The sequence below is a fragment of the Chinchilla lanigera genome, unplaced genomic scaffold (genome assembly GCF_000276665.1).
Source record: "Chinchilla lanigera isolate Chin_1 unplaced genomic scaffold, ChiLan1.0 scaffold00037, whole genome shotgun sequence".
Taxonomy (NCBI): domain Eukaryota; kingdom Metazoa; phylum Chordata; class Mammalia; order Rodentia; family Chinchillidae; genus Chinchilla; species Chinchilla lanigera.
The window spans coordinates 1519972-1664150 of record NW_004955438.1 but is presented as its reverse complement, the minus strand read 5'-3'; the positions used below and the strand labels follow the sequence as shown (position 1 = coordinate 1664150).

The 144179-nt window shown below is 40.7% G+C and overlaps 4 protein-coding genes and 1 long non-coding RNA gene across 9 annotated transcripts in view; 3 read left to right on the top strand and 2 right to left on the bottom strand.

The window, feature by feature from the left end:
* Positions 1-5588, top strand: part of LOC102022014 — a 5721-nt gene extending 133 nt beyond the window's left edge. The window contains exons 1-3 of the long non-coding RNA XR_001235138.1: positions 1-247; positions 4505-4647; positions 5371-5588. The exon at positions 1-247 is cut by the window's left edge and continues 133 nt beyond it. This is a non-coding gene — a long non-coding RNA (uncharacterized LOC102022014). The remainder of the gene's footprint in view (positions 248-4504; positions 4648-5370) is intronic.
* Positions 1-25478, bottom strand: part of Adck1 (aarF domain containing kinase 1) — a 122119-nt gene extending 96641 nt beyond the window's left edge. For all 4 annotated transcript variants that reach the window (XM_005390216.2, XM_013517182.1, XM_013517184.1 and 1 more), the window contains exons 1-3: positions 25401-25478; positions 15421-15566; positions 13248-13331 (exon numbers count right to left, since the gene is read on the bottom strand). In XM_005390216.2, coding sequence (XP_005390273.1) covers positions 13248-13331; positions 15421-15555 — 219 coding nt within the window. In that variant the 5' untranslated portion in view covers positions 15556-15566; positions 25401-25478. The remainder of the gene's footprint in view (positions 1-13247; positions 13332-15420; positions 15567-25400) is intronic.
* A 37180-nt stretch (positions 25479-62658) lies between these two features.
* Positions 62659-102589, top strand: Snw1 (SNW domain containing 1). The gene is made up of 14 exons (XM_005390214.2): positions 62659-62834; positions 67573-67726; positions 74566-74727; positions 84642-84737; positions 84828-84934; positions 85727-85831; positions 86747-86816; positions 87604-87669; positions 89502-89618; positions 90949-91090; positions 95484-95580; positions 97601-97718; positions 101671-101834; positions 101915-102589. The coding sequence occupies exons 1-14, from the start codon at positions 62821-62823 to the stop codon at positions 102108-102110; spliced, it is 1608 nt and encodes a 535-aa protein (XP_005390271.1). The 5' UTR covers positions 62659-62820; the 3' UTR covers positions 102111-102589.
* On the bottom strand, positions 102590-107689 carry Slirp (SRA stem-loop interacting RNA binding protein). Its single transcript, XM_005390211.2, has 4 exons — positions 107542-107689; positions 105238-105296; positions 103459-103566; positions 102590-102697 (listed from the first exon to the last, which is right to left on the bottom strand). Exons 1-4 carry the CDS (start codon positions 107636-107638, stop codon positions 102626-102628), a joined length of 336 nt encoding a protein of 111 aa, XP_005390268.1. The 5' UTR covers positions 107639-107689; the 3' UTR covers positions 102590-102625.
* Alkbh1 (alkB homolog 1, histone H2A dioxygenase) lies at positions 107668-133037 on the top strand. Of its 2 annotated transcripts, none has more exons than XM_013517181.1 (6): positions 107668-107925; positions 110462-110570; positions 117077-117206; positions 128182-128272; positions 130822-131015; positions 131924-133037. In XM_013517181.1, the coding sequence occupies exons 1-6, from the start codon at positions 107743-107745 to the stop codon at positions 132351-132353; spliced, it is 1137 nt and encodes a 378-aa protein (XP_013372635.1). In that variant the 5' UTR covers positions 107668-107742; the 3' UTR covers positions 132354-133037. The 2 variants fall into 2 exon arrangements, with proteins under 2 accessions (XP_013372635.1, XP_005390269.1); XM_005390212.2 differs by having other exon boundaries at positions 107670-107925; positions 117044-117206.
* Positions 133038-144179: the final 11142 nt, after the last annotated feature.

Here is a 144179-nt window from a genome sequence, read left to right as displayed (position 1 = left end):
CCAGTATCCCTATGGCTCAGTCTCCCTTCTGCAAGATGGATATTGGGTTATATTATGACATCATGCACAATGACATCACCCACTTTCTCCTCTAACCACTGTGAAGCTCACTGTAGGCCAATGCCCAATCTGAGTCATGCAGCCTGGATTATCTCTCATTGTAAGCAGATGAGACCCTCTCTCCTTGCTGCCTCCCTAAGGAAGCTTACTAGTAGTAGGGAGATCTAAGGCCAAAACCACTGACATGGTAAGATGCGGGGACACAGGTTCCTTCACACCAAGCACTGTGCTTCCAGAAAGTTCTAATCAAAAGGCAAATACTCACTAGTGGGAGCAACACAAGGAGCTGAGGTCACTAAACCTCAGCAGGGGTTTCTCCACCTATCTCTTCCAAACATGGCAACTAACCTGGAGCCAAGTTCTACGGAATGGGACGGGTTTTAAATACAGGTTCTGCTTCAGAGAAGGCCATCAGAAAAGTTGCAAGCATGGGTATTTGGGGAGGGCAGTTGCTAGTGGCTGCGAATGCTTAATGAATATGCTAAACAGCTTCCAAGGATACTTGCATTTTAAAAGGGAATAGAGATGTAGGCCAAAAGAATTACTATCTAATGGTGGAATTACAAGCATCAACAATGATTTAGGGAGGTATCAAGCAAAGAAAGTTGTTCCAGCATCCCTGAAATCCCAACAAATGAACTAATTTTACCGTGCAAACCCTCACCAAACAGCAAATGAGCTGCAAATTTAACAGATTAATAATACTACTACTGCCAACTTGTGACTCGGCCTGCCAGGGAGCAACCCTGTCACCACAAGGACAAACCAATACCCACAGGAGCCCAGGACATGCACTCTTTGGTCTGGAAAGCATCCACCTGGGAGCCTAGTTGCCAGAAAAGCTGAAGAGAACCCTTCCTTTCATCTGCCCCTTAATCACACACAGTGAGAAAATGCATAATTAATTTGTTCTAACAGTGGCTGGAAGAGAGAGGGCATTTCTGGAATGGCAATTACAGACAAGAAAAACAAATGTTAGGCTGCGAGCAGAATAATACACCCAGCCAGCCCGCCTGTCTTCCTTTCTTTTCCTTCCCCATCATCTTGTTCAAGCGACGGGCCTGGATATCAGACAGAAGTTTTGTTTTTAGTTTTCATTTCTTCACAGCCTTGAGCTCTTGGGGTCTGCTGGGAAGGAACAGAAAACAAAACCCTGAAAATACAGGTATGGAGCCTTCACTCCTCAGAATGAGAGCTGGACTAGGCACGAAGCTCAGGGCTCAGGCGCAGTGTGATGATCAACAGGCAGGGCGCCTGGGGACAGCTGTCCACATATAGCAGTAGATGAAACGAAAGAACTCTGGTGAATGTCATTGCTTGGGGTAACGACACTGTGATTACTTAGAAAAATGTCAGTTTTCAGAGATGTATACTGAAATCAGAGGTGAAATGCCATGATTTCTACAATTTACTTTAAATTTCTTCAACAATAAAAAAAAAAAATAAAAGAATTATAGCAAAATTTTTTAGGTCTAGATGCCAGATATGAGATTCACCATATTATGCTCTGTGCTTTATAATGACACCTGGAGTTTTTAATATAGAGTTTTTTTTGCCTTCAAGGTCCAAAGCAGATTCCACTGTGGCCCAGGAGACCCTGTGCGCTCCACCCGGGTCAGCCTCTCTCATCTCATTTTGTACCACATGCCCTATTAGCCACTCTACTCTGTCACACCGGCCTCCAGTCAGGTCCTTGAATAAGCCAAGCTCATTTCCACCTCCAAGCCTGAGGCTGTGGTTCCCTCCTGCCAGGGCTGGCTTTCTGGGCAGACAAGCCCTGAGGGTTAATCCTGATCGTCAGCTTGACTGGGTTGAGAGATGCCCACGAAAGTGAATGGACTGAGAGGACACTAACTTCATCAGTAGCTTAATCCACTGATGAGATCATAATTTAATGACATTTTGGGGAGGTGATGGGAGCAGGAGGTAAAGACTGGTTGGAGGGAAGGGGTCATGGAAGTATGACCTCCCCAGCCCCTTTCTCTCTGGCTTTTCCCTTGTTCCATGCTTCCTGGATTCCATGAGGTAAGCAGTTTTCCCCTCTACCAGGATGTTTGTGCATTAGAGTTGGCCAACCATGGATAGAAACCTCTGAAAACGTGAACCAATAAACCTCTCCTTTTAAGTTGTATACATCAGCTCCTTGGTCATAGCAATAAAAATCTGAGTAAGCACAACTTTATCCTTGACTCAGAAGAGCCCTGAGCTCACAGCTCAATGCCCTAAAGTCACTTGGAAAACAGAATAATGCCTCTGTTCCCCAAAGATGTCCACATCCTGATCCACGGATGTGTTACCCTACATGACAAGGAGATATTAAGGTTGCAGAAGAAATCAAGATTGCTAATAATAAGCTGACTTTGAATTAGGCAGATTATTCTGGATTACCCACATAGATTATTCTGGATTACCCAAATGGATTACCCAAATATAGCCATATCTCCATGGCTATTTTAAGTGGAAGAGGAAGGCAGAAGAAAGCCAGACAGAAGACAACATGAAAAGGGAGCCAATATTGCAACTTTGAAAACAAAGAAAAAACAAAGACATGGATCTCCCCCAGGGCCTAGACAAGAAACTCAGTCCTGCTGACAGCTTCACTTCCTCCCAGTGAGGACCACTTCAGACTTCCGACCTCCAGAACTACAGAATAATAAGTGCATATTGTTTTAAGGCACCGTATTTGTGGTAACTTGTTACTACAGCTAGAGGAAATTCATGCAGTAGCTGCCTTTTTGTTGTTTGTGTTGTTTTGTCTTGTTTTGTTTTTTCGTACTGAGCAACGAGCCCAGGGGCTTCATGCACGTTAGGCAAGGATGCCACTGAGCTACATCCTCAGCTCTTTCACTTTACTTTTCAGTTGGTTTTTCTAGGCAAAATCTGATGAGACAATGGACATGCTCTGGGGATTCAGTTTCACATACTGTCCCATCTCCTCTGTATGGATTCCTGGTCCCCTGGTTCCCCCCACTTTCCGTACCCACCCTTGAGTCACGGCAGCTCTCTGCCTAGGGTGGCTGCCAGGGCACACTGGTAGGCGAGGCCTATATTCTGCCATTGCTCCTCATCCCTGCAGGAGCCCAAAGCACAGGCACAGGGAGAGTCCAGGTCATGTAGGTGCCATCCAGCATCCACCCCAATCCATGACTAGAATTAGCACAAATTCAAAAGGCAACATGGCCTCTCACCACCAGCCTCTCCCAGTCCAGATGTGAGCACGGCCCAGCACTTAAAATGCGATCTCTGGAGAATGCTAACGCCCCAGCAGTTGAGACAGAGGTCCATAAGAAAGGATACTGACTTCTCCACTTCCAGCCAGAGCCACATTCTGTTTTGCATTGGGCCCCACAGTCTACCCAGCCAGACCTACCTCCTCCTCTAGCAGTCATCCCCCTTCTGCACTTACTGCTTCTTAGATCACCCTTCACAGTCAACAGAAAAGCCCAATATCTGAGAGCCCTCCCCCAGCCCAACCTTCAGTTGCTCTTTATCCCATAACTACATTCTGCCTCCTTTAGGGCACTTAGAGCAGAAACTAAAATTATCATATTACCTCCTTCACCAATTCACTGCAGAGTGCATACTGCGCCCACGGTGTCATGACTGTTTCTAAGTGCACAAACATGACACAAAGCAAAACAAACTGAACCCTGCCCTCCTTAACCACATTCCCTTGTGGGGTCCATCAATTATTACTTATCATGTATCCTTTCAAGAATAGACCTCTGGGGCTGGGGATTTAGCTCAGTGGCAAAAGCGCCTGCCTGGCAAGCGCAAGGTCGTGAGTTCGGTTCCTGGTACCGGAGAAAAACCAAAAAAAAAAAAAAAAAAAAAAAAAAAAAAAAAAGAATAGACCTCTGTACACCTAGCACATAGTAGGTGTGTTTGGCACACAGTAGGTATTCAATAAATAGTTGCTATTTAAAGGAGTGAATGAATAGCAACTTGGATATTCTGCACTGTGACCAGCAGCATGGAGACATCTTTCTTCATCATATAGATGGTAGGGCGTGAAGATCTATTCCATAAGCAAAAAATCAGAGTAAGAAAGGCCTAGAGACTGATCTGGGATGGAAGAGACAGTACCCCTATTCCCAAACCGACTTGTCTTAAATTAGCCTGACATATGTCCTACGATTATCAGTCAACAGTTTATTTGTATATTTAAGTGAAGTTATTCTGCTAATTGGACATATGTCTCATGGTTCTACAAAGAAAAGTCTATTAAAAAGTCTTGCTGTAATAGGCAAGAGCTTTGAGCGTAGTTCCATTCAGGGACAAGAAGAGTACTGAGTGGATTTTAATTTGGTAGAAAATAGCTGCTTGGGGCCAAGACAGTGAGAAGTAGGAAATCAAGAAGAGCCTATTAGATTATTGCTGCTGTTAACAAGCATCTCGACCACCCTTACAGCAGTAGTATGCCTTCCATTAATTTCATTAACAGGTCATGGCCTGCCTGCTCCTCTGCTGTTCTAGCCATTCCCACTTCGGAGACACGGCCACTGAGGCAAGAGAAATATATTTCACCTGAGCCCATATGAGTCTGTCCTCACAACCCCTGCAGCCAGACTTCCTGAGCACACAAAGGTATGAGATGTTTGGTTTGGTTTTGTTTGGGGGATTTGTTTTGTTTTTATTTTTTGAGACAGGGTCTCACTATGCAATCCAGGCTGACCTTGAACTTGCTACATAACCTCTCAAATTCACAATCCTGCCTCGATCCAAGATACACAGTTCACTGGGTTTCAGAAGAAACACAGGAACTGGGGGGACAGCAGAAAGGCGCAAAGAACACTGGTTTCTCAAGGCTTCCCAAGTGGCTCAAACTGCCTGATGTAATAAGGAAATCCATGCCTTGTAGACTACTGGCCGACAAAGTCCCCGAAGGCTCATCTGGCAGAGGAACTGGGAAGCGCAAGGCTCACAGGCACAGCAGAAGCCACACCATTTGGGGTTGAGTCCAAACTCCTGTGATGGTTTGAACGCTGTCCCCCAGAAAGAAACGTCCGCATCCTAACCCCTCAAACTTGGAAAAATAAGTGGGTTTGTTTGTGTGTTTGTTTGTAGTAGTGGGGACTGAACTCAAGGCCTTTACACTGAGCTACATTCCCAAACCTTTTTCATTTTTCACTTTGAGACAGGGTCTTGCTAAGATGCCCAGGCTGGGCTCAAACTCGAAATCTTCCTGTCTCAGCCTCCCAGACTGCTAAGATTATAGGTGCACACTACCATAACCAGCTGTTAAGAAGAAGTTTTTGAAGATGTAAGTATGCTATGAATTTTTAGATGAGATTATCCTGAATTATCCAGGTACCTCGAAGTCCAATGATAAATGTCCCTGTAAGAAAGAGAAGAGAAGACCAGAAGCAGAGGCTGGAGTGATGCAGCCATGAGGAATGGCTGGAACTGCAAGAAGAGGCAAAGGATTCTTTCCTTGAGCCCTCAGAAATAGCATGGCTCTGTCTGTACTTTGATTTCAGAATTCTGGCCTCCTGAACTACCAGAGAATACATTTCCATTGTCTCAAGCCACCAGATTTGTGGTAATTTGTTATGGCAATCACGGGGAAGTAATGCACCCACTTACTGGCTGTGGGCCCTTGGAGAAGTCAGTCGATCAGTCTGAGCCTCATTTTCTTCACCTCTAAAATGCTGATGATGACGATGTCTATCTTGTAGGGTTGTTGTGAAAGTTAAATGAGATTATAGAGAGTCCTTAGCGCAGCATCTGTCCCATGACTACTGACCAGTAAATGTGGCCACTTGTTCTTAAATCAGAGAAGCCCAGCCATAGTCTGCGATGAGGTCTGAGACAGACAACAGTGGTGGAAGCTGGACTTTTTACAGCTGCTGCCCCATTGAACCCTTGACATCAAGTCCAGGCTAAATGCAAGGCACAGCACCTGGGGGGCAAAGCATTCCGCCACCTGACACACATGGCAGAAGCAGGTGCAGAGCTGTCTGTGGCAGCAGAAAGCAGCCCCGTGCGTCCGGGCAGCACACATAGGCAAGAAAGCCACAGACACACACAAACAAGGAACCAGCTAATGGCAGCACCCATGACGTTAGGATGAAGAGATGCCCGCATACAGCAACAGCCCCCACGTCCAGGAACGCAGGGAGTTATTCTGTTTTATTAGCAACCATGGCCTGTAGAAAGGAATTACTACTATAGAGCACCAGAAGCAAATCTCATCCCACCAGGTATCTCTGAGCCTGATGCAGCCCCAGGGGACAGTAAGGGTGAGCTCAGAGAAGAAAAGTGCTAGAAAGACTGGCCAAACCCAGCAGGGGAAAGGTAAAGGCAACAGTGGGTGCCAGCCGCAGTGCGGCTGAGTGCCCACTCTGGATGATACAGGCTTGCTTCTCAAAGTGTGACCCTGCTCCAGTGACAGCGTGCAAAGCATGGTCCAAGACGTAATTTGACACGGTACCATGAACATTTACTTGTGTATGCACTAGAGGGAGAGATGGAGAACTATCAAACCTGTAATTTCACAGATAGTTTGCCTGAAACAAAACCGAGAAAACAAAAAAAAAGTCAGTAAGTGAAAAAGATCACAGAAATACCTGAGCAGTTAGAAGTCTGTGGCAATGTTCATGAATCCAAGATGGTGCTTGTTCTATTTATGTAAAAAGAAGGCTGAGGTTAGAGAAGAAGCACCCACGGGCTACAGCTCCATAGGTAAAGTATTATTTCTGAAATTGGGCAGTGAATACAAAGGTGGTCAGTGAATTATGTTCATACCTTTACTTAGGTCTTAAATATTTCACTTTAAAAAACAGGCTATATGCAGATATAGCAGATTAGAATGCTGTGACTGGCCATGGTCCATTGGCCACTAACAAGTTTAGACCAAGCAAGAGAGTAACCAGCCTTTCCACGTTTGCCTTGGACTACAGAGATGCTACCGTGTGAAGCCCCATCTCCAGAGGGAAGCTCCGGTCATATCACATTTTCCCCCAGGACCCCCATGATGTCTGTGAATCCCACCAACTCTCTCCCAGACCACAGCAAGGCCCAAGAACCTGCTCATATAGAACTTGAGAAGGCTTTGGGTCAGGGCCACTGCAGAGAACTTCACAGATTTGTGAGCCTCAGAAAGGTTCGGGTATACAGAAAGCTTTTTAAAAAGAAGGTACAGGACTCCATCACAAACTGCCTCCCTCATTCCAGAGAACCGATCCTTAGATGACCCAACCAGAATACATTAAATGCAGCTCATGCTCCTGCAGAAATTATCACAAGCTCTGAGAAAACCAGTCACCAAGATAGTGAGGATTCAATTTCCCTCCTCCTCTAAGAGAACCCTCTCCCGCAAATGTCCCTGAGATGACAAAGAAAAGTCGCAAAAGAGGGTCTGGGGGTACAGTGTGTGAAAACCCACTGACTGGGTGGACAGACACGGTACACGCAAAGGAACAGTAACACAATTAGCTCTGCCTGCTCCAGAGGAGACCGCCCCAGCACACACCCCAACTCTACCCAACCCCTTGCAGGGCTCTGGCTCCTGCCTCTCTTGGCTAGAAATTAGCTACTCTCAGGGGTCAATGGCTGTGATTCCAGACCAGGAGTCAGAGCTGTAATAAAGACAAATCCATCCTTCTGCAGCTGGTGATTTCATGCCTGCTTCTTATTCCCCAGTGCAGACCGTGACTAGCTTAAGGGCCAAGGTGAAGCCTTGTTTCCCTTCCTATCCTCAGAGCCTTATTCAGTACCTGGCACAGAGCTGGCTATAATAATAGATGGATAAAAGAATGGTGAAGAAATGCCAGCTTTGGCCAGGAAAGTCCCCAGGAATTATGGTTTATATGTAGATGCCCCCACCCCGGGGCGGGGGGTCTCATGTGCCCAGAGGACGGGCTCGTACAAGAACGTGATTGGATCGTGGAGGCTCTACAGTGGGCTTGGTCTTAGGTGGGGCCTGGTCAGAAGGTCAGGGTCACCAAGGATGTGACCTCGAAGAGAGCATCTCCCTTCCCGGCTCCTCCCTTCTCTCTGCTTCCTGGCTCCCATGATGTAAGCAGCATTCCTCCAAGCCAGGCCCTTCCACCAAGCCACTGATCAGGTAAGGACTTCTAGAACATGAACCAAAATAAACCTCTCCTGCTTTAAGCTTCAGATATCAGGTGTTTTGTTCCAGCAACAAGGACAGCAACTAAGATAGTAGGTTCCAGAGAATATTCCTGAAGACCCAGATGTTGCTACAGTTCCTGGGTGGCCAGACCACCACCAGGCTGGTAGGAGTTATCCTTAAAACCAGAAATTGTTCAGTTGCTGAAGAGCTAAAGTCTTTTCCTGAGACAAAGCTAGCATCTGACAATTCCTTTGGGTCTACAGACCGTCCACTTGGGAATATAAATGCCAAACACGCATAGAATTAACTGACTGACTAATTGAATGAGAAAAGGGATGAAGCTCTATGACCTTCTTCCTCCTTCCCAGTGTTTCTCAAACCCACCACAGGGAGTGTCTTAGATCAAAGGATCATGGGTAGGAGGCAACTCCAGCAGCAGCAGTCAACAAAGGCTGAGGCACAGATACCTTGGCTTCCACTTTCTGCCCAGCAGGTGAGAAGCAGATAAACAAGATCACAAAGTATAAAGTGCAATGAACATGAGATAGGGCAAGATCTCAATGTCAAAATCAAGTCTGCGGTAAAGAGGAGCTGCTGAAGAAATCATGAGACCTCCCTGCACCTCAACATCTACATCTGTACAGTAGAGACCTGAGGTAAGTAATGTCCATGATGACTTTGTCAAGTTCAAAGGCATCATTATGGACAGTGTCAACACCACCCCTTGGCCCCTTTCTCTACTCTGACCCATATATACTGGTCAGAAAGTCCCAAAATACTCTACTATATCCCGTGGCTCTAAAGGTTCATTCCTCCCTCTAAGTACCGATTTTAGTAATGCCAAAATGAAATGTCTCATACTCAAACCTGAGGCAACCTATGCTCCAACCAAGGTCAGGCATAAAGTTAGCAGAATTTGATAGGCACAAAAAGTCCTTATAGCAAATCTGTAAGAGAAAGAGCTACTTTCTCTTTCCAAAAGTGTTGCTGATAAACCCCCATCCTATGTTTCACATGAGCAATGGGGACGGGGCATTAGGGGTGTGCTTCTGCTAATCTCTGTCTTCTGTCCCTACTCCCTGTGGAAGAGGAGTCACCAATCCAACTGGTGAGTTTGGGAGCAGCTCACACCATCCTCTCTCCTCCCTTTTTGGAATCTGCTTATCTAAGTAGCTCTAGTATTCAGCTCTTCCCTGCCCTAAGAGGCAGGCCCCACCTGGGAGGCTTGTCCTGCCACACTTGTGCCTGGGTAGGAAGTCTATCAAATTTGGGACAAAGCCAGAAAAAAACTCTTGCTCCAGCCCCAAAATGAATACTCAGACAAGCGTTTATCAAGAATAAAGTCAATATTTCTTTGCAAAGCAAGCTCCATGCACAGCTAGGTTTTGCCTATATGGTGAGAAGATTGCTGTCGGCAGCTCAAAGCCAACATCTCAACACTCTCAACTAACCCAGTGAAACAGGACAGAGATGCTGCACCCAAAACAGTCTTGGGCCCAATGGTCACTGGTCAGAACTGGCTCAAGTGCCCATCCCTGAATCAATCTCTAGGACCAACAGAATGGACACCACCAACTGCCTGGCAACCAGGGTGGGGTAAGCCCTACCCAAATCTCATACAGTACACGAGATAGGGTGACTCCCCAAAGGAATGCTACGTGCTGTTCCCAAAAATGAAAATGGCTCAGCTGCAAAAATTAAGAAATATCCACTACATCTCAACCCCTTGGTCAGAATCAACTCTGTTCTGCCACCTCCAGCCCTTTATCTGGACATCTATACTAGCAGCTACTTCCTTCCATTTTACGAGGGGCCAGGTCACACACATCCCTGTTGACGGGTACCTAGGCACCAGGAATTCTTCAAAGCCCCTGAGCACTTCCCCGACTCCTCAGCTGCCTAGCAAAGTGCCAGCGTGCCCCTAAGACCTGTCCCTTTATGTTGGCTCCCCACCCTCATGATGCAGAGCTGAGTCACCGAGAACCTCCCCCTGCCAGCACCAACCTTAAAAGTGCTTCTTGAACTCACTGCCCACTGTGCTAAGCCTCTTGGCTCTGACCTACTCTGGAACCTACAGACGCTGGCTTGACAGGTGAGATAATTACATTTTATCCTTTGCTCATTTCTTTATCAGTCATGGTGATGAGAATGGAAATGTACTCCAATGGAAGAAAACTTTCTTGAAGTATTTACTCTGCTCTTTCATGCCAGGCACTTCCCCCTTCCCAGGCACAACTCCTAGGACGAGCCACTCTGTTAGCTGGTGTAAGCCACTATGTGTTGCCCTATCATCGAATGCCAAGCTGCACTTTACTTACTGCATCCCCAATGCTATCCACTAGGAGCTGTGACATCACTGTCTTTCAGATGACCTACACGTGGACAGCCAACTGTCTTCACAACATTCATCACCCGCCTGCTCCTCAGATTTCTCAAGTCAGAGGTCTTATCCCTGAGCCTCTACAGAATGTCACTCCAGTGGGTTCAAAGACTCACAGCACTGGTTTTGAAAAGGAGTTGGGGAAAAGTAGACGTGCACTAAGTCTTAGAGGCAGAGGGTTTAAGATCCTCCAATAAAAATCAGTATTTTATCCATCCAATTATTCAACAAGTCTATTCAGAACCAGCTGCGTCCTGGGTGCTCTTATAAGTGCTGCACACCTAGAGATACACAGTACAGATCAAGCCTGTCTGCATGGAGCATATTTTCTAGGAGACATCCGACTTATTTTCATGTCTACTTTACATTTTACAAGGCACAGTTTTGTTTCAGATGTTATTTATTTAAGCCCCAGTAAGTGGCACAACCATCTCTAGTCTGTAGACCAGGAAAATCACAATTCCAAAAGGCTAGATGACCTTCCCAAAGCCAAGGCACAAACTCAAGTCTTCTGGCTACAAACCTTGGACTCTTTCTGGGGGCCTCTCCAAAGACAAGGAGCTAGCTGCACACAGCCTGGCACTGAAGCAGACGTTAAATCAACTCTGCTCTAGGTATCATCACTCACAACAGAAGACACAAAAAGAACACCCAATCTCCGACATAAAGAAACCTATAGTCTAAAAGAAAAGACATGTAACCAACTATCCTTTGTGACAAGAATAAAGATAGAGCGATTGAATTCAAATAGAAAGGTATCTCTGGAAAGATACACAAGAAATAATGATTACCTCCAGCAGGAAAATTGAGTACCTGAAGAAAAAGGGTACAATGGTTATTTTGTCTATTTCAAATATTATACATTTTAAATTGTGTGCCATTTAAACATATTTTCCATTAGGCAACATGTTGAGGGTGCAATCAGCAAAATCCTGACTGTGGAAAATTCTACAAAATATGATCTGGTTTCTTCAGCAAGCAAATAGCTAAATAAAAAAAAAATTTCTAAAGAAGATAAAAATAAAGGGAGGGAGAAAAAGGAAATGCTATGTGATTCGGAAAGATTTGGAACTGTCAACCAAATGTAATGCATGTACCTTGCTGGATCCAGATTGAAACTAACTATAAAAAGACATTTTAGGGTTAAAGGAAATTTGAACAGAACTAGCTATTAGAGACTACTGAAGAACTGCTAATCTTTTTTTTTCCTTTTTCTTGGTTTGGTTTGGTTTGAGTCAGGGTCTCGCTTTATAGTTCAGGCTGGCCTTAAACACATGGCAATCTCCTGCCTCAGCCTCTTAAATGCTGGGATTACAGGTGTGTACTACCACTCCTGGCTAGAATGCTAATCTCGCATGATCATAGTGTCATGCTTATATTTTTGCAAAAGTCCTTATTTGTTAGAGATACATACTAAAGAATTTACAGATGAAACAGTAAGATGCTTGGGATTTACGTTAAAATATTTCAGAAAAAAAATAATAAATGAACAAAAAAACAAATGAAAGCCTGGCATAGTGGTGTACCCCCGTAATCCCAGCACTCAGGAGACTGAGGCAGGAGGATCACTGCAAGTTCAAGACCAAAGTGAGCTACAAAGTGAGCTCAAGGCCAGCCTGAATGCATAGCAAGACCCTGTCTCAAAAAGAAAGAAAGAAAGAATAAATAAAGGAATAAATGATGAATTAAATATTGATAATTTCTGAAACTAGATGACAGCTTCAAAGGGATTCATAATACTATTTTATCTATTTGTGTGGATGGTTGAAATTTTCATAATGAAAAGTTTAAATACAAACTGTAAAACTAATTGTCATATGCACAAAGGATGCCTGAGAAGGAAAGCATCACAGATGTGAGTCCAAAAGGATAGCTAGCAATTTTCTAAGGGGCAAAGGAGCATTCCAGGCTGAGGGAACCACCTGAGCAAAGACAAGCCAGTCTTTCCAAAACTCTCTGGAAGAGCCAAAAGTGTCTATGCTTGACCTCAGGCTCAACCTACATCCCACAAAAATTCCCTCCTGCTTGATCCTCCAACTCTGTAGGATATCTGGATATAGTGTCCAAATCAACTTCCTGGTTCCAAGTGAGCACACAGAGCATAGGGTTGACAGCATCTCTACTACTAGAGTCTCCAAGTGGCCTTCAAAAGATAGGAAAGCATTTAATCTCCTTCAGTTGGATTTTGGCTAAGAAGGCAGTTTAGAAGTTATCATGGACCCACAGGCTTGGTGACCTATGCTTATAATCCCAGCTACTCAGGACGTTAAGGCCCAAAGACTGTAAATTGGAGGCCAACCTGGGCCATATAGCAAGACTCTGTCTTCAAATAAAATAACAAAATAAGGGCTGCAGAAGGGAAAGGGGAGAAGGAGAAAGGAAAAAAGAGGGGAAAGGAGAGGAGGAAAAACTGTCAGGAACAAGAATGCACATGCCCCCTGAGACCTCCACACAACTGTCCTGACCAGAAACTCACATCAGCCTCCCAGCCAGCACCTCGTAGATAATAACCTCAGCACCAGGAGACCCAGTTTGATGTAGACCTGACAGTCCCACTAAGAGGCACTAAAACACCTCCATATGCAGAAGCAGGTAGCCCTCACTTCCTTCCTTCCAAACCCCCATGCCAGGGGCCTCCATCTCAATACCCCTCTGCCCTGTGCTCTCCCCCAGGCACCCACAGGAAGCTTGCTGGCTGTCCAGGCTCAGATGGGCCCATTGTTCCCTTACCTCTGATCGAAGCTGCAAGTATTCCTCTGAGCCATAGGGTACATGCCTCAGGGAGGTGAGGTAGTCATAACTGATAGCAGCTGTCTGTGAAGGGAAAGGAAGACACAACTTAGCACTCAGCCACCAAAGCTCTGCAGCTGCACGCCCCAACATGGGCTGCTAGATCTGCAGAAGGCACCAGTCCACCCTCAGATGCCCTGCGTCTGGATCTCACCACTTCTTCCCAGCACTCAGGGCTCAGCACAAATGCCACCTCTACAAAAAGGTCTTTGTAACGCTGCCCCTATCCACCAGGAACTCCTAATTATTTATCATAATAATCCACCACCCAAAAGATTCCTGCTCATTTGTTTCCATGCTTATAAAGTCTCTGAATTGAAGCTCTATAACCACAAGGGCTGGTCCTTTCAGTTCTTCACCGTACCCCGGCGCATTTTACACTGTCAGGCACATGAGCCGAATCTCAATAAATACTAGTTGAATGAATGCCATTAGATAAATTTATCCTACTCTTAAAATAAGGATATCACAAAAAATTATATTTATGTTTGTTCTAACAGCATAAGTTTTAATTCTGAACATGTTCCCTTATCCTTGGTGAATCAGAAAAGTACAAATTCCTAGATATCTCAGGCATGGAGGAGCCCTGAGGATTATCTAGTCCAAACCTCCCTTTTTAGAACTGAGCATCTGAGGACCCTAGAAATTAAGGAGCTTACAAGATTTATATTAAAGAATAATTCTTTGCACCCTCTGAGGCATAATTCCACTCAACATATACTCATTAACTACCAACCACGAAGTCACTGTGAAGAATGTACTAGGGCCCTGTAAAGAATGTATAGCTTAGAGGCTGTTTTATAAAGCACCAGTTGATACCCTTCACTCTTCTTTCTAACTATTTGAGTACCTAAGGCTTCATTCAAGTCCTGTTTCCCCAGGACATTCACCTAGACTCCCAGGTGATGCTGATACATGTATGGCTTTCAATTGCTTTTTAACCCATTAATGTGCATATTCCATGGCCAGAGGCTCCTTCAGAGCTGGGTCTAGACTTCTTTAAAACTGAAAAAGAAGCTCTTTCAAAGCTGGGTCTAGGTGGGACCATTCATTTCTACTCATCAAAGCCCATAAGACAATGATGGGTCTAAATAAGCACTTGGTGGACAGCTAGGGATTGTTTCGTATTTCTTAGCCTATTTATCCAAAGCTAATTTGTCCGTCTCAGTTCTAAAACTCAGCTTACCCTTGAGCATAGGCATCACATCAGTAGCCTCCTCTCTGAGTTGTGCTCAACAGGACACTTGGTAGCACCAAGTACTAAGGAAATAATTAGACAACAACCCAAATAAGAGTTGTATCTGGATGCATATCCACATCAAAGAGAGGAAAGGACAAGCTCACCCGCAGGAGATAAAGGAGGACAGGAAGCACCTGGCATGTGACAGTACACTCACTCATGGAATAAGTATTATAGCAACTTCTGGGACAGTTGCTATCTGCAGAGTTAAGAAAACATGACCATACCAGAACAATATTGCTACTGAGCCACTGGAGAAAACCTCTAAAGGTCCAATATATAACTTGGATTCACTCTTTCTGAGGAACCAAGGAGATTCTCAAAGTTTTCCAGGGCCCGGGTACTGCAGAGCAGTGGTGGAGAACCGATGGCATGCATGCCATAGCAGGCTGTCTATATCACCAAAAGCTCTAAAAGGCTCGCCATCACTGCTTTAGAGTATATGGAAGCTTTCACACTAACTCACTAGAATGAGATCAAGCTTGCTGGCAGAATTTAATCTGCAAAGTCTTCTTTCCAAAGTCTTCTTTCCATCACATCAGGAGGCTACTGATGTGATGCCTATGCTCTGTGTTTGCTGAGAAGTGCTTGCTGCCCCTATGAGTTATCATTATATGATACAGAACCTAAAATATAAAAGTTCAGAAGAGACCTCATGCAGTCACATTCTATTTAGCTGCAGGATGGCAGAGGTTGTGTGCAGAGGAATGAAGATACATGAGGATCACTTCCATGTCTGTGCAACTGTGTAGATGGATGTTTGGCACATGAACGGTACATAGGTATGACCTGCATGCCCATCTGTTGTATGTATGGTATACCTGCAAGTAATACTATCGTTCCTCTGCTACCTACAAAATGAAAGAAACCTACCGTTGCAACTGCTCTGCCCACCCTGACAGCACCAAAGTCATTAGGGTCCAAGTACTTGTTGCTGTAGAGGTAAACCCCAGAGGCAGCAAGAGCAATGCTGGTCCATGAAGCAAGCTTGAGAGCCTTTCTGGCCATGTCCCCAGACCCTGCAGAAGAAAGAAAAGTTGAGAAAGCAGTAAAGGCTTTCACTGTCAATCCACGATTCAAATTCCAGCTCTGTCACAGAGTGTATGACGCTGGATCATTTTCTTAATCTCATTGAGCCTTCATCTCATCATTTGTAAAACAGGACGATACTTACCTCAAAATTCTTGAGCTAAAATGAGATAATGTGCTTAAAACAGATAGCAGAGTTCCTGGCACAAGTCAGTTCTCAAAAGTCCTTCCTCTGACAGTGCCAAGCACTGCTCTGTATGTGGGGAGGAATGAAGTTCTCACCCACGTAGCTTATACTCTAAGGGAGATGGCAGACAACAAGCAAAAAGATATATACTAGAATACGAGAACTGCTACTAAGTGCTGAGATGAAAAGCAAAAAGGGGAGAGTGCCTGAAAATAGGAAAAGTAGGAAAGGCATGTTAACCATCGCTATTTCTATTACAATACAACACGCACATACAAGCATCATTAGCCTTGGTGCCCAGGTCAGAAGTGGGCAGGCCACCACCAAATTGGCAGCTTGGCAGAAGCAGCCAGTAAGCCCTCTATATCTGCTTGATTCCCAAAATATTTACTTTGGTTAGAGTATACTGCCCCTTGTCTAGACTGCAAGCCCTTGAAGACAAACACCATGACTGTCACTATTTTGTCCCTACACAGTCTTGTAAGGTATTTTCTGATTAGGGCTCAGTGTCCATCTGCTGACCCAATCTCTTTAACAACACTCATACACTGGTCAATTTGACCTTTCTCCACCCACTTTTTTTTTTTTTTTTTTTGAGACAGGGTCTCACTATGTAGTTTAGCTGTCCTTGAACTCACCATATAGCCCAGGCTGGCCTCAAACTCACAGCAATCCTCCAGCCTCAGCCCCCCAATTGCTGAGATTGTAGGTGTGCACCACCATGCCCAGCCAGCCCAATCACTTATTTCTGCTCAGCCCTCTAGGTAGATATGCAGCCTTTCTCTGGGGTCAGTGCACCTCAAGGCTGCTTCCTCTATAACTCCTGAGCATTTTATATTGGACTAAAAGCCTTGAACCCAGCTGCAGCTGCCAGTGGAGAGGCACCCCGGGAGAAGTATAAGGCCAAGCTACCTGCCGGTACAAACCTTGCAGACACAGCAGCCAGATGTAGGTCAGCTCAGTGCTTCTGCTCTGGACTGACTGAGTCTGACCACTGCCTCCCTATTCTCAGTCTGTTTCCCCTCTGTGTGGAAGCTACTGTTCCAAACAGCCTTGTTCTCATGTAAAGTCTATTTTGACTCATGCCTCGCTAAATAGCCATGCAAGTTTTTCTCACAGATTTTTCTGAAAGTATTTATAACATACATTCTTTTCAATTGTATTACTTTCAACTTACATTTTATATTGTTCCTCTAAACAGCATATCATTGACACTTTCTGTTTGTATTTTATATAACTTCTGTATTTGGATTTAAATTTATCAGTTTCCACACTTTCTAGTTTTCCTACCTGGTCAGTTTCTTTTTCTCTCCTTTCTTGACTCTTTCTGAACTCTGTAATTTTTTGAATTCCTTTATTTTTTCCCTTTGCAGCCTTCTTTTCCTAATCCAATATTTGTTAAGTGTGGTAAGAAGAACACCTGAAAAAATGTCAACCTAAATGCCACTGTAAAAAGGCAAATTCCTGGAGCCCACCCCATGGCCCACTGACCCACCAACGCTGGACAAAAGACTCAGGAATCCATGTTCTAATAAGTTAATAGGTGATTTTTACCCAACAAGCTCAAGTTTGAGAACCAGTCTTCCAAATATACTCTTTTTTAATAAAGAGATGCTTAATGTACTCAAATTCTTCAGTAAAACCATCCCCCCAAAGCAGGCGTTTCTTTCTTTTACACAGATGACTGTATTTGCTCCACAAGAGTAACTCCAAACAATTATTTTTAAATAAATCATTAAAGAAAGTCATTCAGGCCGGGGATACAGCTCAGTGGCACAGCACCTGCCTGGCAAGTGCAAGGTCATGAGTTTGATTCCCGGTACCAAAAAAAAACAAAGAAAATCATTCATTTCCCTAAACACGTGTGCTCAATCTCTGTTCCAACTCCTAGGATAAGTTCCTATTTCTATAAGAAAGTAATTGTGACTAGAAATAAAAAGAATATGCAATTATTCATAATAGTCAAGATATGGAAACAACTCAATTGTCCATCATAAATAACAGGAGAGTTATAAATGGAATACTATTCAACCATTAAGAAAGAAGGAAATCCTGCCATTTGCTATAATATGAGTGAGCCTGAAAAACATTACAGTAAGTAAAATACACCAGACACAGAAGGACACTCACTATCTCACCTGTAGAGAATCTAAAAAGGTCAAACATAGATATAGAGAGTAGAAGGTGGGATTAGGCGAAATGAAGACATTGGCCAAAGGGTACAAAGTTTGATGACAAGTAGATCTGAGGATCTAATGCACAGCATGGTGACTACAGTTAATACTACACTGCTTACTTGAAGAAATGGATCGTAAGTGTCCTCACCAAACATACAAAGCAGGGAACTTATGTGAGGAAATAGATTAATTTGGTTGTGCCAATCAATGCACAATATATAGGCATGGAATCACTGCATGGAATCACTGCACGGAATCACTGCATACACCCTAAATATATGTAACTGTTGTCAATTTTACTCCAACGAAGCTGGAAAACAGACAAGTATATAAAAATAACTTAAAACTTTGCTTTCTAGCATGCTTTTTATTTTCTTTATATCTATTTTTATTTTGTGAAATCCTCTTTATCCCCACTTCATTTTGCCAACATTTTAATAATCCTTTCAGACAGAAAACTATGCGGGGTGGAAACATGCACTTTGCAGATCAGCAGGCCCAGAGATGAGAGGATCATGGGCAAACTGAAAAATCTCCATGAGGTTCATGATCTTGTCCATAAAATGGAATGAACAGGAGTATCTAAGGGAAGGGGAGATGAGAAATGAGGTGAACCATATAAAAACGTTTAGCAAGTAGCCATCTATGTAGTAAACCTGAGGGCAACTGCTTCCATGTCACTCCATTCATTATTATTTTTATTCCTATTATCTCCTCACCCAATGTCAGATGGTGGCAAAGGATCCTCCCTTCGTCAGCTCTCCGAGGATTTCAGCGTGCCCTACTTCTAACTTTCTGGCACACTCCCACCTAATCCTAACTTCCACCTGCCCTCCTAGCCTCGGCTTGCAGGACTTTTCTTTAATCCTATTGAAAAGGGAGAGAGAGGGAGGGGCTAGGGATTTAGCTCAGCGGCACAGCGCCTACCTGGCAAGCACAAGGTCGTGAGTTCGATTCCCGGTACCGGAAAAAAAACAAAAAAAGAAAAGGGAGAGGAGCTGAGCTCACTCTCCATTCTTCTTGGTTTTTAATTGTTTTACTCATATGTTTGTGATGCATTATAATCACACTTCTCTCAGTGAATTGGTCACATCTTAAGCATTTTTACTGCCCCTCCTAGCCTTCTCCTCTCTACATACTTTGTTTCCACCAAGTATGACTGAACCTCTTCACCCCTATACCTGGCACAGACTGCATAAATATGCCACAGTGGTGACCTAACCAGACCCAGAAGTAGACCTTAAACTAGGTTGAGTAACCTCAGGTCCTTATACATTAGCCTTCTTCAAGATCTTCAATACCAGGGGGTCCAGGAGGGCGATGCAGGGCCCTTCCTGTGGGGTATCCAGAGAAGCCCACATTGAGAAGGACGTATGGGGAGAATGCTGGTTATAAGCACAACCTTTGGAGCTGCACAGAGGCCGGGCTTGACTGCTCACCAGCTGCGTGACTTCAAGTAAATCACAACCCCTTAAAGCCCCATATAATCGTCTACAACACAAAGCACTTAAGAATGTCAACCCGTAGGCGGGTGTGGTGGTGCATACCTATAATCCCAGCACTTGGGAGGCTGAGGCAGGAGAAGTGCCATGACTTTGACAGCAGCCAGGGCTACTTAGTGAGTTCGAGGTCAGCCTGAACTATACAGCAAGACCCTGTCCCAAACAAACAAAAAAAAGTGTCGACCCTACAGGATCATTTTAAGAATGAAATGACATCCAGCTTTAACATGTTACTTTACACACCCAAGAGATGCGACTTCCTTTTCTTATTATTATTTTAAACTTCATTTTTTCATCTCTGAAAGTCTAAGAGGACTGGAAATGGAAGCACAATTGCCTAGCACGCACAAGGCCCTTGGTTCCACCCTCACCACCACAAAAAACAACGTCAAGGGGTTCTGTAAAGGAACTCCTCACACCTCGGCCCAGGACTTGGCACAACTTTCAACAATGAATAAACAGGAGAGACCAGCATCAACTCTTGCCGGAACTAGTCAATCAGTCTGCATCCCAAACCCACTTTCCCACACCCCTTCTCCACTTCCCTCTGCTGGCTTGGGTACCACCATTACCTTCAAGTGTGTTCACATCACTCCTACCACACTCTGACCTACCAGAAAGTCCAAATTCCCTAACAGACATTCAAGGTCTCTCACTTGTCTCAGCCCAACCCACCACTGCAATTTTACTTCCCAAAATATCACTCACACCCCATCCCCCAATATCCCTCTAGAAAGCTTTGTGGGACGCAATCACTCAGAATTCCTTGTTCTTTCCTATCTTTCATCATACTGTGCTTTTATCTCTAACAATCTGGTCCTGTATTTGCCTCCTCCACTAGATGTCAAGGGTGGAATTTGTTAATTAATAAATATGTGTAGCCAGTTCCTATTGTTATACTGTTGACTTGGCATACAATTTTGAACGTAGGTTTACCCTACTGAGGCCAGAAGCTGGCCCTCCTAACCTTTGAGTTTCCAGTTCCTGCCTTCTCCCAGTTTCTCAGTGCAGTTGATCCAGATAGCTGCCTCTTGGGGACGGCCTCCCAGAGACAACTATGGGACAGATACAGCCTGTGTGACTGGCCTTATTCACCCCCATACATGGGCTGCGAAAATATGCCACAGTGGTAACCTCAGTTATAATGTGATCTCCTCACTCTATATCTATGAAATATCTCCCTGAGGGAAACCTTCCAGGTAAGCCCTGGCCACCAAGAGCCTTTGGCACACAGGTGACTCCGCCTCTCTGTGTCTCTCTCCCCTCCAGGTACTGCTGCCTCCAGACTTTTCTTCACCTCTTTCATGGGCACGTGAGTCTGTGACTATTCAAAGGCTCTGTCATTTCACTGTTTTGTTGAGCTGCCTCTTCTGTGTGACACCTGACCAGCACACCTGAACCTAACTACTTTCCAGGACCTCCCACAGAGTAGGTATCTTCGAAGGAATAAACTGCACCCAGCCCGATGAGAGCCATGAGGAATCTGCCATTATAAATATGTGTCCTGTCACAGAAACACCTGGCAGCAGGTTGGAAAGAAGAATTAGGCTGTCTGCCTAGATAAAGAAATGTTCTGAGAAAGGCACACTGTAAATAAACATCCAGGACCAAATCTCGTAGGCCCCCATCAGGGCAGGACTAGAGTTTATGGCCACTCTCCTAGGAAAAACCTCAAGACCAAATTTAACATAAATATAACAACAGATCTGCTAATGAGTGATAAAACTAATGAGTGGGGGAATCCTTCCCCAGTTTGTTCTCAACATGAAAACACAAGTCCAGCTATGCACTCAGTGTTCCAACCTCCCCAGGGGCTCCCACCCCACTCATGAAGAGCCAAGGCGGGGCACGGCCTACAAAGCCTTACAAGATCTGCCTCCCCTCTTGCCCCTGGGGTCTCAGGCCCTTCCACTTTTCCCTCTCCTAATCCATTCCAACTTCACCGGCCACCTTGCAGATCCTCCAACACGCCAGGCACAACGTGCCCTTGGGCAGCCTTTGCCCTTGCTGCTCTCCCTGCCTAGAGGAGAGCCAGCAAATTTCTTCTATAAAGGGTCCTACAGTATTTTTGACTTTGTGGGCCATACCATTTCTAAGGCAGCTACTCAACTCTACATTGTAGCCCACAGCAACCTCAGAGATCATGTAAAAAAATGAGCACTGCCAGATTTGACCCTGAAGCTATTATCTGCCATGCACTGGCCTAGGACACTCCAAAAGCACTTATAAAGTAACACTCCAGAAGCATTTATTGAAGGAGTCAATGAATGGATGAACTGAAAGGCCTGTGCAGCACCAAAAGCAACACTGGTCTCCAGGTAGAAATACACACTCTGGGCTGCCAATGCAATAGCCGCCCTCCCCTGCAGCCCCCAATATGACCTCCAAGTCCTTGCTCCCCTAAGTCCCGTCCTCCTCTTGTACTACCCCCCATACCTGGCCCCTGATACACGAAGCCACCCCTAACCTTGAGATCACCTCTGGGAAGGGCTGTGGCAGCAAAGCAACCATTCCCAGGACCTAGTTTTCAAGCAAATGTCCTCAGACAATAAAAGAGGTGGGAACTGAAATACATAAAATAGATGATTCCTGTATGGGAGCCAAACTGTGTCTAAAGAGATTGGAGCTGGAGTTTTCCATAAGGTGTCAGTGAGTCTTTAACATGCAAATGAACTGCTTCCCTTGGGGTACTTTAAAAGACCTGTCAAGCATGAAATATGTCTGTCGATGAAAAACATCTTTCATTATTAAATACTTCGCTAATGAATCATCTGTCCTGTTCTGTTTACTTGCATTTTTTACTTTTACCTGAATTACCTATCATAACAGTACATACCTTCAGGGATCTAAGGCCACCAAGCGCCTAAAACCTAATCACTAGATAATATTAGTAATAACTAACCTTTGTACAGCCCTTTACACTCATTTCATCAGATATTCCAAGCAACCCAGAGAGGTAAGACAAATACCACCATCCCAGGTATAAATGAGAAAACCAAGGAGCAGAGACCTTGAGTGATTTACCCCAGGTGGCTTAGCTAGTAAAATGGCAGGTTAAAACGTGAATAGGGTTTTCCCAATCCAAGTGTTTGGCTCTCTTGTTTTTTTATGGCCTATGATGTCTTTGATAGGGACCTTTGAACCCCAGGTCCCTAAGGTTCTTACTACTGTACTTGAATAATACAGCAGTCACTGTATGTAGGTACTACACAGTAATCTCTGACCCTCTACCATCCCAAACAATGCCAGGTATGTGGGAGGTACTATGTGGAACCCTAGTAATTAAACCCTAGAAATTAGAACCCTAGAAATTAAAAGCATGTCAAGTAAAAGATAAGCAATACTAAGAACAATCCATTCCATTCTGCCAAGTTGACATAGTTGTTTAATTGCCAGATCAATAAGAATGAACTCCATCTCAACAGACCATAGAAAACACCCCAGCAGGTCATAAAAATAGGCAACAGGAAGTTTGACAGTGGGAAGTTGATGGTTAAACAAAATCACCATCCTCTGGACAGAACTAAATGGGAAATCAAGCACTTAATATCCACGAGGATGAGAAAGTAACTAGGCCTTTTCACTTACCATCCATCTGCTCCCCACTCTCAGTGCCATGCCCAGGAATATGAGCCTAGAATCACTTCTTCCTGCTTAGTATAAAAGTGAGAATGACTACAGAGGAAAGGCACTTACTGTAAACCTCTGAAGTAGCCACTGCTTCCTCCTATTTCCTAGAGAGACTATTACACAAACAAGCATTATTTTTTTCTAGACCACTCTCAAAACTGGCAAAGACCCAAAACTACCCTTGAAGAAAGTGAACAGTACTTCAGAGAAACATGGTCACTGATGTGGATAAAAAGCATACAAAGCAAATCAATGCCCAGGGACTGTGTCATGAGCCCAAGCTTATTTACAGCCTGCTCTGTACTGCAGAGAGTGATGAAGCCCAACGCAGGAACCAAATTCTAACCATACACCCTTTCCTAATGTTTAGTGGCCAGACATTGCTTGAGTCAATATTGATTAAACAAAGGATCCCTAATCAATGCCAATGTCCCAGAATAAATAAGGAAAATAAATCTCACCCGGGCAAGGAACAGAAATTCTCTATTCAGTTCATGCTAGGAAGGGGAACTCAGGGAGAACAATGGCAAGACACACAAAAAGAGTAAGCCGAGGTAAAAGAAGAGTCAGCCTCCAACAAGAAGGATGCTGGGCCAAGTGTTTCAATGCCTCATGTACCATGCATGACTGGATTGTGAAGGGCGCACTGTTCGAGCCTCAGTCTACAGAAGTGGAAGAAACTTGGCTAAGGAGTTGACACTTGAATCCAAGTGTATCTGCTCCAACTGAGACAGCAAGGTGGGGCCGGGGATACAGCTGGGCAGCACAAGTGCCTGCCTGGCAAGCACAAGGTCCTGAGTTCAATTCCTGGTACCAAAAAAAAAAGCACAGTGGACAAGAACAAGCAGCTTCCTGAGCTCTGAGACAGGCCAGAGACTATCTGACATGGAAATCTAAACAAAGCAGGTTATTCAGTGAGCTGCCCTGGTTAGGGGCAAAGGGGATGGATAGGTAAACCTAGTACTACTATCTCATAGGTCCCTTGCCTCATAAGAAGATGGGTATAGCCAGGCATGGTGGTACATACTTGTAATCCCAACACTCAGAAGGCTGAGGCAGGAGGATCACTGCAAATTTGAGGCCAGCCTGGGCTACAAAGTGAGTTCAAGGTCAGCCTGAACTGCATAGCAAGACCCTATCTCAAAAAGACAAAAACAACAACAAAAAGATGAGTATCTGTCAGAAAGAAATAAAATGCCAACTCTCACAGCAGAGGTCAAATCTCACATCCCTGAGGTCTATGTCAAGCAAATGACACAATCAAAACAATATGATGCAATCCAGTAAAAATGACACGTATCAGACCACATGAAAATGTGTATGTGAAGTAATGTGGAGGGAATTAACAGTGCACAAAGTAATATATACATGTTTACAACTACAAAAGTAAAACTCACAAAAGGGTTCATAGCCAGGTGGAAAGAGTTCACAGGTTTTTTCCTATAAATAGTACTCAAACTGTGCGTACATATACGTAAATTCTTGATACTCATACCATACTAGAACATCATATCAGAATCAGAAATTTGGGGAACAGGCGTCCGGAATTCTGTGTAATAAGCCCTCAGGCAATTCTGCTGCAGGCTACGGTTTGAAAAATACTCCAATAAGTAAGTGCTTAAAGAAAATGTATGATAGCACAAAATCTAATTCACTTCAACTCTGCACATATTTCTTGGGCACCTACTAAGCACCGAGCACCATGGAGAATACCAACAAACACTTGTTGAGTGAGTTCCTAGTTAGTGAAAATTAAACGTCACTTAACCCTGGGAGTCAGCTGTAGTGGGTGTCTTCTACAGGCTGCTCTCACACTGACCGCAGTTAGCACACACGCCGAAGCACAGGCCATCTGGAAGGTGCTGGAGATGAGCACTAGACAGAGACAAGTCACACTTCCAGGTGGAGAGCCGCAACCTCAGGGCAGTCCCTGCTCTTAAGCACTGCGAGCTCCAGCCCCAGCTGCCTCCTTCTCCGAGCGCACAAAGCCACCTGAGTGTGAAGGTTTCTCGCTGAGCCACCTGCGGCCCTAGTCCAGTTCTGCTCACTGTGCACGCCGGGCTGTACCGCCCAAGTGGACAGCACACACTAACGCCCGCTGTGCACCAAGCCGCAGAGGCCCTGGAGAGGGGGCGGGCCCCTGCGAGTCAAACGGGCCACGTGGCCCCGCGCCTGGCGGTGGGGACAAGGTCACTAGCCAGGGCTCCCTACCGGGTCCGCCAGTGGCTACGCCGGGCGGAGGCCGGCGCGTCACACCAGCTCCGGGCGCGCTGCCTGGCCCAGCTGTCCCGGCTCTGAGTGGGTCTCGGGAGGGCTGCAGCTACTCACCCCGAGGGACGCAAGGTAGGAGCGCCGGCTCACTCCGCTGCCGGGCAGCCGGGAGTTCGCAGGAAGCGCTGCCCTCCACCACCCTCACTGCGCTCTGTAGCCGGCGCCGCGCGGCCTGCCGGGAACTGTAGTTCCCGGTTCCGGCCAATGATGACATTCAGCAATGTTGCAGGATACAAGATTAACAAAAATAGTTATATTTTCACACATTATCAGTGAACAATGTAAAAAGAAAATGAAGAAAGTAATTGATTTATAATACCAAAAGGAAATATTGCTGAATCAAAGTGATATACGATTTGCACAAAGAAAACCCCAAAATATTACCTGCACCAACTCCCCGTGATGAATGTAATCCTTATGTTCCACAAACATGTACTAATAAAAATTTTAAAAGTATAAAGAAGACTTAGGTAAATAGAAAAGCATCTCCATAGCTTCTTTGGGCTGCAGTCATTGAATCTCACTGAAAACTTTTTGCATGAGTCATTCCATTTACTTGTAGATTATCTAGATTTAGTCTTGGAGATCAAAGTGTTCCATGTTTTAAAAACTTTTCATTCCTTTTTCTCTATCAAAACATGGACTTTGAGAATAATTTCTTCTGTCTGTTCATGTACTGTGCAACTGAGTTGTTTGCATTCACTCTTTTAAACTCTGCCCCTTTTTGGTTTTGTGCATTTTTTCACCAACGTGTTCCAACTTTGCTTATGGGGAGAGATGGCTTAGTGACTATGTTACTGAAGAGATAGAAGTGGTTGACAACAACTGCACGGTGTAACTTTTTGAGTTGACTCTATAGACAATATTAGTGGAATAGTTATGTGTCTATGGTTTAATACAAAAAATATCATGGAGTTCAGGCATGTAATACTATGGCACTCCTTATACATTAGTACACCTCAAGTTCAGGAACCACTGGTGCATACCGTATCTAGACCTGCACTTAGAGATGGGAACTAGAGGCAGTTCTAGCCTGGAATCAAATGGAAGATGTGGTGCCTGCAAACCCCAGGATACAGTCAAAATATCTCACTTCCCTGTCCACACCAAATGAAACCCTTGTGTGTACCTTGAGGATGTGTAAGTAGAGTGATTAGGTATTCTCCATATTTGGGCATTCCTCTGGAATTATGTGAAATTTAACCCAGAAAGTCTTGGAGGTTTTCAGAATCTGTTGCTCAACACTGCTAATGCAGGAGGCATATGGGGAATTTCTACAGTTCCCAGGTAACTCTGGCACATAGCATGCAACTAATCATCAAAAAGATGGGTACATCATGACCAAGTACGATTCATCCCAGGGTTACCGGGATGATACAACGTAACGAATCAATAAGTGTAACATACTGCATAAACAGAAGTAAGAACAAAAATAACGTGATCATTTCAGTTGACTCAGAAAGAGCTTTTGACTAAATCCAACATCATTCATGATAAAAAATTTAAAACCCTGAAGAAAATAAAAGAACCTATCTCAATCTGATAGCTGTTTTTGACAAACCAATGGCCAACATCATATTAAATGGGGAAAAGCTAAAAGTCTTCCCCTAAAATCAGGAACAAGACAGGGATGTCTGCTGTCATCATTCCTGTTCAATATAGTTCTCAAAACATTAGCCAGAGTAATCAGGCAAGAGAAAAAAATAAAAGCATATGTATAGGAAAGAAAGAAATCAAATTATCATATTTGCAGATGATATAAACATCTGCAGATGATACATACATAGAAGACCCAAAAAATGCAACCAAAAAACTTCTGGAGTTAATAACCAAATTTAGTAGCACAGTAGAATACAAAGTCAACACACAAAAGTCAAAAATATTCCTGTACAGTGATGATGAACTCAATGAGAAAAAAATTAGGAAAGCAATACCTTTTACAACAGCATCAAGAAAAATTAAATATTTAGGAATTAACCTAACCAAGGAAATGAAAGACCAAGAATCAACAAATGGAATCATATAACATTTAAAAGCTTCTACATAGCAAAAGAAACAATTGGGGAACCCACTCAGGACCCCATCTATCCCTCTCTCAGACAGAAGCTTTCTTTCCCTCAATAAATATATTCTGCTCTTTAGAAAAAAAAGAAAGAAAGAAAGAAACAGTCAACAGAGTGAAGAGACAACCTATAGAATGGGGGAAAAAATTGCCAACTATTCCTTGGAAGGAGAACTAATATCTAGAATATATAAAGAACTCAAAGAAATTAGATCTTCTAAAACAAAAGACTCAGTCAAAAAATGGGCAACTAAAATGAATAGACACTTCTTAGAAGAAGTACAAATGGCCCATAAACACATGAAAAAAATGTTGAACATTGCTGGCCATTACAGAAATGTGAATTAAAACAACACTGAGATTCCATTTTAGCCCGCAGAAAATGGCTATCATTAATAAGTCAAACAATAACAAATGCTGGTGAGGCTCCAGGGAAAAAGGAACACTTCTACATTGCTAGTGGGAATGTAAACTAGTACTACCACTGTGGGAATCAGTATGGAGGGTCCTTGAAAAAGCAAAACTAGGAATTCCATTTGACCCAGCTATTCCCAGGCATATGCATGTTTACAGCAGCATAGCTCACAACAGCTAAATCTTGGAAGTGGCCTACTCATATACACCCATCAACAGATGAGTGGACAAAGAAAATGCTGTATTTATTACACAATGAATATGACTCTGCCATAATGAAGGATAAACTTAAGTCATTTGGATGCACCTTGAGACCATAATGTTAAGTAAAATAAATTGGTCACAAAAGTAAATATCACATGATCTCTTTTATATAACAAACCCCAAATATAAAGAACAAAATAAAATATAAATAATAGGAAAAAAAAGAATTATTCTAAATTGGTCACAAATCCATGTTTAGCAGAGGATGCAGCTGTGGACTTGTAAATTTTAAGGTGTTAGAACAACTAAGTGAAAAAGAAATTTATTAAGTTGCTGAATGATAAGAAGAAATACATTAATCTTAGTTACCTGTGGCCCTCACATATTGACCTCTATTTATCAAATAAGATATACCGTACTTTAGGGACATTTATCAGACATTCATTAATTCTATAAGCATCTCCTAAACTATTTCCTTCATGGACAAACAGAGATGGGATATAGGATCATCTGTCAATTCAATGTAATTGTAATCAAATTTCCAACAGGATTTTTTTCCTGGATCTTCATCAACTAACCCAAAATTTATATGGAATCCAGGCAGAATGGTGCACACATATAATCCCAAAGGTCTGGGAAGCTGAGACAGGCAGTTCACCAGGTCAAGGCAAGCCTAAGCTACACAGCAAGTTTGCGGCCAGCCTGAATCACAGACAGATCCTCTCTCTCAAAAATAAAACTTTTTAAGTAAATAAATAAATAAGATGTATAAGGAGAAACACAGGTCAAACACAGCCAGAACACTTCTGAAGAAGAATAAGATGCTTCAAGGATTTGCCCTTCCATATTCTACGTGGACCATAAAGTTATGAAAATGAAGACCATCTTGCCAGCCATGGTGGTGTACACCTATAATCCCAGCATTCAGGAGACTGAAGCAGAAGGTTGCCAGATTAAGGCCAGCATGGGCTACATAGCGAAACTCTGTCTTGACAAAAAAAAAAAAAAAAAAAAAAAAAAAAAGCATCTGTATAGGGATAAATCAAAAGGGAGCTGGAACATCCTATAAAGCCCAGAAATAGATCCAGGCATCTGTGAAATCTTAGTGTCTTCACTGAGCATTACAGAAGGAAGAGGGGAAGAAAGATGACTCGGTAAATGAGATGGACAACCAGTTATCTGCTGGATCCCTTAATTCACTCCACACACAAAAGCAACCTCCAGGTGGACTAAAGACTCTAAAGCAGGGGCTGGGGATTTAGCTCAGCGGCACAGCGCCTGCCTGACAAGCGCAAGCTTGTGAGTTCGATTCCCGGTACCAGAGGGAAAAAGAAAAAAAAAAAAAAAAAACAAGAAACAAAGAAGGGAGCTTCTAAGTTGCCTAGACAATTTTCAAATGTTCTGTAAACTAAGACATGTAGCTGGTAATTAAAAGTTGAACACGGAGAAGGGTTGAAAGGAAAAGAGTGTTGGGAAGCAGCCCAGGCACAGAAAGTCACAGCATAAAGATGCATTAAAATGCAACAAAAGTAAATGTTAGGGCTGGGTTGTAGCTCAGTGTAGAGTGCATGTTCAGCATGTGCAAGGCTCTGGATTCAATCCCCAGCACAGAAAGAGAAGGCGAGAAAGCGAGAGAGCATGAGAGCGAGAGAGAGAGAAATATAACTTAATATGACTACTATAATTATTGAACATGAAGTTTGACTATGAAATTGTTAGCCAGGTGTGGTGCCACACACCTGTAATCCCAGCACTCAGGAGGCTGAGGCAGGAGGACCGTTGCAAGTTCGAGACCAGCCTGGGCTACAAAGTGAGCTCAAGACCAGCCTGAACTGCATAACGAGACCCTGTCTCAAAAAAAGACCAAAAAAAAAAAAAAAAGAAAGAAATTGTTAGTAGCAGGCCAGTAGTTAACCTTGAAGAGTGGGAATAGAGTGAAGGGGAAAGTACTGTCAGCTTATATGTGATAGCTCTTTTTTGGTTTTTTTTTGGTTTTTTTCGTTTTTTTGGTTTTTTCCGGTACCAGGAATCAAACTCACAACCTTGCGCTTGCCAGGCAGGCACTGTGCCGCTGAGCTAAATCCCCAGGCCCTTGTGAGAGCTTTTTGTAATATCTGAATTTTGTACAATAAATGTATAAACATTTGAATTAAAAATTAATTATTTAAATTTAAATTTCTGAATTTAGCCGACTTCTAGTTAAGCGTGGTAGATTGAATGCACTCATTCAACTCCACACCTTCCTGAAATACCATGAAAAGGACAGAAAAATAATTTTTCAAAGGTATCATACCCAAGGAGAACAAATGCGAACACAACAGATAGGAAAATCAAACTGGAATGTAGGATGCTCCACAGACAGGTAAATGAGCCACTTTTAAAACAAGCTGAAGCCTGGGCCCCGACCTCAGAGATTCTGATTTTAAAGACTCGTGTCGGTCTGGGCCTCAGTAGTTCTTAGAAGCTCCCAGAGTGATTTTAATATGCACTCAGTGGAAAGGCTCTGTGAAGGAGGCCGTTTGGTAAGTGACAATCAGGTGAACTGAAAGTGGCTGTCAGTCACATGAGAATTACCTGGAAATCTTCTAAAATTCTTCCAGGTCACATCTGAGACCTATTAAATCCAATTTCTAGGGGCACAACTCAGATATGGGTAGTTTGTAGAGCTCCTAGAGGAATTCAGTCCACAGCCAAGGTTTAAAACCACTGGCTTAGTATCAAGGAATCATATATGACCTGTGTGCCCTACAGCAAGTATTCTAATTTAGATGAGATTTAGTTTCCTTCTTGCTACGTATTAACATTTATTGGTTTTACCTACCTCAGAAGTCCCTGAGAGGATTGAATGTGATGGTTCTCTGCCATCCCACTTGTGCGTTTTTGGAAACTAAATGTTGCTGTTCAGAGGTGCCCTACCACACTGAGAAGAGCCAAACTGTAACCCCACGAGCTTTCTTTTGCTTCCACAAACTGCCATGGTGGCTCGTATCTTGAGGACCTTATACTTGCTCTTCCTGTCTCTTCAAGTCTGCTGCATCCTGGCAGTCTGTCCTCTGTGCTAATATTATCTCTCCATTGCGGTCATCCCATCCATCAACCCTCATATTCCCTGAGACCCAGTCCACCTTCTTTCAGTGCTTTCTCATAGCACTTAGTACTTGAAATTACATCATTCATTTGTTTAGAGGGTTTTTGTCTGTCTCATCCACTGGTATATAAGCTCCATGAAAGCAAGTATTTGTCTGGCACACATTGGGTACAAGGGGATGAGAATATAATGGCAAACAAAACACACAAGGTCCCTGCTCTTGTGGAGCATCATTTGGTAGGCTTGGGGAACAGACAATAAACAAAGAAATAACAAGATAGTTGTGTCATGTAAGAAGCCTGTGAAGGGAAGAAGCAGGGGTACGGAAAGAGGGAGCAGAGGTCAAAGAAGCCACTTTGCATAGCATGGTCAGGAAAGGCCTTTCTGAAGACACTGTAAGAAGTCAGCCATTAAGACAAGAAAGAGTGTTCCAGACAGAAGAGCAAGAACAAAGGCCTATGGGTAGGAAAAAGCTTGGCTTCATTGAGGACCAGAAAGGAACCCACTGCTACTAAAGCAGAGAGAATGGTGTGGAAGGATGTGGAGAAGTCTGGCAGGGACTCAGCTACACAGGGCCTTGAAGAGCTTATCAGTTTGGATTTTCGTCCAAGTGTGCGAGAAAGCCACTGATGGACTTGAAACTGGGAGGAGACATGGCCAGAGAGGCTCAATAGAAAATGCAATCAAACAACAAACACCACAAAGGGAAGAAACTAACATTTCAAAATCTGCCCAGCTGCGTTTTCTGGGACAGCAAGACCTGGAGCTGGTGATTGTTTAAAATGTTATCTGCAAGAGGCTTTTGTGTAGGATTCTGTGTGTCTTGTCCCAGAAGTGAGCTGTCTAGTAGAAAGCATCATGAAGCGGCCAATCAGAGGAAATGCGAGAGAAACCAAAGGTTCATCTTCTACGCAATGAGGAAAGATCAGTGTAAAGGAAATAGAGAGGGAACTATGTTCCAACAGAAAGGAGAAGCCTCAGGCCTGTGGTAAGGGAAGCAGAAAGTCAGCATTTGGTTGCCAGCAGCATCCCAAAGGTGAACAGCACCTCTGCTTAGGGAAGCACCAGCTGGAACCAAGAAGGCTTACCTCCCCACGACAGAGAAGGTTCCAGCAGGACAAAGGGAGCCAGTCCAGAGCCAGAGCCAGAAAGTCAGGGTCCAGCTACCCCAGAGGGCAGTCTGACATTTGCCAGGGGACCCACAGGCAAATCTTTACACCATATGCACTTGCGCTCTTTAAGAGGAGGAGCAGGGGGCTAGAGAGAGAGAGTGAGGCTTGCTGGCTCTGGACAACCTCCAAGCACCCACAACCATGTCACAGGAACTGCCTGACCTACCCCACATGGTGGTCAGACTAGCCTGGAACCGATGGGATGCTAAAAGGATTTTTAATATCTGGAAGGAAGTAAATCAAGGTGAGTAATCTGGAATTTACTTCTAACCCTGGGAGCACAGTGATGTGAGAACAAGGATTTTTTATCTGCCTTTGCCTGTCTGAAAAATTCCACAAAAAGTGCATCTTATCTCAGAAAGTGTTCTCATCTATCATAAGGTTGAGGAAAACTCTCTGTGAAAATTTGCTGATATATTTTAGGGAGGATAAAAGCCATATGATGTTTTTTATTTATTTTTTGTTTTGTTTGTTTTTGTTTTTGAGATGGGTTGCACTATGTTGCCCACACTGTCCTCAAACTCACAATCTTCCTTTCTCAGCCTCTCAGGTACATGGAATTACAGGCACCTGCCATAGTGCTCAGCTTCCATATGAATTTTTTTTTCTCTTTTTTTTTTTTTTTTGGTTTTTTTTCCTGGTACCAGGAATCAAACTCACGACCTTGTGCTTGCCAGGCAGAAGCTGTGCCGCTGAGCTAAATCCTCAGTCCCCATATGAATTCTTAATCACAATTCTAAACTGATTTCTTGCGTTGAGATATATATATATATACATTTGCATACATTATATATACTACTATTAAGCAATTGTTACTGCCAGATGCTAGATTAACTATTTTTAGTCTATTTTGCATATAATACTCATGATATATGACATTGCTATCGTTATTGTCCCCATTTGACAGCTGAATAAACAAGGCACGGAGAATTAAGTAGCCTGTCCAAGCAAAGAGCTGGGACTCGGCCCCATGAGCCTGACTGGGAAGCCCACTCCGATGATGGATGTATTTAGAAAGGAAATCATTTCAGGCAAATATCTGAGGCCACAGTAAACTATACCTTGAGGTGTTTGAATAGTTTTAACAGGAAATTGGCAGAATGCCTCTGTAGTAATCTTTTATTACCAACCACTAACCAACTACAGTTCACAAGTTAAGAGGCAGGATGGATTGGGAATTAGGCAAGCTAAGTTCCAGTCCTGCTTATGCTACTAATTAGCTCCTGACTTTGGACCAGCCATTTTCCCTCCCCAGATCTCAGTATCTTCTATAAAGCAATTTTATGGGCAGATCTCTAAGGGCTTTTCTCAGGACTCTCACATTCCATGACTCTTTGAGTCCGTAGCAGTGTCTAGTTCCATGTCCCCTCACCAAAAACTGAAGTGGAGGGCGCAAGTAAACCCTTGGGCTAAATGTACCCTGTATCCTCCCACAGGCTCTGTCCTTACTTCTCCTCCCTGCCCTATGCTGCAAGTGGCAACCCCCTGGGGTCTTCTACACCATCCTTTGGATGGGTTTGGCCAATGGCAAGCCTGAGCATGAGATGGGAAGGCAGAGGAGACAAGCCTAGGTGCCTGTGCACACACATACGCACTCATACCCACTCACATACACTCCTGTCCTTCCTGTCTGCATTCCGGCAGCGGCTGGGTTCCCCTCCTCCCACAGCAACAGTCTGGCCCCTTTTGCCACAGCCTTCAGCTAGGGTTCTGAATACCATTCTCATACCATGCCCCTTGGGCCTGGGGACCATGATAGCTTCCCAGTATCTCTCATCCCTGGATGCTCCCCCCACCAACTGGTTGGTTCTCTTAAGTGCCAGTAACTCTGCTAAGTAAACCATTCACTAAATATTCTTCATGTAACACTTCAGTGTTACCACCTGATTCCTGCAGGACCTCAGTGGCTACAGCGCCCTTGGTGCTACAGTGGCTTTCCTCTTTGTCACTGTACCACAACACTGATAATTCCTCCAAGTGTCATGAACCAACACAGGACTCTCAGACCTCGTTTAGAATCCTACAGCCCACCCCATCAAGCCCATCACCTAGCAGTGGACCTAGAAATCAGCACTTCCTCACTGCGGAGGAATAATGATGTGTTCCAGCAGGAAGCAGAAGCTTCAGGTCCTGAGGAGTAAGAGAGCAGGATTCCCCAATGTTCCCATAGTGGTAGGAGCACCAACACCAGTGTTCTATTGTCTGGAAGTCTACTTTAAAAAAAAAAAAAAAACAGGCTCTATGCAGAAGAAAACATAGCACTAGAAGGCTTGGGTCTGGGCTGGGGATATAGCTCAGTGGCATAAGCTGAGGCAAGCGCAAGGTCATGAGTTCGATCCCCAGTACCGCAAAAAAAAAAGACCTGAGTCTGAACCCTGGCTCAGTTCTGGCTGCCTGTGAGATCATCCCAGGCCTTAAGCCCCTCATCTGTGAACTGGGAATAATAACATCTGCCTCCCAGACTTGCTCAGGATTGAATAAGACAAGCTATGTGAGTACTTAGCACAGTGCCTGGCACACACTAAACAGATGCTCAGTACATGTTAATTCCCTTCCTCTCTATTAAGCAAATGAGAAGCTCTGGGAACAACTAGATGAGATAAAGTGGCTCCTCCAGAAATGCCATAGTACCTCCTTCAGTTCTTTCATGGAATGACCAGACCCTGGAATGCAAAAGACCAAGATGGGGTGGGGGGAGAAGAGAAAAGAAAAGAACAACTCATCAGAAACAGGCTTTTGTTTAAAAAAAAAAAAAAAAAATACAATGCCCAAACCCAACTGCAGCAAGCAATTAGGGAACAATAGCTAAATACTTTCTATAATTAGAGAGAGAAAGCATCACGAGTGATCAGAGCTGCTTTGTCTGCACTGACCCTCTGCATCCAAAGAAGATGTTGGCTCACGTGAGATGCAGACTGGGGACTGTGGCATCTTTTTTTTAGTCTTCTTGGGAAATTAAATCTCACACTACCCTCCTGCTGCTAGGAAAGGAGAGCAGAGGAGGTGGCGAGGACCCTCTCATCAAAAAAGAAAGGCGATTGGAAAAGTGAGTCATGCTGAAGACAAATTCAGTCCTGGGAGAGGAAAGGACACTGCAGCCTCCCCTGAGGGTTACAAGCATGCTGATGGTGCCAGGTGGCTGGGTGACAGGAGGCAGAGGCAAGTGGGCTTCAGCATCTACCTATCATGCTCTTTTACTAAAGTCTGAGGAGCAATTCCTTACCTTTAACAAGGAACAGTCCAAACAAAAGCAAAAGAGACAGTATTCCCACAAAGGTAAGTGCAAAAGAATTGCTGTCAGTGTGGACAGCACAGTGGGCTTCCTCGCCCTGAATCTGTTCCTGCCAAGGTACTGCTATTCGCCAGGGCCCCCAGGTTCCCAGGAGGGCTTTCCTTTTTACTCTCCTCAATCCCTTACCCCCACCTCAGCCTAAGGACACTTCCTCCCCTATGTCTGTCCCATCTCTCCCCTCCTCCCTAATTCTGTCACAAATCATTGTCACACTCCCCAGCGTCTCAAGCCTAGGCTTTTCTACAGACTTCTGTCCGCTGCCTCAGTTCTCCAGACTCCTCCCCCTCAGGGACGGTCCACAAACCACCACCACACTGGTTTCCTAAAATTCAGCATTCACTGTGTCACCCCTCAGAGTCATGGGACAGTCAGAGAGCACTTCTGGGATGGGACAGGGTGGGGGCACCGCAGAATCCTGGACCCTTAGTCTGTGAACTCATCTAAAACTGGATTTGTTTTTTTCTGAGCAGTCAGAGTATTAAAAGCCTACAAATGCCCAATAAATAACTAAAAATAGAACAAAGCTTGACCTTCACTGTGTGACTCTGGGTCAAAGCCTTTTCAGCTCTGCATATAGGCATGTTAGTAATTTAGGGAGTTATTAGCCCTAAATTTACCAAGCCTATCTCAACACCTTTCAACACTGAAGACATCAGGATAAGAGGTTTGCAGAGACCTTCAGCTAAGCCCAGAGGTTTTCATCCATTACCCTAAGCCTGTGATTCTGCCTGACTGAAGCCACTAGGAACAAAGAATCATTTCATAGAACTGCCCCTCATGCCATGAGAATTTCAGAGCTATGAAACCAGGACTGAAACAATGACCCACTGTACTCCAGCTTATCCTTAAAAGTTGACGTCCTGCCTTTGTAGGTGAGCCAGTTTGCTCCCCTTCAACAGAGTATGTCCCTTCAAGCTGTCAAGATGAAGCATATATATATATATATATATATATATATATATATTTTTTTTTTTTTTTTTTTTTTTAAACTCTCCTTTGTTATGGGCTGGCCTGATCTTTGTTAGCTCCTCAAGCTAAAGTGACTTACCATGTTCTCTCACTTTTTAATAAAATCCTTGTTTCTTCTTTGCTGGTAAAATAGGTGGTAAGTGAATGAAATTTAACAGTTGTATATTTAAATAAGTACTAGAAAAAATATATAATTAGCACACTGCAAGATATTAGGGACACTATTTCTTGGGATAAAGTTGAATTTATTTAAGTAAAACTAGTAAGAATGTGGGCATAGTGTCACAGACCTGTAATCCCAACTACTCAGGAGGTTGAGGCAGGAGGATCTCCTGGAGCTCAGGATTTTGAGGTCAGCCTAGGCAACACACCAAGAGCTTGTTTGGGGTGGCAGGGGAGATTGCAGAAGAGAGTTTCACAGGAGACATAAGAATCTGGCAAAATTTAGAAATGTGGTACCTGAAGGCCTAAAGGCTGGGAAACAAGGCCAAATTTAAATACTCAACTAGGGCAATTTTATTCCCTCCCCTGGGGCAACCTTTGGCTTTGTCTGGAGAAGTTTTTGACTATTGTGACTTGGGGAACCCTGCTGGCAGCTGGTGGAGGTCAAGGGCATCACTGGAAATCTTACAATGCACAGAACAGGCCTCCACAGGTACTAAATGTTCATAGTGTCCTTTTGAGAAACTTGATTTATGGAGTGAAGCGGTAAAGTCCACACTCCAGACTTGGCATGAGGGAAAGGACTCTTCTGCCAGCCCTTGCAGCTACCCAGCACTGCCTGCATCTGTGCTCCTGTACCAACCTCCCCACGCTATGGTACATTTCCTGTTTCCAAATTCCTGACTTCACATTCATGCCTCATATTCCCAACTCTGAATCTGTACTCTTGCTGTTTCTCCATCCGTGTTTTTTCATCTCACTCAGCCTTGAAGGTCAACTCTGTTTGTTTATCTGCAAAACTTTTCTTCCAGCCACTCTACCTCACACTGATTTTGTATTAGTCAAAAATCTTACTTTTGGAGTTGGGGAGTAGCTCAGTGGTAGAGCATGTGCCTAACAGGCCTGAGACCCCAGGTTCAATCCCCAACATCCCCCAAATTTACCCTTTAGTCATTCAATCATTATTGTACCTTTATTGTTTTAATTGTTACAGAAATAAATTCTTGGGGCTGGGGATTTAGCTCAACAGCACAGCTGCTGCCTGGCAATCGCAAGGTCGTGAGTTCAATTCCTGGTACCAGGAAAGAAAAAAAAAAAAACAGAAATAAATAATTAGAGCAGGGTTCAAGTCTGTTGATCCCTCAGAGGCTTCCTAGGGATTAAGAACCTACTGAAATGAAATATACTTGTATAAATCCATGTATCTTTCTAAGCATAGAATCACACCATTCAATACATTTTTGAAGGCATCTTTGAGCAGTAAAAATCACTATTGTATATGTTAACTACCTTCATGTTCATTTACCATGTGGCTGATCTGTAGCACAGGGCTCTCCATACATGAAGTCAGTTCCAAGAAAATAAACATTTGAGTGAATTCATGTACATATGATATATGAGCACATTGGATAAAATATGACCTAGAGAAAAAGAAAACAATAAAAATCAGGGAATATTCCAATTCTCCTTCTGCACAGACTTATTTATTACAAGTTCTTCAAACTTTCATAGCAAGGTATTTCACCAGAATTTTTCTTCTTGTATTTTGGAGTTTGGTTTGGTTTGGCTTGGTTTGGTTTAGTTTTGGGGACAGGATTTCACTGTGCAGTTCAGGCTGGTCTTGAACTCACTTTGTAACCCAGGCTGGCCTCAAATTCACAGAAATCCTCCTACTTTAGCCTCCTAAGTGCTGGGATCACAGCTGTACGCCACGGTGCCTGGCCTGCCCTCTTGTAAATCAAAGTAGTTTTTATTAAAGCCAGAAAATATTTTTCAGTCTGAATTGACATTTTCATCCTGTCTTAGTTACTTTCTTTATCACTGAGATACAATACCCAAAACCTGCTATTTAAAGGAGAAGTTCATTTTGGTTTGTGATCACATTGTACTCTATGGTAGTGATATAGGGCCAAAAAACTCCCAACCTGCTAGATGTCCAAAACGTCAAGTTTGTATTCTCTAAGTTCAAGGAATGAATTCCAGGAACAGTGAAGGTTAAGAGTAGAAAGAATTTATTCAGAGATAGAAAGCTTCTGTCTAAGAGGGACAGAAGGGGATGCAGAAAGTGGGTTGCCCACCAACCCCACTTCTCAAGGGTGTTTTATTGAGCAAAGCCACAAGGGGGAGGTGGGTTTAAGTGGAACTAAACTATAATCAATCAATAAGATTACAAGCATAGTTGCTTAGGTAATATTGATCTAATGGCAAATCATAGAACTGGTATGAGGTGGGACAAGATGATGATGAACCATTAAGATTACCACAAGTATAATCACTTGGGTAATATTGATTAAATTGAAATCAAATTGGGAAGCAAGTCACATAGAAGCACATATGGGATAGATGAGGACTTTCCTAGAAGGGGCAGGTTAGGGAGGTTTGGTCCTCCACCCAAGGTGATTGATGCCTACTGAGAATATCAATCACTGCTGTTCCTACCTAGGGGAAATATACGAGTGAGTAGCTCTTCTTTTTCTTGAAGCCTGGCCTTCACTGAATATGTCTCCAGCCACAGCTGTCTTCTCCATTGACCTCTCAAGAGCCTACCCTTGTCTGACTGCCTATAATATTTCTACCTGACTTAGCTGTCTATAACAGTAGGTTTGCTCCAAGCAGAAGCAGCATTGTAGAGGGGTCTGGTGGAAGAAAGCTGCTCACATTATGGTGATAAAGAAGCAAAAAGTAAAGGGAAAAGGGAGCGGGCTATACCCTTCCTGGTCACTCCACCAGTGATCCGCCTCTTCCTACCAGACTACAAACCCCAACAGCAAGTCAACTATGGTGTCCTTATGATTCAATCACCTTCCAAAAGCCTTGCCTATAAGTCAAAATCTTAGTGGGAGATTTTACTGGGAGACACTCTCCATCCAAACCGTAACGCATTCAAAAAACAATCAATGAAATCCACCTTTAGTCCTATATCATGCTTTTGCTTCTAGCATCCAGAACCTACCCAGTAGCTATTTCTGAGGACAAAAAAGAAAAGGAGGTGGCCTTCTGGGCTTTTGTTTCCAAACCAGGTGAGCTTTATTGAGGCATGATGCCCTGGTTTTCCAACCCAACCACACAGGCAAGTCAGCCGCATTTATATCTGAGCCTGCACTTAGAGATGAGGGTATGGAGCTCAGACTGAGGTAAAATGAAAGAAATAAAGATAGGTAGAAAGGAGACAAGAAAAATCACAAGTCTAAAATTGTACTTGTAAAAAGTGTAGCTTCAAGACGCAAAATTATCCAAGGTTATAATTATTTCTTTTTCCCTTCCAGGCTATTCACTCTTAAATTTCTAAGTCTTAAAATATACAATAGTTTGGGTTCATGTCTTTCTCTTGTAAAATGGATCTTTTACAGTTGTGAATGGGCCAGTGCCTCTCACTGTAAATTGAGCCCAAGCTTTATAAATTCATGAATTCCACAGATTCCTACTCCCAAAAGCAGGTAAGTATACCCAGCTTCAGGCCATAAATTGTCTTACTCTAGAAGGACCCTCACTCTCTCCTAAGTGTGTACCTTGCTTCTGCTAAATAAATCTTTTCTATGCCTCTTATTGACAAATCCTGAAAATTCTTTTTCTGAGACAAGAGTCAGTGAGCCTGTGAGTTGAGGTCCCCACCTTACCTTGCCTTGGACTCCATCCAGTGACAAGAAAACTTGCTTCCTCCTGCACATTCCCACACCATGCTTTCAGGAAGATATTCTGCTTCTTCAGTACTGCAGTGCTGCAAACTTTCTTTGGGAGGAAACCAAGACAGTCTTAGAAAGTCTAGGGTGCCTATAATTCGGTTCTAGGAGAGACAATGGAGATCTAGTCACCTTCTCTCCACCTCCTGCCTAGAAGAAATATTTATTGGGTGTTTACCATGTTCTAGGTCCTGAACTAGTATTAAGCACCAGGCCAAGAATATCAATAAAAATGAGATGGTGGTCCTGACCTGCTGAGAAGCCCATAGTCTAATGATTGATACAAGTTTTTTCATTTCATAATGAATTTTTTAAGTGCTATGAAGTATGAAACAAAATATATGGAAGGCCATTGTTCTGGATGAGCCTCCTACACTAGGCTGCAGCAGATCAGACCAAACCAGTGCAGTCACTTGTGCTAAGTGCCCTATAATCAAACTAAACTTTGAAGTGGGGCATTTACAAAACAAACACGTAAACAAGGTATTTCAGCAAACCTAAGTGACTATAATAAAGAAGTGCCATTTGGCTGGGCATAGTAGTGCATAGCTGCAATCTCAAAATTAAAAAAGTCTGAGGGTATGGCTCAGTAAAAGGCCCTGTTCACACCCCAAGTTACTTTGGAATAACCAATCTACTCCTTTGTTCTCAGTCTACTCCTTTGTTCTCAGTCTACTCCTTTGTTCTGCTTTGTTAAGCACCTTTCCAGCCTATGAGGGCAAACTCCTCTGCCCAGCTTATCAGAACATCTCATCCTACTTTATAGAATGAAATGTTGCCCAACTGTAAAATTGTAAATAAAAAATATTGTTCATCAGCTTTCTGTTGCTGTAACAAATACCTGAGAGAATCAACTTATAAAAAGAAAAGATTTATGTTGTCATTTTGTTTTGTTTGTTTTGTTGTACTAGGGATCAAACTCAGGGGCTCACACATGTTTCCGTGGTGTAGTGGTCATCACACTCACCTGACACACAAAGCTAGGTAAGTGCTCTACCACTGAATTACATCCTCCACCCACTGTCTCATAGTTTTGGTGGTTTCAGTTCATGAAGAATTGGCCCCCATGCTTTTGGGCCTGTGGTAAAGGAGTACATCATGGAAGAGAGTATGTAGCAGAGCAAAACCTCGAACCTAGGATACACACAGAAAAGGAGAGTAAGATCTGGACATGGTGGTGCACACCTGTAATCCCAGCACTTAGGAGGCTGAGGAAAGAGAATCACCACAAATTCAGGGCCAGCCTGGGGTACATAGTGAGTTCAAGTCCAGTCTAAATACACAACAAGACCCTCTAGAGAGAGAGAGAGAGAGACAGAGAGAGACAGAGACAGAGAATCAGAGACAGAGACACATCCTCTTCTTTCTCCTCTTCTACCTCCCCTTCCTTCTTTCTCCTCCTCTTCCTCTTTACTCTCTTCCTACTTTTCTTCTTCCACCTCTTCACCATTTCTTTCTCTTAATTAAAATTTCCAAAAAGAACAAAATCCTTTGAACTCAGAAGAAAAATCACTAAGTGGTTCACTCCTGTAATCACAGCTACTTGGGAGACTGAGGTAGGAGGATCACAAGTTTGAAGGCAGCCTAGGAAATTTAGTGAGGCCCTGTTTCAAATAAACAATAGAAAAGGGCTGGGATGTAGCTCAATGTGAGGCCTGGAATTCCAGTACACACACACATATACACACAGAAAAAAAGGAAGGAAATGAGGGAAGAAAGAAGGAAAGAAGAGAGGAAGGAAAAAAGATAAGGGAGAATCGCTACATTTCTAAAGTATGGCTTTATTCTCAGAAATATGCAGCAAGATCTACTCATGTAAGGCACATACTTTCTTCCCCTACTTTATCTCTCTCTATTTATCTATCTGTCTATCTATATATCTATCTTTCTGGCAAATATCTTTCTGGGAATGTTCGTGAAGGGTTAGTTTTTAGGACCACCTGATTCAAAATAATTTAGAAGGCTTATTAAAATACAAATAAGAAGCCCTTCTCCTACATTTAGACTATCTGCAATGAGATCCAGAAGTCTGGATTTTAACATACTCCCTAAAGGATTCTTTTTTGCATCATAACCCTGACACACTGCAACAGGGAATGAACCAGTATGTTCACATTAGTTTTCCAGGTAGCTAAGGTTATACACATATATAACTTTCCAAAATGTTTTAAGTATCATTCTAAAATAAGTTTACTGAGTAGAGTTTAAGGTTTTTTGGTGACTAGAGGTCCTACACCTGAGATAAGATGGTACTAAGATGTAGGCATTCCTTCAGGGTCTGTTGAGTTATATGAGACCATTTCTTCTTCACTAAAGGAAGAAGGACATGGTAGTGTACACCTGTAATCTCAGCACTTAAGAAGCTGAGGTAGGAAGATTACTGTGAGCTCTAGATCAGCTTGCGCTACATAATGGGTCCAGGCCAGTCTGAACAACACAGCAAGACCTTGTCTCAAAGATAAATAAGTAAATAAATAAATAAATAAATAAACTACAATATGTTTTATAGTTCTATCAGTTTTGTACTGCTATTCACCATTCAGTGTCTATTCTCTCTTACTTAAAATATCATTACTTACCACCTCTTAGTACATAAATTGTCCCACTAAAAGAAAGCAGGGCCCTCACAGATCTAGAGAAAACATTCCTAAAATTCATCTCAAAACAGAAGAGACCTAGACTAGCAAAAGCAGTCCTGGGAAACAAAGACAAGGCAGGAGGCATCACAATCTCTGACTTGAAATTATACTAAAAAGCTACTGTGATAAAATCAGCATGGCACTGGAAAAAAAAAGACCTGAGGATCACTGCAACAGATTAGAAGATGCAGACACAACTACAAATACACTCAGCCATCTTATCTTTGACAAAGGGGCCAAATATGTTCACTGAAAAAAAGATAGCCTCTTTAATAAATGGTGCTGGAAAAACTGGCTTTCCACATGCCAAAGACTAAAACTAGACCTATGTCTATCACTGTGCACTAAACTAAAGTCAAAATGGATCAAATATCTAAATATTAAAACAGAAATACTAAATCTACTGAAGAGAAAGTAGTAAAACTCTTCAAGACATTGGTGTAGGCAAAGACTTTATGAATAAAACTCTGGCGGACAGGAACTATCACAAAGGATCAACAACTAGGATCTTATCTTATTAAAAAAGCTTTTGACAGCAAGAGAAACCACCAACAGAGTGAAAAGATAACGCACAATGTGGAAAAAGATATTTGCCAGCTGTTACTCAGAAAAAGGATTACTACAGAGAACATATAAAGTACTAAAAAAAATAGACCTCCCAAATTTAAAGGTCCAATCCAAAAATGAGCATCTGAGATGAATACACACTTCTCAGATGAAGAAATACAAATTGCAAATAAATATATGAAAAAATGTTCAACATCATTGGTCATTCAAGAAATGCAAAGTTACAACAACTATTGATAATCTCCTACCTCTTTTGTCTGTAACTCACTATTATTTCTCTATTTGTTTTCCTGAGAAACTATCTTGTAGATAACAATATATAAAACAATAACCATTGATAATTTCCTACCACTTTGTTTGTAATTTGGTAAGCCCCCCGCCATTATTATGTTATCCTTCTTTTACTCTTTAAAATTAAAAAACAAAAAAGAAATGCAAAGTAAAACTACACTGAGATTCCATCTCACTCCAGAAAGAATGACTATCATCAAAAAATCAACCAATACGGGCTGGGGATTTAGCTCAGCAGCACAGCGCCTGCCTGGTAAGCTCAATGTCATGAGTTCGATTCCTGGTACCAGAAGAAAAAAAAAATCAACCAGTAATAAATGCTGGAGGGGCTGTAGGGAAAAAGAAACCCTTCTCCACTGAACATAGACTGATGCAACCACTGTGGAAATCAGTATGGAGATTCCTCAGTAAATTAGGATTAGTGGTCCCATTCAACTCAGCTATTCTCCTTCTGGGTATTTTTCCAGAAAAATTGAAACAAAATACCACAGCAATATATGTGCACCCATGTTTATAGCAGTATAATTTGTCATAGCTAAATCTTGGACACAACCCAAATGCCCATCATCTGAGGAATGGATAAAAAAAGATGTGGTATTTTTATACAATGGAGTATTACTCAGCTATAAAGAAAGATAAACTTAAGGCTTTTATAGGTAAATGGATGCAACTAGAGACCATATTCAAATGTGAAATAAATCAGACCCGCATGTGTAAACATCATATTTTCTCCCTAGCATAAGAATCTGAAAGAGTAAATAAAATCTGAAAGGTATAATAGACATTGTGAAAGGGAAAGAAATTGCCCAAAAGGAAAGAATAACTGGGATGGGGGAAAGAAGAAAAGAAAGGAAAATATATATATATATATATGCACAAAATAGCTAAGATAATTGTAATACTAATTTCTATTGGTTTATTGAAAGGAACAGTTAATGCTTAATTGTCTGATGATTTTACAAGCCTATATCTAGCAATCTGAAGAATTACTTTGAAGATAACAATATGCAATATAACAACCATTGTTAATTTCCTATCAGCTTGTTTTGAAATTCTGTATTGTTTTTATTGTTTTTTATTATTTATTCTCTTCAAAATAAAAATTTTTTAAAAGCCATTTCCCTGAGAGAAATGGCCCATTCCCTATCTGGGGATGAGAATGTGCAAAATGATTCTGGAATATTGTCTGTGTTAGTTAGCTTCTCATTATGATAATGAAATACCTGAGGCAGGCTAACTTATACAGAAAAGAGGTCTCACAGTTCTGGATGCAGGGAGTCCAAAAGCATTACACAGCTTCTTGTGAGGACCTTGGCTACATCACATCATAGTGGGAGCACATAGGTGTCTCTCCCTCTTCTTATAAAACCACTGGACACAGTCATGGAAGTTTAACCTTAATTATTTTATCTGATCCTAATCACTTCCTAATGGCTCCCTCTAAACACTATAAAAAAATTAAGTTCCTATACTCTTAATAACATTAAGATATGATTTGGAAATTAATTCCTGTCTGAGTTTGGGGGATAAATCACAGCCAACCCATATCCATGTTATACCAGAAAGCAAGGACCCTATCAAAGATGCCTGGGGTCTCAGAAGTCAACATGAAGGACATCCTACTTGCTGAAGCTGGGACAATTTGAGGTGAATAGACTAAAAACAAATGGATTAAAACACATCAAGCATTTTCAACTCCATGAATTTATACTGGTACACACACAGGAATCATTGCTCATGTCTAAAAAGTGCCAGGAAACCACTGTCTGTTGGTTTGTTTGTTTTGAGACAAGGTCTTGTTACTTCAGGCAGGCCTTGAACTCACTATGTAGCCCAGGCTGGCCTCAAACTTGCTGTGATCCTGCTGTCTCAGCCCAAAACTACTTATTTTTAAAACCAATCTTCAAAAAGAAAAAATTGAGCATTTATCTTCTCTTTCATTTGTGATCCATTCTGAACGGAAATCAAATAGTTGATGAAGAGAAAGTTTCCTTTTACAGAAGTATTCTAGCAAATAAATGGAAAGGAAATGATAGAACATTACCATGTGCAATCCCAAATGATTTGTGGGTGTAGCAATGATCATAAAGGTTTGCTATCACCACAGGAGACACAGGATTCTTTGACAGAAGAACCACTGAAGAACCTCCCCAGGGACGGACCTCAGGGATGGATATTCTAAACAGGTATCAATCACCTAGAAAAAGCCTGGAAGAGTCACTAACCCAACCCCCTACAGGAAAAGCCCCTGTTCTATATTCATGTTCACTTGCTAATGACTCGCTTCCCCAGGTGATCCCAATTTAATCAATTGTACCTGAGCAGGTATACTTGTAATCTTATTGACTGACCATAGTTTTGTCCCACCTCATGCCTGCCTTGTGATTTCCCCTTTTTTCCACATTAGACCTGCCTCACCTCGTGGTATTGCTCTATAAAATCCCTAGGAAGCTGGGCATGGTGGCACACGCCTGTAATCCCAGCACTCAGGAGGCTGAGGTAGGAGGATTGTTGCAAGTTCGTGACCAGCCTGGGCTACAAAGTGAATTCAAGGCAACCTGAACTACATAGCAAGACCCTATCTCAAAAAGACCAAAAAAAAAAGATCCCTAGGAAAAGCAGGGACCTTGGCAACCCGCTCAGGTCCCCTTCTGTCCTTCTCCTTTCCTCCAATAAATATATTCTGCTCTTTCTCTTCATCAACCTCTGTTTATCCTAAAATCCATTCTTCGATTTTAGAGAACATGAGCTTGTGCCGGATATCTAGCAGTTCCCCTTTTTTCAACAGGAAACAGGTATGTGGATCTTTTGCAGATGGCAATTAGATTTAGGGATTGAGGGAGAGGGAAAGGAGGGATAGAGAAGTAAAAAGGATAAATATATAATATGTATATGTGCCATTTTCCATGATTAATGTATCACCAAACATATACTGATAAAAAAGTGAAAATAAATATGCAAAATGAAAATTTTAAGACAATCAGCAAATATAAATACCAACTGGCTGTTTGATGACATTAATAATTTACTGTTTTAAATTTAAGCATAAAGCAAGGCATGGTGGTACACACCTTACAGTCCCAGCTACTCAGAGACCAATATGGGAAGGTCACTTGAGCCCAGAAGTTCAAGAGCAGCCTAGGCAACATACCTAGATCCCAGTTCAAAAACAAGCAACCAAACTTTAAATTTAGATGGGATAATGATACCGTCATTTTTTTTCAAAAGAGCTGTTATCTTTCAGAGAAATAAACAGTCTAAAATATTTGCACATGAAATATGATGCTTGAGGTTTCCTTTAAAATAATCAGGAGGGAAAAAATAATCAAGGGGGAAAATTATAGATACAGATAGATATAGATTTAATAGGAGAGAAAGGAAAGTTGGCCCTGTGTCAGAAATTGTTAAAGCTGATAGTAAATTTGTCAGGTTAATATTTCTATTTTCTCTACTTTCAAATATTTTTGGAATTTTTCTACAAGTTTATGGTGAAAACCAGAAAATTTCAGAAAAGAAGAAAAATTAAATTGTCCATAATTCTATCCTGCAGAGATAATTTACTACTGTCATTTTACGGTATATGCTCTAGGCTCTTAAAGAATATATACCATAGAAACCCTGCTGTGAATATTTTTATAATCTGATTTTTTATTTAAGATAATTTTTTTGGTCCTTGTCATTAAAAATTCTAAAACATTATTCTTAATGTTTACAATGGTATTTCAGTTCCTAACATTTATTTGATCAACCTTCTACATTTGTTACTAAAAACTTTGCTGCTCTAAGTATCCTTTAAGGCCAGGCGTGGTGGTGTAATTCCAGCACTTGGAAGGCTGAGGCAGAAGAATCACTGTGGATCGAAGGCCACCTGAGATACATGTGTGAGTTCGAGGGTCAGGCTGCACTACATAGTGAGACTTTGCCTCAAAAAAAAAAAAAAAAAATCTAAGTATGCTTGAAAATCTTTATTTCGGGGAGCTACAGATTTTTTTAAAGTAGAATTACTGCCAGTGCATTACCACCTGTAGTTCTAGCTACTCAGAAGGCTGACATAGGAGTATTACTTGAGCTCAGGAGTTCAAGACCAGGTGGGGCAACACAGTGAGACGTCTCAAAAAAAGAAAAAAGAAAAGAGAGGAGAAAAAAGAGAACAAGGTAGAATTACTCATGAAAAGAATGTAAGGATTTTCAAGTACATACTGCCAAAGTACCCTTCAGAAAAGTTATATCCATTTATGTTCCTAGCAAGATGAGTTAGAATTTCCTTTTCTCCAAAACCTTACTTTTCCGGAAGCTTTCAATTTGCCCTGTAATAAAAGAAATCTAAGCCCAAAAAGCAATTGGTAAGTTTGTTGGAGCCAGACAAGCCGTTATGGCTTGTATCTAGGTGCTCCCTCAAAGCCTCATGTGCTTTTCAGAGGTGGTTGGATCTAGGATTTGTGAATATGGATTAAGGATGTATGATGACTAAATTAGTCCACTGATTGGTTGAACATAGACCTAGGAGTCGGCCAGGCATGGTAGCACATGTTTGTAATCTCAGCACTTGGGAGGCTGAGACAGGAGGATTGCTGCAAGTTCGAGCCACTTGGGCTACAAAGTGAGTTCAAGGCCAGCCTGAATGACATAGTGAAACCCTGTCTCAAACACACACACACACACAAAAAAAAAAAAAAAAAAAAAAAACCATAGCCTGGATGGAATGTAAATGGACACAAAGAAGGCAGGCTTGCTCCTGCTGTTTTGCTAATTTCTGCCTGCCATGCCATCGTAGACTGTTTCTCCTCTGCCATGCCCCTCTACCATGGTGCCCTGCCTTGGAATCAGATTATGGACTGAAACCTCTACAAACTATGAGTTAAATAAACCTTTTCTTGTTTAACTTTGGGTGTTGGGTATTTTGTCTCAGCAGTAAGATAGAGAGTAACGAAGACACAGCCTACCTATGAATCTTATTAGCTGTGTGACACTGGAAAAGATGTTTGACATCTCTCAGCCTATTTCCTCAATTTTAAGATGGAGAAAAGTGTATTATTTTTCAGAGGTTATGGCCATTGAGTAAGATCATAAATATGATGGTATATTGTCTAAATTTTTCTGACATGACATAGTTCCTGGCTTCATAAATGTTAGCTATAACTATCATCATCATCAGTATCACATGTTGGCTCCCTAGATAATAAATTCGTAGTCTTTGTGCTAGTTATTTTCCCTTCATTTTCATGAAGAGGACTTTTTAACTTGCTTCTGCATCCAGTCTCATGTTTAAAATAGCTTGAGATAAGTTAATATGTTTTGGATGGTTGCAAGCAATGAAAACCCAAGTCAAAATAATATAGATGCAGCACTTGATGGCAAGGACTCAGATACTGCCTGATTCTGTTCTCAGTGACTCCCTCAGCTCTGCCTTTCTAAGTATTGCTTTGAGCCCCACACTAATGTCCCTAGAATAATGCATCTTTCAACAGCAACTAAATCCACATGCTTCTTCATTCACTTCCACGTGAAAAAAGAAATTCCTTGCCCACTATCATTCAATTAGATCTTGACATTTATACTGGTTGGGAAAACTGGTTTATATTTTATCTTAGGGTTTGTAAATAGGACAGAATAAAGAGGCCCATACAGATCTGCTCACAGGGACACTTGCTACATAAGAGAGGCAGCCTGCAGATCAGTGAGGAAAGAAGAGAACTTTAAATAAATGCTGCTGATAAACTTTAGCATTCATGTAGAAAAAAATTGAAATTGCACTCACTCCTATCTCACATAATGTACAATATTCAATTACAAGTAGAATTGACATAAGAGTAAAAGAAATAACTATGAAGCTTTTACAAGATAAGACTGCAAGACAGGGAAAAATTGCTTAAACAAGACACAAAAAGCATTAACCATAAAAAGAAAATATTCATACATTTGCTTATTTTAAAATTAGATGTCTGTTATCAAAATAAACAACTGTTGAAGCAAAAGTTAAGCAGAATGGAGGAAGATGTTTGCAATAGATAAAGACTCACACCCAACTACATGAAGAATTCTCACACAATAACAAGAAAAAGACATATAACTCAATAATAAACAGCAAAGAGGCCAGAATAGAAACATCATGAGAAAATAACCAAAGGTGCTCCTCATTAGTAATCAGAGAAATCAAATTTAAATTAATACCAGCAATGCATACAGATGTGAAATTCAAAAGATGAGCATATGAAGTACTGGAGAAAATCTGTACAGTATTAGTTATTTTCTTATTGCTGAGAAAATACCCAGCACTCATTACAGTCTGTGCTTCCGCCCTCTGTGCACCAGGTGCAGCCAGGAGATACTGGCTCAGAAGGCCCACAGACCGCTAACATCAGGGTCAAGTTTAGGCCCTGCCTGTGTGTGCCCTGTGCTGCCTGAGGTATTAGATCAGGCAGTCCATCACCTGCTGACACCACAGTTCCCATCTGGGCTTTGTATGCGCCCTGACCAAGGTCACAGAAACAGGCAGTCCGCAATCACCCTCAGTGCAGCTTGTACTTGCCTCCTGTGAGCACCCTGAGCTGCTTGGCGTCACTGAATCAGGCAGTCCATGCACTGCTGACTCTGTGGCTCATGTCTAGGCTCTGCCTGTGCCCTGAACTGTCTGGGGACACAGAACCAAGTGGTCCATGATCACACCACCAGTGCGGCCCTCTTCTGGGTCATACGCATTCCCTGAGCTGCCTAGGGACACAAGCAGGCAGTCTGCAATCTGCAGACATCATGGTTCGCATCTGGGACCTGGGAGAACTAGGTACACTCTGCCAACCACTAGAAGACCCCAGAGTGAGCAGCCCATTTGGCAGCCACTGAGGGGCAAGTCTGACCACCAGGGCAATTAGGGACACTTCTGACCTCTGCTGAGTTGCCAGGGAAGAGGGAGACTGGGCGCTCTGCCTCCGGCATGAAACATGACAAGACAAAGGACTAAAATGCAATCTCAGAACTCTGCCCCACCTAGAACAAGTCCAAAAGACATCGACCTAGGAGAACTTAGTAAACACACACCTGAAATTGCTGAAATGATTGCAATGGAAGTAAAGAAACAACTCCATCAGGCCATAGAGGACATCAGATCAGAAATAATATCTCAGGTAAAAAATGAAATGACAACAATAATGAAAGAATTGCTTGGCACATCTAAAGAAGATATATATAAAAAATAGATGAACATAGGAAACCGATGGAAATGTTAAATGAAAAATACAGGAATGAACTAGAATGCATGAAACAGATTCAAAGAGATATCCAGGAAATAAAAAATTTTCATTGAAGGCTGGCAAAATCACTTGAATGAAGCTGAAGACAGGATTTCAGTTCTCAAAGACACCATGGCAGCTAATGATCATGAAAGGATGGATCTCTTAAAATTAACGAGGAACTAGGAAAAATCAATTCAACAGCTGCAAGACGAGACAAAGAGAAATAATGTAAGACTAATAGGAGTCAACAAAACAGCAGGAGGCAACACAAGTGACATAAAGAGAATATTTGCAGAAATAATAGCAGAAAATTTACCAAGCATGGAAAAAGATTCTGACATACAGTAAGTGAGGCATATAGAACTCCAACTAGTCATAATCAAAATAAAACTATACCCAGACATATAATAATCAAGATCCCAGACATACAGCAGAAGAATAGAATATTAAAAGCCATGCACAACCATCACAATATCTAATTTTAGAACTTTCTAAGCCTTCTCCTTTCTTTGTCTAATAATAAAATTCCTTTTACTGCCCAAGTCACAGGCACATGCCAGGTTTAGTCATATGGCAGCTCAACTCTACAAAAAAAAGAACTTTTTAACTTTTACTTCTGAACCCCTCAAGGAAAAGAAACTCTTACTCATTAGCACTCATTTCCCTTTCTCAGCTCCCATTTCCTGCACTCTTATCAGCCCAGCCAAATACCAACCTACATTCTGTGTGGCTATGCCTATTCTGAATAGTTCCTATAAACACAATGCTATAATATTAGTCTTTTGTGACAGGTTTCATTCATTTATTGTAACCTTTTTAAGGTTCATACATGTTGTAAGATGTGGGGTTGTGGGACAGCTTGAGAGAGAAATAAATGAATCCTGAACCTCTGTAATTGACAGAAACAATTTTTGTTTCTGTCAATTAAGTAAATTACCTTAAGTGAGAAATCTTGGTGGAGGAGTGGAATTCTTTGTCAAGGCCCTCTTTTCTTGCTTTCAAGAGGAGCTAGATTCCTTCTCCCTCTACTTTTCTGGTTTCCTCCAAAAGAAATACTTTCATACCTGGACCTTTATTTTTATTGCCCTGGGAATTTTTTTTTTTTTTTTTTGGTGTGTATGTGGTATTGGGAACTGAACTCTGGGCCTTCACACTGAGATACAATATCAGTTCTTTTAAAATTTTTTGTTTTCAGACAGTCTTGCTAAATCACTAAATGCTCAGGGTAAGTTCAAACTTGTAATTCTCTGCCTCAAGCTCACAGAGTGCTGAGAGTATAGTGTGTGCCACCCTGCCCAGTTTGCCCTGGGAAGAATTTAAACTTGGCTTTGTCAGGAATAGGTGGTTAGGGTGGTCTTCTTGAGGGGGCATAAATTTTATCTGCCACACAGTGTTTAGTTTCCTTTATTTAAAAATAAAAATATTCTCAGTCCCTCAGTTGAAGGAATAACATTATGTTATTTTTCGTGTGCAACTAGGTTATCAATGTTCCTGCTATTAGGAATCTCTGTTGATGACATTTTGAAGCATGATCTCCAAAGTGTCTGCATGTCTGGTGAGTCCAGGAGATCCTAGAGATGTAAGTGCAACTGGTACTATATATGGATCCAGAAGGACTTGGCCATTGACTCTGTTTAGTCATTTTTTTTCCTCTGCCAGTGATGAGATCTCTAGAAACACTACCCCACTGGAAATGGAGGTGGACACGAAGTTGAATAGAACAGGGCAGGTCCATAGATCAAAGATGAGACAGAGGCTGTTGCTGCTATCTTTGAGCCCCCTTACATGTTGTTCCATGCCTAGCTCCACTCACCAGCGAAATCCCTGCCACTGTCCTTCTGGGCCTCACCTCTAAATCGCACGTAACACGGGTCAGGTGTCATTATCAGGAAGCATTCTCTGATTGTCCCAGGTCTGCCCCTCTGCATGGTGCTTCCAGAGCATCTTAAATTTGCCTCCCACATAGCACTTAGAACATTGTGATGAAGTTAACTCTTTACATAAGAGATTGCAAACTCAGGTGCCTAAGAAGCCCAGGAGGATAAAAATAAGGAAAGAAGGTCAGCCATGAGAATAACCCTAACTTTAAAATGGAAACGAAAACTTTGTCTACTTTTCTTAAATCATGGAATACACCTTTTCTTCTCTTTTGAGAGCATTGTAGGTACATGAAGCATCTCATATATTGACTTTTTTTTTTTTTGCTACTGGGAATCGAACTCAAGACTTTGCCCTTGCCAAGCAGGCGCTTGTGCTGCTGAGCTATATCCCCAGCATACGTTGGCTTTTAAGATGTAACCAGGAGTGGTTAGGTCTGTGGTCTATATTCCTACTTGGCAAACTGCATTCCATGTGACTGCTGCATTGTGAAATTTAATCCCAACATTATCAGATCTACTGGTTTGCCGGAGAAACTGGGAATCCAAACTTTTATGAAAACCTCCCAATTTTTTAATGACCAGAACTAACTCCCAAATTTGAAAGCATGGGTAGGACAAATAGAATTCTTCTGGAGGCAGTATCCAGCACCCAAGCCCCATAGCTGTGAACCCACTGGTCTTTGTGACCTGGACCACATAGCATTTAAGTCCCTACAAATTAGCACAGGTTCTAATACACAGAAAGCACTCAGCATATTTTCAAGGAATAACAGTTGATATTTACTTAGCACTCACTATGTGCCAAGCACTTAAGTCCTTTACATTCCTTACACTGTGTCATTGTTATAGCCTTAGGAGGTAGGTACACTTGCTGAAAGTTTTAGAGTATAGTGAGGAAGGCAGGATTCTAACTCAGGTCTGTCTGACCCAGATTTCTTAGAAAGGTAGAATCTTTCTCTTAAGAGATAGGTTGAAGTACTGGCTAAGATCTTGTTCTTTTAGTTTCAGATTAGGCACCTTCTATTTGTCATTCTAGCCTACTTATGTATCTCTATACCCTTATTTTCCCATCTGTGAAGCAGAGAGGGTATAGATCAGTGACAGATTGCAGTGCTTAGTGTACACAAGGCTTTGGGTACAATTCCTGGCATCAAAGGGAAGGAAGCTTTAGGATAGTGGCACATACCTGCAGTCTACCCCAGGGACTTGGGATGCTGAGATAGGAGGATTGCTAGTTTAAGGCCAGCCTGGGAAACTTAGAAATTTTTTTTTAAAAATTAAAGAGCTGGGGTTATAGTTCACTGGAAGAATGCTTGCCTAGCACAGGTTCAATCCTCAATACTCTACCATAAAAAAGGAGGAGGGAGAGAATAGCTATTAAGTACTCATAGGACTATTTTTTTTTTCTCTTTTTGAAACAGGGTTTCACAAAGCAGTTCAGGCTGGCCTTCAACTCACTTTGTAGCCCAGGCTGATTTCAAACTTGCAGTGATCTTCCTGCCCCAGCCTCCCAAGTGCAGGGATTACAGGCATGCACCACCACACCTAGGCTTTGTAGGGCTATTGGAAGAGTTAATTGTGATAAATAGGCACAGAAGAGTTCATCGACAAACACCCACTGCTTTTCTCCTTTGATAGTTAAATCACAGCCATCCACATCTACTAGTTTTTTATCCTGCAAAGAGAAATAGTCTGGTTGAACATCTACCTCGCTACTAGAGAGAAGAGAAGGATGAAATGTACGAAGTCACTTCAGATATCAGATGGCTGTTTTCTGAGCCACCAACACCCTTGACAGAAGTGAAAATGATCAAAACAAATGACAGGCTCTCAGAAGAAGGGACAAATTGTTCCCCTATCAGGCTGTTTTATAGGAAAAGAAAGTTATCCTGGGTCTGAAGCTTCATCCCCACTGGATCCTTGTGTTTCACATCTCCTTAAGGTTAGAGCGAACTTTCAAAAGGAATAATTAAATATGGGAAGAAATGAGGTCAGCAGGTCTCACCGTGCTTTTAAACAGGAACTCTGAGAGCTTGTGGAGGAAGCAGATGACAGCAAAGCTGCTTCTGAGAATGCTCAATCCCAGGTAGAAGATACAGGAGCACAGTTCACCAAACACAGATGACCTTAACTGTAAGTCATCTATAGTCATCTACTTGATTCTGCCCATAAACTGACACACTTCAGAACATTTTTGGTTTGCTTAGTAAAGATTATTGTTATATTTAATAATCATATTAAAAAGATTGCATTCCTGATAACAAAAAATGAAATACCTAAGAATTCATATCCTGAGAGATATGAATAATCAATGTAAAGACAGCCTCAAAATGTTATTGGAAGATATGAAAGATTTTAATAAGTCAAAACCTAAATGGTGCTGAGCAAGAGGACATAAAATGGTAAAGATAACGGCTCTCTCCAAGTTAAGTTATGAACAATTCAATGCCAGTCAAAATGCCTACAGGATTTTGTTGTTTTGTTTTTGTTATTAAGAACTCCACAAAATAATAGAGACACTATATCATACTTTTTATTCAATCATTTCTTCATCTTAGTCATTTTGGTATTTCACTCCACTTTTACAGCTTTACTGGGATATATTTTATACAGGCTGAAACTCACCTGCTGAAGTACAAATTAGTGTACAAATCAGGGTATATTCACAGAGTTGTATGACCATCACCATTAGTGTTTCAAGATTCAGAAAAAGAAACCTCTCATTCCCATTCGCAATCATTCATCTTTTCCACTCCAGCCCTAGGCAACTACTAATCTACTTTTTATCTTCTTGAATTTGTCTATTGTGGACATTTTATGTAAAGAGAATCATAAAATATCTGGACTTCAGTGACTTACTTCTTTCATTTAGTATAATATTTTCAAGGTTTCTGAAGTAAAGAATTTAACCTTACTCAAACAGAGATCTGGCCTTTGGTCTTGGCTTCTGAAAAGTAATGCTCCAAACTCTTGAATTGTCATACCATTTTTTTTTTTTTTTTTACAATACAGGGAATTGAACCCAGGGTTTTTGCATTAAGTTACATCCTCAGCCCTTTTTATTTTTTTATTTTGAGACAGGCACTCTCTAAGTCACTAAGTTGACTATGTTGGTCTCAAACTTATAATCCTCCTGCCTCAGCCTCCCAGAGTTCTGGGATAATAGGTGTGCACCACCATGCCAGCTTGTTTGCTCTTTCTTTTCTTTTTTCTTTCTTTCTTTCTTTCTTTCTTTCTTTCTTTCTTTCTTTCTTTCTTTCTTTCCTTCTTTCTTCCTTCCTTCTTTCCTTCCTTCCTTTCTTTCCTTCTTTCTTTCTTTCTTTCTTTCTTTCTTTCTTTCTCTCTTTCTACAGAGTTTCCTTTTTTTGTCTTTTTGAGTCAGGGTCTCACTATCCAGTTCAAGCTGACATTGAGCTCACTTTGTAGCCTAGGCTGGTCTCAAACTTGCAATGATCCTCCTGCATCAGCCTCCCCAGTTCTGGTATTACAGACGTGTGCCACCATGCCTGGTTTCTTTTTTTCTTTTTTTCTTTTTTTCTTTTTTTTTTTTTTTTTTTGTCTTTTTGTCTACAGAGTTTCTAACTTTATGTTTACTTAAGCATTAGGAATTTCAGCTTTAGTGATTATGCTATTTATAACTTACTTTTCAACAGTTTTTTTCTCTTGTTTTTCTTCCATGATATATTAAAATTTCCATTGCAGCTGAAGTCATTATACCTTATTTAGAAGGAGAATTTTAGGAAGAAAATCTTGTCTGTTGTAGGAGTGATCATTAATCATGATATGTCAACCTCAGGGATTAGTAAAGCCCACTTTTGAGTGTCTGAGTGGGTCATGGGGACATGGCCTTGGGTACTGTATATGGTCCCTGGATCCTCTCTCTCATTATTCCTCTACTGTACTTGCTAACTGCCCTGAACTAAGCATCTTTGCTCTACCATGCTCTTCTGCCATGATGTACCTGCCTTGGAGCCAGATGATCATAGTCTGAATCCCCTGAAACCATGAGCAAATTAAATCTCTCCTCTTCTAAACTGAGGGAATTGGGTACTGTGTAGTGTGTAGGGACAAGAGAGTATGATGAGTAATTTTATGTTTAAACTTGCCTATATGGTCAAACATTATTGTAGCTATTTCTGTAATGGGAGTAACATTTAAACTGGTAGGCTTAGAGTACATCTTCCTAATGGGTCACATTCAATCTTTTAAAGGCATTAATAGAACTTTGTTCATCTTACTTAAGTTTTTGTTCTGCAAATGTTGAGATAGCTAAATATATTCCATACATCCAGGATCAACAATTATTAACATTTGCCTTATTTGCTTTCTCTCCATCATACTCTCTTGCTCTCTAGCTACAGACAGACACACATTCATCATTTTTGTGATTATTTCATTATATTTTGCATATATTTCATTCTACTTAACTATGATGTCATTAAAACTCCTAAAAAGAATTAGCAAAATTTCCATAATGCAGTCCATATTCAAATCTCTGCAAATATCCCAAGAACATCTTGGATAGTTTCCCCCTCTACGACACCAGAAGCCAATCAAGATTTACTTATTTTATTTGGCATTTCTCTTTAACCTCTTTTTATCCATTCTATTGACATACAGTCTATGTATTGACATTTTTAAGAGTGTAGGCTGATTGTCCTATAAAATGTCTAGCATTCTGGATTTTTCTGTTTCTTCATGCTGTTTAACATCTTCTTTTATCCCCAGAATTTCTTATAAGCTGGAAGTTAGGTCTGGCTTTATCAGAAAATTCCTACTGGAAAAACCTGATGTCATACTGTCTATTAGTGATGTTTAAGTGATGGCAGACAGATCTCTCCATTGTAAGGGTATATTCTTTTTCTTTTGCAGTTGCTAACAGTTCTTTGGGTTTAAGCTTTTTAGCTAGACTTTATTGCAAACCAATATGGTGATGTAAAAAAAATTTAAAGATTAGGAGGGTACATGAAAGACATCTAAAAAGGAAAAGTAGTGAAGCAACTCTACTTTTACCAGAAAATGATAATAAGGCAGCAATAAACAACTAAAGCATAATGGTATCAGAGTCTAAGATATTGGCATTGAAATAAATTCTAACATACCTTATATGGGAGAAAAGAATGTATCACATAGCTTTGAAATCATTCCAAATACCATAATTTGCAACATGATGAATCTGTCTTGGGGCTGTGTTTTCATTCTATTTTGATATTTTTCTTTAAAAATGGACATCTTGGGCCAGGGATGTAGCTCAGCATCAAGGTGCCTGCCTGGAAAGCACAAGGTCCTGAGTTTGATTCCTGATACCAGGAATCAAAAAAAAACAAAAATCCCTTATGTGAGAACTTGGAGTAAACTCTCCCCACCACTCTGAGAGTATAACTTAAGTCTCCCTTCCCTTGGGAGAGCTTACATCAGACCTCACTGAACCACCCATGTGTGAATTACTGACTCCAACAACTAGATTTCAAAATGCACACAAATTCAAGAGTTTGACCAACATTTTCAGAACTTGGGCCAAGGTAGGGCTGCATTCTGCCAGGCACTTATCTGCAGTGAGTTCTATAGCACATTTTATAGGACAGAGGTTTGGCAAGCTTTGGAATTTTAGGACTTCATTTGCCAATATTTGTATTGTTACTGGATTTTGTTTTTTTTTTTCTTTTATTTTAAAGAGTAAAAGAAGGATAACATAATAATAGGAGGGGTTTACCAAATTACAGACAAAGTGGTAGAAAATTATCAATGGTTATTGTTTTACATATTGTTATCTATAAGATAGTTTCTCAGGAAAACAAATGATAGTGAGTTACAGACAAAAGAGGTAGGAGATTATCAATAGTTGTTGTGCTATACTTAGGTATCTTCAAAGTAGCTTCTAAAGAAAATAAATAGAACTATACATGAGTGACCTACTGAATAACCATTCAATAATTCTCAATGGTTGTTGGAGGAAACACATAATAATAAACATGGATCCATTTATGAAATAGGATAGGAACAATACAAACATTGTAGAGTTATGGATAGATTAGTAGGAAAATATCAATGACTGCTGTAATACATGGTGGTATCTTCAAAGTGGTTTCTCAGGAAGACAGAGATACACAAGAAGGATCTAACAAGTAGTTACAGCCTGAGGATTGTCAAAAATCAAGTGAGTCATCTGGGGCGAAAGCCATTTCTTGTAGCGTTTTCTCTCCAGCCTCCCATCGCATTGGGACCCCACAACCACTTAGTGTCCTCTCCCCAACTGTCAGCACAGGCAGCAGGAATCCTGCTGCAGACTTCTCCAGAGCTCCACCACAGCCTTTACTGTCAGGGGAAGAATGGCTTCCAGGGAGTCTCTGCATGTATTGTGCAAGGTCCTCCTGGTTTATAGCTTCTGAGCGGCTCTCGTGATCCCAGTCCACAGGACCTCTGACTCCATGGGCTTAGTCTGCATTCTCATGTTCTCTGAGTCCTTGTTCAGCAGGTGCTCCTCCACTGGCTCTGGACCTTTCTGGTTCTCAATGGCAGGAGCAAGAGTGTCCCGTTGTATGGCATGTATTCCCAGGGGTTGTTCAAAGTTTGAATGATTCATACACATCCATGGGTGGGCAACTGCAGTCGGCGCACGGTGGGCCAATTGTGTCACTGTTTCTCTGTGTCATGATAGAACTCAATTGAGTGGCGGCAGCCGGCCTAAGGGCTGGCGTGCAACAGCGCTCGCCGCCGCATGACTCCCCATGCACTGGGGGCCCTCCCTCCGGGGGCCTACGAGGCAGGAAGCTAGCCAGCCAGAAGACCGGCGCTCCTCGCCCATGGCTCCCTGTGCGCCGGAAGCCCTCCTTCCGGGGGCCTACGAGGCCGGGAGTGAGCCACCGGTGGGAAGACCAGCGCTCCCCGCCCAGGGCTCGCCGTGAGCCCGGGACCCTCCCTCCAGGAGCCTTATTACTGGATTTTGGAATGTTGGAGTCTCCTACTGGAGGTGGTTTCTAGGTTCTTTATGTCCTGAGCAAAGAACTCGTCAAGACAAACATAAATAGTAGTAAAATATTAGTAAAGGTAGGAAAAGAAGCAGGCTCTGCAAAGTGAGTTTAAACCAAGCAAAAGTAAGAAAAAAAGTACAGTGATGATGAGTCACCCTACAAGAGAAAACACAGTAGCAAAAACTGAATATGGACTGTTCTTTTTGTATCACACACTCCTCAGGCTGATGTCAGGTCTAAGTCCTCTGATGGAAAATTTGCTTAAGTTCTCAGAAGAAGGCCATATGCAGGGCTCTGGGAACTGTTCTGTGGATGTGCACGCTTTCTTTTGTAATTAACAGGTAGTTTACTTCTTGCCACGTCCTAATCTCTTGTTTTAGTACCATCCTTTAGCATAGAATGACTTCACTTGTGTTGTCCTGAATCTCCCCTATGGTGGTCAAGCCAGCTTCTCCAAAAACTGATCATGTAAAGGTACACCTCAAATTCTAGTTAGACTTCTCTTTCCACCAATACTTGCATCTATCTAACTGAGCAACAATTCTGAAACTCATTCACTATGTGCTAATGTTCCCTATCTATCAAGGGTTTCCATTCCCTGTGAGGTTGTTCACATTATTCTCCCCTTCTTTAGGTATTGTGATTCTAAGAAAACTTGAACCTTGCGATTTACAAAATCATATTTTGATCAACTTATTTCCACTGTATACAACAGAAAATTAGTTGGAAGTCACTGCAAAAAATAAAACTGAGTTCAATTACTCCACTTTAAAGATGCAAAACTTGAAAGCTTAATAAATTTTAAGATCAATTAAATTAAGGCTAGAAAATCATAATTTTTCTTCAGTGCTTACTCTATACTAGACATTGTTCTAAGCACTTTACATGATAAACTCATTTAATCCCTTCAACTTTATGAGATTAGGTTACACTTACCCTCTCTCCATTTTTGTCAGTGAGAAAACTGAAACAGAAAGAAATGACTTATTTAGAATCCACAGCCAGCCAATTAGGGAGCTGGAATGGGAACACAGAAAAGATGACTCAAGAATTTGTGGAAGCCAGGCGTGGTGCCGCACGCCTGTAATCCCCACACTCAGGAGGCTGAGGCAGGAAAACCTTGTGTGTTTGAGGCCAGCCTGGGCTTCAAAGTGAGCTCAAGCCCAGCCTGAACTGCATAATGAGACCTTGTTTCAAAAAAAAAAAAAAAAAGAATTTGTGCTAAACTATTCTACCTTACCATCTCAAAAGTTACACTATTTGTGGCTACACTGTCACAGCTAGTTAGGAATCAAATTTGGGCCCAAGTTCTCTGAGACTGGATTACATCCTCTATGGAGAATTCCAAGAGAAGAGTAAATTAATTACTCTGTGCAACTTGGTAGAGCACTGATTGTGGGCTTGTACTAGGCCATTACGTACAAGCAGCTGCTACATGCCTATGACGAGAGATGGATGAATACAGAAGGTCCAGTACAGCCAAACACCAGACCAGCTCCCTCATAAAACCAAATAAAGCACCTCTTATTGGGGTATAATATCATGTCATTTTTGGGAATTTGCTTTCTTAATTATGTTTTGCTGGAATTGCTATTAATATCAGTTACTATTCTTTATAAGGACAGCAAGGTGCAAATGCTTTGTACCATATGCCTCTGTGAAAAAAAGAATGAATTGTAAGATCTCTTTTCCATCTCTTTCTTTCAGTCTTATGTCCCAGGTCTTGCTCTATGTCTCAGCTGATTTCTCACGTTAATTATTTTAAACTTATCCTCAGTGGCCTCTTTTGTCTCTCATTGCCATAGAAACCCAGTCTGCCTCAGGAATTGTCTTCTTGTTTCTTTGACCCAGGCCCTCTACTTCTGTCCTTCTTCAGCTCCAAATCATCTGCTGAATTAAGTTTAGGCTCCTTGGCCTCGGCTTCTGGGACTATCTCTAATTTGCTCCTCTTTTATTCTCTTTTTAGAAATAATACATTCCTGGAGTACAGGTTATCAACCTCTACTCCATTATCAACCAAAATATTAATTGTAAGAATGAATATATTTATATAGAACTTTAGAGTAAAAATATCCACCAATATTACCCCATTAAAATTGCTTAGTCTTATGTATAAAATAATGTATAATTATACAAAAAATTATACATATACACATATTAAACTTGCTAGTATCACCATCTCTCTCATTTCAAAAAACATTGTCACATTTTAACTTAATGCTGCTGTACTCAGAAAGCTTTTGTATTTGGGGCTCTTACTAAGAGAATGAGTCTGAATGGGGAATAAAATAGAGCAGTTTAAAAGGTATCTCTTTCCAACTCTGGTGTTTTGCTTAGAAGCACTCTGTCATGTCACAAGGCGTACGTGACCAGGTTATGCACTTGGTCTTCACTGAAATGATTACTTCCTTTTTTTTTTTTTTTTTTTTTTTTTTTAGGTCTTTTACAGTTCAAGGTGGCCCTGAGCTCACTTTGTAGCCCAGGCTGATCTCGAACTTGCAGTGATTACAGCTGCCTCAAGCTCCAGAGTGCTGGGATTACAGGTGTGTCCCACCACGCCCAGTTTGATTAGATTGTTGTTGTTACGGGGAATCGAATTTGAGACCTTGTGCTTGCCAGGCAAGCACTTGTACCGCTGAGTTATATCCCCGGCTCTGAGATGGTTACTTCCGGATAACCTCTTGCTCTGGTTTGAATACCATCGAATGCTTCGCGTGTTCACAGAACTACAAATCCCAAAAGGCCTTTCGGCTCGGGCGCCTGCGCACCAAGCGCTCGCTCCTTCCCTTCCGCTCCTCTCCACCAGAAAAGACCCGCCCCGCGGCGCTGTCGCTCGCGTCGGAAGAAGCGGAAGAAGATGGCGCTCGTCAGGTGGGTTGTTGACTCGGGCCCTCTATACGGAAGGGTCTAGGAGTGTTCACCTTTTTCTTTTCTGCGCACACGCTCTCCGGTGGTGGCCGGGTCTGGGGCACAAAGTGATGTGTGCCGAGACCGTGGCAAGGCCCTCCCGCCAGCCACCGCGGCAGCTAGGCCGCACTGAAGCCTGGATCTTTCCCGAGGGGCTTCCAGGTTGAGTTGGCCCCTTCAAAGGGGCCGAGAACCGCGACGTGGCCTCGCGCCGAGGAGCCTCACGTGCTTTTCGCTTAGGCGTGGTGGCCGGTTGGAGAGCTCTCCCGCCGGCTCGCGGCTCGGTGGGCGCGACGGACGGACGGAGCCGTGGGCAGAGGGGAGCGCGCGGGAGGCGACTGCGCTGCTTTCCGGCCGTTTGGCTGCGGTGGTCTCTACTCTCTCTAGCTCCTTAAGCTAGGTTTCCTGAAAGGAGTGCTGAACAGGGACTTTACACTGGCCGCAAGAGTTGCCGCTGTCCACAGATATGCATGCTACTCTGCACTTCAACTTTAGACCTTGGAATTTCTTCTGTAGATGGAACCGCCCCAGATGTTTGGGGTTGCCAGTTGCCTTGGTTACCGTACATAAAGCGCTTCCAGACTTTAAGAAAAAGGTGCTCTTTAAGTGGGAGATTCCAAGAAGTTATGTAACTCCTTCTAGCCCGCGACCTTGTTGTTCCAAGTTGAAAAACTTTGCATGCAAACTCAGCAGGAAAAGTTTGGTGTTGAAAGAGGGTGTAAAGAAAGTTGTTATTTTAGGACCTAAGTTTGATCTTTCTTAACAGACTTCAGGCTCCTCACAGGTATTCCCCCCCCCCCCGCCCCCGCTATTAGCAGTTACCCTAAAAAGGTTTTAGTGGCAGGGAATTATCAGTGGTGTGTATACAGAGAAAAGTCTCACTGAGACTGCGAGGAGAATGAGGTATTAGATGTACACAAAGAACAACACAGGATACTAAATTTGTATAATACCAGCCTTAGTGCGAAAAGAACTAGATAGAATGAGCTGTTTGAACTAAAAAAAATTTGAGGGTTTTTTTTTTTTTTTTTCAGGAGCGGTCCTTTTTTTTTTCTCCTTAGTAAATGTTATAGACAGCAAACCTTTAATTGTGCTCCAGATGCAAGGCTCTGTGCTATAAATTAATGCAGTTATTATGAGGGAAGATTTTGTGAAATGGACACTCAGGAAGACCAATACCAGAGATGTGGTTGGTATTGTGTGCTTAAAATTACAATGGCAGCAATCTCTAAATGGCCTTTCCATGTTTTCACCTGGTGTTTATTGGTATCTGTTGTAATATCCTTTATTAAAGAAACATTAACTTTTTTTTTTTGGTTCTGTGAGCGGTCATAACAGTGAATGGCAACCCAAGAAGCGAGTGATGGGGGATACTTTTTTTTTTGAGACAGGGTCTCTCTATGCAGTTTAGGCTGGCCTTGAGCTCATTTTGTAGCCCAGGCTGGTCTTGAACTCACAAGGATCCTTCTGCCTCAGCCTCCCGAGTGCTGGGATTACAGGCATGCTGAGATTATAGGCGTGAGCCATCACACCCGGCAGGGAAAGCAGTTTGTAGCTAGTGGGTCAGAAGTACTGCTTGGCCAGACTTGTAATCACTCTTGTAGTACTGAGCTCGCAACCTGTGGGATCTGACATTATCTCCAGGTAGATAGGGTCAGAATTAAATTAAAAGATGCTCAACAGTTGTGCACTGGAGAAATCACAGGAGAACTGATTTCTTCTTTGATGTGTAGGGAAAACATCCCACATACCTGATGTCATAGCATTGTATGTTGTCTTGCTGAGAAGCAGGAAAACTTTTCCTATTTCTTTACATTCTATATCTTCAGAGCTTACATTTTAGTAGGACAGGCAGCCTATATGTGAATTTTAAAATACATTCAGGCTGGGCGTGGTGGCACACACCTGTAATCCCAGCACTTTGGAGGCTGAGGCAGGAGAATCATTTTGAGTTCGAGAACAGCCTGGGCTGCAAGTGAGCTCACGGCCCGCCTGAACTGCATAGCAAGACCCTGTCTCAAAAACACACACACAAAATTCAGTTAGCGTGCTAAGGATAAAAGGTTAGAGAGACTATAAATTTAGGTGCAGTGGCTGTATTTTACCAAGTGATCAGAAAAGAACTCTAGAGAGGTAAAATTGAAGAGAAATGTGAATGCTAAGGTGCAGGTTACTAAAAGATGTGGAGAAGTATTTTCTATAAAAGCATAGAAAAAATTGTTCTTAATAAATAGAATATTTCATGGCAAAGGGAATAGCAAATGTAATGATCCTGAGATAGCTTGCTTAACTAAAGATGAGAAAGATGTAGGGACAGAAATGGTGAGTACAAGGGGCAGAGTGAATTTACATTGCTACTTCAGTTGTAAAAGGGCTCCACAGTTGAACTTTGCACTACTTGAACAGCAGCATTTGAGGGGGAAAAAAATGTGCTCATTATTCATAACTTTGCCTAATAGTCTTAACTGAAAATCTGACTTGAAAAAACCTGTATTGGCTGAGAGTGAGTCATGCCTGGCAGAAGACACAATGATGTGATGCTTCAGTCTAAGCACCACTCTCATCCAGATAACACATTGTGCTTATGTTAGTGTGGTAAAATATTTGTTATTGTGCTTTTTTTTTGCGCTTTATTTGCATAAAATATCATAACCATGGTTCCAGAGAAAATTACTGATACCAGCAGTAAAACTAAGAGGAAAACTGTGAGAACCATGATAGAGTTAAAGAAATCATTCTGAAATTTGTTAAAGTCCTGGGAAAATGAACTTACAAGTAATTTTGGGGCCTCAGAACCAATTATTTGGTTTTCCATTATTTTTTGGGAAAATATGTTCAGTTCTCCAACTTTTTGGTGTTTGAACATGAATTTGGAAGGAATTGAGTTTATCAAAGTATCACTGTATTTCTTTCAGCAAACATTTAAGGAGCTCCTGCTGTCAGCTATCAGTGCCTGGACAGTTAGGGATGAAAGGAGCAGAATGCTCACAGTTTAGTAAGAGGATAGGTAAATGAACAGGGGATTGTGATACATTAAAGGATGTTTTAGTGGTATACAGAGGATGTAGAGGAAACATACATGGAGGCAGCCAGTCCACACCCAAGGAATCATGGAACAGCTCTAAATAAACATGGAAGACCTATTGGCAGTATCTGGACCCTGTGACAACTGGTGTACAACTGTTCTCGTTTAAAACTTAAAAAGAACCTTATACTTTTCTATGATCTGTTATTACAGATGAGAAAACAAGTTCAGAGTGATAAGTAATGTAGAGCTAGGTTTTTAAGTGGCATGGATAGAATTTAAATTCTGAACTCTTAGCCATCACAATAACTGATTGCAGACTGGATTAGAGCTCTCAAATATATGCTGTTTTAGCATCATGTACTTTTCCTGGATCACTTTGTGTGTGTGTGGTTCCATTGATTGAATCCAAGGCCTTTGCACTGAGTGCATTTCTAGACCTTTTTTATTTTTTATTTTGAGTCAAGATCTCCTTAAGACACTAAGTTGCCAAGACTGGATTTGAACTTGAGATTCTCCTGTATGTTGCCTCAGCCTTCCAGAGTGCTGGGATTACAGGCATAGATGGCCGTGCCCAGCTTAATGTATTTGTAATTATGGATTTCTCCCCTACAAGACTATACACTTTCTCAGTTAGTCTCATTGGCTGTTGAGCATAGTACATTCACCTAAATGATCAATATTTTTGAGTAAATGATTAAGCTGTACTATTCATTCATTTGTGCTTACTTAAAATTGCAAAGGAACTTGATTTTTTTCCCATTAAATGTATTATTCATCTGCTTGGATTTTTTTTTTGATACTTGGGATATCCCTGTAGTAACAGTTACAGTAATTTAAAGTTGTTAAGAATAGTTAAATAGCTGGGTGTGGTGGCACACGCCTATAATCCCAGCACTCGGGAGACTGAGACAGGAGGATCGTTTTGAGTTCAAGACCTGCCTGGAGGGGCTGGGGATTTAGTTCAGTGGCACAGTGCCTGCCTGGCAAGCACAAGGTTGTGAGTTCGATTTCTGGTAACAGAAAAAAAACAAAAAAGACCAGCCTGGGCTACAAAGTGAGCTCAAGGCCAGCCTGAACTGCATAGGGAGACCCTGTCTCAAAAAGACAATCAATCAATCAATCAATAAATAAATAAGAATACTTAAGTAGAAAGTGGGTTTGATTAAATAATAAGTTGAATCTTTAAGACTTACTCTTTATTTTTTGACCTTTTAGGTTTTAAATTTTATTCTAAACTAGAAACCCTTTGGAAAATGCTCTTTCAATATGTGGTTTGTGTTTTCTTTTACTCTCTTCGTTACACTCATTTTTAACCCTTGTTCTTTGTGTTGATACTAAAATAGTTATAAGTAAGGAGTGTAAGAGTAAAATAGTTTTAAAAAGTGGAGTATAAGAATAAAAGGATATTTAGAAAACCATATACAGGAGGGTTAGGCCCTAGGTAATTGGTAATTGAGAGTATTCATGTACATGTCATAGTTAGATGTTTTTATGTCTCTCAGTACTTCTTTCTTTTCATATATGATTGGTATTGAATATTGCCATAAGTCATAAGTAAGTCCCCTCTTGAGTGATCAAAAGAAAAAACATTAAAAGAAAAGAGTCATCTGATAGCCAAATTAGATCAATCAAATTGAATGTAAGAGTTTTAAAAGATTCTTTTATTTTCTACAGCTTTTTACCTGCACCTACTCAACTATCTCAGGACCAGCTTGAGGCTGAGGAAAAAGCAAGATCTCAGCGATCACGGCAGGCCTCACTGGTTTCCTCCCGAAGAGAACCTCCCCCATACGGATACAGGAAAGGTTGGATACCTCGGTTGTTAGAGGTAAATATGAATGTTCTGTTGGGACTTACTAAACTATGCTGAAATTTATTATAGCTCACTTAATAAAATAAACTTAACCCTAGAGTCTCTTGATTGTTAATGTCAGTGTGATAGAAATTCTGGTGAGTTCTCAAGATGTACTTCCCTCAGAAGTTTTATATTTTTCTTCATGTTTATTGTCATTGGTTTGTGATCACTAGAGAACTGCACCATTTTGCCTTTTATGACAAACTATTAAGACCCATACAGGCTGGGCGTGGTGCGCACGCCTGTAATCCCAGCACTTGGAAGGCTGACACAGGAGGACTGTTGCAAGTTTGAGACCAACCTGGGCTACAAAGGGAACTCAAGCCAGCCTGAACTGCATAGTGAGACCCTGTCTCAAAAAGACAAAAAAAAAAGACCCATACAAAGGAATTCACATACCCTTTATATGTCTAGGGTGTACAGCATGAAAAAGTAAGAGATGAACATGAAAGCGTGATCATAGTGGTTGATCAAAGTGGTTTTCACACACACACACACACACACACAATATCACAATGGTTTTCACACACACACACCATATCACAATGGTTTTCACACACACACACACACACACACACACACACACACACACACCATATCACGTAACCCTGAAGAAACAGCCTTTCTCCAGGGAAAACTACAATAGCACTTGCTTTACTGGGTTTTTTCTCTTCATCTGTTCTATTATCTTCAATTTGAGAATGTTAATACATGCCTGATACACATATTAGATACAATTTTAAGAAATGTGATAGATAAAATTTGATAGATGATTGGAGGAAGAAGAAAAATCTGGAATGATTTTTTTTTGTGCCCCTAACTTCTTTCTTAAGAATAAACATCTCCTGTCTACTCAGAATCATAGACATCAGTTCAAAACACTGTTTTCTCTGAGGATGACTTTCCATGCTTGACCCATCATCTTGCTTACCTAAGGAGAACAAACGTTTGAGCCTTACGTATTTTACTTACTCACAGTCTTTGCTTCTTTCAAGCTTTTATTTTCCTCTAATACGTATTCTGATTCCTACAAATATTCCTTCATATCTCAAAGAATAGGTGCCCTATTAAAAATCTGTGCCTGTAAGCATTCATTTTGTACTTTTTGGGGGGAGGGTAGGGTATTGAGAATCAAACTCAGGACCTTGTGCTTGCCAGGCAGGTACTTGTGCCCCTATATCCCCAGCCCCTGTACCATTTTGTATTCTATCACTTTTTTGTATTCTGTCCTTGTGTGGTTATGACTTCTACTTCACAAATGGAAGGCAGAGGGGGGTTGCCATTTTCATATGCCTCCAAGTAATGAGCATAATATTGAATTAAAAATTGTTGCTTAGATTCCTGAGTAACCCATCTTTGTTCTCCATCTCTACCATGTTTTTTGTTTCCCTGCCTGCAAGACTTTATAGTGCCTAGAAGACAAACATCCAAGTAAATTGTATCTTACCTATCATATTCCATGTTTCTTCTCAGTTCGTCCCCAGTTCTTACGAATTCCAGTGTGTGAAGGCCCCTCTTACTGTGATTATTAAGGGATTTTTGTTGTTGCTTTTGTTTTTTCCAAGAGCATAATTTCTGAAAAGCAGCACAAAATAAAAGATCATCAAGGAGACTGTAATACCCTCTTATCTGAAGGAAAAAAGTAGTGATTGTCATTATTTGAGTTTGGTAGCTCTTTTGATATAGTATAGGTATCCTTTTTTAGGGGGTGGCAAGCCCCTTATCACCTAACTGCAATGTCATCCTTGCATTTTAACTTTATGACTTTTGGTTGCTGCTACTTTCTTAAAATTTGAAGTGATTATCAAAGGTTTCTTATATCCTGATAGAACAGAATAGTTTACTTGAAAATCAAACTGAAATAGCCAACTAATCTGGAAATGCCATGTATGCTTTGAGGGGAGTGAGTATTCTACAGAAGAAGGCATTTTGTTGTAGTTTTCAAAGGAAAAGCTATGATTTTCTGGCAAGCTTAATGACCACATAATGCTACATCTACAGTTCTGAAGTGCTTATTACAGTTGAAGAACTCCAGCAAATCTGACCATGTGTCAGATTGATAGACTGCATACAGGAAGCACTTTTTATAAAAAATGCTTTAATATTTCCCTAATTTACAAGAAAATGTTTCTTTCTGCTTTATTCTATCCGCTTTCAAATTTTTCAAGCCTTTCTTTAGCAAATAAGTATATTGTACCTAGGAATTCCTAAATCTAGAGGAATACTTCTTGAAGAAATTGTGTCAGAGTGGATATTTATATAAATTTTTTTCATCCAGCTCCTCTAAATATTACTTTTAATGTTTTTCCTATCATTCTTAGTATCACAGGCTGAGTATACCCTATCTGAACTACTTGGGAGCATAAAGTGTCTTAAATTTTGGAGTTTTTCAGATATTTGAATATTTGAGTAGACTTTATTGGTTAGACATCATTAATCTGAAATTCAGAAATTCAGACTCTGATACTTTGGGGCATCATGTTGAACAAAAAGTTTTGGATTTCAGATTTTCAAATTAGGCCTATGCTTAACCTGTACTGATGGGACTTTTTTGTGATTGTTTGTTTGTTTTTCGAAACAAAGTCTCACTATGTTACCTATGTGGTTCAGGCTGGCCTGGACTCTTGACAGTCTTTGTGCCTCAGACTCCTGAGTGCTGGGATTACAGGTTATGGGCCACTATGCTTGTTCCTAAATGGACTTTTCATAAAACTATTTAGAATTATAGTTGAACTTTGTATGTTTATTTGATAAACTGTGTTTTTAATACTAAACATCATTGACAGGCTCCTTACTTTGTTTTACTTTAGAAGTTTTAGTTCTTTCCCCTAAATATAGTGGTATCTCAGTTCACAAACTTAATTTGTTCTACAATTTTGGAAAAGATGGCCACCTTTTGTGGGAAAGATGACTATAGTTGTGTTTGTCACTTGATGAAGAGTTTGCAAACAAAAATAAAATTTTGCCAAATGCTTCTGTTTACAAACCAAGTTGTTTACAAACAAATGCACTTGTGAACTGAAGTATGACTATAATTGTATGTAGTCACTGTATGGATCACCTTTCTAGTTGATGGAACAAAGTGCTTGACACCCACAGCTTAACAGCAAAGTTTATTTTGGCTCGCAGTTTCAGAGGTTTCAGTCTATGGTTGTCTTGCCCCAAGGCAGGAATATCATGGCAGAATGGCATGATGGAGCAAAACTATTCACTTCAGGTAAGCCAGGAAGCAAGTCAGGGAAGGGTGCCAAAGCATGGGGCCACAAACCAGATAATAGTGCCCAAGGTCACCTCTCTGTGCCCCACCTGGACACACCCAGAAGTGTGCTTTACTAATCCTTGGGCATCTATGAAACCAGTGAAATTGACAAGGTAACTATCACAACTTGACAGCCAGACACTTCTCCTTAAGCCACACTTAACTACAAATAAAGACAATAACTAGCTTATTTCACCTAATAAGATGTCACTATCCAGTGTATGACTGGAAACTTGTTAATTCCCTCCCCAGCCTCAGCAGTCCTAACCTTGCTCAAAAGTTCCAAGTACTGAGACTCAAGGCAAACTCTTAGCCATGAACTCCCATAAAATTCAGAAAGCAAGTTACATACTCCCCGGATATAATAGCAAAGGGTAAACGTTCCCATTGCAAAGGGGATATGTGGGGGGAATGGAATCAATAAGAACAAAGCAAGACTAAAACTTCAAGGACAACAACAGGGCAAACATTAAGGTTTGTCATTCCAGGTGAACCATCCAGGGCATGTAGTGATGAAATGTGAGTTCCAAGGGGTATTATTCCCACCTCTATTGCCTTGCCAATTGCAATCCACAAGGCCTTTGTCTTAGGCTGGCTTTACTCAATGCCAGAGGCTTTTTCCTCAGTAGAGTTTCTGCTTTCTTGGCTTTTCTAACTTCCTGGGGTCTTCATTGCAACTCTGGTTTAGCTTTCAGAATTTCATGCATTGCCCTCCCAGGCTTGTGACACATTGCATGGCCTCCCATGCCTTCCTTTGAAATGTAGTTGAAAACTTTCATGACCCCATAACTCTTGCATTCTGCATGCTCAAAAAAAAACAGCATTATGTGGATAACCCCACTGTCTCCTGCCAGTGTAATAAATATTCTCACCCCTGTGGACCACAGCTCCAGTGACCTCTGTGTGTCTGGATGGATTAGTATGGTATAATGAGGAACCATTCTCTAGGTGGTCCTTCTGGAGCAGAGGTCTTCTCAAATGAAAGGTTTGCATTTTTGCACCCTTGAGCCTGTAACAGGTGGGGTCTCGCTTAACTTCTGAGATTGTTGTGGTTTGTATCTAAATGACCTCCCAATGCCTCCTGTGCCCATTAGTGGGGCTTTTGGGAGATGACTGAATCGTGTACTACTTACTTACCAGTAGATTCGTATACTGATGAGTTTATAGCTAAATGTGCAGAGTCTTGTTGGAAGAAATCAGGTCACTGAGAGTAGGATCTGGGATGATTTATTGCTCTCCTTGCCTCCTCCCTTCACTTTCTGCTTCTTGTTCACCATGCCATTCTGAAGCCTTAGAGCCTGTCTGCTGTGAACTGAAACCTGTACAAACTGGGAACCAAAATAAACCTTTTCTCCTTTAAGTTATGGATGTTGTGTATTATGTCTCAGTGACAAGAAGTAACTTAAACATCCGTGAAGGCATCTTATAGAAGCACAGAGTATTTGGTTTCTTTGTAACGGCACCAACATTTTCAGCAGTTACACCTCTTTTGGCCCCGTACTCTACCTGTGCTGATTTTCTAGCCAAACTGAAAGTTTTTTGTATCTTTTTTCTTTGCTTTTTGCTCCTAATTCTCAATAAATCTTGCTAAAAGCAGCCAGAAATACCCATGCAACAGCCTGAGTGTTACACTGTCTTGAAAACTCCTCCACTTAATGAGTTACTATACCACCTTTAAAATCAGTCTTAACATACTAGACAAGTTCTTGGCTAGAATGCAACGTGCATGACCTCTAGTCCAATTATCAGTAGAGCCCCTACTCCCATCTGAAACCTGAACCTGACCTTTGCTGTTTGTATTTCTGTCAGTATTCTGATCTGAGCTCAAATGGAATCATTCATCCAGTTTGTAAGGCTTCTCTAACCCATATCTCCAAACTTTTCCAAATTCTCAAACCACTTCTAAACCACATAATCAGGTATAGTCACCTCAACAACCCCATTCCTGGTACCAATATTCTGTAATAGTCTGCTTTCTTATTGCCAGGACAAAATACCTGACACCTGCAACTTAAAGAATGAGAAATTTCTTTTGGCTTACGGTGTCAGAGGTTTTAGTCAGTGCTGGTCTGGCTCCAAGGCAGGAACATGATGATGCAAGGGCGTGATAGAGTAAAGCTGCTTACTTTATGGTGCCTAGGAAGCAGAGCACAGGGAAAGAACTGCAGAGAAAAAGGGTTCAGAGCCCAGATATAGTCACCAGGGCCATCCCCTACCAAACATATCCAGAAGTGTGTTTAACTAATCCCTGAGCTAGTTAAGTTGACAATCAAGATTAACTATCACAGTCACTGTTAGAAACATGTGAGCCCAGTGTAGTGGTATGTGCCCATAGTCAGAGCTACTCAGGAGGGTAAGACAGGAGGATCACTTGAGCCCAACATGTGCAACATAGACTCCCTCAAAAAAAATACACATGCAAAGGTAAATTTTGGTCTGAGAATATAGGTCAGTGGTACAGTACTTGTGTAGCATGTGTGAGGTCCTGGGTTCAATTGGGGGGGGTCTCTTTCTATGTATTATTTTGTTTTGCTTCTTACATAACAATGAGTAAGTACATCATGTTAATAAAATATAATTCGAAGAAAAAAATTCTGTACATAACTTCATTTGTTACACACTGTGTGTGTGTAGTGTGTGTGTGTGTGTATGTATGTTAAAAATCTAAAATCTTTGCTTTCTCTTAAACATTTTCTTAGTTTTTTCCTGCCATATACAGAAAACCTGGGTATTTTGCCATGGGCTAGAAGCTCCTTCATGATTTGGTGTTTGTCTACCCCCACAATGTATATGTCAACTCCTGTCCTCAGTAAGCTATTAGCCCCACTGAACTTCAGTTTCTGAGACTTCTGTAGCAGGATCTTTATTATTGCTATTTGCTCTGCCTAGAAACCACTTCCTGTACTGGGAATGGTTACACACATCTGTAATCCCACATAGCTGAGATGCTGAAACAGGAGGATCACAAGTTCAGGCCAGCCTGGCCAACATTGTGCTACCCTGCCTCAAATAAAAAGAGCTGGGGATGTAGCCCCAGTGGTATGCCAAGCATGGGTGAGTTCCTAGGTTCTGTCCCCACTACCACAAAAAGAAAAATATGCTTCCCTCAGGTTTTTCATGACCACCTTCACATTCAGGCTTCAGCTCATACATTATCTCTTCACAAAGGCAGTCTCTTATTGGAAGTGGGACCTCTTTGCAGAACCTATTACCTTCATGGCCTTATCATGAACCAAAGAATTCTTTTATAGTTTATGTTTGTGATTTACATTTAAATTCATTTTGGGAAATTGGTATATATATAAATCATATCATGATCATTTTAAATCCCCTTTCTTTTCCCTCCATAACCTCTCCTCCAAAGAGTATTTTTTTATGTCTTTGCTGGCTAGAATATAAGATCCTAAGATCAAGGACCTCTGTTTTGTTTACTGCTTTATTACCAGCGTCTAACATATGAACAGCTCAGTAATTATCAGTTGAATGAATAAATGAATTTATCTTGAATTTCTAATTACTGCTAAATGTACTTTTTATTTCTTCTATCATTCAGGATTTTGGAGATGGAGGTGCTTTTCCAGAGATCCATGTGGCCCAGTATCCACTGGATATGGGGCGAAAGAAAAAAATGTCAAATGCATTGGCCATTCAGGTGGATCCAGAAGGAAAAATTAAGTATGATGCAATTGCTCGACAAGGACAGTCAAAGGATAAGGTAATCCCTCAGGTTTTTCTGTTTATTGATAAATAATTTTTGAAAGCTTTTTTTTTTTTTAAATTTTGTGGAAATGATTAACCTCTTGCCATTTAGGTTATGTTAAAAGTAGCAATGAAGTTAGGTATGTTGCTGAGTTGTGGTACACCTACTTAGCATGCATGAGGCCCTAGGTTCATTCCCCAACACAAAACAGAAGGAGAGGGAGCAGTAGAATACACTTAGTATCCAGCAATGATGACTTTGCCTTTTGAAATTCTGTGGTTGGAGGTTGGGCATGGTGGCACACACGAATAAGCACTCGTGAGGCTGAGGCAGGAGGATTGTTGCACATTCAAGACCAGCCTGGGCTGCTAAGTGAGCTCAAGGCCAACCTGAACTGCAGTAGACCTTGTCTCAAAAGGATTAAAAAAAAAAAAAAAATTCTCCAGTTGGTGATGGCCTATCCTTACAGATTTTACATTACAAAAGGAATCATAGTACTAACATTTTGAAGTTGGTAATAAACTTCTGAAAGTCTGTAACCCCCAGAACTCTTAACAAAATCAACTTTTTTTTTCTTTTGAGACAGGGTCTTATTATGACGTTCAGGCTGGCTTTGAACTCAATATATAGTCCAGGCTATCCTTGAAATTGTGGCCATCTTCCTGCCTAAGCTTCCCAAGTCCTGGAATTAAAATGTGCACCATCACACTTGGCCAAAATCAACTTTCTAAAATAATTTTGTTTGTAATCTCTTCCTATTCCCTCCATATATTTACAGACTATTTACACAGACATATTTTGTTTTACTTAGCTTACAATTTTGTGTGGGGTTGGGGGTTGAACCCAGGATCTTACACACACACAGCTCAAGCTATACCACTGAACTACATCCCAGCCTTTATTTTAATAATTTGTTTGGATATAATTATACAAGAGGTTTTTGTTTTGTTTTGTTTTTTGCCCTAGATTAAGCACACAACTAGCATTTTCCATCCAGATTTAAGATGGTCCTGCTTACAAAGTAACCCAAAAGCCAAAAATAAAATTTACTTAAAATAATCTCATCACAGAACAGTTATACTCAGAGCCAAGAAACTATTTACAAGAAGACCTAGTTTCTTCTTCTTTTGTTTATTTTTTTGTAAATAAATAGTTGGGATAAAGGTAAAAGACTTCTTTAGAATTGATGATGCTGGGAAAATCTTGAGAGCCTTCAGTACTGATCCTTTGCCTCTCTCCTCTCCCAAACTTTTTCATTTTACCCTCTCTCTGTTGGTACTATATCATGGCTGCTGAGCTTTTGGGAAAACGCAGTCATTCACATTTTATCTCCTCTTTGAACTCTGCCATCTTCTTAGTCTTGTCAACCCTAACTCCTATACTTTTCCATCCTATTTCATCCTGAACAGGTGACTTTCCTGTCTGTTTCAATACTGTATTAAAGATGGAAGATAATTGCCTACTCTCTTTATCTAGCACTTTTCCTTTTATTTCCTTAACATTTCTTCTGTAAGCCTCATCTTACCAAGTGTATTCCAGTTCACAGTCCCTTTGCTCCTTTGCTTTTTCTCTGGAACCTCAATCTTCTCAGCTTTGACTTTTCTTTTTTTCCTTTTTTTTTTTTTTTTTTTTTTTTTTTGGTACTGGGAAACAAACTCAGGACCTTGCACTTGCCAGGCAGGCTTTTAGCTATATCCCTGGTCCCCCTGTTAGCTTTTCAGTGTGCTTGTTTTTTTTTGTTTCTGTTTTTGTTTTTTGTTTTTGTTTTTGTTTTTTGTCTTCTTGTGGCAGGGTCTTGCTATGCAGTTTAGGTTGGCCTTGAGTTCACTTTGTAGCTCAGGCTGGTCTCCAGCTTGCTATGATCCTCCTGCCTCAGCCCTCCACGCCCTGCTTGTTTTTTTGTTTTGTTTTTTTTTTTTTTTTTGAGAGAAAAACTCACTTATCCTCAAAGCTTCCTGTAGCTACCTCCTAATTTCCATTTGAGTTTCTTCACTTTCTTCAAGAGTCTTGTAAGAGCTGGTTTTCACTGTTTCTACCTCTTACTTCCGTTTCGTTCCTCAGTTCACTGCAGTAAGACTTTACCTCAGCCAGCTAGCTGAGTCTGGCAAAAGTTTTTGATCCCTTTTTTTTTTTTCCCAAAGGACATTTTCTTTGACTAATGTAATTTGGTTACATGGCTTCATTTGTCACTTGGATAACTATTGAAACTGCTATCTTTAGTCCAGTTGTTTGATTTTTGGGGTTTTGTTGTTTGGTTTTGGGTGGTTTTGTTTTGTTCTTTGCTTTTTTGCTAGGCTTAGTTCCTTAGACTGACAGGACAGATCTATTTAGATTTCCCTGAAAACCCAGGCGTGGTGGCGCACACCTGTAATCCCAGCACTTGGGAGGCTGAGGCAGGAGGATCATTGTGAGTTCGAGGCCAGCCTGGGCTACAAAGTGAGTTCAAGGTCAGCCTGAACTGCATAGGGAGACCTTGTCTCAGAAAGACAAAAAAAAAAAAAAAAAAAAAAATAGATTTCCCTGAAATATTGCTTCATCAAATCCAAACCTAAATGCATAATTTGTCACTTAATTTACATGTTATATCCTGTAACTCACTTGAATGGTTGTGATACCTTCCTAATTGCCTCTGCTAAAAGCCTGGGGGACCTGTTTTCCTTATTCTTACTGATATTTCTAAAAAATTACACAAATATAGTCTCATGGTAAAAAATACCAATGGTCCATAATTATATGCAGTCCTGCCTGCTTTTTCTCCTACTTTGCTTGCCAGAGGTGGTGTATCTTTCCAGACCTTTATTGGGGATTTAGATAATTATCTATATGTATTCTTACTTTATATATGTGTATGCAATTACAGAATTTGTTGCATGAATGAGATTTTTTCCATGAATGAGATTTTAATACTCACTTTTTTACTGACTGTTTTAAAGGTTTTTGTCGCTATAGATAGGTCTGCTTCATTTCTTTTTTAAGAAATCTATATTGAATTCTGTGGCATTATACCTGAATTTTCTTTATTTTTTGTAGTACTAGTAATTGAATCCAAGGACTTGCACATGCTAGCATTATGTGAAATAAATTTGTAAGTATGTACTTGTTGAATCAAAGGATATTCAAATTTTAGATGTGACACGCACTGCCAGTATGTTCTCCCTTTGCTTAGCAGTCATTCTGGTTTTTCTTTTTCCCTCAGTCCCTCCATTTGGAGGCCGTATTCTTATTTCCTGATACATTTCAAGGATATTCCTTTCTCTGTTACTTAGTTCAGGCCCTTATCATTACTTGTTTGATTTACTAAAGCAGTCTGAGCCCATGTCCGTGTCATTTTTCTTGCCTCCCAGAAAAACGTTTCATCCATGTCTATCATTCTTTTTCTTCTACATATACATACAGAAGCATGGACACATAAAATCTTTCCATGCCTTTAAGATAAAGGCCAAGTTCCTCTGGTCTGCTTGACCCTTTGCTTGCCTTTCTGTTTATATTTCAATATAGAATAATTGTTATAGGTGCTTATAAAGAAGAAAAACCTTTTATGTATTCTCTATAAATGTCTGCCATGAAGAACTACTTGCAATTCCCCTAATGACACATTCTTTCTTATCTTGAAAGCTTCCAAGGAAGTTCCTCCTGCACCTGGAGATCCCTCCTTTTATTCTTTGACAGAATTCTATTGTTTTCAAATCTCAAAATCTTTTTTTTTGTGTGTGTGTGGTTTTTTTCCGGTACCAGGAATCAAAACTCACGACCTTATGCTTGCGAGGCAGGTGCTGTGCCCTTGAGCTAAATCCCCAGCCCCCTCAAATCTCAAATCTTATTCTTTACTATTCCAGAAGGCTTTCCCTTCCTGGCTATGTTTGATGTCCCTCCTCTCTACTCCCAAGGTTGATTACAGTAGTTGTTGCCTTTTGCTGCAATGATCTGTATACTCATGATCTTTGTCATTTGACTATAAACTCTTTGAGAGCACTATAATACCCTTTTTTATTTCTCTATGGCACTTTTATGTCTGAAAGTTTGACACAGGGGCATTCACCAGTGTTTGTTGGGCAAATGATTGGAATTTTCACTGTATAGAAGAAAATTATTTCCTCTAAAGCCAGTAAGGAAGCATAATCCACTTCTGCAAAAAGAAAATTAGGTGCCTATACATGTAGGGCATATACTGGAAGTTTACCTTACACCATGGAAGCCTTTGCTTGATGCTGGCTGTTTTTGTTTTGGTGCATCTCTCCATTTGGGAAGAACGTGCTTTCTTTCTTTTTTTTTTTTTTTTTTTTTTTTTTTTTTTTTTTTTTCCCCGGTACCAGGAATTGAACTCACAACCTTGCCCTTGCCAGACAGGCGCTGTGCCGCTGAGCTAAATCCCCAGCTCTTGCTTTCTTTACTGAATGTACTACCTTCTACTCCCATTTGTTAGGAAAAAAAGGCAACGTTTTTAGGGCAATAATTTGGCATTGGCAGTTCATGTTATTTTGAACAGCTTTAGCCCATGTTGCATTATATTTCAAGACAGAATTCTGGTGCTAGCCAAGAGTTTTGTCTATTTTATATGTCTAAATTTTTTTTCTTTCTGTTTTTATATTGAAAATAGAGTAGACTGTTACAACCAAACTATTTATTTTTGGATTTCAATATTTTGACCAAATAAAGTCTTTAAAGCTAAGCCTTTGTCTATAATGGTAGCACTAGAATCGAATGCAAATCTGATAGTTTAGAGAAGTACCACTCAGGTTCATACAACATTTTGATTTTGTTCTTTTTTTACTAAAAGTAGGTGGATTGATGCATTTTGAAATGCATTTTAATAGTTCAAAACTTTAACTGAGTACCCATTATGTGCCATTAGTACTTTAGAGGGAGACATTTCTGGATTGTTCAGAACTCTCCTGAGCATTGTACAGTGTTTAACATAACTGGCACCTATTCAGTGCCAATGATGTCCCCATTGTCTTAACCAGAAACACCTTATCCATGTACAGAGGCTCCAGGAGGGGAGCTGGCAGTAGCAATAATGTCCTATTTGGAAACAATTGATTTTCTTGTTTTAGAAGAAGGAGGAATTGACTACTTATTGTATGAAATGGAAGTTGTAAAATTCATTGTAATTCAGAAGACTAGAGTTCTGGACAAAGGACTAAAACAATTACTGGATTTTTAAATTTGTACTATAGTATGAAGATTTTTGATTTATCTCAAAGGGGTCTGAAACTCCTTAGAAATCAGGGAGTTCCTACTGACATTAATACTGAAAGAACAAGAATGAAAATGCTAGCAGTGGGTGTAAAAGTGAAAAAAGTCAGCATTCTAAAAGCTAATAGTCTAGAACAAGGCTAAGGCCATTGATCTACATGTAAAGTAAGTAATATGCATAAGACTTACTTGTATAAAATTGGGAAGAAAAGTTTCTCAGAATAAATCTTGATGGAGGCAACCCATCAAGGGACCCCTTCTGTCTCTCTCAGGCAGAAGCTTTCTTTCCCTAATAAGTACATTTTGCTCTTAACCTCTGTTATTCCTAGAATTCATTCTTTGACTAGAGAACACAGACCCTTACCAGACATCTAGTAGGTTGGGAGTTGAAGGCTACCCCAAACTACAGACCCTTACCAGACATCTAGTAGGTTCTTTCTTCTATATCAATACTGGCTCTGAGTTTCATTTCTTTTCTGTGAACACCAAAAATTATATTTCCTCTCCTGTTACTTTGTGAAAAAAAGAATAAATCTTGATGGAATTAAATGCTTCTTGGTTGTTTTAATCATAAACTTCATTGATCTATGCATTTTTCTAAAATAACTTTAATTAAAAATATTAACATGCCAGACGTGATGGCACACACCTGTAATCCTAGCACTCAGGAGGCTGAGGCAGGAGGATTGCTCCAAGTTCAAGGCCAGCCTGGGCTACACAGTGAGCTCAAGGCCAGCCTGAACTACATAGCGAGACCCTGTCTCAAAAAGACAAAAAATAAAATAAAATAAAATCCCTGAATAAGTATATATGATTTCACAAATTAGATAGGCCTAAAGATGGTGTTTTCTGGCCAGGTGGCTGTAGTGGCATACACCTACTGTAGTCCCAGCTACTTGCCAGGCTGAAGCAGAATTGCTTGAACCCCCAAGTTCAACACCTGCCTGGGCAATGTGTCTAGACTCTGTTTCAAAACCAAAGATAGTGTTTTCTTTCTACCCAATGTAGTAAATATATTGTCAGGCTTATTTTTTCAGTCATTCCAGTTCTTTACCAGCTTTCAGTAATAAGAAAGAATCTATTTTTAGCCGGGAATGGCAGCACATGCCTATAATCCTAGCTTGTGGGAAGCTGAAGCAGAAGAATTACCCCAAGTTTGAGGCCAACCTGGGCTACCTAGTGAGTTGAAGGCTACCCCAAACAACATAACAAGACCCTGACTCAAAAAAAAAACCAAACAGACAAACAAAAAAAAACTGTTTTGTAGATGAGTTCTTGCTTTATCTTGTACGCAAAGCTCATTTATACTCCTTCTTTCAAGGAGATACTGTAGTTTTCAGGTAGCCTCCCCAGCCCCAGTACCTCTTCGGATATATGGACTTTCTTAGCACATTTGGTTTAGGCTATAAAAATTTGGGGGTTTATAGTTAATTACGATGGAGGAATCTTGCTCTTCAGATGTCCTTCAGTCAGCCTCATGAGATGCTAGAATCTTACTGATGCTCATTTAAAGGGTTATTAACTTTGGAATACCCAAATAAGAAGCAGCAAATGGCTCTTGTATGCTAAGTTAGTATTGAGACTATGTTGAACATATATGAGTACTAGGGAGCCATTTACTTTAGAACTTCTTCCTGTAATGATTGCTGTATAAAAGGGATTAACTCTTAATAGTCTGGGTATTATCTTCTACAGTTTCGTTGTATAATTTTCAGTTTGTAGTGATACAAATTTCTCCATCCGGAAAAGAAATAAAACTTTCAGGTCATTTAGTAGTTATGTGATCTTAATGTACTGAGAGCCTCACTTTTTTCATTAAAGTGAGCTTGAGATTCCCTTCCAAAGTGAACACTCTTAAGGATAGTGACAGTAATAGCTCATGTGTCAGTAGTACCTCTTGGGCTCAGGCTATACTTACCTAGTCCCTCTTCTCATTCCTTAGCAAAACAGGCTCGAGATTTCAGTTTATAGTTATGGCTAGGTATTTTCTGGGAAATCAACAGCTTATATAAGACACTCTGAGCAGATATGCACCTGTAGTCTCAGCTACAGGGAAGGCTGAGGTTATAAACATCCCTTGAGCCCAGGAGTTTGGAGCTAACCTTGGCATAATTAGTGAGGTCCCATCTCGCTTAAAAAAACAGACACAGATGAAAGTTCTGTAGGACCTAAATTATAATAACCTTTGGCATATAATAGAGTATTTCTAAAATTCATTTATTCATTCGTTTATGTAAGAAACATTGACTGAATTACCTCTATGGACTAGGAATTGTTATAGCACTGCAGATACTGTAGTGAATATTCTCATCAGTAATATGGTATAATCATTGCATATCTCAAAGGTTAAATTAGTTTATGTATAATACAAAAGGGGGAAATATGACAAGTGGGGTTTTTTTGGTTTTTTTGTTGCTTGGTTGATTGGTTTTGTTTTGGTACCAGGAATCAAACTCAGGACCTTGCGCTTACAGGGCAGGAGCTGTGCTGTATATTCCCAGCCCTGACAAGTGTTTAATAAATATTAGGTATTGCCAGGTGTGGTGGCACGTGACTGTAACCCCAACACTTGGTAGGCCAAGGCAGGATTATTGCAAGTTCAAGACCAGCCTGGGGCTACAAAGTGAGCTCAAGGCCAGCCTGAACTGCATAGCGAGACTCTGTCTCAAAAAGACAATAAATAAATAAATAAATAAACAAACAAACAAACAAACAAAAATTAGGTATTTGGGGGTGGGGGGTTGGTACCAAGAATCAAACTCACAACTTCACACTGGCTTGGCAGGCACTGTACCACTGACCTATATCCCTTTCCCAGGTATTGTTATTTTAATAAGGGAGACATTAAGCAAGTAAATTTTGTACTGTGAGTAGTGCTTTGAATAGAGTAAACAGTTCTGTGAATCAATGATTGGGTAAGGAGGAGTTGCTACTTTAGTGGGGGTAGTCAGGAAGCCTTATCAGTGCAGCCCTTTGCCAGACAGGCGTGGTGCCGCACGCCTGTAATCCCAGCACTTGGGAGGCTGAGGCAGGAGGATTGTTGTGGAGTTCAAAACCAGCCTGGGCTACAAAGTGAGATCAAGGCCAGCCTGAACTACACAGTGAGACCCTGTCTCAAAAAGACAGAAAAAGGGGGCTGGGGATTTAGCTCAGCGGCAAAAGCGTCTGCCTGGCAAGCGCAAGGTCATGAGTTCGGTTCCCGGTACGGGAGAAAAAAAAAAAAAAAAAGACAGAAAAAAACAAAAATAATGCAGCCTTTAGATCTGATACACAAAGATAAAGAACTCAAGAGCTGGGAACAGCTCTCTGTAAAGGTCCAGAACTGGGGGAAAGCATGGTATATTCCAAGAAACAGAAGAAAAGCTCCTGATGTATGAATTATGGTAAGAGAATTATAAGGGCACAGGGCTGGGGGTGTGGCTCAGCAAGTTCAAGGCCCTGAGTTCGATTCATGATACCAAAAAAGGAAGGGAAAAAAAAAGTCCCTTTAAAAAAGAGAGGATTACTATATAGGGGCATATTGAAGCTGTGTGGGAAAGTCTAGGTCAGGTCAGGGAAACCATGCAGTACCTTTTGCTCCATTCATTGGAGTAGGAAATTAGGGTTACTGTCATTTCTTTTAAACTGTTTTAATGAACGTCATATGGTAGGATGTAATCATTAATAGGATTTTCACTTATGGTAGAAAACAGTTTTCATCTATAGAAGATTTTTTAAGATCTCAAGTGAGTAGGAATTTTTGCTTTCATATTCTTAAATTGTCCTTTCTTTGTATGTGTCGAATTTCTAACTAGAGCCTTAAAATCTAGAAAGCATATTATTTGTTAAATTTCTGGTGTCTGATTTTTTATTTTTACTATAAAATCTGCCATCTAGGGCTTTTTTGTATGTTTGTTTGGTTGGTTTTGGTACTGGAAATCGAACTCAGGACCTTGCACTTGCCAAGCAGGTACTTGTGCCGCTGAGCTGTATCCCTGACCTCCATATAGGTTTTTATGAAACTATTTGAGAAATACAGATGTACATGAGAGTAAGTAGTATTCAGTTTATCAGGGGCCTGTCGTTTTTAGTGTCCGCCAAAAAGAAATTGGTTGAGCCTGTAGAACTCATATAGCTGTCCTGAATTTGTGCATAAAATAAGTTATATAGAGAGAATGTGTTTTGGTTTTTTCTTTTTTTATTTTTGCCTTCTCATGAAGAAAATGTTCAGAATTTTTTCACTGTGGCACATATTCATTTTGGTAATCTCTGAGTAGAATTGATGCCAAAAAAAAGAGAAACATAAATAGGGTGAGGTCAATGAAATTTTCTAGGCCCAGTGAATTTGAAAATTATTTGATAACCTGACTAAAATTCTGATGAGTTTTTAATCTAAGATAATGGTGCTAAAGGCAGTTTTATATCATCATTAATTTCAACTCTTGGTGTGCCTCAAAAATAGAGATCACTGATGCATAAGATTTTGTTGGCACAATTTATTTGCATACTGACTTGATTAAAAGATCTCAATTTATATGCATGGGGTTAAGGGAAAATTATTAACTTACACCAGGGCAACAATTTGTGTATAAATTTTAAGCCCCTTTAGTTTTAAAAGCTAAAAGACTAAACTGAGTGTCCTAAATTTATATGTACGCTGAGAGGACATGTTGACATCTAAAATGACTTATTAATGAGGTTGCTTCTTTTCATTCTCCACTTTTCTTAAACCTGCTTGTTTTTGAACATTTTAGGTCATTTATAGTAAATACACTGACCTGGTACCAAAAGAGGTTATGAATGCAGATGATCCAGATCTGCAAAGACCTGATGAAGAAGCTATTAAAGAGGTAACTGGGAATTGACGTGTATTATTTTATATGACTTTTTAATGTTCTTATTAACTTCCAAGTCACTTGATGCTATATGTCTTATTTCAGATAACAGAAAAGACAAGAGTAGCCTTGGAGAAGTCTGTATCACAGAAGGTTGCTGCAGCCATGCCAGTACGAGCAGCTGATAAACTGGCTCCTGCTCAGTATATCCGGTATGAATCATGCCTGGAAGTCTTAGTTGCATTTCAGACTTGCCTTGTGTTGAGGGTTCTAGTATTTTTTCATGGTTGCAGATTGTCACTGTTATAACTGCATTGTTGTGAATAATGATTTGAAGCCTCTTAACTCTTCATAGATAATTGAAAGCATAGTATTTCAAGATACCACTTTTAAGATACTGGCTTTATGCTATTTCCAGAGTATTTTTGTTTTTAAAAATTAATACAGTATATGATTCAAGTTCTAATTTTTTATAGTTTTCTATTTATATTTAATAACCATCTTTATAATACTTATAACTTTTGAGGAGTTGCACTTGATTAAATCTTGAGGGGGATGATTTACATATAGACACTAAGGGAAAACTCAGAGCAGGTAGGGCTGCTGCCAGTATTCTTTCTGTGTTTCACAACCTGTGATGAACCCAAGCCTGCTAATTGTAAGTTGCGTGCTGCTATTATTGTGCATGGTTTTTTTCAAATGCGGACTAACAAAGTAGGTACTCTTTCCTAGACCTTTTCTCTGAGAAACTGAACAATCTCACCTTCCGTGCTGATAAATGGACAAGGATGGATTATTTGCAGACTAACCAGTCTAGTTTACATTTTATTTGTATCTCATAATTTCTGTTAGTTCTCTTACCCTCTGTGCTGACTGCTTTACCTAAATTTTGTAATTTTCTATTAATACTCTATGAAAGGAATTGGAGATGTTGTTTTCAAAAGGAGAATATCTACTGAGAGCTTGAACTATCTACATCTGTAATTTTTATCTGCTTTCTTCAGATACACACCATCCCAGCAGGGAGTGGCTTTTAACTCTGGAGCTAAACAGAGAGTTATTCGAATGGTAGAAATGCAGAAAGATCCAATGGAGCCTCCAAGGTTCAAGTAAGTTCATGACTTCATGAGAGTGAACTCCTTTTCTTAAATAGATATTAAAGGCTGGGGATTTAGCTCAGCGGCAAAAAGTGCCTGCCTGGCAAGCGCAAGGTCGTGAGTTCGATTCCCGGTACTGGAGAAAAACCAAAAAAAAAAAAAAAAAAAGATATTAAAGGGAAGGAGTGTCCCAGATGTCCATCACCATGGGAATGGATAAATAACTTTAGTGTATTTACTGGCTCATAGAAAAATAGCAGCAAAAGGGAATTAACTATTAACAGCAAAGATGAATCTCAGAGTAATTATGCTGAGTGAAAGAAACCAGGCAAAAACAAGTATATATGATACAGTTCCATTTATGTAAAATTCTAGAAAGTGAAAACTAATGTAAGATAAAAGAAAGTAGATCAGTGGTTGCCTGTGAGAAAGAAATTGGGGACAGAGAATGGAAGGACACAAGGAGTAGGCAGGGGACATGCAGAAACCCTTCTGAGTGACAGCTGTGTTTACTACCTTGATTGTGATGGCCTTTGTATGCACTTTAAATAAGTGTAGTTAACTATATGTCAATTATATCTCAGGCCAGGGATATAGCTCAGCGGCACAGTGCCTGCCTGAAAAGCTCAAGGTCAAGAGTTCGATTCCTGGTACAAAAAAAAAAAAAAAAAAAAAATTATATCTCAAGCTGCAGGTGTATTGCTCTGTGCAATGATATCATGGGAGTGGGGTAATGATGACAGGGTTTAAGTGTTTTATTAATTATTGAAGCCAAGTGATAGGTGTATGGTGTGCATTCATTACATAACCTCTGTTCTTCTCTGTTGAAAGCTTTACAAAACAAAACAAGAAAGGGAGACTTGAAATATAATAAATAAAAGAGGGAATGTATATCGTTTGCTGATTATATTTTGATTTTTCATTCAGGATTAATAAGAAAATTCCACGGGGACCACCTTCTCCTCCTGCACCTGTCATGCATTCTCCTAGTCGGAAGGTATTCTTTGCTGTAGTAGTAATACAAAGTCTTTTTTAAATTTGTGATTATTAATTTTATAAATGACCTTCCTATGTTTACAGGTACATACCACCACACAGATTGCAGTGTTCTTGTACTAATTGTTTCTCAATATCAAATAGGGACCCAGTCAAGACTACAAAGTATAGTTTCTACTGTGCTTATGGAAATGTGTGAAAATATTTATAGTTTCTAGATTATTTATGGGAATGTGTATAAAATACTAGCTGTTAGTTTTATTAGTAACTTAGACTCTCCTTTTATCAGAATGAGCAGGATCTGTTTCACGTGAAAGATACTATAGGTATAGGAAATATAGACATGGATATATTAGTTCCCTGGTTGATATTCCAAGTGGCTTTCTAAAGTATTTTTTAATTCTCAAAAGAAAAATTTTTGGGCCGGAGATACAGCTCAGCGGCATGGCACCTGCCTTGCAAGTGCAAAGTCGTGAGTTTGATTCCCGGTACCAAAAAAAAAAAAGAAAAAGAAAAATTCTCATCTGAAAAAAGAGTAGAAAAATATTTATAAGATTTATAAAAATATCAAATACAACTTCTAGATTCTTTTTATTTACATTGTTACTACTAGAATCCATAGTATGGGAACATAATGTATCATGCTGCAGAAACAAATGGAATTTTAGACTTTGAGAAAGCATGTCCACATGTCAGTGTGCACAGAGCCATCTTTGAGTTGTAAAGATTGTACTTGGATTTTTAGGTAGGCTGTATAAATGTAAAAATGTTTCTTCTTCTTAATTCAGATGACTGTAAAGGAACAACAAGAATGGAAGATTCCTCCTTGTATTTCCAACTGGAAAAATGCAAAGGTAATTAAGTTGTCATAAAATTAGTCTTTTAGTATTATAGTGTACTGGAAAACATTCATGAAAGAGTTAAAGACTAAATAACTTTAGTTGAAACCTTAGCACTTCACTTAGCTGAATATTTTCAAAGTGAAGCGCCAGAGACTAAGAGTGTAGCTCAGTGTCTACGTAGAGCACGTTTTTTTTTATTTTTGTACCAGGAATTGAACTCAGGACCTTGCACTTGCCAAGCAGGTGCTTGGAGCACATGTTTAGTATGCATGAGGCCCTGATCCTGAGTTTGATCCTTGGCACTACCACCAAAAATAATACTAATACTAGTAATAGTAGTAATAATAATAGTAACAAGTTATGTGACTTTTAACAACGTGTAATAGAAATGTTAGTATACTGTGTATATAAATACCATGTTAACTCCTTCAGTGCATTGTAACTGTCAGAAACACATGGGAAAGAAAGAAATAGAGAAAAGTACCATACCAATTCAAGGTGATATTCTCTAGAAAGTTCAAATTTATATCTAAAAATTATTTCTGACAAATTAAACCACTCTAAATGACAGTATGAGAAAATAACAATAAATATTTGGATATTTTCATATTTTCGGTGCTTTGATTCTTTTTTTTCTGGAGTCAGGGCCTTGCTATGTAGTTTGGGCTGACGTTGAACTCACTATGTAGTCCAGCCTAGCCTCGAACTCGTGGTGATCCTTCTTGCATCACCCTCCCGAGTGCTGGGATTATAGGCATGTACCACCACACCTGGCCTCAATGCTTTTAATTTTCAGCTATTTATCCTTGTTTATAACATTGCAGACTTAAGTTGTGTAAATGCTGCATACCCTCTTCTAAACACCAAAACGTCTAGAAGTCATTAAGAATTTGTAAAATGTGAGATCAATTTTCTGATCACTATTTCTTATAGTCTGAATTCCATGAGTCTATTTTTTATGAATGAAGGTGATTATAACCATGGGTTAAGTATAATTTGTCTTTTATATATTCACCCTACAACAAAAAAGGTGGTTGGCTGGTTTGGTTTGGTTTGTGTTCAGTAGTTCATATGTAAGTACATGGCATCTTGAGCTGATTCTGTAACATCTCGTTAGGAGACCATGGACTAGAGCTCACTGTTTGAGGGTTGAGTTGGGAATCTGGAAAAATAAAGCTAAGCCTGAAAAATACATGAACGTTGAAGTACATTCTTTGATTTATTGAAATGAGGTGCAAAACTTCTGAATATAGAATTTAATTATCCGGAGAGCTTTGTATCTTTCTTTTAATTCCACTTATGAAAACAAGAAAGAATCTTATGAGTTAATAAAGTATAGCAGATTTAAACTACCTAAAGACTGAGATTGTAAGCACCAAAGTTTATGCTACCTTTGTATGACTTACTTTTACTCCAGGAGCAACAATGTGGCTGTTTGACATAATTGTCTTTTATTGTAATCTACAGTTATTAACATATTTTTCCAGAGCTTGGGTTTAGAAGTCATATTGTCTGAGTTTAAATCCTAATTGATGCACTTTATTAACTACTTAACCTTAGAGTCATTACCCAAATTCTCTGCCTCAGTGTCTTTATCTGTGAGATGGAAACAATAATGTTAGCAGTTTTATAGAGTTCTTGTTACTATAGAGGCCACACTTGGAAAGTGCTTAATCTGCCATATAAAATATTCGTTGTTAGTTGCTGCTGGTTTGCACAAGTTTGAAGCAAGATACAAGAGAACTAATTATAAGAGCTTTTCAAAATGTACATATTTTGATTTAATTGTAAATTATTATTGTTGCTATTCTATCACTGCCATTTTCTCTTTGCTTTCACCCTAGGGTTATACAATTCCATTAGACAAACGTCTAGCTGCTGATGGAAGAGGACTTCAGACAGTACACATAAATGAAAATTTTGCCAAATTGGCTGAAGCTCTCTACATTGCTGATCGGAAGGTTGGTCTCTTAAAATTTAATTTAATGATCTTTAAACTCGTTCTTGTTTACCTGAGGTATTGTTAATTTAACAATAGTACTGAATATTTAGAGAGACTAACTTCTGATACTTGTCAAAGATGATAGGGGGCTGGGGATTTAGCTCAGCGGCAAAGCGCCTGCCTGGCAAGCGCAAGGTCGTGAGTTCGGTTCCCGGTACTGGAGAAAAACCAAAAAAAACAACAAAAAAAAAAGATGATAGGTGCTAATTGCAGCTGTGCAGATGATCCCAACCTTTGTATACTTAGTCACAGCAATCCTCCTCCCTCAGCCTTCTAAGTGTTGGAAATACAGGTGCACCACCATGAATTAGAATCTTGTTTAATTATTTTTTCCTGTAGATGGGGGGTACTGTACCAGACTGGTCTCACCTCATCCACCATGGGGAACCATTTCCCTTTTAACTTGCCAGAATAATAGTTCCCTAAACTGGTCCAATTTTGTAAAGATTGTTAGGTGCTATTCTACACTTTGTAATGCCTTCCTTTTAGATATAGCTGTGTCCCCTATAAGGAAATTGCAGGGGAAGGTTAGTAAACATTCTGATTAATCAAATCCTATATAAAATGGCATCAGTGATACTGACTATATTAAACATGGTATTAATATGTCACCTTCAAGTTTACATGGCACAGCATGTATTTAGAACATAGAAAAATTACCGCAATGAGTACCGTTATAAAACTTACCTCTGAAAAGAAATTACCTCTTACCAGCTGTGAGCTAAGGTTTTATCTTTTTTTTTTTTTTTTTTGAGACAGGGTCTCACTGTGTAGTTCAGGCTAGCTTAGAACTCACTATGTAGCCCAGGCTGGCCTTGAACTCACAGCAGTCCTCCTGCCTCAGCCTCCTAAGTGTTGGAAATATAGGTGCGCCACCATAAATTGGAGTCTTGTTTAATTATTTTTTCCTGTAGATGGGGGGTACTGTACCAGACTGGTCTTAAACTCCTGGGCTCATGATTTCCTGCCTTAGCTTTGCAAATGCTGAAACTATAAGCACGCAGTATAGCGTCCATCTAATTTTTTATTTTTAGATTGCTTCTAAGAAAGCATTAGTGATACTGACTTGGAAGTTCGATTGGGGTCACTATAGTTTCAACTATTAAAACATTCTCCACAGTGAAAAAACTAACCTTCCAAAGTCTTCTCAGCAAAATATTTTATCACTTTAGTCATCAATAACAAAGATGAATTCTCTTTAGTTGTTCTTACAAAACAGACTTCATCTAGGATTTTAGATGATACATGTAAATATATGTCCCATGATATACATCTGACCTCACTAACAGGCTCGTGAAGCTGTGGAAATGCGTGCCCAAGTGGAGAGGAAGATGGCTCAAAAAGAAAAGGAGAAACATGAAGAGAAACTTAGAGAAATGGCCCAAAAAGCTAGGGAGAGGAGAGCTGGCATCAAAACCCACGTAGAAAAAGGTACGCATTCTCACTGTGGAATTTACTTTGAACAATGTATATCTCATTGTAGAAAATCTCTTATATTTTGTTTGCTAACTGCACACAAAAGTAGTTAAGTACATAAAAAGAAAACTTAAATATTTCAGAACTAGCATAGAAATAGAAAGTGACGTCTACTAAGCCAAAGCAACAGAAAATGAAAGGTAGACCTCTATACGGGACTCTATTTTTAAAGTTCTGAGCAATACCATACACAGTTGGCCCTATGTATCCCCAGGACCCATGTCCACAAATTAAACCAACTGTGAATTCAAAAACATTTGGAAAAAACATATCTATAGCTGAAACATACAGTTTTTTTTCCCCATCACAATCCTAAACAATATAGTATACCAACTGTTTATACAGCATTTATATTGTATTAGGTATTATAAATAATGTACAGATTATAAGTGCATATACAGAGGAGACTTATGTGTAAGTTATATGCAAATACTAAAGGACTTGAGCATGCATGGATTCAGATACCCTTGTTTGGGGACTCCTGGAACCATTCCCCACCTAGTAACAAAGGGCAACTATATTTTAAAAATCATGTTATTCAGGCTGGGTGTGATGGCAGATACCTGTGCTGGGGCACTGAGAAGGCTAAGGCAGAAGGATCACTGTGAGTTCGGGGCCAGCCTGGGCTACATAGCAAATTCAAGGTCGGCCTGAACTGTCTCCTCCCCCCAAAAAATCATGTTATTCAAATGATAGGCTTGATATTGCTGGCCTTGAACTGACTGTATAGCGCAGCCTGGCCTTCAGATTGCAATGATCCTCCTGCTTCAGTCTCCTGAGTGCTGGAATTATAGGCTTTTGCCATCATACCTAGCTAAGTGTTGTTGTTTAGTGGTTTTGAAATTTAGAAAGAAAAATGAGATCTTCAGCTGAGTAAGTCAGCCTCCCCTTATTGAAGAATAATTCAGAGATTTTTCGGTCTTACAAGTTAATTAATATATTTGCTAATCATTAAAAGTCTGTTCTGCTCATATTAAGTACCTCCTATGTGCAGATTGATTAGTTAAATGGTTTTGAGACAGGTCTTGCCAAACTGTCAGTCTGGTCTTGAACTCAAAATCCTTCTTACTCAGCCTCCTTAGTAGTTAGGATTAAAAGTCTACTCCACTGCACCAAGCTTAAGGTTCTTTTCTAGGCAGATTTTTCTGATAGACTTGGCTTAGAAGTGGGAGTGGGATGGGATACAATCAACTTCCAATGAGTGCCGACAGACAAAAATGCTGTTACGTAGTATACCAGAAGGTGATAAGATAATTATTGTAGAGAAAAATAAAACAGTGAAAGGGGGCATAAAAGGGTCAGGACAGGGTAATTGGAATAGGCCTCACTTCTGAGCTAATAAGTGCCAAAGCCTAAAAGTAAGCCATGTGGACATCTGGCGGAAGTGCATTGCTGATTGAAAGATTAGAACATGCCTGGTGTGCTCAAGGAAGTGCAGGGAGAACAGTGCAGCTGGATTGTAGTGAAGGAGGAGAAGAGGAGTCAGAGATTTGTCTGCATAGTTAGGATAGGTGGGAAGAATAGTGGCTGCTTGATCACATGTGGTCTTTTAGTCATTGTCAGAACACAGCTTTTACTTCAAGTGACAAAACACTTAAAGGATTTAGAACAGTGACATTTGCAACTTTATTGTGGCATAATAGATAAATTAATAGTGTATGTTTAAGTTGTACAGTGTAAGGGTTGTTTCTGTTTTGGTTTGGTTTAGTTTGGGTGGTGGTGTTGGGTTTTCTTTTTTTTTTTTTTTTTGTAACAAAGTCTTACTATGTTGCCCAGGCTGGCCTCAAACTCTTAGTTTCAAGAAACCCACCCACCCACTTCAGCCACCCAGGTAGCTAGAACTTTAGGTGGGCTTTGTAGTATGCCCAGGTTAAATTGTATAGGTGTTTTGTGCAGTTTTTTGTTTTGTTTTGATACTAAAGATTGATACTAAAGATTGAACCCAAGACCTTCCCACAGAAGTACATTCCCAGCCCTCTTTTAAATTTTTTTTTTGTACTGGGAATCAAACTCAGAACCTCATGCTTGCTAGGTAGGCATTACACTACTGAGCTATCTTCCCAACCCCCTTTTTGAAAATTCTGAGACATAGTCTAAGTTCCTAAGTTGCCCAGACTAGGGCTTGAACTTGCTATCCTTGTGTCTCAACTTCCCAAAGTGCTAGGATTACAGGCATATATACCATCATGCCTGAATTGTAGGGGTTTTATTTTATTTTTCTTTGTGGTGCTGAGAATATGTGAAACATACACTTGTGACAGGCCTTGATGTAGTGATAATATCAGGTAATATTATCATTCCCCTGAGCTATACCCTCTGCCTAGTGTGATGCTCAGACATACTTTTACATCGTGAAGTGTTCGCTACTGCCAAGCTAATTACCATATCAGTCACCACATATAGTCACTTGTAAATTTTTGGTGAGATTAAGAATTATCAGCAAATTTCATTTCTATAATGTATTGTAAACTGTAGTCACTGCATTACATTGTATCTTCAGAACCTCTTCTTCCTACATCAGTAAAATTTTGTACCATTTAACCAGCATTTTCCCTAACATATTTTTAAAATACTAGTATGGTTGCTATGTTAATAATAGAGGACTGTAGAATGGACATGGGCAGAAGTAGAGAAATTATTGTAAGCCTATTGTAGTAAACCTGATGAGGGATGAGAATAAGAGGTAGTGAAAATGTGATCAGGTCTTGGATGTATTTTGGAGGTAAAGCTAATAAAATTATTTAAGGATTAGGTTAGAGGTATGAGAGAAAAGTAGGAGAGATCATTCCAGAATTTTTGACCTAAGCAGTTGGGGAGGATTAAATTTTCATTTACTGTATTGAGAACACTGCAAGGCAAACAGGTTTAGGAGGGAAAGATAAGAAGTTTAGTTGAGTACATGTTAAGTTTAGGATGGGGGTGTTAAACAGGTACTGGGTTATAGAGTCTAGGGTTCAACTAAACAGAAATAACCAAGGCTGTAATTATTGATCTACTTCCTGAGTCACATATAATGACATGAAGCAAGATGTAATACCTGTCCTTCGGTTCCATCCTCAACACCACATTGAAAAGTAAAATAAAATAAAAAGTGCTGTCTTAGTTCTCTAAACTTAATGAGAAAAAAACAATAAAAATGGAAACAAAGTTTTGTGAATGGGGAGGGAAGGAGTGCTTGAAGGGAGGTTAGGGGAATGGGAAAGAAAAAAAAGAATCAAGGGCTGGGTGTGGTGGCGCACACCTGTAATCCCAGCACTCCGCAGGCTGAGGCAGGAGGATTGTTATGAGTTCGAGGCCAGCCTGGGCTACAAAGTGATTGCAAGGCCAACCTGAACTGCATAGTGAGACCCTGTCTCAAAAAGACAAAAAAAAAAACCAATCAAGTTATATCATATACAGATACAAATTCTCTCTGATGAATGTGATCATTATGTATATCTAAAATGTGCCAATAAAATCTGATTTTTAAAAAAAAGTACCTAAAAAAAACCAGAATTGTTCTTGAGAAATTGATTTAAATTTTGAACAATCTGTTGCCAAATATTAGCAAAAGCTATTGTTTACTGAGTACCTAATATAGTAGGCACAACTCAGTATTTCACATTACCTGATATTATCACTATATCAGCTTTGCCCAGGGGCATTATTATTGTCACTGATTTATAGAGGAGGAAACTAAGAATCACAGTGGTTAGGTAACCTGCACAAGGTCACACTGCTAATTTGTCATGGAAAATCAGGATTTGAATCCAGATAGGCGAGCTGTAAAGTTCATGTTAATTACAGTGAATCCCCATACACTGGTGAGAGTAGAAAAAATAAAGATAGGCATAAATACAATTGAGGTCAAGATATAGCCAACTTCTATAGACCACAAGCAAAATCGTTCTTCATTTAGTAGAATCTTTTCAAATACAAGGGGAAACTTACATGAAATTCTTTTTTCTTGGCATGTTATGAAGATTTCAAACATGGAGAAGAACCATTTCATAATGAACACCATTATTCCCCATCTAGATTATAGTTAATTTTTTGAAACAGTTAACAAGACTAAATTTGCTTGTCACATGGACTCCCCATCTTCGTATCATTCCATTTTACTACTTCGAGGCATTTCAAAGTTAAGTTGAAAACAGCAGTACTAATACTCAACTGTGTGCATGATTCTAGAAATCACATTTAAAAATTAAATTAATACTATATTGGATTTAAATTGATTGGAAACAAGGCTGACTGTGACTACAAAGAAATATGTGGAATTTTCTGTGTAAGGTTAAAGAATATACTCTTGTTCAAAATATTAATGGATAATACAGTAATTAAATAATTTTCAACTGTGTCCACACAGAGGATGGGGAGGCACGCGAGAGAGATGAAATCCGGCATGATAGGCGAAAAGAGAGACAGCATGACCGGAATCTTTCCAGGGCAGCTCCTGATAAGAGGTTCGTGCTATAAATACAAATCGTGAAGAGTGGCCTTTTTGTATCTTTCAGAGCAAAGTTTTAGTCCACTAAGATCAGGTTTGCCTTTTCTCCTTCCTTTTTTAGTATGATAACTTAATAAATTGCCCGTCATTTTCTTGTACTTAATTACTTTGTCTTAGCAAAATTGACTGTCCCTAGAAGTAATCTTTTCTTCCCTCACTGTGTAGGGTCAGATAAAATTGAGAAAGACACGGCTATAGAATTAGTAATTCAGATCATATTTGTGATAAGGAAATAATGAATGAAACTGTTTTGATCTATTTTCCTACTTCAAAGAGTGAGACAAATTGAATTTGTGCCTATGCCACTACATGGGAAATAAGCTGTCATCCCTTTATCGACATCCTTTCATGTGTATATATCCCCAGAGTACTATGCTCAGTACAATGAGGAAAAGAGCAGGTTTTGAAAGAAGTAAAAATCAGTTCCTTTATATGAGTACCTTAACTTATAATTTAGAAAGACAGAGCTATCATATAAAATACTTCAGAAAAGTATATAAGGTACTCTTTATAAGTACAAAATGGTATAAAACAAATTGAATATATATATTGAGGATATAGGGTAGGAATTGGAGAAGTCTGTGGTTTATCCAAGTCAGGTCTGCAGTTCATAAAAATTTGAGGAAATGCTAAATACAGAGTTGGGGGCCAGGGATATAGCTCAGCGGCACAAGCACCTGCCTGGCAAGCGCAAGGTCCTGAGTTTGATTCCCAGTACCAAAAAAAAAAAAAAAAAAGTTGGAATTTTTAGTGAGTGTTAAATTAAATGTAAAATATTTTCTTTCCAAATGCAGTTTTCCCATGCTCTGATCATGTTTGGAGCTGACACAATCTTTTCTCAAGTCATATCTTAAATGGCATATTTCGTCTTACTGGATAAGTATAGTCATAGAAAAGCAGAAAATCTGAATTCAGAATTGTGGTTAAATCAGCAGTGTAGAAGGAGGAATGAAACATGAAAGTGTTAATGATACTCTTGGTTAAAACTTTCTAAATTGTAAAAATCAAAATAGCTATATCCATACCTTGGGTCCTTAATAACCAGTAAAGTGGCTGTGAGAATTGGGAAGATAGAAAAGTTTTCAACTTGCGATTGCATGAAATCAGATTGTCTATGAAATCAGATTGTCTATGAAATCAGATTGTCAATTTAAAACCTGCATTTCTAGTAAAGTAAGTATGACAGTTACTGTGATTTCATTGGGATCTGGAATACCAAAAAGGCAGATATACCAAAAAAGCAGAGGACTGAAGTTAATCTGAGTGTCAGAATTCTCAGAGTAATCCAGTCATTGACATGTTTTCTTCAAAATTTTATTAGGATGAAATTTCTAAATGTAGTTACTGAAGATTATTCATGTCGTGCATCAGTTTGCACTGAATTCTCATGTAATAATAGCAAATAGAGACTATAGCAGTTTTGTGTCTTAGCATAATTGTCAGGTAATTGCTTGCATTCAAGAATTTTGTATCAAGAACCATTCTTTAGGGACGGGGATATAGCTCAGTGGCACAGCACTTGCCTGGCAAAGCATAAGTCCTGAGTTCAATTCCCAGTAAACCCTTCACCATCACCCCCCCCCCAAAAAAAATGAACCAGTCTTTGGGCTGTTCTTTCGAGCCAGTAGAAAGTCCTTATTGGGGAACCTATCTCCTCTAATGTATCTTTTTTAATCTCATTTTAAAATTTTCATTAGTACGTGTTGCAGTACATACTGATTACATTCACTGTGGGGAGTTGGTACACATACAAACATCTTTTTACTTCCCCTTTCCTCCCCTCCCTCCTCCCAGTCATATATCTGAAATGCTGTAAAGGCTGCCAACTTGATTATGCATTATCTAGGAATATATGTTCATAAGACATAAACATGACATACTCATTTCCTTTGCTTCTGAGATTGGTTGTATTTAAATTGAATATGTTCACCTTGTCTGCAGAAAGTGTGCAATTAATGATAACATATTTCAAATAGGTCAAAACTGCAGAGAAATGAGAATCGAGATATCAGTGAAGTCATTGCTCTTGGTGTACCCAATCCTCGGACTTCAAATGAAGTTCAGTATGACCAAAGGCTCTTCAACCAATCTAAGGTAAGGAAGTCTAGAAACTGCCGGTCTTGTGTCTTGATAGCAATACCTATCCTCAGAGAAAAAAAAAATTACAGATATGGGCCAGCTAAAGGTGTGCTAGTATGATGCTGGGGTAAAATGGAAATTGTATGTTGTTACTTAAAAGACAAGATGAAAGAAACACTTCTGGTTATAACCTCTTAGGGTTGGCTAGAATTTGAAGTACTGGTGGAAAATGAAAGAAGGTAAGTGATAAAACTTGGTTCTGAAAAAAAAAATTAAAAATTAAAAAACTTGGTTCTGGTATGTCTACCTTTTTCTAAAATAGAGCCTACTAAAATAATAACCACTGTTGGATTATTCTGGTAGTAGTTGTCTTTTTTGGTGGGGAGGGCAGTACTGGGGATATAATCCAGAATCTTTGCACTGAGTTATATCCACATCCATTTTTATTTTTCACTTTTAGACAGGGTCTCACTAAATTGTCCAGGCTGGACTGGAACTTGACATCCTCCTGCCTCACCCTCCCAAAGTGCTAACATTACAGGCATGCACCACCATACTTAGCTGGATGGTTTTTTAATGTCATAGAGACACAGCAACTTGAAATTTAAGAATGAAGCCTTGAAATTAAATACCAGAGGCCGGGCATGGTGGCACACACACCTGTAATCCCAGCATTCAGGAGCCTCAGGCAGGAGGATCCTTGCAAGTTTGAGGCCAGCCTGAACTGCATAGCAAGACCCTGTCTCAAAAAGACAAACAAACAAACAAAAATTAAATACCAGAATGATTGCCAGAAAATCTGATGTCTAGCACTGTCTATCATTAACCAACTAGAATACATTTTCATGAACCTAATGTTGATTACTATGTATAAGGAAGCAGATCAAAGATGGAGTCACTTTTGCCCCCAAGAAACCATACATAAATAAAGACAGAATAATGAATATGAATGTGTGAATTGTACTGGGATATAGAAGGGAAAAGTTAATTATAACTTGGAGAGTTTTAGATTTGAAAGTATAATTTTAATATGCTCTTCTAAGAAATTTATTGAGTGCTTTTTATATTCCTGGTGTTCTGGTGTTCTAAGTCTTTTACTTGTATTACCTCAACCCTTAAAAAAGTAAAACCTGTAGTCATAATTTTTTTAATTTGTATTGTATAGATAAGGAAAATGAAACACAGATTTAGTAACTGATGCAATTATGATTCCAACTTGAATGTCTTGATTCCAGTGTCATTTTTGATGGCAGAGGGGCATGGTGGAAGAAAAGGTGCTCAACCCATGGCAGCCAGGAAGCATGGAGGGAGATAATACCCTTCTAAGTCCATGCCCCCGGTAACTGGCCCCATCGCGGGTTGTGTCTCCATAATACCAAGGTAGCTGTGAATTCATCAGTGGACTAAGCCAGTGATGACTGTAGCAACTCCATGATCCAATCATCTTCTTGATGTGTTAGTTACTTTCTCATTGCCAAAACTCCATACCTGACACTATAACTAAGAAGGAAAAGTTTATTTCTACTGTTTGTAGAGGTTTCAATCCATAGTAAACTGGCTACAAGGCAAGGTGGCATAGCAGAGAGGCATGGCAAAGGAGAATTGCTCATGGTGTGGCAGGTAGAAAACAGCAATTAAAGGAGGCAGAAAGATGTACCCTTCCAAGCTATGGCCCCAATAACCCACCTTCTCCCAACATCCCGTGTAGCTAATCCACTGATAAGTATCACATCTCCATGATCCAGTCAACTCCCAGAAGTCCCAGCTATTAAAGTATGAGGCTTTGAGGGGACATCTGGATATAAACTATTACAGGAGGCTTTTGTGGAACATTTTATATCTAAACATAAATGAAGTTTTCTGTTTGTTTTTCATTGTGACATATATTATCAGACCATAGTGCAATGAAATTGGAAACCAATGGTAAAAGAAATCACAAGCATTTCATAAACACATGGAAATTAAGTAGCACCCTCCTGAACAACCAGTGGGTCACAAATGATATTAAAGAAGAAATTAGACAAGTGATGATGACAGCCGGGTGTGGTGGTGCACGCTTGTAATCCCAGCACTCCAGAGGCTGAGGCAGGAGGATCCTTGCAAGTTCAAGGCCAGCCTGGGCTACAAAGTGAGCTCAAGACCAGCCTGAACTACATAGTGAGACCCTGACTCAAAAAGACCCCCCCCGAAAAAAAAGTGATAATGACAATACAACATACCAGAAATTATGAGACAGAATGAATGCAGTCCTAAGAGGAAATTTTATAGCAGTGAATAACCATATCAGGAAAACAGCAAGCGCAAATAAACACCTTAATGGTGAACTTCACGCTTCTAGAAAAAGAAGAGCAGGCTAAGCTAAAAGCTCATATGAGGGAGGAAATTCTAAAGATCAGAGCAGAAATTAATGCATTGGAAACTAAAGAAAAAAAAAACCAATACAAAGAATCAAAGAGTTGGTTCTTTGAAAGATTAAATAAAATTGACAAACCCTTATCCAACCTTACCAAAAAAGGAAATAAAAGATGCAAATCCACACAATTAAGAATGAAAAAGTTAAAAAAAAAAAAAAAAAGTGAAAAAGGTAAAATCATAACGGACCCTGCAGAAATCCAGAAGATCATCTACATCTACTTTGGAAACATGTATTCTAATAAGATGAAAACACCGAAGAAATGGAAAGATTCCTAGGTACATATAATTACCAAAACTGAATCAAGAAGATACAAAAATCCTAAATAAATCACTCAATGGAATCAAAGATACGATTAAAAACCTGAAAACAAAGAAAAGTCCAAGCCCTGACAGATTCACTGCTGAATTCTACAACAAATTTAGAGAAGTCCAAAGAAGACCTAACACCACTACTTCTCAAACTCTAGTGAAATTGAAAAGGAAGTAATACTCCTGAATTCACTCCTGGAAGCAAGCATTACTCTGATACCAACAGTTGGAGAAGAACCCAACTAAGAAAGAGAACTGCAGGCCCATCTCCCTAATGAACATAGATGCAAAAATCCTCAATAAGAGGATTGGCAAACAATACATCAAATCATCCAAGTTTATACATCACGAGCAAGTGAGATTCATCCCAGGAATGCAGGGATGGTTCATCATATATAAATCAATAAATGTAATATACCATATTAACAGAACCAAGGACAAAAATCATATCTCAATAATACAGAAGAAGCTTCTGACAAAGTCTGAAATAATATTATTATCCATTCATAATAAAAACCCTACAGAAAATTGGAATAGGTGGTCTTTATCTCAATCTGATAAAAGCCATCCATGACAGACCAACAGCCAACATACTAAATGAACAAAAACTGAAAGCTTTAAATTTAGGAACAAGTCAAGGATATCCAGTCTCTACTTAAACAACATAGTCCCAGAAGTTTTAGCCAGAGCATTTGGACAAGAGAAAGAAATGAAAGCAATAACAACAGGAAAGAAGTTAAATTAATCATTATTTGCAGGACATGTTACTCTTCATAATTTTCATTGTGAGCCTTAATGCCTTGTCTGTGATAATGATATTCTCAGGCAGTTTTAAGGGATATAACTTTTTGTTTTACTGTAAATGGTCAGAAAGGTTTTGCCATTCTTTGATCTTCTTGCCACTATATCCATAAAAATTGAAATTGTCAGGAACCTGCTTATAGATTTCTCAATTTTAATGCTTTGTTAAAGTGCTCAAACTTGTTAATGAATACCTTATTAATGTGAATCCTGGGGTAAGAAGCCAAACATGAAGGTTATATACATTTGATGCATATTTAATAATGTCCTCCCTAAAATTTGTAGTTCAGATTTTTGAAAATGTGAAATGTACTATAACCAGATATAACCAGATACTATAACCAGAAAGAACCAGATTCTTTACATTCTCCATGTAAAGAATCAGGTTCAGCTTTTAATAATTCATACATTTTAAAATTTCATGTCATTCATTTTTCCACAGGGTATGGACAGTGGATTTGCAGGTGGAGAAGATGAAATTTACAATGTGTATGATCAAGCCTGGAGAGGTGGTAAAGATATGGCCCAGAGTATTTATAGGCCTAGTAAAAACCTGGACAAGGACATGTATGGTGATGACCTAGAAGCCAGAATAAAGACCAACAGGTACCAAGGCAGACAGTTCAGCTTCAGTGTTTCTACCAATAAAACAAAACTATTTCATAATCTTTTCTCTTGTTCCCTAGATTTATTCCTGACAAGGAATTTTCTGGTTCTGACCGTAAAAGAGGCCGAGAAGGACCTGTTCAGTTTGAAGAAGACCCTTTTGGTCTCGACAAATTTTTGGAAGAAGCCAAACAGCATGGTGGCTCTAAGAGACCTTCAGATAGCAGCCGCCCCAAGGAACATGAGCATGAAGGCAAGAAGAGGAGGAAAGAATAAATGGAGCTATCTTCAAAGTGAATGAACTATTATCCATAACCCTAATGATGCAAGTCATGGGGGGACTCTTTGTAAATGGTCAGGAAAAAACCAAATCTGGGTGCTAGATCCCAGCACTACTTTTTATTACAGGAGACGGGGGGGATTGAAAATTCTACTTTGAATTACTTAGTTTTTTAAAAGAGTGGGTTGTGTTTGTGCTTCTCCCACCTTTTCAGCACCTAGAGAACATGCTACCCCACACACAGAATTGAGACCTCTTCTTTTTGTGTGACACATGTAGTCTGGGGTAATATTTTGTGTAAGAGCAACTGCTTATAACTTAAGGTACCTCAACCACCATGAATAGGAGGGTGTTCACATACTGGAAATGTGCTATCAAATGAATTCTGTCCGTTGTCCTGTTTTTCTCTGGAGTGGGGAAAGTAAAGTATTGCTTACTGCAACTACTTGTTTCAAATAAAAACATTTAGACAAAATTCTGTTTTGTGTTTATTTAATGGGCAATAAGCATCTTAGAAATCTTTCTCTTCATCAGAGGTTTGATCCCCTTGCAAAATTTTTGGTCTTTGAACTTGAACATGGACCTAAAAAAAAAAAAATCAAGCACTATAAGGAAAGGCAATGTTTACAAAAATATTAAAACAAAATCAATACTTTATAAGAATGCCTTTTTTTCTTTAGCAATTCAGCACCAATGACTCAAGCATTTATTAGTAGGTGGTTCTTAAGACTCCCTGAACTTTGATTAAAAACTCTTTAAGTCAATTTGGAACAAGATCATGTAAGTGGGAAAGCCAAGATTTCAATGCTAGCTTGCTTGAATTGACACTATTTCCCCTGTTCTATATTACATAAATCTTGTTAACCATCGAAGGGCCTTCCAGTTGGAGGTACAGCTCAGTGGTAAAGCACATACTTAGCATGCATGAAGCCTGGAGTTCAATCCCCAGCACCAAAAATAGTTTTCCTATACTTCCCTCCTCAGACCTTTTAGAATATCACATTCTACCACCGCTGATTTACTTATTATTTTACCTTTTTTGAGACAGGGTCTCACTTTAGCTCAGGCTGGGTTGGTCATCCTCCTTGAACCCAACTGTGTAGCAAAGACTGGCTTGAGACAGGGTCTCACTTTAGCTCAGGCTGGGTTGGTTGTCCTCCTTGAACCCAACTGTGTAGCCCAGACTGGCTTGATGATGCTACTGCCTCAACCTCCAGAGTACATGCCCAGCTTGTACCACTACCAGTCTTTAACAAGCATTAAAGAAGCTCATGAGGCATAAATTTTCCCATTCTGACCTATTTGGTACATGGAAAGCTTGTGATAAGATAATGAGGCATTTACCTTCACTCCATCAATTATGTGGTTTTCATGTTGCATTGCATTCTGTAGCTCTTCTTGTGAAGAAAAGTAAATCCAACCCAAACCTTTATGAAAGCCAGTCTCTCTGTTCTAAAAATACAAAATGTCATAAAGGGAAGGATTAATTATGAACTTGAAAAAGTTTCTATAAGCTCCAAATCAAACGACCAACTTCGTCATTGGATAAAATCTCATTGCAGACATTAATGTCAGTAACCTTTGCTTAATGTATAAAAGGCTAAATCCCAGTATTAATACAGCTTTTCTACTGCCACTGGACAAGTAAGCTATGGGTAATGAGCTGTCTGCACCATTCTAAATACAAACCACACAGTAATCAAATTCTCCTCACTGACATACTCTTTTCTAACCACCTGATTTCTAGGAACTAGAAAAGCCCCAAGACCTAATTATGTCTGGTCATTTTCTGAGACCAATGTCATCACCACCCCTACCTTTATCATTACAAGTTCCTAATAAAAAGTGGAAAAGAAATTTCACCTTACATAATTCCAAACTTCTGGTTAAATACTTGCTACTTGTGCTAAGTGCTTATCATTCACCCTATGAATTACACAAGAGATTCCAGTGTGCTTAAAGACACCCTACCCTGCCCCTACAGCCCTCCAATAAAAAGCAGATACTGAGATGCCTATTCAATGAAGATGACCACTTGGTCCTCACAAAAACACCATATTTTAAATACTGCTCACAGTTCACACTTCAAAGGTTACTTTATGCCAGGTATGGTGGTGCACACCTGTAATCCGAGCACTTGGGAGGCTAAGGCAGGAAGATCATTGTGAGTTCGAGACCAGCCTGGGCTACAAAGTGAGCTCAAGGCGAGCCTGAACTGCATAACAAGACCTTGTCTCCAAAAAAAAAAAAAAAAAAAAACCCAAAGGTTACTTTATGAGTATTAACTTAGAACACAGGAAGTTTCAGAGGATGTGCCAATGATCCACAACCCTGCCAGATAAATACCTCCATGTAACCATTTCCACAAGTAAAGGTATTAAAAGGTTGTGCTAATATTTACATAATATATACAGCCATGTGTGGTGGTATGCCTGTAATCCTAGCCCTCAGCAGGCTGAGGCAGAAAGACTGCTGTGAGTTCAAGGGTAGCCTGAACTACACAGTGAAATGCGATTTCAAAAAAAGAATTCACATAATATAGTTTAAGACTGTAGCCACAATTTCCAGATTGAGTAAATTAACTTGAAATTAATGTCCTTCCTATTACATTTTTGGTTTTACCAACAAAAATCTTTTCCGGTCCTAAATCTTTTCATTTTTACTTTTAGATGACAACTAAGGAAAATCTTAATTGTTTTTTGAAGAACTTCAAGAAATACTCCAAAAACTTTAGTTTTTGCCAGCTGTAGTAGTGTATCCATGTAACTCCAGCACTCAGAAGGATAAGGCAGTATCCTTTGACCTTTGAGTTCAAGGCCAGCAGTAACTACACAGTGAGACCCTGTCTTAAAAAAAAAAAAAAAATTTAAATAACATGAATACCTATAAGGTTATGTTTTAATTAGTATTGTCATAATTTTATCAATAAAGATGTGAACAGCTTCATTTGATAGTAACAAGCCAATATGCTTTGATTTTTTAAAAAATTAAGAATTAGAGGATAACAATTTTTTGTTTTTGCAGTACTGGGGATCAAACCTAGGGCCTCACACATGCTAGGCAAGTGCTCTACCACTGAGCTACACCAACATTCCCCAATAGTTTTCTTAAAATAGTACTCACAAAAGGAACAACGCATTTTCGTATATGGCCAAACTGAGCAAAGTATTCTCTCAGCTCACCTGTAGGAGGGTAGACAACATATTAAAGGTAGTTAATATATTTTGTTTTCTCTACCCTACATTGCAGATGGCAACTAAAAGGTGTCCTAGAGTCCCCACATTTCTTGTAGACCAAAACTGCTTTGCATTCCCTTAACCAAAGATTCAGCAAGCAGTCATAGGAGTGACTATATTGCTGCAATATACCACACTTGGTGGGGATGAGGACATAGGCCCATGAACTGCTGCAATGGCCGCAGTCTCCATACTCAGCAATTACTGAGCATTTTCATAATACCAGGTACTGTGTTAGGTGTGTGCATTAAAACCCTGTAAGTATATCATACAGAAGTCACTAAGTGCAACCCAGTTTGTTGCTAATTAGAGATTTCCAAATAACACCTCAACTTTCTAGTCATTCCTAAATTTAACTGAGTTAAACAGTTGATGCTCTAAAATGTGTTGAGTTAATCCCACCTAACCTTCCATCCTTATTTCATACCAGCCATGGGTACTCTCCAATATAGCAAACTGAATTTTCTGTATCCTACCCTGTACGGGAAATCCCATCTTTGCATATGTTATTCCCTTCCTTTAAGGTGTCAGTATTCCTATCTCCTTCCACCTAAATTATAACTATCCTTCCACAATGAAGCCAAATACATCCACTGAGTATTCCTTTATTGAGCTTCTACTACAAGACAAGACAACGGACCATACCTGTGAGATCTGTTTACAGTTATATACTATAATACCAATTATACTTTATAATCTTAAGAAGAAAATTACATGATCTCTTTTCTTCTGAACTACAGCTGTAGTTTGCTGGTTTACATTTTCTATTACTGGTCTGTTTTTCCTAGTTCATCTAAACTGCATTCTAAACTGCTGATATGTGTTGTGAGTCCCACCCACCACTATAAGTTGTATAGAAACTACTATATTTACAATGTGTGTTACACAATAAGGCTTCAATATTGGATGAGTGAATAAGTAAAAGTCTGGTGTTGCTGGGAGGTGGTAGAACCCTTAAGAGGTGGGCCTCCTCTGTCTATCTCTCTTTCTGCTTCCCCATGATGGTGCTCCAACAGTCCACAGCAAAAGGACCAAATAACTAGGGATTGAAACCTCTGAAGCCGAGTTAAAATAAGAGGTGATCTTTACCTGAATATCCCCAAAAAGCGATCATAGATTTTTACATTGTAGTATGCAAACTCAAAACCCCAAATGACAAAAATCAAAGTTGGTAAAAGATTAGAGAATTACTCCAACACTATCTCCAAACGGCCTCTCCCATGAGCTCCCATTTAGTGACCAGGAAAATAACTACCATTCATTGAGTGCTCACACTCTGGCACAAATCTAAGACATTTATATATAAACTTGTCTAATACGTCCTCGATACTACAGTGTAGGTACATATTGACTATTCCTTTGGATAATTAAGTTGAGATACAGTTGTGAGCCCCTTTCCCATATTAGCTTCAGTTACTCAGGTTATACAACTATTAAATAGCTGAGGTGGTATTCTAACCCAGGAAGTCTGGCTTCGGAGTCAACTACTCAATTACTCTGTACAATCTCATGCAATTGCCTGACAGGGCCTCACATGCTTTACAAACTCAACACATTTCAACTTTACTCCTCACTTTCTCTCATGCAGCTTCGCCTAAATTCTAAACACAAATTCACCAACTGTAAAAAATCTGGAACTCATTCTAGACTTTCTCTCATACTGTACCCCTCCCTCCTCCAGCCATCAGGAAAAGCCGTGGGTTTTGTTTGAAAAACATAAGCAGATCTGACCCCTCTACCACTTCCTTAGTTCAGACCTTCATCTACGGGCTCGAATCCAGGGCCTTACACGATAGGCAACCGCTCTACTACTAAACTACCTCGCTAGGAGGTCCTCGTCCTTGAACTAAATGAAAATTACCTCTTATCTCGCCTCCATGTCTACAATTTGCCACTCTAACCCTTAAGCTCCACACTGCAGTCCCTTATAAATCGTAAGTCTCAAAATTCGCCAGTAATAAACCTTTCCACCAAATCACTCTAAGTTGTACGAAGCCGTGAATTAGTGCCCTAAAAGCTCAGGGGCATTCCCAAACAGTTCATTACAAACACAGTTTCTGTGTGATGGCTTGCTAAAGGGCAAATTCGGCTTTCTAATCCTGCCACTACGCTACGCGCTCTGCAGCAGCCAGAGGTTTTGCCTATTGCTTGGGCCCAGGGATTCCGCCCCTCCCACATCTTCATCACTCACTCGATTTCGCAGTCCAGGGAATTTTCCTGACAAAAGCAACCGGCCGGTTAACACTCGAACGCACCGCCATAGCACCCCTCGCTACGGAGGCTGCCATCTTTCGTCTGAAAGCCCTCGGTGACCTGAAGCGGTGACCCCGGAAGAACCTGCCGGATCCCTAGCGGAGGAATCTGCTTCCGGGTCAGAGGTCTAGGCAGCGGGATGGGGAAGATGGCTGCAGCTGTGAGCTCCGTAGCGACGCTGGCGACGGAGCCTGGGGAGGACGCCTTCCGGAAACTCTTCCGCTTCTACCGGCAGAGCCGTCCCGGGACAGCAGACCTAAGAGGGGTCATCGACTTCTCGACGGCCCACGCAGGCCGCAGCACGAGTCCTGGGACCCAAAAGGTACGGAAAAAGGCGCGGCGCGTGGCTCTCGAACTGCTCGCCTCGCGTGTTGGAGAGGCTTCCTCGCTGCCGAGCGATCCCCGTCCTTCCTGGGCGCGGAGCTGAACTGCGCACGAGCGTCACACTTCGCGGTAAAGCGCTGTGCTGCAAGTTTCTTCATGCTGCCATTCCCCGCCGCGATCTCAGACAAAACGCCTGGGAATTTGCTGGTTCATTCCTCCCTTTAACTACCCACGTACAGTTCTACGTTGTTTTGTGTAATACCCCATAAAACGTCTTCGTAGACGGTAAGGTACAGTCAAAAAAAAACCTGTAATCCCAGAACTGAGAGAGATTCAGCATTGGACAGTCTTAGTCCCATTTGTGCATAAAAGTAGTTCCAGACTTAACTGTACCTGTCAGCAAGAGGTCACTAAAAGATTCTGAGATAATCTTCCCAAGTTGAAAATAAATGTCAAAGTAGTATATGTAAAATCCAAACAGCGTTACTTATTTCTCCTTTCCCCCTGAAATTTTTTTTTTTTTTTTTTTACTTTTTGAGACAGGGCTCGCTATGCAGTTCAGGCTGGCCTTGGGCTCACTTTGTAGCCCAGGCTGGTCGAACTCACAACGATGCTCTTGCCTCAGCCTCCCGAGTGCTGGGATTACAGACGTGCGCTACCACGCCCGGCTCCCCCTGAAAATTAAGAAAGGGACCACAGTGGGGAATGGTGGCCCAGGGCCCACCTCAGCTGTAGTGCAGTTACATTTCTTTACATGGAGGACATGCAGTCTTTTAAAAGGCCCTTCATGTTGTCCACAGGTGTCTGGAAGAAACATTCTTCCCAAGGGATAGTATATCTCTCAGTAAAACTGTAATGCTGTAGTAACTGTGCTTGTCTAGAACTCAGCTTCTCTGCAACTTCATTTGAAATAGAAAGTAAGCATTGTGAGACTGCACCTTTGACTCAGGAATGCTTCAAAACCTCACTGAGCTGCATTTATATATATTTCACCATTGTGCGTACATTCTTTTTAGAACATAAGTCACCTGAGAACAGGACATCAAGTCCAACACAGTACCCAAAAAAATAGCACAGTGTGTGGAGTATGAAAGCTTTAGTGTTTAGTTCCTGAACTCAAAGCAGGTTAAAAGTAGCAAATTAGAAAAGTTGGTATCACAAGACAGTTGATTAAAGCAGTTGGGAAATGATGGCTAACAGTCTGGAAAAGGAAAAAGAAGAAAAATTCTTAAAAGTTCAGTGGTTTGGTTCAGTTTAGCATGTGATAGAATAGATTCATAAACACACCAGCTCTTGGGTGCTGCTTACTTATCATCAGTATTAATTGTGGCCTATTTAAGCAGTCATGAAAGGGGCTGGGGATTTAGCTCAGCGACAAAGCGCCTGCCTGGCAAGCGCAAGGTCGTGAGTTTGATTCTTGGTATCAGAAGAAAAACAAAACACAAAAAAGAAATCATGAAAAATGTTTTATCAACCCCAGCATACCTGGAAAACTCAGCTGATCAAGTTTCACAAGATTTCAGTTGTCACTTTATTATAAACACTGGTTGTACATCAGTTACTACTTGGTATTTTGTCTGGAAAGCTCCTTAATTAGAAGTTGGTAGGATAGAAGATATTTCTTTGGAAGAGAACACTTAATATACTTAAGGAAAGCCAGGGTCTAAGTTTATTATTCATGGAAGAATAATTTTTTTCTTAATGTCCCTAGCTTAATAACTGCATATTAGATGTCTTAATCCATGAGAGAAACCATCCATAAAGACCTCTGATATGTAGAAAAAACCTCATCGGCCCTAATATTTTATCTCTAAGTAACTACCAAAAACAAAATGCTAGTATTAACATTTCATCTAAAAAAGTAAAACTGTTATTACACTTCATGCAATTGGGGTTCCTGGTGCTTTATTGAAACTTTTTTCTTTTTGGTTAAAGCACTCTTTTCATTCTCATCCTGCCCAGCTTGCTGTTCCTCGTAGCTCTGTATAAACATTAACCGCATATAAGTACCTCAGAAGCAGTATATCAACCAGTGTAAATAGTATTGTGACTTGGGATATTCCAGTATACCTAATACCATTCATGAGCCTATTACCAAATATGGTCTCATAGAAAACAGTAGTATTGCCCAGGCATGGTGGCACACAGCACCTGGGAGACTGAGGCAGGAGGATCCCTTCAAGTTTGAGGCCAGCCTAGGCTACCTGATAAGTTCGGGCTGGCCTGCACTGCATAGTGAGACCCTGTCTCAAAAAAAGAAAACAGTAGTTGTGAAGGCCAAACCACCTTTTTGTTAATTTTCCTCTTATGACTTACTTTGTATAACTTCCTAATATTTGTTCATATATAAATGAAAAAACTATATCTCTAGGCAGTTAAATTACACATCTAAAGCTCCCAGATCAAAGAAGTGGCAGATCTAAGACTAAAATCCCCAACATAAGATGTACCAAAAATGTCTTGTGAGGTTGAGGTTCCCCAGGCTGACTTATAAAGTGTCTTTACCCTTCTGACTTGTGTTTCCTTCCTTTCAGGTGGTCAGATCTCAGCTAAGTGTGTCCTCTGTCAGTGAGCACAATGCACATCGAGCAGGACTTAGGCCAGTCAGCAAGTGGCAAGCCTATGGACTGGAAGGCTACCCTGGTGCGTACATCTCACCTCAGACAAGGTGGAACCATGCAGTCATTTCTCTGACTTAATAGGAGAGGCTGTGAACAATAGACAAAGGAGTAAAGTAAACATACAGGGCGAAAATTGTGCCCTATCCATTGATGTCCATTTAGTTAGCCCCAAAGTTTACAACAAGAATCAGCAGTGCCGGCCTCCTGGGTAGAAAGTGACACAACAAATTACATAACAAAGACATTGACTCTCAGCTCCCTACCCCAACTCTGAACATCACTCTACCAGGAGAACTGCTTTAAATAATAGAATAATTCATAATAATCACCCCAGCACATTCTCAAATGCAGAATAGCTTCAAATGTGTTACTATCAAAGCTAAACATTTTAAAAGAAAATTACAGTTAAGGAGATCAAAAGTCCTAATAGACTGAATATTTTATATTATTCACTTTATATTATTTACTTTTATATTTTATATTACTTTAGTTTTATTTTATTTACTATTTTATATTACAAATATTATATATTATTTACTTATATTATTTAGTGATGTTGGGTAGGTCATTTTGCAGGTAAAGGAATTAAGAGTGAATAATGTTAATTAGCATCTTTATTAGTCTCATGGGGCCATTGTAAGTTGATTATTACAAGCCATTTAGAAGATACAGAAATGCTTTATTTTGCCAAATAGTCTTAAGTCTACCATCCCATTTCTTTCTTTGCTTTGTTTTTTGCTTATGTTGTCCAGGGTGATCTCAAACTCTTGAGCTTTTGTCAAGCAGTCCTTCCACCTCAGCTTCCAAGTAGCTGAGACTAGGCACATGCAGGCATGACTGACTGTTTCTTCTGTAAAAGGCTTCATGTATTGTAGTTCCGTATGAAGTCATGAAAGGAACAGTTGAGTGAAAGCATCATTCTTTGTGAGTTCGGGTAAATGTAAAGCACACACCATCAGCAATGTTTTATGAACTTATTCTTCCTTGGGGACTATTCTCTAGCTCTCACCTCTAGCACCTGTTTTCGAGGCTGTGATTTTCATTGCTTTTGCTTTTGAGACAGGATCTCGCTGTGTAGACCAGGCTGGCCTTGAGCTCATTGTGTAGCACAGGCTGGCCTTAAACTCATGGCGATTCTTCTGCCGCAATCTCACCAGTGCTGGGATTATAGGTGTGCGCCACCACGCCCAGCAAGGCTATGGTTTTCTTTTTTTTTTTTGTTTTTCTCCGGTACCGGGAACCGAACTCACAACCTTGCGCTTGCCAGGCAGGCGCTTTTGCCACTGAGCTAAATCCCCAGCCCCAAGGCTATGGTTTTCTGTTACTGTAGGCCTTCTTCCATTACAAGTTTGTTCAAACTACAGTGTTACCTTACTTTGGTTTTGTATTTTCGAAACTGGTGTAACTTATTTGTGAGGTTTTCTAGGATTTCTTACTTTAAGCCACATCATTTGAGTTGGTGCCTCCTTTTGTGTTTAAGGAATTTTCCCATCTTCCCTCCCATTGTAAGTTACATTTAATAGAAGTGTAATGTCGTGCCAAGCGTGGTGGCACACACCTGTAATCCTAGTACTCTAGAGGTTGAGGTAAGAGGATCACTGAGTTCAAGGCCAGGCTGAACCACATCGTCAGACCCTGTCTCAAAAAAGCGAAACAAACAAACAAAAATGTAATACCTTTTTTTTTTTCTTTTGTCTTTTTGAGACAGGGTCTCACTGTGCAGTTCAGGCTGGCCTTGAGCTCACTTTGTAGCTCAGGGTGGCCTCAAACTCGCAAGAATCCTCCTGCCTCAGCCTCCGGAGTGCTGGGATTACAGGCGTGTGCCGCCACTCCCAGCATAAAAATGTAATATCCACAGTATGGGTGATAACAGTTGCCTTTTACTCTGAATTGATCAGAAGGGTTGTATTTACTTCTGGGACTCACTCTGAAGGAGGCTGAATATACCAAACCTGCTCTTACAAGACAGACCCGAAGGACAGTGGGTCTGGAAACCAGAAACTTACTGTAGAAATGAGATGATTTGGTGGGAAACATGACAACACCAAACATTTCCAAGGTGATCAGATGCAAGAAGGAGTGGGAAAGAGTAGAGTAGTGGTTAAGAGGTAGGTTTCAGTGCCAGGCTGCTTGGACTTAGACTGGTACTACCAGCTAGGAACTGACGTGGAGCCAGTTTTTTTCTTTTCTTTCTTTCTTTCATCACTTTTTTCGGTGATACTGGGGATTGAACCCAGGGGTGTTCTCTACCATTGAGCTACCTCCCTTTTTATTTTGCCCAATCTGTCTTCAAACTGAAGATCCTCCTGTCTCAGCCTCCCATGTAACTAGGATTGTGTATAAAGTATGTATAAAATAGTGCCCACTTCATAAGGTTATGTGAAGTTTCAATTTTTTTTTTTTGAAGTTTCAAGTTGAATATACATGCAGAATGCTTAGATCAGTGACTGGCACATAGTAAGCACTCAGTAAATATTAACTATAAAGCGTTAATAAGAACAATCACTGGTTTGGGGTTGCTGTAGGTGTCAGAAATCAAGATCAGTACGTGACAAAAGGAGGCAGACTTTTAACCTAAAGAAAAGAAAATAGCACTGCAGTTGTCTAAGATTCCTAAAGAGGAATTTGCTGTCTGTTCAAGCTTGCACTAGATCAGAAGTATTCTTCCTTTAATATGGTACTTTGGGGGCTATTAGAGTATTCTTTATTTTGTGAAATCATGATGCCAGCTGATGGTAGGCAGTGGAAGTATGTATTTGTCTATTTGTTCTGTGATACTTGGGATTGAACCCAGACCCTTTGTACTACATCCTCAACCCTTTAAAAATGTTTTATTTTGAGACGGGTTTTACTAAGCCATTAAATTTCCCAGGCTGTAATTAAAATTGTGATCCTGCCACAACATCCCAGAGATTACAGGCAAGTGTCACCTCTTTGTTTTTTAATGTCACTTAGTCCCCCAAATATTGACTCTCTTATCACCCTTACAAATTATTGGAGAGTTAACTGCTAAATGAAATGCAAAGTTAGGAACTCCTATTAGGTTCTACTTTTTGAAGACACTAGAAGGCATATAAGGAATCAGGTGATTAAACTAGATGGCTATTGGAATGAATTTCTACGACTGATCCATTAAAAATGTTGATTGTGGGCCGGGGATATGCTCAGCGGCACAGCACCTGCCTGGCTAGCGTGAGGTCGTGAGTTTGATTCCCAGTACCAAAAAAAATGTTTATTGCTCAAACTGTTAATGATTTTCTCTTTCTTTTATTGCTGCATTGGTGTATAGTCTGCCTAGGTAATGAAATCCACCAATAGCTTTCAATTTTTTTCTTAGTTGATAAAAATCTTTGCTATATGAGGTTGCCTTGGAACCAGCATGTAACAGACTTTGGTAATTAGACTTAGTTTGGAGTATATGCTATTGATAATAATAAATGGTAAAACAGAATTAATAACTGCAGTGACCACCCTGTCCTGAGTGAACATCTGTAAGGTATTTTTTTTCCCATATCTGCAAGAGTCTAGACGTACTAAAATTTTAAGTGCTCTTAGTACGATTTAGTACAGTGGAGAAATCTTTAGGTTATTTTCTATGTGTTTTTTGTCAGGTCAGCAGAAGTTCTTTTCTGCCAAACTTTAATCTCTTTGAAATTCTGGTAAACAGTTTTATTGGGAAAACAACCATGCTTAATTGTTTACTTATTATCTGTGGCTACTTTCCTGCTACACTTGAAGTGTTAAGTGCTAAAGAGAACAAATAACCCTCAGAGCCTGAAATACTTACTTTGTTGCTCTTGACAAAAAATGTATGCTGCCCTCATCCAGGCTAGAATCTGCACATAACTGCCTGCATTTAACTCAGAAATCCTTAAGTATTAGCGTTTTCATGATTTTAGTACCCATTTGCAAGGAGGACAGGGACATTACACTAATAGATGATTGCCTTTTGTGTAGTTTCGTTTATTTCTACTTGTTCTTCAGGATCCCTTCCCAGCCATTCTTTGTTTTGCTGAGATGGTCTTGCTTTTTACCTGATGACGGGAAACTGAGTCTAGCAGACACAGACCCCTTCAGCTTTCCGTGGTCTCACAGCACACAAGTGTTCTCATTCTCATCCTCTAGTCTTAGCAGGACAGTTCTTCTCACAGCCAGAACCTTCACCATCTTCTCCCTTTCCTTCTCCTTCTCCCTCTCCCTCTTTCCCTCTCTCTTTTTTCTTTCTCTCTTTCTCTCTCTCTTGCTGTCTTTCTCTTTTTCTTTCTTAAGACAGGGTCTCGCTCTGTAATTTAGGCTGGTCTTAAACTCAGTGTGTAGCTGAGGCTAGCCTCAAAGTCACAGCAGTCCTCCTGCCTCAGCCTCTCTAGTGCTGGGATTATGGGCGTGTGCCACCACACCTGGATTCTTCACCATCTTGAAGTCACATTTTATCTCTTTCAAGACCTTGCTCTGTTCCACTCTTCCATTTTCAGTCAATTATTCTTTACCTTCTCTTTTCACAACTTAGCATGCTTAGGCCTTGCAAATCCCCAAAAATCTTAAACTCTCTTAATTTGTGTTCCTGTATGACTGCTACTCCTCAGCCTTTGTTTTCCTTTATAGCCAGGCTTCTAAAAGGAATTACTTGTGTGATCTTCTACTGTACTGTCTCCAAGGACTTCAGTTTCTTCAGACTTTTCCATCTCTTTAATTCTTAACAAAATATCTGATATGTAATATGTGTTTTTTGATGAATAAATGAATCTTTACCATGAAGAGGATTCCATTTAAATACTTTGTTCATCTTTTACAGAGGAGAAAAATCAGGGTGTTTTACTGTCAAAGTCACAAAGTGCTAGGTGGGCATGGTGACGCACACCTGTAATCCCAGCACTAAGGAGATTGAGGCAGGAGGATCATTGTGAGTTCGAGGCCAACCTGGGCTACAAAGTGAGCTCAAGGGCAGGCTGAACTGTGGAGCAAGACCCTGTCTCAAAAAAAAGACAAAAAAAGTCACAAAGATCTGATACACATGGTATATAATTATCTGTATCATACCATACTTAAAAGATGAGTATAACGGCTTCCCTGTTATATCAGTCAAGGTTCAGTCCAGGAAGTAAACATCACCTTTTTTTTTTTAACTAATGATATAAAGAATTATTAGTCAAGTATTAGAAAACTCACCAGGGATTTAGCTCAGCAGCACAGCGCCTGCCTGGCAAGCATGAAGTCATGAGTTCGATTCCCAGTACCAAAAAAAAAAGTATTAGAAAACTCAGAAGGGAGCACTGAAGAATCGCAGAGGTAGCAGCTGTAGTAAAAGGCCACCATCCCTACAACTGAGAGTGAAAACAAGAGTTTGGGATTATTAAATTTAGCATCTTGGAAGAGGGGCCACATGGAGGTAAGATTTAGATTTCCTTTTTCTTTCTTTTCTGGCGGTGCTGAGGATTAAACCCTGGGCCTCACACATGGTAGGTAAAGCACTCTGACACTAGACTACATTGCCAGCTCCCAAGACTTCGAAATCTGAGGAAGGGACATAGTGAGGCTGGTTCTAATGTTATGCCAGACTACACCATTTACCCTCCAGTCATCCATTAGTGCCCCACGTGGGCACAGGTTCACAGGGAGCCAGCTGACAAAGAAAAAACTAAGTTTGAAGCTCCCAGCCTCACACTGTGAAGCCAAGTACAGAAGGATCAATCTGATGCCAAGAGACAAAAGAGATTAATAACGTGTTCATTAGATGCAGACTCTTAAATCTGTATTTTAGTTAAATTCAGTATAAGAGTTCAGCCTACTTTGCCTGTGGTAAATGAAATAAGGAGTTAGAGGTCTTGGGTGACCTTGTCTTGTTTTTTGTTTGGTTGTGACAGGATCTTGCTTTGTAGTTCAGGCTGGCCTCAAACTCACTAGGTAGCCCAACATCCTCCTGTCTTAGCCTCCTCTGGGTGCTGGGATTACAAGTATGTGCCACCACACCCCACTCTGGATTATTCTAAATGGTTGCACTTGTGAAAATGAGAGAGTGGACTTTTTACACTGAGTTCTGAAGGCTTGCTTTAGGGTAACACAGTTGACAGTTAACCTTGGGGAATGTTTGTTTCCCTGCAGAATAACCGAAAGATCCAGACATAACTGCATAAGTATAGGTATCTGATGTTCCTCAAAACTTACTGTCACTCACCCAGGTACAGTGCTCCTGCACACCTGTAATCCCAGCATTCTGGGAAACAGGGCGGAAGGGAAGTAAGCGCTAGCCCAGCCTGGCAACTTAGCCAGACTGTCTCGGAGTGCAGAAGGGCCCAGGATGTAACTCAATGTGAAGGCCTTGGGTTCAAGCCATGGTGTGGGGGGCAAGAAAAACCTTCCTAGCTTTTCATTAGTTTGAATCATGACCAAAGGATATGGGAAATAAATGACAGAATGCGAGTATAACAAAAAGAAATTATATGAATAACTGATGGAGAATTTCCTCCTCTCCTTTCTTCCCACTCATCTTTTGTATAGGATTTATTTTTATCCCAAACCCCTTCCTCCCAGGATATCAGTGGCACTGGGTGAAGCAGTGCCTTAAGTCCTACTCCCAGAAACCCAACGTGTGCAACCTGGACAAGCACATGACTGAAGCCGAGCCCCGAGACCTGTGGGGACAGAGCAAAGGGCTGCTGAGGTGAGTCTGAGCAGCGCGGGTGCTGATAGCTCGGGTCATTACTGACCTGAAGAAACGGTTCCACAGTGGTGAAGTAGAAATGGCTATCCTGGTTTTTCCACACACAATACAGTTTTTTCTTTCCCAGGGAATGTTTGGACAGATGCTTTGACAGTTATATTAAACTGAGATCCATTTTAAAGACTTGTTTATCATAGCTAAAATACTGAGCTCATCCACATTAATCATTAGATCCATTTTTTATTTAGCTCCAGCACTTTTTCTGCTTAAAGTGAGCTCTTTTGAAGGCTTGTGGTATCCTAGGAAAAAGTATCATTGCTAACTCTACTTCTCCTCTCTTACATGGAGTTGATGCTACCAGCTGTTTTATGGTAGATCCATCATTCCTCAGGGGAGAACAAGTGTTTGTACAGTATGTTCATGTTTCAACATTCCTTTCACAGTAATATCATAAACCTTAATGCTCTTAAACTAGACTGCATTTTCAAATAAGTTATTTTTCCTCCTTCTGATACTTACTGGGGGTCAGTCGCAGGTCAGACATGATGCTAGGCATTGGAAACAAAAGGCTTAATAGGAGATTCTCCCTGTACTCAGAAGCAAATAGTTTGTGGCAGAAATTCATTTTGTACAAGAATAATTACATTGGAGCTCAGACACTGTTATGATGGAGGTTAAAAAAATACTGTGAGAGCACAGAGGAGGAAATAATTCTTCCAGAGAGGGTAGCAGTGTCAGAGGAGAAGCAGCATTTTTTTAAATTGAGTCTATTAATCTCTTTTTCTCTGTCCATTTGAACTGATCTTTAAAACTGATTAGGGGTTTACCAGTCAGAAAAGCAGAAAGGCTGGTTAGGTACATGGGTCAGGGGTGGAGCACATGCGTAGTACTCATGAGCCCTGGGTTCAGTCCCCAGCACTGCAAGAAAGAGGAGAGAGAAGGGGGAAAATTAACCTGTAGAGAAAACAGCCTAAGCAGATGCAATAGTTAAGATAGAATAAGTTGTTCTGTGAGGTGGGAGCTCAGGGTGTGTGTTCATAAGTTTATGCAGCAGATCTTACTGAGTTTCTGATATGTGTTAGACACTGTGCTTAGGAAACTCTCAAAGACAGATAAGAAAGTTTCTATCCTTAAGAAATTTGTTGTTGGCTGGGCTTGGTGGCACAAGCCTGTAATCCCAGCACTCAGGAGGCTGAGGCAGGAGGATCTTTGCAAGTTCAAGGCCAGCCTGAACTGCATAGGGAGACCCTGTCTCAAAAAGACAAAAAAAAGAAAAAGAAATTTGCTTAGTCAAGAACAGAGGCATATAAACAGATAATCAAATACAACTTGGCAGGTACAGGTTTAGAGTGAATAGGACATCATGAGAATAGTCATTGGGTTGTGACTGGGTTGGGTTTAGATTTTGGGAAATGCCTCCTGGAAATTAGAGTAGGGGAGGGGAAATGTGAATCAGGAAAGGTGGATTAGAGAGGGTATGGAGGGTGAATCGTGATGGAGAGCACCAGTTCTGGAGTCACCTGAGTTCAGATCCTGGCTCTGCCACTTTCTGACTGTTTCAATGTGAGCGATTTTCTTAACCTTTCTGTCCCGCCTAACAATCCTTTCCTTACTGAATAATGTGGAGATTAAACAAGGTCATATATGAGAAGGCCTTAGGAGAGTGCCAGCTAACATCATTTTACCAACTCTCTGTCCTACAGAAACTGTCATGTTGATTCTGGCGAAGTAGTTTTTATTAAGTTAAAAGAGCACTAAGATTCAGTAGTTTCCCTTAAAGCCTTCTGAGGTTTGTAGGTAGAGTATAGGAAGGAACAACAAGATAAACTATACCCTTTAGCTTTTTGTAATACCTTCTCTAGAACTGAGAGCAAAGTAAAGTAAGATCATCATAAAATTAGTCAGAAAAGAGCTTATGGTTATTAAACCAAACTGCATTTTCAAGTAATTTATTTTTTCCCTTTCTGATATATGACTAGAAATCCCTGCTGTCTTCTGAGATAGCTCAGATGAATTTCCGTAATAAATCATCCTGTAGACAATGGTGAGATACTTTTTTTTTTTTTTTTTTTTTTTCTAATAAATTAGCAAAAGTAAAAAATGTGATGGCTATACCTTATGTTGTCAAAGGCTAGGAGAAATTGATATGCTTAGACACTGTGCTGGAAGCATTGAAAATCGATTAGGTCCTTAATTCTTGTTCTGTCACTGTGTGATATGTGTGACTTTCCTCACATGGGAAGTGAAGGTATTAAAATAAGCTATTCAAAGTGATTGTATTATTGTCACTCAGAGTCCTATGGACATTACATGTAGCCCTTACCACTTTCCCAGACTATCAGAGATTGAGAGGTTCTGTTGTTTTAAAAAGATTCCTCTGGAAGCCAGGGATGGTGACTCACATATGTAATCCAGCACTTGAGAGACTGAGGCAGGAAGATGACCATGAGTTCCATCCTGGGCTACATAGTGAGTTCAAGGTCAGCCTGAATTGCAAAGCGAGACTTTGTCTCAGAAACAAAAAAAAGGGCATAGAGGCTCATGCCTGTAATCCCAACACAGTGATTTATGCAGGGGGATCACATGCTCAAGCCCAGTATAACTAGTAAGTGGTAGAGCAAGGATTTGAACTTAGGCAGTTTAGCCACTTAAAGGGACCCTATCTCAAAAAAAAAGAAAATAGACTGAGATGTAGCCAGTGCAATGCTTAGGTTCAATCCTCAGTACTGCAGAGACAAAACCAAAATGAAAAATACCAAAAGGTGCATATTATGAATATCTACTGTAATGTCCTCCCACATTAAGAGGCAGGAACAAGAGGACCTCTAAGGATCCTCTCACTTTTAACTCGTAGTACTCTCTGGTTACTTTAAATAGGAAATAAATGAGGGCCTCTCAGATCTGTGTTCTGTTCAGCATTCAAAGTGAGTCTTGTAGCTAGAGTCTTACAAAGAGTACACAGATGGGATGCAAGCATTTTCCTTGCAGCCTTGTCTAGAACAGAAAGAATAATAGGAAACATTTTAAGAGTTTGTCCACAGGAGACCAGACTAATCAAGAGTGGTATATCCCAGCAATAGAATGCAGGCATTATAAAACCTTAAATCTGAGGCCAGGCGCGGTGGTGCACACCTACACAGGAGGATCATTGTGGAGTTCAAAACCAGCCTGGGCTACAAAGTGAGCTCAAGGCCAGCCTGAACTGCATAGCAAGACCCTGTCTCAAAAAGACAAAAAAACAAAACACATACGCCTTAAATCCGGTTGGGGATATAGCTCAGTGGCACAAGCGCCTACCTGGCAAGCACAAGGTCTTGAGTTCAATTTCTGATACAAAAAAAAAACCTTTAAATCCAGGCCAGGAATGATGTTGCACACCTGCAATCTCGGCACTCAGGAGGCAGGCAGGAGGATTGCTGCATGTTCACGGCCAACCTGGGCTACATAGTGAGTTCAAGGCCAGCTAGAGCTGCATAGTGAGACCATGTCTCAAAAAAATCTTAAATCTAGATGACCTGTTGCAAATATAGTAAGCTTTACAGTCAGAACAAATTCAGTCATTTCTCAAAATCTATCCCAGCCATGTTAGTCTAAGGCACCGTCCTATCTTTCCTAGAGAACACTGTACTGGCTTCCTGTCTCACCTCCTAGCGTCTGCTCTTATTCTCTTCAAGCAATTCTCAGTTCTCTACGTGGAATGTACAAATTTTTTGTCACTTTTCTCACAGCTTCCTGTCTGCTGTTCATTTTGGATGCAGACTGTCTGGAGTTACCGTACACTTCACAACTTCAAGGCATAGTCCCATACATGACGACCCACCTCCGACACCAGCCCCCACTTTGGGAGGGTCTCCAGGATAACTACGCCTGCATTTGGGGCAGACTCATGTAGGTTCAGTAATTCACTGGAACAATTCCCAGGACTCAGGAAAGCATATACTTATGATTACAGTTCTACTGTAAAGGATACAGTTAGGACCAGCCTAATGAAGACACAGGCGGCAAGGTCCTCTTTCCAATACAATCATGGCACATCACCCATCTAGCACATTAGTGTGTTCACCAACCAGTAATCCCTCCGAGGCCGTAGCATCCAGAATTTCCATTGGTGTTTCATTATTTAGGCATGATCAGCTGAATTATTAGCCACAGGGTTGACTTCAGTCTCCAGTCCCCGCCTATTTTGGAGGTACTTCTAATAGGACTTGTCTTAAAACCCCCGTCCTCTGCTCACATGATTGGTCTTTCTCGCATGACCAGCCTACATCCTGAGTCATCTGGTTAGCATGAACGCAGGAGTACGTGTAAAGATCTACCATGATTAACAGTGACACTCCTATCTTCAGGAAATCCCAAGGGTTTAAAGAATTCCTCCCATGAACCAGCGACAAAGGTCAATCAGATTCTTTGTTATACAACGCTGTTACATTTTTTAAAAATCTAAAATCTTTCTCACGGTCTACAAAACTTAGATGGTACCAAGCCCTGGCCACCTCACTAACCTCATTTCCTTTCATCTGTTTGGCCACGCCAGCCTGTAGTGCTGTAGAGCAAACACATCGGGCCTGCAAAGATGCCTTGTACAAGCTGTTCCTCTGCCTGCGAAGCTTTTCCCTGAGACCTGGGAAACTCTTCCCTTAGGTAGCCAGTAGCTTGCTTCCTTTACCCCTTTGTTCTGACACTATCCAATAAGAGGCTTTTCCTTAACATTAAATCAAAAATAGTCCCTCACTTCCCCTACTCTGTCCTCTGATTTTGTTTTTTTTATTCTTGAGTGCAAGGAACTTTTCAATAAATATTTGTGGAATTCATTGGTACTTTTGTACCTTTTGAATTTTGTAACATGTATTACCTATTCAAAAACCTTCTTAAAAGAATAAGACAAGGGAAAATGTATATTTAAGTAAAGTAGCTTAGCTTTATTAGTATATGACATGCTTGGTACCCATTTTTATATATGTAAAAGCTTTTTCTACTGATATCCTGCACGTGGAGAAGTAATCTTTTCCATTCCTTTAAGACTGGTGGGATTTTGGTTTTGTTTTGCAGTCCTGAGGATTGGACCCCGGGCCACATACATGCTTGGCAAGTGCTCTGCCAGTGAGCTACTTCTCCAGCCCTAAGACTTCATTTTGTAATGTTAGTGTAGCATTTTAGTGAATCAGGTCGTTTGACAGTTCCTTCTTCCATCTCATGCATCCCACATTCACCCTATCCCACTTGTAACATCCTGAAAATTTTGTAGCCTTGATGCCTGCCATAGTTCTTTCTAGAACATACTCAGTAAATAGTTTCAATTGTTGATATCCCTTCTTTATTAGTCCAGTAAAAATATGATGTAAAATTTGAGACAGTTCAAATGAAGACCATATACTAGCTTTGCTTCTTGTTTTTATTAATTTATTAAATAACATTTGTGTTTTAAAATATTTGGCGCTAGGACAGCTATGAAGAGGAATAGAACTCAGTCCCTGACTTTCAATTTCAGTATATGTACTGCTGAAGTGAGCACACCTGCCTTTCAAGAGGGAACTTAGTTAGCGAATTGATAATACCAAAGCGTATGTACTTGAATAAACAACATTACAAGATCCTGTGGGGCGTAGTAAGCAAAGATGCTTGATCATTTGATCAGGCCTCTGTTTTCTTATTAACCTAGAACAGGGAATAAGAACAAAACTGAGGGCTTAAGGTACATGGTAAAAGTTTACAACAGAAAAGCTGAAAGGTTTAATAATACTGAGTATTTTCAAGATGGCAAAAGAATGTTACCAGTTAGGGTAGGGGTATCCATTTGACAAGATTGAGTGTTTCATGTTGAAAAGGAAAAGGAAACTGGAAGCCCTCAAATACCGAAAGGGTAGGGTCTAGGGACAGGAAATTGCAGTTCAGATTCAGTGGAAATAAAAATAGGAAAGGAAGGAAGAAAGCAAGTTGTGGTCTCAGAGGGAAATAGAGCTGAGAACAAAATCCCCAACTGCCTCGACTTAAAGGTGGAGGGGCTTAATTTGGCTCACGGTTTGAGGGGTTCTGTCCGTGGCAGCTGGCTCCAAGGTAGAAGATAGCCTGGTAGGGAGGTGTAGTGGAGGAACGCTGCTCATCTTACTGCAGCCAGGAAGTAGGGAGCCAAGAAAAGTCAGTGACAAGAATATAACCTTATTCACCTTCTTTTGGACAAGTTGTCTTAAAGAGAAGAGCACACCCACTTCAATGAGTCCTCATTGTTTTATGCTTGAAAATGATCCAGGAGCGTGTTGAAGTTGGTCTTACAATGTGCAGATTCAAAGGGGAGTTTTTCAGATCCTATGGGATCCAAGAGACCCATAGGAATACAGGGGATTTCAAGGTAGTATAGTACGAAGATAAGAAATGCATACTCTTAGAGGCAAATGTTAATAATTGTTGCTACTTTGTTTCCAAAACATACAGTGGTAAGAATTAAAATCATGTTCTCAGAAGAGAATATGAAATAAGTGGAATCTTACACCTATGTGACTCTAAAATATTACACAAAGTTTTTGTATTTTTTCCCTCTCAATAACATAAACACTCAAAGATGACAGCTTTTCTTGCATAAAGTAAATTTTATTTGTTTGTTTTGGGTTGTTTGTTTTTTTTGTTTGTTTTTTTTTTTTGAGACAAGGTCTCACTATGCAGTTCAGGCTAGCCTGAGCTCACTTTGTAACCCAGGCTGGTCTCGGATTCACAATGATCCTCCTGCCTCAGCCTCCCAAGTGCTAGGGTTACTGGTGTGCGCCACCACACCTGGCTAAAGGAAGTTTTTAAATTAATAGGTTGTTGTTTTTTGTTTTTGTTTTTTTTTTTATGAGAACTGGTCTTAATGCATTTGAAAGTAAGACTCTGGCTTTTTTTTTTTTTTTTTTCCTGGTCTTTTTGAGGCGAGGTCTCGCTGTGCAGTTCAGGCTGGCCTTGAGCTCACTTTGTAGCCAGGCTGGTCTCAAACTTGAAACAATCCTCCTGCCTCAGCCTCCCGAGTGCTGGGATTACAGGCATGAACCACCACGCCCAGCTCTGGCTTCTTTTATATCCTTGCACCACTCTCCCTCTGTAATGTAAGGCAAAACTCAAAGCCTTTCTCACTGTGATACAGTTAAGGTAGAAGAGAAATGTTCTTTTGGTTTCTTTGAAAAAGAGCTAAATTGTAAGAGGTAAATTACACAGTGGTTCCACTCATGCTTCTTTATAGTTTGGATAATTTTTTATTGTTAATAATGGCATAAACTGCCATATATTATTGTGCATGCCTATAGTCCCAGCACTCAGGAGGCTGAGGCAAGAGGATCTCAAGATTGAGGCCAGCCTGGCCTACATAGCAAGTTCCAGGGTAGCCTAGACTATATGAGACCTTTTTTAAAAAAAATTTATTTTAAGAGATTATAAACCTGTATTGACTCTAAGATATGCCCTGTTCTTAAAGAATATTAGATTGAATTTTTTGATGGAAAAGCTGTTTGTTGGTACCATGTCAGATTTCTAAAATATAAGACCTTTCGAATTACTTAAATCTTCATTATTATTATCTCTATGGTTGAGATAGTCTGGTTTTGACATAGTATGGGTTCTTCATCAAAAATAGAATGATCTAGGGCTGAGGATGTAGGTTAGCGGTAGATTGCTTGCCTAGCATGTGCAAGGCCTTTGGTTCAATACCCAGTATCACAGAGGAAGTAAGAATAAAATGATCTGTTGTTGAGCTAGAAAGAGATAGAAAGTGTTTTGTTTTGTTTTCATTTTGGCTAGGGTAGGTGGCCTCAGAGTGTTGTCCCTGGACCAGTAGTGTCAGCATCCTTTAGGAACTTGTTTAAAAATACAGATTCTTAGGCTCCACCTCAAACCTCTTTAATCAGAATTTGTAGATGCAGACCCAGCCAGCAGAATTTTAATAAGCCCTATAGATGTTTGCAATCCACAGTAAAGGTTTAGAACCACTAGGCCAGTGATCACAAACCTCGTAGAGCCTCAGTGTAACTAACAGCCAGCTGTAGCGCATGTGCCATCCATCCACCACCACTGCCCTGGGTGCAGAAGGGTTCTGTAGAAGGAAGCTGTGGCTCCTCTGTCGCCTGTGTAAAACTCAGGACATGGTGTGTTCTGAGTCCTGGACTACAGTATTCACACTAGTGACTTCAGCCTTCCCTTTGAAAGCACTCCGGTATCCATAAAATTGTCATCCTTTGCAGCAGCATTTCACCCTGAGATTGATTACCTTTAAATAAAAGAATTGGGTACAAAACTTTCCATTAACCCCAAAATCCGCACGTCCAGAAATAAGAAGTATTTCAAGCTGCTGTGGAGGAGAACATCAAGGAGTTTGTACCTTTAGCTGAATAAACATTGGTGGAACTCAGATTGTATGAATAACTGCATTGCCATATTTTTTTCTTAGTTGTTACACAGAGGGATATTAAATAACACATGGATATTATCCCTGTTGGAACTGTTTGGATTAGGTAGTGGCAGTCACTGGCCAGGCCTTACATATCTTTTTATCTAAATTCAGTCAACTGTCTCCGTTAAGTTGCGGTCCCCAAGACCCCACCCAAGTTCAATGATTGTCTGAGAGGACTCATGCACCTCAGCATACAGCTGCGCTCACAGTTAAGATGTACTACAGTGAACACATGGACGGCAGAATCAGTAAAGGGAAAAGGCCCATGGAGCGAAAGTCCAGGGAAAATCAGGTGCAGGCTTCAGTTACACGGAGCGTGCTTAATCCTCCCAGCAGTGAGTGGTGACCAAATCTGGGAAGTGTCTGCCAGAGAAATTCAGTGCCCAGGTTTTCACCAGGGTCTGGTCATCGAGGCAACCTTTTCTGACACATAAATCCTGGCACTAGAAGGAAGGCAGGCGTTCAGTGTGAGCCATGGTATGTGTGCACAGTTGAGCCACTCTTAACAGTTCAGGGAACTGTGCGAGCCTCCCAGACCCAGGCTGCAGGTGCTGCTCAAGGGTCTTCCTCATAAGGATAGCAGCTAGGTGTGCTTTTATCTCTTGTCCACACACCTGTCCTAAACAAACAGTGTGTGTGTGTTCCATTCCTTTTATCTACTGGTCTTGATGTCTGTCTGTCGTGATGTCCTTAGAATGTGAGTTCAGTGAGAACAGATAGCATCTACTCTGTACTCCTCGGCAGACACCAGGATGAGTGCCACTTGCAGTGCGGGCCTCCAGGAAATCCTGCACTTCTGCGCTTGGTGTGCAACCCTGCTGCTACTGCGTCACTGTTTAAGTGCTGCCCATTCTCATGTCGCATGCAAGTCCCAACGTATCATGAAGCCTTAACTGATTAGACACCTAACTTTGAGCTCCCCTTTTTGTTAATTCTGGTAACATTGAAAGTCTGTGTGCGTCACCTTAATACTACACTTCACTCCAGCTGGGCGTGGTGGCGCACACCTGTAATCCCAGCACTCAGGAGGCTGAGGCAGGAGGATCTTTGCAAGCTCGAGGCCAGTCTGGGCTACAAAGTGAGCTCAAGGCCAGCCTGAGTGCATAGCGAGACCCTGTCTCAAAAAGACAAAAAAATAAATAAGTAAACTTCACTCCAATGCTAAAGTACTGCCTTGAGTCCAGGCATGGTGGCACACTCCCTCCCAGCACGTGGGAGGCTGAGGCAGGAGGATCACAGGTTTAAACCAGTCTAAACAACTTAAGCAATTTAGCTAGACCATCTCAAAATAAAATGAACAGGGCTGAGGATGTAGTCCTGCCCTAGAGTGCTTACCTAACATGCACAAGGTCTTGCTTCAATCCCTAGTACCACAAAAATAATTTTTACCCAGGCCTGGGCGCATAGTGAGTTCAAGGCTGGCCAGCCTGAACTACTTAGCAAGACCTTGTCTCAAACAGATGCATAAATAAATAAGTAAATTTGATTAATGTTGTAAATTTTATAGAGAAAAAGTAAGTAAAATTAACACTCAGATTTTAGACATGAGCCAGTCATCCTCTTTAGAAGGATACTAGTTAATCCCGTAGATTAAATTATTGATAATGAAATTGCAGAAAGGCCGTCTCTCTTTTTACAGAGACCTGCTGTGATTTGAACAGTGGAAGAAGAGAAAGCAGCACATCATTGGAGTGGTGCCTTAGTTGTTAGGTGAGCCTCAGTTATCTAAGCCGTGTTACGCAGGGTTGAGGAAGTCATGTTCAACCAGTTAGTTTTGACTGTGTACTATATTTGCCAAACTTTTCCCCCAGCCTGCAGTTCTGGGAAACCACCGTCATTCTAGATGTAGTGATAGCTGTGATTAATCATGCCCCACTTTCAGCAAATGAAATTGAAAATATTGTTAGCTGTGTTTTCTTCTTTTTTTTTTTGTCTCTTTGAGACAGGGTCTCACTGTGCAGTTCAGGCTGGCCTTGAGCTCACTTTGTAGCCTAGGCTGGTCTCGAACTCGCAACCATCCTCCTGTCTCAGCCTCCCAAGTGCTGCGATTACAGGCGTGCGCCACTGCGCCCGGCTGTATTTTCCATTGACCATAATGCTCTCCGTCTCATTTCCCCTTAACAGGTAAAGACATTTCTGTGGTCACATTTTTCCCTGTTACTCTTTTATCATTGTTGAGATACCAGAGACCTGTCACTTAAGCTTGATCCCATTCCGCAGAGGATTTGGAACTAAAGACTTGAAAATTAGAGATGGGGCCAGATGTGGTGGTGCATGCCGGTAGTTCCAGAACTCAGGACCCTGAGCAGGAGGATCACTGTGAGTTGGAGGCCAGCCTGGGCTACATAGTGAGACCCTATCTCCACAAAAAAAAAAAGAAAAGAAGATTAGAAATGCTAAGACATACTGTAACTGTATTCTCAATCAACTCAATTTTCTGTTCACTTTCCCTCCCAAGCTTTGGCTAATAACTTATACTAAATTTAGACTTCAGGGACCATAAAAGGGCTGTTGCTGCTATTTAAGATGAATGAATGTATCCTCTATTGTTGCCAATGTTTGCAGGTGTAAAGAATTGAATAAACGGAGACCCCGAAGTTTACTAGAGAAACTGCGCTGGGTGACCTTAGGCTACCATTATAACTGGGATAGTAAGGTATTTCATTGTCTTAATTTATTTGTTTTCCATTTATATGGTTTTGGGGCACACATAGTTGGTTTCTTTTTTTTTTTTTCCTGTGTGTGGTCAAGCTTAAAGTATCATCATAGCAAAGACTACGTGAAAGGATCTCTATTCTGCTTTAAAAGCTCTCTTCAGGTATCTCAAAAGGAATAAATAGTTTATCAGGAGAAAATTGTGTTTTCGTATACCTTGGAGTTACATAGTCACCAGTGCTTTCTCAAAGTCCATGCCAGAGATGCAGATTTCTGCTTACTGCTTTCAAGAGCAATTTTCAATTATCTTTATTTTCAGTATTGTTTCAGTTGTTGAATAGTTTTTTTTTTTTCCCACATGTTATCTGCTTGGAATAAAAGAAGCCTTGTGTACCTACAGTATTCTTAGAGTGTACTGTCAGGATGGGAATGGTGGTACACACCTGTAATTCCACACAGGAGGCTGAAACAGGAGGGTCACTGTGAGTTCAAGGCCAGCCTGGATTTCATAGTGAAACCCTGTCTCAAAAACCAGAAAGAGAAAAAATTTTCAAGATCCAGTAAGCATTGCCTGCCAGAAGATGTCAGGTAAATCTCTGGCCAGGAGACGGGTAGGAACGAATTTCCTGTAATTGAGAAAGTTTTCTTGAGCTACGGTGTCTTCCTTCTTGTCTGCTGTGCTTCAGAGATGCATCCTTTGTCACTAGCAGCGTAGTGCTCCTTATCTCAGTGAGATGTTTGCAGCCGGTGGGAGAACTAATTCTAAGAATAAACTGGTCTTGAACTCACTCTGTAGCCCAGGCTGGGCTAGAACTCAGGGCAGTCCTCCTGCCTCAGCCTCCCAAACCCTCCTGGGATTACAGGAATGCACCACCACGCCTGGCCAAAAATTCTGAATAATCAGAGAAAAGTAAAAATTGAGGAAGGAGTTGGACAAAATACAGTATGCTGCCATTTTTTTAAAAAAAGTAATTCATAGATGATTTGGATAGAGTAGAAAGGCCAAAAAGCTAATTACTTCATCATAGCAGAAGCTGTCTAGAGTTCGAATGGCTACCTGGACAGGTCAGTCATCCCAAGGGACTGAAGTTGAAAATGCTAGAGGAAACCTGTTCTGAGAACTACATAGGATCTCTCCTTATTTGCAGTTCACTAAAAGGAGAAAATTGGGGCTGAGGATTTAGCTCAGCGGCACAGCGCCTGCCCGGCAAGCGCGAGGTTGTGAGTTCGATTCCCAGTACCAGAAAAGAAAAAAACCAAAAAACAAAACAAAAGGAGAAAATTTTACATAAGTCTTCCTTGCACCTGAATTTAAAGCTCACTTTTGCCAGAGTAAGGCCCTTCTTTTCAGAGCTGTGGCTTTGTTGTTCCAGCTAGACTATATCAGGATAAGGCCAGGCGTGGTGGCACACGCCTGTAAGCCTGTAATCCCAGCCCTCAGGAGGCTGAGGCAGTAGGATCCTTGTGAGCTCAAGGCCAGCCTGAACTGCATAGCGAGACCCTGTCTCAAAAAGACAAAGGGAGAATGTGTGGAGCTACTCCAAGCACACACAGCCAAGTAACCCTAGACTCACCTGTGTAGGAAGCTGTAAATGAACGTCATAAGCATAACTTATTCTAGAAATTGTGTGCAGCAAGATCTTTTAGAGTGTGAGAACCTTTGTTTATTTGGTTGGGGAGGTGGCCCTTGTAACCCTTAGATGATAAAACAAGCATTTTAGAGAAATAAGTGCGGAAATACTTCCATTTTAGGGTCCTACCTTAACCACGATAAAAGTTAGACTTAATTCAGATGTTCTGACGGGTTGACCTGTGAAATTGGCATTAAGACGTGATGCAGGCTGGCTGTAGTATTGGAGCTGCCATTTTAACAAACTTATTTTAGGATAGTTTAAATTTACAAAAGAGTTGATAAGATAGTTGTAAGTTTACAGAAAAGTTGCTAAGATAGTATCCAGTCATCATCCCCCCCCATTAACATCTGCGATTAGTGTGGTACCTTTGTCTCGATGAATGAACCAGTAGTAATATATCAGTATAATAGTAAAGTCCATACTTCATCAGATATCCTTGGTTTTTAAGCACATAAACTTCTGTTCTAGAACCTCATCCAGAATACGACATTTAGTGGTCATATTTCCTTAGGTCTCTCAACAGTAGCCATTTTGATTAAGTGCACCAGAAAGTGTTACAGTGATTGCTTCATGTATAGGCTGCACACAGTGTGAATTTATGCACAGCGTGGTGCTTGTCATTCAGTAGGTGCTCAATATTTTGAATAGTTCATTATTAGGTTACTGAATGCCCTAAGAATAGATGGATGGGGCTCTAGGTATAAATCAAGGGTCGAATGCTTGCTTGGTATGCATGAGGCCCTGTGTTTAATTCTCAACATTGGAAAAGAGGGGAGATGGGTAGACAGTGCTACTGGTGTGTTAATGTTATTTTGTAAGTTAGAGGATTTTAAAGTGGTAGTTATTCATATGCCCTAGTTTCCTATGTTCCTGAGATCATTGTTTATTTTTCTTATTTTTCCGACTTTTATCAAAGAAATACTCAGCAGATCATTATACACCTTTCCCTTCTGACCTGGCTTTCCTCTCAGAGCAAGTAGCTGCTGCCTGTGGGTTTCAGGGCTTCCGAGCTGAAGCAGGCATCCTGAATTACTACCGCTTAGACTCCACACTGGGCATCCATGTAGACAGATCTGAACTCGATCACTCCAGACCCCTGCTGTCATTCAGGTAAGTTAGTTCCAGGGATTCCGGATTGCTTTTTATTATTTGATTCTTTTTTCCAATGCATTTTTAAGCTTAAAATAAATAAAGACATTAATTTTCTTAAATGGCTTTCTAATCTTTCACCTCTTGGCACATTACAGTGTATCATAAAGTAAAATTTATCCATTTAAGACTTTTAACTCTTCCAAGAGCAGTAGCCAAACACTGTTTCTATGTAAGAAACGCGAGTCCCGGGTTTGTAATGAAAGAGTTGTTAGCACCCTGGAGAACAGAAAGGTGGAAAGCCCTGGAGCAGAGTGAGCAACCTTTTGGGACGAAATGAAGAAGAAAACACAAAAGCCTGAAGGCTTTCCTCTCTTTGTCTCCCTGAATATCAGTTTCAGTTTATGCAAAGTGCTGTGCCAGTATCTCTAGAAAGAAAGTACCCTTTTTAGGGGCTGGGGATTTAGCTCAGCGGCAGAGCGCCTGCCTGGCAAAGCGCCTCGCAAGCACAAGGTCACGAGTTCAATTCCTGTACCGGAAGAAAAACGAAAGTACCCTTTTTAATTTTGCCTTTATCTTTAAAGGAATAATGTTCATAGTGGAAAAATTAGACAATTTTATTGGAAGATTGAAATTTTAAAAGATATATCAATGAAGCTTATGTAGACAGTGTTAAAACTCAGTTCTTTATTTGCTTATTTACTTCATCAAGTTTCACTCTGCAGCCAGTCTGCGGGTTGTCATACTTGTAGCTAGCAGGTCATAGATTGGTCACTCAGAGACATAGAAAAGAAAGAACTTGGCCAAGTTTTAAAATGAGGGTTTTGAAGCAATAAATACCAAGCTGAAATTACAAAATAATGCAGTTGGCAGCTTTCATAACTGTGGTTCATAACAAAAGTCATCTGTTTTTACTTACTTTTTTGTAGCTTCGGACAGTCTGCCATCTTTCTCCTGGGTGGCCTCAAAAGAGATGAGACTCCTACAGCCATGTTTATGCACAGCGGGGACATTATGGTAATGTCAGGCTTCAGCCGCCTGTTGAACCATGCTGTTCCTCGAGTCCTTCCAAATCCCGAGGGAGAAGGCCTGCCTCACTGCCTGGAAACACCACTCCCAGCTGTCCTCCCCAAAGACGCCGTGGTAGAGCCGTGTTCTGTGGAGGATTGGCAGGTGTGTGCCAGCTACTTGAGGACTGCTCGTGTTAACATGACTGTGCGACAGGTCCTGGCCAAAGGCCAGGACTTCCCTTTGGAACCCATGGAGGATAATAAAGGAGATGTCACCACAGAAGATTTCTGCCATCTGGATGACCAGGATAACCAAGTAAAACGGGCCAGATTAAACCTCGACAGCTAAGATTTGGGGATCCCCTTTTTTGACTCAGGCAGGTCTTCTCGCCCTGTGGACCCTCAGAACAACGTGAGCCCAAAACAGATAGGGAGGAGTGCGTCATGGTCACACCGTGCCTGGGGAGCCTGTCCTAGAGACTGAACTGGTGACACTTGGCTCAGAGAAGTGTTTGACACGGGCCTGTCCTGTCTGGGTCATTGGAATAGTGTGTGATCGTTCCAAGGAGGCAGGACGCAGCCCTCTTAGCCTCTGCCGTTACATCTGAGGGAGGTAGGTGGGCTTTTACGTGTGTGGGGTCTAAATACCTCAGATTTTATGAACGGCAAAATGAATGTTACCACCCCAGCCCCTCACTGCCGCTGGCAACTTGTGGTAAAATTGTGATTCTATGAAGCAGCCATTAAAATCAGCTCGCCATCATCATCAGATTCTTTTCTCCTTTCTTGCATCTTCTGTGGCTCTACAGATGAACTCTATGCACATGACGACAACAAAACTGGAAATCTTGTTGCCTAGAAGAAAATTAATCACAGCCATTATTTTTGCCTAAAGATATGAAAACTGAAGAAAGAAAAAAATAAAACTCCCTGTTGGCTTTTCAATGCAGTTTTAATTGTTGGACTAAAAATGTCCACAGGGTGTCCTGTTACTGTTTTCTCCATGAATAAACTTACTTGGTTTTAAATTAAAGATCTCTGTCTCTCCTCCAGAGTTAGTGTACCTGGGACTCTTTTTTTTTCCTCTTTGTATTTGCTATAGGGCTGGGGATATAGCTCAGTGGCGTAAGTGCCTGCCTGTATTTGCTGTATTGTTTGTGCTATTGAAACTCCCTAGCTGTTTCTGCCTGACCACCCTGCTCTGTCCTAAATATTCTCTGTGGCCGTCTCACAGAGAGCATGCCTGGATAGTCCAGTCACTACTGTCTCGTCTGATGATAGTTAACCAGGAAGTTTTCTGAAGCACTTTACTCTAGATCTCCACCAACATGACTTACTATTCTCTGAACCAAGCTACTTTACATTTCTCTGGACTACAGTCTCTTCATTCAAAAAATGGGGAAGTGGGGGATACTACCATCTTCCTAGAGGAATTCTAGTATTTAAAAAAGAACTTGGTGCTCCTTTCTGAAAACATGATGTGCCAGTTGTTTTATTATTATAAGCGCTCTGCCTTTGTGGAACATTGGCTGGAAACCACGTTGTTTGCTGCTTGCAACATGTCTTGCTGAATTTGCATATCACCCTGTCCGCCTCTTTTTTTTTTTTAAGAGTAAAAGAAGGATAACATAATAATAGGAGGGGCTTACCAAATTACAGACAAAGTGGTAGAAAATTATCAATGGTTATTGTTTTACATATTGTTATCTATAAGATAGTTTCTCAGGAAAACAAATAGACAAATGATAGTGAGTTACAGACAAAAGAGGTAGGAGATTATCAATAGTTGTACTATACTTAGGTATCTTCAAAGTGGCTTCTAAAGAATATAAATAGAACTATACGTGAGTGACCTACTGAATAATCATTCAATAATTCTCAATGGTTGTTATAGGAAACACAATATAAACATGGATCCATTTATGAAATAGGATAGGAACAATACAAACATTACAGAGTTAGGGATAGATTAGTAGGAAAATATCAATGACTGCTTTAATACATGGTGGTATCTTTAAAGTGGTTTCTCAGGAAGGCAGAGATACACAAGATGGATCTAACAAGTAGTTACAGCCTAAGGGTTGTCAAAAATCAAGTTAGTTGTCTGGGGTGAAAGCCATTTTTTGTAGCATTTTCTCCAGCCTCCCATCGCATTGGGACCCCACAACCAGTTAGTGTCCTCTCCCCAACTGTCAGCACAGGCAGCAGGAATCCTGCTGCAGACTTCTCCAGAGCTCCACCACAGCCTGTACTGTCAGGGGAAGAATGGCTTCCAGGGAGTCTCTGCATGTATTGTGCAAGGTCCTCCTGGTGTACAGCTTCTGAGCGGCTCTCATGACCCCAGTCCACTGGACCTCTGACTCCGTGGGCTTAGTCTGCATTCTCATGCTCTCTGAGTCCTTGTTCAGCAGCTGCTCCTCCGCTGGCTCTGGACCTTTCCAGTTCTCAATGGCAGGAGCAAGAGTGGCCCGTTGTATGGCATGTATTGCCAGGGGTTGTTCAAAGTTTGAATGATTCACACACATCCGTGGGTGGGCATCTACAGTTGGTGCATGGTGAGCCAATTGTGTCACTGTTTCTCTGTGTCATGATGCATTTCAATTGAGCAGCGGCGGCCGGCCTAAGGGCTGGCGCGCAACAGCGCTCGCCTCCGCATGGCTCCCCATGTGCATTAGGCCCTCCCTCTGGGGGCCTACAAGGCAGGAAGCTAGCCAGCCGGAAGACTGGCGCTCCCCGCCCGCGCCTCCCTGTGCGCCGGAAGCCCTCCTTCTGGGGGCCTACGAGGCTGGGAGTGAGCTGCCAGTCCAAAGACTGGCGCTCCCCGCCTGAGGCTCCCCGTACGCTCTTTTTTTTTTCAGTTATGAGCATTGAGGACTGAGTTCCCATGGTGCAGGTTCGGGTTTGGTTTATTTTGTTTCATTTTTTGTTTGGAACAGGGTCTCACTATGTATTCAGGCTCGTCTTGAACTCACAGCAATTCTTCTGCCTCAGCCTCCTGAATGCTGGGATTACAGACGTGCCATCACACCTGGAAATTTTTTCCTTTTTTTTGAGACATAGTCTCACTATGTAGTGCAGGCTGGCCTCAAACAGCACACCTGCCTCAGCCTCCCAAGTTCTGGGATTATAGGCATGTGCCACCATGCCTGGCTTAATTTTTTTCTGAAATAATAAAGATTATTATAGATCACTTTTGTGTAAGCCTGATAACGCTGTGTGACTTCCCACTAGGATAATTCCTTAAATTTTCCAGAATGTACATTGAATATGAGCCACATAAAACCAACATTCCATCATTTGGTAAATCCAGTCCTGACAGTGTATCTTTAGCAGAAGAACAAATTACTTTTTCTTCAGTCTAGTATCAGTATTGGCTTGTGTTTAGGAACCAAGATGTACCAAATATCCAAACCATAGACTTCCTCTATGAAGTGGGTGTTTGTGCTGTGAAAAGCAGGTGGAAACAGGCCAGCCAAGAGCAGATTCCTGTCTCCCTGCAGGGAATATGCTCATGAATGGGACGGTGAGCAAGACTGTTTGCACAGCTTGCATCTCTCTCTCTCTCTCTTTCTCTCTCTCTCTCTGTCTCTCTCTCTCTCCCTCCCTCTCTGTCCCTCTCTCCCCCTCTCTTCTACCTTAGAGTCCTTTCTCTCCTTGTCTCTTCTGTCATCTGCAATGTATATGGTATCAAGAACAGAGATGCAAACATTAGACCTGGGGAAACTGGTGTCCCCTCTCTCAGGTTAAGTCACCTTTTTCTCATGATGAATTATATGGCCATCTGTCTTGGTAACTTTTCTCTTGCTGAGACAAAATACCTGACACCCCAAATTAAGAAAGAAAGGTTTGGGCTGGGAATACAGCTCAGCAGCACAGCGCCTGCCTGGCAAGCACAGTGTCCTGAGTTTGATTCCCAATACATAAAAAATTTTTTTAAAATGTGGAAGATTTATTTAGCTCACAGTTTGTGGATGTTTTAGTCCATCAGCTGGCTCCACGGCAGGGTAACATGGCACAGGGGCAGCGCTTCAAGGCAGCAGAACACAGCAAAAGCAACAAGAGCAAAAAGTGGGCAAACAAGCCTCTTTTCCTTATGTTGTAAGCAGGCTACCCCCATCCAGGGCCGGTGTAGCCTCACACCATCCCCCTGCCCTCTTGCACAGGATAAGGTTGTTTACGAAAAGAAGACCCTGGCTTCCTGCTGAGCTACTTAGTTAAACTTCTCAAGTTGACACATTATATCAAGCATTATGTCACCCTAATTTTATTGTACTTCTGGCCCAATAAATTTCACTTCTAGAGGACTGGGAATGTTAGCACACACCAGTAACCACGTGAGCTGAAGCTGGGAGATCACAAGTTCAAGGCAACTCAGACTAAGACCCTGTCTTTAAGAATACCAGGGTCTGGGGTTATAGCTCAGTGGCACAGCACCTGCCTGCCAAGTGCAAGGTCCTAAGTTTGATTTCTGGTACCAAAATAAAGAAAAATTTAAAAATACCAGGAAAGCTAGGTGTACCTGTTATCCTAGCACCCTAGAAGGCTGAGGCAAGAGGATTGCAAATTCAACCCCAGCCTGGGAAACTTGGCGTCTTAGTGAGACTATCTCAAAACAAGAAAGGGAGAGGGCTGGAGATGTGGCTCAGCATGGAAGCCCTGCCTGGGTTCAATCCTCAGTCTAAAATCAAAACAATGAGAACTGTCGAGAAAGGGTTTTGTGTAAGAATATTTGTGAAAGCGGAAATCAAATAAGCTCTGTCGTAGCAGGGAGCTGGTTGATTACACTCACTGTCTCAGCAAATGATAGCAAGCACCCTTCCCTGACTGCACAAGGTCCCTGCATACAAGTCACAGGAACAACTTGAAACATGGGGAAATGCTGATGGTTTATTTGAGAAAATTCAATTAAATAACACTTTGTAACCTAAATGTGTAGAGAATGTTTACGTACCTTTTAAAAACTAGGTGGCCAGGTGTGATGGCTCATGCTTGTAATCCCAGCACTTGGGAGGCTGAGGCAGAAAGATCACTGAGTTAAAGGCCAGACTGTGCTATATAGTGAGACCCTGACTAAAAAAAAAGAAGAATCAAGATATATCATGTACAGGTACACAGGTACAAATTCACTGTGATGAATGTGATCTATATATATATATATCTAAAATGTATCAATAAAATTTAAAAAAAACTGGCAAGCTGTCTTGGTTACTTTTCTCTCCTTGCTGAGACAAAATACCCAACGCCCAAAATGAAGGAAGGAAAGGTTTATTTAGCTTACAGTTTGTGGAGGTTTCAGTCCATACTTGGCTACCTCTGAGGCAGAAAGTAGCAAACCAACAAGAGCAAAGGGGGGAACGGTAGCCGAACAGCAAACAGCCAGAACAAAAGGGAGGAATGGCGGCAAGCAGCTTTTTTTCCCTGCCTTACTTTGTAAACAGGCTACCCCCACCTAAGGCACGTGTAGCTCTCACATAATCTTTGCCCTCCTCTTCCACAGGCTCAGGATGTATACAAAGTAAGCACCTTGGCTTCCTGCTGAGTCACTTAGCCAAACCTCTAGACTTCCCAAGTTGACACAATGTATCAACCATAACACTCCACCCCTTGTCAACTTGGCAACCAGATACATTTCTTTAAACCAGTTTCCAGATACAAAGACATGCTATTACATTAGAACCATAACATTTCGCCGCCCAAAGACTCATGCACATCCCTCTATGCAAAGGGCATTTAGTCCATCCGCAAGAGTTGCCAAAGTCCTAACAGTTTCAGCATTGCTGAAGTGTCCAAGTTCCAAATCTCCGAGATGAAGGCAAACTCTTAGCTGTGAGCCCCTGTACAAATGAAAAGTTAAACACTCCCAACATTTAATGGCACAAAATAAGCAGTACCATTCCAAAAGGTACAAACAGGGGGACACAGAGCATGGGGACCAAAGCAAGTCCAAAATCCAGCAGGGCTAACATTATGTCCTGTAATTCCACATGCAGCATCTGAAGCAACTTTCGGCACACTGTGAGCTCCAAAGGGCTTGCATGAGTCCACCCCTATGGCACTTCTGGTGGTTACAGCTTCCACGGCTTCTCTCTTAGGCCCACTTTGCTCCCTCCTTGCAGCTTTCCTTTGATGATCCACGGTCCTGGCTTTTCTAAACTTCTGAGGTCTCCAGGGCACCTTTTGCTTCACACTCACAGCCTCACACACTGCCCCCTCAGGGGCACACTGCCTGGCCTCCCAGGCCTTCTGAAATCTGGATGGAAGCCTCTTTAACCTCCGAAAGCACTAGGCCCTGAGTTTGATTCCTGGTACCAAAAAATAAATAAAAATAAAAACTGGAATTGTGTATACTAAAATATGAATGATAATGACATTACAGTTGATTAAGTTTTTCTGTATTTTTAATTTTGCTTACACCGAAAATCTTTTTTCTTTGAGGGGTACTGAGAATTGAACTCAGGATCTCACGCTTGCCAGGCAGGTGCTGTGCCACTGAGCTGTATCCCCAGCCCAATCACATTTTTAAAAGAGTATATGTTTCATTTTTTAAAAAGGTAATAACTTTGATATGGCAATTCTACCTCCGTCTGAAATTTAGAATGCAATTCAAGGAACAACATTGTCAAACAAAAAGGACTTATTTAATGAAGTTATAGCAACAACTATGCCAAAACAAAGCATATTTTAGAGGCACATTTAATAAATAGAAGATGTCTAATGCTTTATTGAAAGGAACAGTTAATGCTTAATTTTTTTAATTTTTGTTTTGCTTTTTCCGACCAATTTTGCATGCTTATGTCTGGTAATCTGAACAACTAATTTGAAGACAACAATATGCAATATAACAACCATTGGTGAATTCCTACCATCTTGTCTGGTGAAGCTCTGTCTGTATCATTCCTAACGTTTTCTTTTGTTTTTATTTTTCATTCTCTTGAATGGTTTGATCAGTCTTGCATTCTTACATCTGGTAATCTCAGCAACTTCATTGCAGATAACAATATGTAATCTAACAACCACTGTTAACTCCTATCATTTTGTTCTGAAACCCTGTATCATTTTTATTGTTTTTGCTTTGTTTTGTTTTTGTCTACGTTGTTGGTATTTTGCTATTGTTCTTCTTTTTATTCTCTTTAAAATAAAAAAGTGAAAAAAGAGAAGAAATACTTCATATGTTAACTGAGAAAAACAGCTTTAAAATAGTATGTACATCATTTACAAATGTTTTTAAATGTATATATGCATTCAAAAGGCTAACGCTCATATTTCTTGAACTCCCAGATTTTCCGTAGCCAGCATGAATTGCGCTTTAGCAGGCCTTTGTGAGGCTTTTGAAAGAGTCTAGGAGACATGCTGCGTTCAGCAGTGGTGGTTTTGTAAAGTGTCACACTCAGCTGTCGTTTCTAGATGTCATCCCTGATCAGCCTGACACTGTTTCTCCGGTCTTCCTCCTGCGCTGGGTCTGTCTGGGTGAGACAGATCACTGCTGTTGTTTCCTGGAGCCCCTGCCTGTTGCCTGTTTTCACACCACGTCCAAAGTTTCTAAGAAGGGCTCTGGAGCCTCCGTGAGGTGGAGATGTATTGCTAAGCAGTACAGACTCAGCAAGATTGAGCTTTCCAGTGTTCCAGTTTTCTCAGTTCCTTTTTCACTTAGGTAAGCTGGTCTTATCCTTCTTCCCTTAATCTGAAGGCTGTTGATTAGAGTAGGAAAAGAAAAAATTAAAAAAGGACCTTAATACCAGATGTGGGTTCAACTTGGGCAAATCAGAATGATAACAAGGCAGAGAGAAGCCCTGGGAGTGACTGTTGATCTCAGCGTGACCAAGAGGCTAGAGGAGCTAAACAGGAAAGCTGCTCTACCTCTTTTCTCCTATTTCACAGGTTACAGTTGGAGAAGCAATGGAGCTGGGCGTGGTGGCCGGCACCTGTAATCCCAGCACTTGAGAGGCTGAGGCAGGAGACTTGCTACAAGTTCGAGGCCAGCCTGGGCTACACAGTGAGACCCCGTCTCAAAAAAAAAGCAATGGAAATCTTGTTTTTTAGCTTGAGTGACAGTGTTTTTTGGATTTGCTTTTTCATCAACTACCTATCCAAATTGAAGTCCCCATGGAGATTTTTGGCTCTCAAATTAGTTTTATTGATAAGGCAAAATCGCTTACTAAAGTAGGATTGTTTAGAGGAAGTGGAATAGTTATCAAGAACTTTATAACAGCCTGACATGGTGGCACATACCTGTAATCCCAGCTCTGGGGAGGCTGAGGCAGGAGGATCACTGTGGGTTAGAGGACAGCATGAGATACATACTGAGTTTTTTGGGTGTTTTTGGTTTTTGGGGGGGAGGGGGCATTGTCTTTTTGAGGCAGGGTCTCGCTGTGCAGTTCTGACTGGCCTTGATCTCACTTTGTAGCCCAGGCTGGCCTCAAACTCACAGCAATCCTCCTGCCTCAGCCTCCCAAGTGCTGGGATTACAGGTGTGGGCCACCATACCCAGCCTACATAGTGAGTTCAAAGCTAACCTTAATGACATAGCAAGACCCTGTCTAAAAAAATAAAAACACAAAACAAAAAAACTTTAGGCCAGGGATATAGCTCAGTGGCACAAGCGCCTGCCTGACAAGCACAAAGGCCTGAGTTCGATTCCCAGTACCAAAAAAACTTTATAACAATCTTAACAGCTGTATGATCTTGAATAAGTCACTGAATTGAGTCCCAGTTTTCTCATCCATAAGGTTTATAGCTTAGTAGTAGATCACTTGCCTGGTATGCTCAAGACCTTGGGTTTAATTCTGAGCACCACAAAAGCAAAAGAAAAAACAGAGGTTTGGCCAAGTAATTCTTGTGTTACATATCAGCTCTGAAGTTCTGTGTTTTAAAATGAGTGGTAAAGTCAGGGTTTACAAGGGAATGTATTTAATACAGAACACGTAATTTATAGGATTATTTTATAATACTCACCCAAAGAGTCAAGTGCAAAAGAGTGCTGAAGATCTGTTCAAACACTAGAGACCCAAGGAATCCAGCTGAGGGCCTGGATCCCATCATAATGTCCTGCACAAGTCCAGCTGAAGACCTAGAGCCCACGAGAATACCTCATGGAAGTTCGTATCAAGGATCTGCACTGGGAAGGCCCAAAGGTCAGTAGTGGAAGCCAGAAAGTCTGTGCCCGGCGGGACGAAGGATCGGTGCTAGCAGACAGGGATCTGCACTGGAGCCAGGAAGCCATCCTCAAAGTAAGGACCAGAGCTCCCCCAAAGAGAACCAAAGCCATCCTCAGCAACAGTGAGGTCCTGAGCTCCTCCAACAATGAAAACATCTGAGTTCACATCAGGAAAGCCAGTGTAACAAGCTGCTTCAGGAGAATCAACAGCACACCATCTTCCCCTGCAGTTCTGCTTTTATGCTGTTGGTAACAATCCTCGGGTGGACCTTCCACACGCGGAACCACGCTGATTCAGTTCAGCTGGGTGTTACAAGCTGACCATTAGTTAATCCACCAAAGTGAGAAATTAATTAATCCACCATAGTGAGAAATTAATCTCACATTAATCTTTACTTGCTGTTGAATAAACAGCAAGTAAAACTACACCAATAGTTACATCTTTTGGCTGGACCCAATGACAAATGCTTGTAATCCTAGCACTCTGGAATGCTGTGAATTTAAATTTGAGTCTGTGGTGGGCAAGTTAGCGAACTTACTTAGACCCCATTTCTAAATAAATTTAAACTATGGGGATATAAACTAGGCATGGTAGCACATGCCTGTAATCCCAGCACTGAGGCTGAGGCAGGAGGATCACAAGTTTGAGGCCTGCTTGGGTTATGTAATGAGTTTAAGGCCAATCTGAATCATATACATATGATAAATAGTAAATTTGATTTCTCTCCACTACGCTAAGTGCCATGAGACAGAGATGCTCCCCGGTGATAACACAGTACCTTGCACATAGTTGTTGAGTATCTACTTATGGAGTGAATGGATACCCAGTGTTGGCTGGTGTGGAGGTGGGAAAGTGGCACGGTTACACTGCTGCTGGAATGCAAATAAGTAAACCCTCTGGAGGTCAATTATCAGTGTTTACATACATTTTAATCCAGCAATTCTACTTCTGCTTAATATTGAAAACAACCCAAATGTTAATCAGTACCAAATGGGCCAGTTGAATTGTGGTTCATACACACTACAGAACATTAATGCTATGCATCCCTTTGTGAGAATGTATTGGTGTAGCACTCTAAAGATATATTGGTTAGTGAAGAACAAATTACAAAATAATATACACAGTGTACAAACTAGTATGTATATGAAAATAGATATACAGTATTAAAAACAAGGCCTCACACACCTGTAATGCCAGTACTCAGGAAGGTGAGGCAGGAGGATCACCTTGCTTTGGAGACCAGCCTGGGATACCTGGGTAGACCCTGTCTCAAAATCAAAACAAACAAACCAAAAAAACCCACTAAAGTCTGTTTTCTGCTTGTGCACGTGTTTGCAAATGCATGGGGGAAATCCATCCAAATCTTAAGTGGGGAGGAGAGATTGGGAGGTAAGGGACACTTTTCTACTCTATATATTTTTGTGTTGTCTGGTTTTTTATGAGGATATATACACATATTACCTATATAAAAATTTTAATTGTGCATAGTAAAAAGAATCACCTACAGTAGTACAAAATGGAGAAAGTCTTTCTCCAGTGGGGACATTCTGTATTATAAATAAGATCTGGTACTGTATTAAATGATCCAAAGAGCAGCTGGTTTGGGCTGCTACAAGGGCTCTAGTTCTGGTCTCTGAGTTCTGCTGTCCTCCATGTGAGCTGGCTGGAGAGTCATGCTACTACCCATCCAGACAGAACTAGCCTCTTGTTTGCACCTTCTAAGCCCAGGCACCTACTATGCCTGCAAACCTGCTCTACCTTCCCATGAAAATACCAAACCTGGGCTTTGGTAGCTGAGTCAATGGACAGTCAGCCTTGAGGCTGAGCCACCTTACAAAGGCCACAGTGGTCTTTTGCAAAAGATGACTGTGTTCTTCTGGGCACATAGTTGGGTAGTACCTTTGAGGTCCACAGGGGCATCTCTGTGCAGATGGCACAGGGAGGAAATGAAACATCAGTTGCCACCCTTCGCACACTGAGAGGTGTTTGCGCACATGTACACTTCTTGGCTGCACTGTGTCTTCCTTTTTCTTGTTGAGTACTAACTGTCCTGTCACCGAAAGTGAGATGAGACCTATAAGTGAGGCCACCAGGGGCTCTTTGCTTCCATGGGCTGCAGTCAAACACTTCCAGCCGTCAGATACTGCACCTAGAGGTTTTGCTGCTTCACGAAGGCACCAGGCTCAACCATAGGAAAAAAGAACAAACGCCCACTCTTGCACTTCCGGCCGTGGAAGATTTTTCTCATGTCTGAAGACAGTCTTGATGTGTCTGCGTCTTTAACCAGCTGTTCCTGCCTCTGGAGGGGACACATGTTGAGAGAATCGCCTACAGGGGTAAAATAAACATCAGTGATGCTAATGTCAGGCATCAGGCCCTTGTTATTCACCCAGCAACAACTGCACATCAGCCAAGTGAGTCACTGTGCTAGGTGAGTGACAGGCACTGTTCCTGCCCGAGGGCATGCAGTGAGTGGAAGGAACACCTGCCTAAGCAGAACACATGCTGCAGTGGGCCAGGCACAGGGTGCAGTGGGACAGCTTTTACCCTGAGCTGGAAGGCTGGGCTTCCTGAAGGAAGTGACATCAAAGGGGACAGAGAATGAACTGGAGTTATCTTCACTGTCCTCCTGTTTGGCTGAAGGCCACTTATTATCTCTATTGCGTCATTCCTCTCGTGGGAATAAATGCATCTGGAAACTTTTGAGGACAGTTATGATTAAGTATGACTCACATGGAGAGAATCATTTGTTTTGTTTGTAGCCCACAGCACTATTTGTTCTTATGTCGTTTGTTCACTCTGTCCTGTATTATCTGTGTCCTCCCAAGAATAAACTATGTATGGGCAGGCTCTTCTGTCTTGCTCAGAGATACGTCTCTGACACCTAGAATATGTGCTTAGTACATTGTAGCTACTCGGTGAAATATTGTTAAATATTGAAGAAAATTTCCTTGGTCATCCTTTTTTAAAATTGCTTATTGGTACATTTTAGGTATACATTCATCACAGGGAATTTGTAC

Bases quoted from the DNA above. Each gene is read 5' to 3' on its own strand.
- Alkbh1 (XM_005390212.2), top strand. From the start codon at position 107,743: ATGGGGAAGATGGCTGCAGCTGTGAGCTCCGTAGCGACGCTGGCGACG. The intron at 117,207-128,181 runs GTGAGTCTGAGC...CAATGTTTGCAG, and splicing joins CAGAGCAAAGGGCTGCTGAG to GTGTAAAGAATTGAATAAAC. The intron at 131,016-131,923 runs GTAAGTTAGTTC...ACTTTTTTGTAG, and splicing joins AGACCCCTGCTGTCATTCAG to CTTCGGACAGTCTGCCATCT.
- Snw1 (XM_005390214.2), top strand. The intron at 91,091-95,483 runs GTACGCATTCTC...GTGTCCACACAG, and splicing joins CAAAACCCACGTAGAAAAAG to AGGATGGGGAGGCACGCGAG. The intron at 97,719-101,670 runs GTAAGGAAGTCT...ATTTTTCCACAG, and splicing joins GGCTCTTCAACCAATCTAAG to GGTATGGACAGTGGATTTGC.
- Slirp (XM_005390211.2), bottom strand. From the start codon at position 107,638: ATGGCAGCCTCCGTAGCGAGGGGTGCTATGGCGGTGCGTTCGAGTGTT. The intron at 105,297-107,541 runs GTGAGTGATGAA...ACCCTCCTACAG, and splicing joins TCCCTGGACTGCGAAATCGA to GTGAGCTGAGAGAATACTTT. The intron at 102,698-103,458 runs GTAAATGCCTCA...TTTTTTTTTTAG, and splicing joins ACATAATTGATGGAGTGAAG to GTCCATGTTCAAGTTCAAAG.